At 35.9% G+C, this 139777-nt stretch overlaps 13 protein-coding genes, 1 non-coding gene and 1 pseudogene across 30 annotated transcripts; 8 read left to right on the top strand and 7 right to left on the bottom strand.

Annotated features, from left to right (window-relative positions):
• The first annotated feature begins 7598 nt into the window (after positions 1-7598).
• LOC140036745 (zinc finger CCCH domain-containing protein 19-like) lies at positions 7599-19495 on the top strand. The gene is made up of 10 exons (XM_072079286.1): positions 7599-9844; positions 10016-10095; positions 10981-11165; positions 11920-12844; positions 12969-13096; positions 13905-13964; positions 14047-14097; positions 14438-14508; positions 16969-17123; positions 17216-19495. The coding sequence occupies exons 1-10, from the start codon at positions 7821-7823 to the stop codon at positions 19342-19344; spliced, it is 5808 nt and encodes a 1935-aa protein (XP_071935387.1). The 5' UTR covers positions 7599-7820; the 3' UTR covers positions 19345-19495.
• A 2796-nt stretch (positions 19496-22291) lies between these two features.
• Positions 22292-26896, top strand: LOC113731217 (protein FMP32, mitochondrial). 2 transcript variants are annotated; one of them, XM_072079287.1, is made up of 8 exons: positions 22292-22919; positions 23013-23072; positions 23520-23651; positions 23759-23818; positions 25921-25997; positions 26125-26181; positions 26292-26358; positions 26445-26896. In XM_072079287.1, the coding sequence occupies exons 1-8, from the start codon at positions 22830-22832 to the stop codon at positions 26577-26579; spliced, it is 678 nt and encodes a 225-aa protein (XP_071935388.1). In that variant the 5' UTR covers positions 22292-22829; the 3' UTR covers positions 26580-26896. The 2 variants fall into 2 exon arrangements, with proteins under 2 accessions (XP_071935388.1, XP_027112155.2); XM_027256354.2 differs by having other exon boundaries at positions 22302-23072.
• A 3294-nt stretch (positions 26897-30190) lies between these two features.
• LOC113731218 (GATA transcription factor 5) lies at positions 30191-31933 on the bottom strand. Its single transcript, XM_027256355.2, has 2 exons — positions 31393-31933; positions 30191-31186 (listed from the first exon to the last, which is right to left on the bottom strand). The coding sequence occupies exons 1-2, from the start codon at positions 31726-31728 to the stop codon at positions 30503-30505; spliced, it is 1020 nt and encodes a 339-aa protein (XP_027112156.2). The 5' UTR covers positions 31729-31933; the 3' UTR covers positions 30191-30502.
• An 8348-nt stretch (positions 31934-40281) lies between these two features.
• LOC140036129 (subtilisin-like protease SBT3.9) lies at positions 40282-44241 on the bottom strand (annotated as a pseudogene).
• A 3082-nt stretch (positions 44242-47323) lies between these two features.
• LOC113731219 (SH3 domain-containing protein 2) lies at positions 47324-53591 on the top strand. Of its 2 annotated transcripts, none has more exons than XM_027256357.2 (10): positions 47324-47667; positions 49005-49121; positions 49622-49691; positions 49796-49947; positions 50938-51039; positions 52189-52389; positions 52496-52558; positions 52674-52823; positions 52925-52999; positions 53150-53591. In XM_027256357.2, the coding sequence occupies exons 1-10, from the start codon at positions 47608-47610 to the stop codon at positions 53264-53266; spliced, it is 1107 nt and encodes a 368-aa protein (XP_027112158.2). In that variant the 5' UTR covers positions 47324-47607; the 3' UTR covers positions 53267-53591. The 2 variants fall into 2 exon arrangements, with proteins under 2 accessions (XP_027112158.2, XP_027112157.2); XM_027256356.2 differs by having other exon boundaries at positions 47473-47670.
• A 415-nt stretch (positions 53592-54006) lies between these two features.
• Positions 54007-59517, bottom strand: LOC113731220 (squalene synthase). 3 transcript variants are annotated; one of them, XM_027256361.2, is made up of 15 exons: positions 59300-59517; positions 58904-59106; positions 58136-58178; positions 57937-58026; positions 57513-57588; positions 57237-57306; positions 56586-56729; positions 56357-56461; positions 56042-56188; positions 55566-55641; positions 55182-55270; positions 54536-54627; positions 54414-54459; positions 54266-54335; positions 54007-54182 (listed from the first exon to the last, which is right to left on the bottom strand). In XM_027256361.2, coding segments are annotated over exons 2-15 (1245 nt in total). In that variant the 5' UTR covers positions 59099-59106; positions 59300-59517; the 3' UTR covers positions 54007-54180. The 3 variants fall into 3 exon arrangements, with proteins under 3 accessions (XP_027112162.2, XP_027112160.2, XP_027112161.2); XM_027256359.2 differs by having other exon boundaries at positions 58904-59102; positions 59300-59456; XM_027256360.2 differs by having other exon boundaries at positions 58904-59099; positions 59300-59439.
• An 8329-nt stretch (positions 59518-67846) lies between these two features.
• LOC140004271 (protein DETOXIFICATION 46, chloroplastic-like) lies at positions 67847-73970 on the top strand. 2 transcript variants are annotated; one of them, XM_072079288.1, is made up of 14 exons: positions 67849-68591; positions 68749-68843; positions 69006-69114; positions 69216-69271; positions 69656-69711; positions 70879-71017; positions 71144-71281; positions 71363-71431; positions 71535-71645; positions 71864-71992; positions 72457-72534; positions 73052-73123; positions 73364-73426; positions 73524-73970. In XM_072079288.1, the coding sequence occupies exons 1-14, from the start codon at positions 68111-68113 to the stop codon at positions 73623-73625; spliced, it is 1698 nt and encodes a 565-aa protein (XP_071935389.1). In that variant the 5' UTR covers positions 67849-68110; the 3' UTR covers positions 73626-73970. The 2 variants fall into 2 exon arrangements, with proteins under 2 accessions (XP_071935390.1, XP_071935389.1); XM_072079289.1 differs by lacking the exon at positions 72457-72534 and having other exon boundaries at positions 67847-68591.
• A 278-nt stretch (positions 73971-74248) lies between these two features.
• LOC113731223 (uncharacterized) lies at positions 74249-75547 on the bottom strand. The gene is made up of 3 exons (XM_027256366.2): positions 74932-75547; positions 74636-74842; positions 74249-74538 (listed from the first exon to the last, which is right to left on the bottom strand). The coding sequence occupies exons 1-3, from the start codon at positions 75448-75450 to the stop codon at positions 74473-74475; spliced, it is 792 nt and encodes a 263-aa protein (XP_027112167.1). The 5' UTR covers positions 75451-75547; the 3' UTR covers positions 74249-74472.
• Positions 75548-75646: 99 nt separating this feature from the next.
• TRNAP-CGG (transfer RNA proline (anticodon CGG)) lies at positions 75647-75718 on the top strand. Its single transcript has one exon. It is a non-coding gene; the product is annotated as a tRNA-Pro (tRNA).
• A 4356-nt stretch (positions 75719-80074) lies between these two features.
• LOC140037207 (uncharacterized) lies at positions 80075-82096 on the bottom strand. Its single transcript, XM_072081394.1, has 4 exons — positions 81445-82096; positions 80822-80959; positions 80581-80722; positions 80075-80507 (listed from the first exon to the last, which is right to left on the bottom strand). Exons 1-4 carry the CDS (start codon positions 82092-82094, stop codon positions 80307-80309), a joined length of 1131 nt encoding a protein of 376 aa, XP_071937495.1. The 5' UTR covers positions 82095-82096; the 3' UTR covers positions 80075-80306.
• A 3990-nt stretch (positions 82097-86086) lies between these two features.
• Positions 86087-91359, bottom strand: LOC140036746 (D-ribulose kinase-like). 2 transcript variants are annotated; one of them, XM_072079290.1, is made up of 9 exons: positions 90376-91359; positions 89958-90226; positions 89531-89670; positions 89184-89436; positions 88920-89052; positions 88194-88282; positions 87737-88014; positions 86559-86628; positions 86087-86452 (listed from the first exon to the last, which is right to left on the bottom strand). In XM_072079290.1, exons 1-9 carry the CDS (start codon positions 90440-90442, stop codon positions 86249-86251), a joined length of 1503 nt encoding a protein of 500 aa, XP_071935391.1. In that variant the 5' UTR covers positions 90443-91359; the 3' UTR covers positions 86087-86248. The 2 variants fall into 2 exon arrangements, with proteins under 2 accessions (XP_071935391.1, XP_071935392.1); XM_072079291.1 differs by having other exon boundaries at positions 89982-90226; positions 90376-91354.
• Positions 91360-103497: 12138 nt separating this feature from the next.
• LOC113731226 (kinesin-like protein KIN-7D, mitochondrial) lies at positions 103498-114148 on the top strand. 2 transcript variants are annotated; one of them, XM_027256369.2, is made up of 25 exons: positions 103498-104281; positions 104419-104516; positions 104682-104771; positions 104971-105023; positions 105576-105641; positions 105904-105957; positions 106225-106284; positions 106408-106486; positions 106590-106657; positions 106890-106946; positions 107033-107137; positions 107229-107333; positions 107550-107657; positions 107743-107874; positions 108098-108280; positions 108562-108732; positions 109002-109142; positions 109973-110092; positions 110256-110306; positions 110472-110519; positions 110672-110827; positions 111309-112049; positions 113112-113241; positions 113320-113421; positions 113814-114148. In XM_027256369.2, the coding sequence occupies exons 1-24, from the start codon at positions 103941-103943 to the stop codon at positions 113400-113402; spliced, it is 3240 nt and encodes a 1079-aa protein (XP_027112170.1). In that variant the 5' UTR covers positions 103498-103940; the 3' UTR covers positions 113403-113421; positions 113814-114148. The 2 variants fall into 2 exon arrangements, with proteins under 2 accessions (XP_027112170.1, XP_071935393.1); XM_072079292.1 differs by lacking the exon at positions 103498-104281 and having other exon boundaries at positions 104610-104771.
• Positions 114149-116937: 2789 nt separating this feature from the next.
• Positions 116938-118239, bottom strand: LOC113731228 (B-box zinc finger protein 20). The gene is made up of 3 exons (XM_027256372.2): positions 118054-118239; positions 117536-117971; positions 116938-117077 (listed from the first exon to the last, which is right to left on the bottom strand). The coding sequence occupies exons 1-3, from the start codon at positions 118237-118239 to the stop codon at positions 116938-116940; spliced, it is 762 nt and encodes a 253-aa protein (XP_027112173.2).
• Positions 118240-122941: 4702 nt separating this feature from the next.
• On the top strand, positions 122942-129026 carry LOC140036747 (uncharacterized). 10 transcript variants are annotated; one of them, XR_011840272.1, is made up of 11 exons: positions 122942-123142; positions 123244-123326; positions 123615-123720; positions 124569-124667; positions 124766-124831; positions 124938-125054; positions 125313-125387; positions 126939-127041; positions 127130-127265; positions 127442-127489; positions 128145-128249. XR_011840272.1 is itself a non-coding variant. In XM_072079293.1 (11 exons), the coding sequence occupies exons 1-11, from the start codon at positions 123041-123043 to the stop codon at positions 128466-128468; spliced, it is 1014 nt and encodes a 337-aa protein (XP_071935394.1). In that variant the 5' UTR covers positions 122947-123040; the 3' UTR covers positions 128469-129026. The 10 variants fall into 10 exon arrangements, 5 of the variants coding, with proteins under 5 accessions (XP_071935398.1, XP_071935397.1, XP_071935394.1 ...); XR_011840275.1 differs by having other exon boundaries at positions 127151-127265; XR_011840276.1 differs by having other exon boundaries at positions 127168-127265.
• Positions 129027-130407: 1381 nt separating this feature from the next.
• Positions 130408-131316, top strand: LOC113731229 (uncharacterized). Its single transcript, XM_027256374.2, has one exon. The coding sequence runs from the start codon at positions 130556-130558 to the stop codon at positions 131150-131152; it is 597 nt and encodes a 198-aa protein (XP_027112175.2). The 5' UTR covers positions 130408-130555; the 3' UTR covers positions 131153-131316.
• Positions 131317-139777: the final 8461 nt, after the last annotated feature.

Raw genomic sequence — 139777 nt, forward strand, 5'->3', positions numbered from 1 at the left:
TCTTATTCAAATCTAATGTCAAATTTGGGCCAGATATATACATATTAAGTAGTATTTTAGGGTTGAATGTTTTATATCTTTCTCTTAAACTATAATGTTACTTTTTTAAAATTTTTTTTGTAGAATTGGTGTTATTATTATCATTATTTTTTTTTATCAAAATGAATATTTCAAAAAAAAATTTCATGTTAAAAGGCTAGTAGTACTTTGTTTTCTATTTAATGATTTCATAATTTGAATTTCATGAATGGTACCATTCTTGATTTTTTAAATCCAAGACATTATTTCCTTTTTGTTTTCTATTTAATTTTGCCCTTTTACTTAGAATTACCAAGTTAACAGATAAAATATTATCATTTACTTTTTTACCTTTACTAAGTTTGGCAATATTTTCTTTTTATTTACTCTCCCACTAATAAATTTCAAACCAAATTCCACTACTTAAGAAAATGTTATTTGCACTCCATTTTTTATTATTTGCAATTCTACCATTTATTTTATCATATAGTCTAATTAATGAAAATTATATGATCAAAATGATTATTGAAGTGTGAATAACAAAAAATGGAATGTAAATCATCTTGCTTATTTAAATTAATAAGAAAGCATGAAAGGATGTTATATTTGTTATCTCTTCTTATGGTCTTATAGAAGTTTTAATTGTTGTAGAATCATAAATAACGCAAGACAATCGGAAACGTGTGGGTTAAAGTTCAAATAGGATAACATACACATTAGCCAACAATTTGAAATGAAATGATTTTAAAAAGTAACCAACAATTTCAAATGTGAAGAGTAGATGCAGAAGTTGAGAGAAATATATTTTATAAATTAAATAAAATGTGAAATGCTATAAAAATGGAATTGGTAGTGGGAAGATACGTGGAGATTTGTTGCTAAGAATCTCTTCTCAAATTTATATAGATATAGATTATAGTTTGTATAGATTAATTTTAGAGAAATGCTATAGTCCTTTTTGAATATGGTACCTATGATTTTAATCCATTTACATCTTGTCACATCATTTAATAATTTAAACTCTTAAAATAATCAAATAGTTGATAACTCTTATTCTATATTTAAAGGTGATTTTAATATTATCGATTCAGTGCCCTAAAAAAAAAGTAAAATTCCCCTAATTTTAGTCTATTTTTATTCATGATTTTAATCTAAAAATGCATTAATATTAGTTTAAATAATAGACGTTCCATAATTGCAAATGCACTTAATATCTTATTGCAAATACTATTTGCAATAGAACAATATGAACTGAAACATGTAAACTCAAAAACGAATAGTAAAATGCTAAATTATTGGAATTTTCCCATTCTATTGTTTTGGCAATTATTGTTAAAGCAAAAAATATTTAGCATAAACCAATCTCCCCAAATATGAACATTTCATGTGTGTATACATACATGCATATACATACGTACATATATATATACATACATACATACATATGTACATATGTGTGTGTGTGTATATATATACCCTTGATTTTAACATTTACTAGTTCTATGCTTTATTGCCTCACTTAAGTTGACTTTTTGATGAAATCCTCGTAAGCATGTGGCAACTTTGTAAAACTCAATATTGGAAAGAAGCATCATAAAATCAAGTACTCAACCAAAATACAAAAAAAAAAAAAAGTTAACATAGTCTCTTATTAAACAATTGGGTTTCAGCCTTGTTTGAAATGCGATTTTTCTTCAAAAAATATTTGTTTTTGGTAAATATATTTTTCAATCATTTTTTTTTACCTCATAACATCAAATAACATTTTTCTACAAAAAATTTAGAGAATAATAATCTAACATTTTTTTAAAAATATTTTTAATCGCATTTTTTATGTTACATACATCATATCACAAAATGCAACAGTATTATTAATGTTGACTCAACGTTTTTTTTTCGCAACGATAACATTTATTAGCATTTGTCGCAACAGTATTATTAGGTGGCAAAGGTTGACCTCCACTCCACCAAGAAGTCTTGGTGGTACTAACAGCCCAAGAGGCTGTTGGCCTTCAAGATACCTATGTATTTCATCATAGTATGCAATCGACTAACATCCTAAATGATTGCTATATGAATGTTCATTTAGACAAAGAGTTCATATCTACGTTTGAAGATTAAAAGAAAGTAGGTCAATTAAAAAAAAGATTAAAAGAAAATGGGTCAATTAAAGTCTACATTTGTTATATTACAAATACCACACGTGTTTTACATGGTCTTCGCACATTATGCACATATAATTTTTTTGTCACAAGTAAATCTTATATACACTGATAGTGTATATATTATTACTGTTTGATTCATGATATGCATACAAAAGTTGAATTTCAAATTCAAATTTTGCATAGTTATCATTCATCAAATGTTAACAGTGCATATACTGTTAGTATAGGATAAATTAATCCAAGAAATAATTATTGAAATGTCAAATCATGTTTATCTTCAAACCTCTTCTACAATTATTAAGGTTGATAATTTAGAAGGCTATGAAATTTTATATGACATCAATAATTATTACTTGGACCTTGACAATTCACTGGCATTAGCATTTTTTTTTTATAACAAGTTTTGTACCCATTCGTTGAATGGGAATTGTTTAAAAATAATAAATTATTTAGTTAGTTCATAAAAATATTTGCATAAAATACAAACTTATTGTATAGTCTATTATAACCTTTCTTAAATACATTACTATATGCACATTGTTATTCAAAAATAGTTTTCTAATGTAAATTTAAATATCTAATTCAGTGATTAATAATTAAAAAATGCAAAAAATAAAAATAAAAATTCAACGATATGATAACATTTAAAAACTTGAAAACAGGCAAGATCAAATCTTGGCTGATCTTCCGTAAACAAAAGAATGGCCAACCCGTTACCAAAATATCAATTTTGGTACATAATATAAATGGCTTAAAGGTTAATGTGAAAAGAAAAGAAACAGAATGAAGTATTAATAAAATATCAGAATTCAGAATCAATCAAGTCATAGGATCACAACAACCTTCTAAATCTGTTTACAGCTAATAGAAGCAAAGCGAAAACATAAGATTTATTTTGCTCTTAAGTCAAAAACATAAAAAATCTAAATAGTCTGATGTATATTGCATGACGTGAACTACTGTATAACAATGAACTTGATGCCTTACTATTTATGTAATCAGTGACACCTTCTTGTTCTTTAGAAGCTTTCTATCAAAGTCTCAAAAAAAATATTGAAAACAGCACAAAATTTTTTTAACCCCAAAAACCTAGAAAATAAAAAAAAAATTAGTACATTGTTGAAGACAATTAATAAATTGTTAAAGGCAATTAAAAAATCGTGTGAAAACACATATTTTAAAATGTCACTTTTAAATCACTAACCAAAAAGCAATATGTATTCTACTTGAATTGAATAGTGAATCCATAATTTGAAATAATAAATTAATTACAAAAACCTTGTCAGAAATAAAAATCAAACCGTAACTTTTGAAGACTTACTTAAAAAATTCAAATTCAACGACCTAACTATGAAAGAAGGTGTAGAAAATTACAAACCACATACAGCGAGTATAAACAAAGTCCAAATGCAGTCCTTGCATTGAAGGGATAAAAAACGAAGTTGCAAATCCGGTTCTTGCATTGAAGTAAAAAAAAAAAAAATTCCAAAAAAATTGGTGGAAAAGTGTAGACATTTTCACTGCTTGATAAAGTGATGAGTAATAGATCGAAAATCATATATATGAATAAAAATGTAGAGCACCCGCGATAGCAATAATCTAATATTTGAATTGATATTTCGAACTTTTGAGTTGAAGATGAGAAAGAGTTAAACGCATAATTCAAAATTATTTATACTAATCCCCAGAAAATTTAGGCTTGACGATTAGGGTTAAGGAAAAAAAAAGGTGAAAGAATGGAAGAGATAATTATGAAAGGATTATCTAGAATTTTAAAGGTAAGAGAAAAGGAGGGATGAAATAGCGTAGGTTATTAGGGAGTTAACTCATAAAGCGCGTTATACCTACTTATCCTGTCGTTAAGCCACGTAGGAAAGAAACAAAATAAAAGGATAAGGATGAGAATACGACTTTTGTGACGACCCCACCTCCCCCTAAGGAGTACCAGAGGGTTCGGCGGACCGCCTGCCCAACTCTCGCCAGGACTCACTCACTCGAATCACGTGCACACAACCATGAACCATATATAGAACATTCCCAATTCAAGCTTATAATATACATGGATAGGAAATAGGGTACAAGGTCTAGATATACTTAAACTAGTTCAAAACGTATACAGTCCAAGTACAAAACAATCTATTCGACGATTAGCGCGAGTACAAGTCAAAAATTCAAAACAAAGTCTAAAGTAACTAGTCTACACTAGCCTTTACACTTCTCACGCTTCGCTCGTACCCCTGTAAGGAAAATAAAACTAATAGGGTGAGCCAAATCTCAGTGAAGTTCCAAATATCAAATTTGCCAACAAATCAAGGAATAACATGGTAATAGTAAAATAGCGAGCAAACAAGTCGTATCAGGGAAATAGTACTTCAACTAGCCAAGTAATATCAAGTTTGCAGTCATATATAAGGATACGGTAATCATATTTCGGCTCCATTCCAGCTTGATCAATGGGTAGTTGACACTCCGTCAACTTTCAAGTAATAACAAGTCCAAAATAAAACTCCACTACACGCCAATCCCCGTCCACCGCTCAACCCCCTATTCCGGGCCCGCACGCCACACGAAACACGGGTGGTAATACTCGAGTATACCGAATTGCCGAGGAGATAACACTCCACTCGACCTTACTAGTGACCCAGGGTTTGTTATCTAATCGACCAGGCCCTTGCCGGCTCGACTCGATTAACTAGCCACAGGGTTTCTGGAATTCCAGGCAAGACATATCTCAAGTACATGTAGAGCAAGTCAAGTATAATTACTAGCAAGAACAAGTCATATTAGGGCAAGTGCGGTAAAGTACACCCTCGCCCTATCATTCATTTTTATGTAATCATACAAGTCAAATAAGGAACACATGTATCAAGTACAATCGGATATTTGGAAGCACTCACCAAAATATAGTGCCTCAAGTATTCACGTTCAACTATACTCCAGGCTTGGAGTCCAAATTTGCGATAAAAATTCAGTTTAAGAACTTTGAAACACGAGTAGGATTCGAAACTTAAACGTTCCGTTCATTAAGAATCGACCAATCAAAATTCATTTGAAAGACACTTGTGAAACACTTGCTCGCTTTTCAAATCGTAAGGTTTTGTAGCATAGATGCTTGGAAATAACACTTGAGTTGAAAGTACAAGGAAATACAAGTTTACATTGGCCATTAAGTCTTTTCCTTAAGGGTACAAGTTCGGCCAAATCCTAACGTATAACCCTCGATAAACATAGCAGCAAAGGTTCTCGCTAGTTCAAGTGATAATCACTTAACCTTTACTCAAGTTGCAAATATAATTTCCTAGTCTTCGAGTGTAAATTCAGGCAGCATGCCCTTTGTGTTTACCTAATTTTTTAGCCATTTAGGCTTCATTATTTTTCCTCAACCACAACCCAAAGTCACACATGTCATAATTCAAGTCAAAAGCCGTTCCATAGGCTCATAATATCATAAGAATAAGAATCAAAATAATAACAAGTGCTGAAATACAATCTAGCAAAAGACAGATTCGACGTGTGGTTGCGGAAATAACACATCCGAGGCTACTCTTATCGGATTGAGGCGTAACTTATGCCGTTTCGAAGCTAAGACACAGGGCTACAATGTTCATGAAGACCACTCAGTCCAGTTTCCAATGCAACCTAGTCAAATCCTCAATTTACAGAACTAAAATCTAACTAGTCGGCTATTTAATCGCATTGCACTGTAATGGTCATATCTCAGGTTACAAAGGTCCGATTCAGGTGTTCTTAGAGGCATTTGAAAGCTAAGTCAGAATACTACAACTTTCATGTTTTGGCAAAAAGCTAAATCAGTACGGATCCTAGTGAAAAAAATGTGATAAACTGGATAACTGACCAAACGAACTGCTGGGGAAAACCTTAAAATAGTAAGGGTATTTTGGTCTTTTCATGATCTACGTTGCTCCGATTGAGCTGAAATTTTGTAGGCACCTATAAAATACCATTATCTACAACTTTCATGTTTTGACTTAAGGCCAATTCGGCCTCTAACATGTAGTAACAAAATCGGACAGAATGGAAGAAAAATTTTTCAGAAATCTGGAATTTTCAGTTTTCAATGCAACCTTCCTCAATTTCTTACTTCTAACACTACCAAAACCCCTTATATAACCTTAATTACAACATATATGCATCATACATCAAATTGGCAGCAAGTCCTCAAACCCTAGTTCATAATATCAAAAGGGGAAAACCTCCAAAACATGATAGCATCCATGATTCCACCACAAATTTGAGTTACTAAGCTAATTTAAGCAAGATTGAAAGTAAAAATTACAGAGATCATCTTCCTTACCTTGATTAGAGTCCACCAAGTGTATCCCTAGCTTTCCCTTTCCAAAATCTCACCAATACTTCACTAACTAAACACTCAAAGGTGAGTTTAATCGGTTTACTTCCTTTGATTTCTCACTTTGTAGTTGGATTCAAGAAGAAATGAAGAAATCTTCCCTTGGTGTTTTTCCTTCCTTTCTCTCGGCCAAAGGGTGCAGAAATGAAGAGGAAAATGAAAAATTTTGGAGTTAAATAGAAAGTCCTTGTCTTGGTCAAGAAGCCTTTAGGTGGCGACACTTGTCGCCACCATCTCCTTTCATTTTTTTCTCTTTCTTTCTTGCATTTCTAGCCTTAGAATTCGGTCAAAGCAGCTGCCAAGTAAGAAGATATTTTGCTCAAAAGTCAATAAGCTTGTTTGGTAAGAAAAATGGTGGTCAAGTGGTGCGTTCAATTGTTAGTGCGCGGGACCCGCCGGTTCGCGCCGTTTTTCTTAAAAACTCACGTAGTAAGGTTTTTACTTCCCATTCACTAATCTTATATCATTGCTACTAATCACATTATATTTCTCATTTAAAAGTCACTTTTAATCTCCAAATTTAATCCTTAATCTGTACCGAAAATTCATCCGGCGAAAAATCGCGAAAACCCTAATTTTGCTCCGATCTTGAAACCAAAAGTAAAACCCTACTTTCTAGGTTTATTTGCACTTATTGTGGAAAGATTGGGTGGTAGGGCTTTAATAAATAATAATTTCCATATAAAAGGGTAATTTTGAGAAAAATATAAGAAATTTGCGAGTCTTCACAACTTTATTATATATATATATTTATATATGATGATAGACGATGATGTGTTTAACACAGATACAAAAATTTAAGGGGAGATTAGTGTAATCTCAAAATTAGAGAGGTGGTTTGAGAAAACCAAAGGCAGGCTAGTCTAATGGACCTACACAGTTTTTTGGGCTTTCTTGGTGGGCTTAAAGAAGCCTGGGACGATGACAAAAATGGAAGACCATTTCGTTCTTTTTTGGAGACGTGTACAAAATTAAGACAAAAAAAGTGATACTCCTACTAAAGTTCCACAAATGACATACCCGAGCCAAATTGAACCCAAAGGATACCCAATTCACGAGGCCCAATTACAAAGTCCGTTCGGAATCTCGCCCTCTTTATAGGCTCTTCGTCACAAAACCCCCATTTCCCATCTGCTGCTTCGATAAACAAGTTCAGGTACAATTGCACACTCATATGTTACTTCACGTCTCTGCAGATATACATAGATAAAAAGGAAAACAGACCTGTATATACTAATTTTAGGGTTAGGGTTCTGAAATCGTTTCCTATGGGAGACGATGGAGAAACGTTTTCGTCGAATATAAATAAACCCTCGCCTGAACAAGCTAGTGAAAAGCAGATAATCGAAGAGAAAAAATTGATTGGTGAAGAAGAAATAGACAACGCCGAACAATGTGAATTTGTTCCTAATTCAGATGACTCAAATGTGCCATGTAAAGAGAGCGAAGTGTTGGCGCTAGGTGCCGAATTGGAGAGCCAGGTGGTGGCACTGGAGAAGGAGGCCTCCTTAGAAGGCAGACTCGAAGGGGCAGAGGACATGCATGGAGCGGTCGCGGCGGATGTTGTTGCCGAAGCCAAAGTGGAGGCCGAGGTGGTTGTTGGTGGTGGAGAGAGATTGGTAGCGGAGGAAGTTCTAGTGGCGGAGTCAAACGTGGAGTTTTTGGAGGAAAAGATTGGTGGAGAGAACTCTGATATTCATAGTGGCGAGAAATCGGTGATGGATGCAGAAGCCCACTTGCAGGTGCTGGCAGAGGAAACTCCTGTCTGGGACGTTGACGCGGAATTGGAGAAGGTGGTGGGCGGAGGGGAAAATGTTTCTGCTATCATTGATCATACGCTTTCCGGTTCTGCAGTGGTTGCGGCTGAAGAGGTCGAAGGAATGATTGAGCCAGTGGACTTTCCAGAGGCGACTGCAGGTGATGAAGAGAAGAATGTTTCTCTCGCTGGCGACGTCAGGGAGGCCAAAGAAGTGGTTGAGCCAGGGAACTTAGTAGTAGAGGAGGCAGCTGCAGGTGATGATGAGAAGAATGCCTCCGTTGTAGGTGCTCAGTCGGTGGCTGCAGTTGACGAGGCCAAAAAAGTGATTCAGACAGGGGACATTCAAGTGGAGGAGGCAACTGTTGGTGATGAAGGGAAGGATGCCTCTATACTAGGTGTCAAGTCTGTGGCTGCTGTTGGAGAGGTTGAAGAGGTCAAAGAAGTGGTTGAGACAGGGGAATTTGAAGTGGAGAACACAACTGTAGGTGATGCAGGGAAGGATGCATCTAACATAGCTATTTCTTCCCAACTTGATAGTGCCGAATCTGTTGCTGCAAGGAGCAATGATGTGGTGGTTGACGAAGCTGTGGCCATGGTTGGAGGAGAAAAGCCGCCTGCTCGGCCAGACAATTTGCAATCAAGCCCTAATGAATCAGTCACAGTTGAGCAAGATGCAGAAATGGCGGTGATACCCGTGGAATCTTCTGCAGTGGTGACAGGAGAGGAGAAAGAGGAGTTACCTGACGGTAAAGAAGCAATGGTAGATGAGATTGTGAAAACCGAGATTAAGGTGGACATGGAGATATCCACTTCGGCCGCTGAGGTAACTGAAGGTGAAAATATTATGGGTTCACATGGTTTACAATTGGATGATAATGAACCTCCAAATTCAGCTAAAGAAGAGGTGGATAAAGAGATAAGTATTAGTGAGGAGACAGGTATTGTAGGCGACGCAGCAATGAATGACATAAAAAAAATGGAAGATAGTAAGAGTGGGGTGGCGGAGGAGGAAAGTCTTGTAGCCAATGCGGAGATGGATGAAAAGAAGCAAATGGCAGCACCTGAAAATTCTGTGCCAAATGATTTGGAGTTTGTTGGTCAACAGTCAGTGGTTACAGTTAGTATTGAGCAAAATAAGGAAAATATTCAAGAGGAGGGGATTCCAACTGCGGACACTGAAATGGAGAAGAAGATTGAGGCTGAAATGGAGAAAGAGATTGAGGCTGAAATGGTGACTACTAGGGTTAGTGATGTTGAGTCCAATGCTAAAATAGATGATTCAGTGTCTGTTCCACAAGACGAGGAAGATGAAGACGTGGTTGCTGAGGAGGGATCTGCTCTGGCGGAGACGGAATTGGAAACTGAAACAGATGTTGGGGAGTCAAGCAAGGCTGCTGGAGAGAAGCGCAAGAGGGGGAAGAATTCTAAAAATTTGACTAATTCTAAAATTGGAGGAAGAGCTCAAAAGCTAATGGATGAGGATGTTTGTTTCATTTGCTTTGATGGGGGGGACCTTGTGCTGTGTGACCGGCGGTAAGTATGCTGGCTTTTCAAATTGAATTCCATTCCACTTGAAATTTATTTCAGAGGAGAGAATGTGAGGGTTGAAAATTTATTAACTAATGTGTTGAATATGATCCACATGCTTATTGTATCTACTTATGTGCCTTCTTTGTAACTGATATTGATTCATTATTTTTTCAGGGGTTGCCCCAAGGCATATCATCCTTCTTGTGTTAATCGGGATGAGGCATTCTTCCGTGCAAAGGGCAAATGGAATTGTGGTAAGTGCTTCCGTCTCTTCTGCGAACATGGTTAGATGCGGGGATGCAACAATATTCACACTTAACCTTAAATTTGTTTTGGAGGGTTCAGATGCATAAGTGCAGTGCTATTCTCTTTAGTTGTTTATATGTGATTTTTGCTACCTACTTTGTGAAATTTATCTGTTCTTAAGTAGTTTTGAAAGCTTTATTCGCTTATTGTACTCACTCTCGAGAGACTGATTTAACATGCGAACAACCTAAGATATTCTCAAAACTGAAGAACGTGACTTATTGACATGTCCAATGAGACTAACCTTTAATTGCTACAGGGTTTGAATACCTCTTCTTACCTCAGTTGCGTGATAGTTTCTTTGCACCAACTGAAGCACACTTTTGGAATATCAAGAATAGGAAAGAGAGCCTCAGGAAATTGCAGAAATGACTTGACTGGTCATGTTAAAAGGGTTGGGGTTTGTATATCATACGAGACGAGACATGACATTTGAACATTATTCTTGATGAAGTTGATATATCAGCATGCTCTTACAATTGACATTATTTTCTATACATGTAGTTTGATAAAGGATGATTACTTGCTAACGTATACTCTGGGAAAATTGAGCCCTCCACTTCATGCTTTTATTTAATCGTTTTTCTATGCTGAAGTTTTTCATAAAATATGGTTGACTGATCTCTGCTTGCTCTTTCATTGCTGGGATGTAATTAGGAGCTATCATTTTCCATTGATTTTGTCTTCTGTGGGTACAGAGGGCCATTTTCGTTGAACTAGAATGTTGGAATAGGCGTTTTGGTTAGACATATTCAATTTGACATTGTTGTGTTATATTTATGCAGGTTTTGATTGCCTTTGACATGCACTCTTGTCCTTTTGTTGTTTTTCAGGTTGGCATATTTGTAGCACTTGTCAAAAGAATGCCTATTACATGTGTCTTACCTGTCCTTTTGCCTTGTGCAAAGGATGTGTGAAAGATGCTGTTTTCTTATGTGTCCGAGGAAATAAAGGCTTTTGTGAGACATGCATGAGGATTGTCAAGCTAATTGAAAGCGATGACAAAGACACTAACAATGTATTCTCTCTCTCTCTCTCTCTCTTCCCTTTCTTGATAGGTAGAATTACCTTTAATTTTGGTGGTGTAAGTACTACGTAGAGTAATTTATATTCAATTAGGCCTTGGTCATACTCATTCTGATTGGTTTTCGTTGTATATTGGTTGTAATAGTTATTTTAACTTTTCTCTTGATAGGTTTGCTGGTTTGTTCATATTTTAATAGCTTCTATCTTTTTGTTATCTTTGTGGGCGTGCTTGGCCTAATGCTTTATTTGACTTCTTTATGAGTTTTCACCATATGCATCTAATGATTATTTGGTTCTTTTAAAACCCATAATACCTGCTATTACCATTCAGGGAGAGAATGTGAATTGGGTTGACAAAGGTTCTGGCTAATAAACCTCTTTTTCCCTTTAGAATGTAATTATTTGAACAACACTAATTTTATTCCTTTAACCCTTCAACATCAATTCTGTTTTGACACTATTGCATCTTTAACAGATTAATGTTTGCTTTTCATGTCTGGTTTTCCAGGCAAAATTGGATTGTTTGGGTTAGGTCTTAAAAATTGTCTTGCTGTAAAATTGTGAATCTTTTGATTAAACTTTGCTCATGATATGGTGGGGCTATTTGGTGTCTCTTTTAGTGAATTTTACAAGAATCGTTGGTTTCAATGTTCATGAATGTTTGTTTGTTTGCATGGTTTAGTTTTTCTACTCTATTGCATCATTGCTGTACTAATCTGTTGATTCCCCTGTTTTGCTTGATGCAGGTTCAGATTGATTTTGATGATAAGAGTAGCTGGGAGTATCTCTTCAAGGATTACTACACAGATTTGAAATCCAAATTGTGTATATCATCAGCTGAAATTGCCAAGGCCAAAAATCCCTGGAAGGGTTCTGATGTATCAGCAGGCAAGGTAGGGTCACCTGAGGCTGCTGTAGTAACTTGCAATGCTGGAGGTTCTGGTACAGAAAATTCTGGTGAGAATCCTGAAGCGAGTAAACCAAAGAGGAAAAAGGGTAAGAAACGGTTAAGATCTGTTGCTAATGAAGAGGAATCTGCTGGTGCGGTTGTGAGAGGAGGTGGTGAAGACATTTCTTCACCAGGCAAGACTGAATGGGCATCGGAAGAACTTCTGGAATTTGTTGTGCACATGAAAAATGGTGATAAATCTGTTCTGTCTCAATTTGATGTTCAGGCTCTCCTGCTTGAATATATCAGAAGGAACAAACTTCGTGATCCTCGCAAGAAAAGTCAAATTATTTGCGATACGAGACTTGAAAATCTTTTCGGAAAGCCCCGTGTCGGTCATTTTGAAATGTTAAAACTCCTTGAATCTCACTTTCTTATTAAAGAGGATGCTTATACGGAGGATAATCAAGGGAGTGTTGTTGATACTGAAGTGAACCAGCTGGATGTTGATGAGAATGCTGAAACACCTACAAAGGGGAATAAAGAGAGGAAACGAAAAATAAGAAAAAAGGTTGACAATAGAGGAACTTTAGCTAACCGTTATGACTATGCAGCAATTGATATTCATAATATTAACTTAATTTACTTGCGGCGAAAGTTGATGGAAGACCTTATTGAAGATATTGACGAGTTCCAGCACAAAGTTATTGGTACTTTTGTGCGAATAAGAATTTCTGGTAACACTCAAAAACAGGACCTTTACAGGCTGGTGCAAGTTGTGGGTAATTATTTTAACCCCCATCTGCTTATTTCAAACTTTGATTTATGCATTTCAGGGATTTGACAAATGGCAAAATTCTGAATTCCCTGTCTTCCCCTCTAAAAGAAAATTGATTTTGTACGTAGGTACGAGCAAAGCGGCTGAGCCGTATAAAGTTGGCAAAAGGACAACTGATATGATGTTGGAGATATTAAATTTAAACAAGACAGAGATTGTATCCATTGATACAATTTCTAATCAAGACTTCACTGAGGTAATCCTAAATATGTGTATTTGTAAGCTTTAAAGCACCTGTGGAGTATCCTCTCTCTTGTGACAATTTTGCCATCCCCTGGCCAAAGGAAAATATGACTAGAAAGGGAATCTTTTTTGGAGTATTATTGCTTGAAGTATTGCCTAATATCATTTATTAATGAGGACATGTTTTTGGTTTTTACCAAGAAAGAAGATGTGTCTTCTAAAAACTAAGTGGATGTGATTTAGTCAATTTTTTTGAGGATTTATTGCACCAATCATTGTCTAGTTTCTGTGTATAAAAATAAGTTTATGGTTTCAGTTGATTACTTACAAAGTTCTGCCTTTAGACTGTGGTTGATATGAATGTAGTCAATTCAGCATTCTTTTTTGCATTATTGCTTAGATGTGATGTGCAGGATACCATGAATGGTGAAGAAGCACCTGAATTGCATTCCTGTATTTTAAAATGTTTTCCCAGTACTGTCAGAGTCAAACACCTTGACTAACTAATTTTATAAGTATCTGATTGTGTTCTGTATTACTCAAAGAATGTGCTTGGTGTCTTTACATACCTACCTACAAACATACATACAGACATACATGGACAAACAAACATACAGACATACATGGACGCGCGCGCACACACACAGACATGCACACACACATTATTATATTATTTTTGTTTTAATAAACCTGTAGTTTATTATCTTGTTTCTCCTTTTTTGTTTAACTTTGATGGTAGAAAGGATTAAACCCTGGTCTGTTGTTTTCCCTCAGGTTTGATAGAGTGAAGTTATTAACACATGCTCATTTTGATTTGTCAGGAAGAATGCAAGCGACTACGCCAAAGTATAAAATGTGGACTACTTAACAGAATGACTGTGGTATCTACACAGTTTCTCTTCCTACTTTGGTATGAAAAACTCTGTTGATTGTTGTACTAATGGTGAACCTGGCTGTTTGTAGGGTGACATTCTTGACAAGGCCATGGAAATACAGGCAGCTAGAGTGAATGATGTAAGTACGTTAATGTTTCTGTTCTTTAATGTACCTGACTTACTGGAGCTGGATAGATATGGCCTTTCTAATTGCTTGCACGCGTGCATAAGGCATGAAGAGAAACTGTCCACCTCCTCCTCTCCTCCTCCCCCCCCCCCCCCCCCCCCCAAAACCACAAAAAACCCAACCCCAAAAAAAAAAGAAGAAAATATTGACAACTTTGTTTTGGTTCCTCCATTGTTCCGCGTCTATATTATATATGTCATCAGTAATGACTTGTAGCTTATGACTGTATTTAAGGATTTCATATGCTAATTATGCTCTGTTACCATGCATGCTCATTTACTCTGCATTGCAGTGGCTGGAGTCAGAAACACTCCGACTTAGTCATCTTCGTGATCGAGCAAGTGATATGGGGCGTAGAAAGGAATATCCTTCACTTTTTCAAGTTTTTCAACGAATCTTTTTTTTCTATCTTGAACATGATAGCTAAGCTTGTTTGATAACTTTGCCTTTGTTCCTTAAGGTTAATAATTTTTTTTCCCTGCCATGAGTTTGAAATTTTGCTTTCCAGTTGACTGCATAACAGTCTCTGCATTGTACATGTGGGGACTATGGTGTTCCATAGTGTGCAACAAGTTTAGTAAATATAATTGCATTTGATGTTGGGCTGTGCTTCATGTCAGGCTATTTATCTGCTATGGTTGCTTGAATGCTGAAGCCGACTAAATTATACAATTCCACTTGATATGTTTATGATATTGAGTGCTATGCAGTATGGGGGCCCTGCAGATGGAGTAATTCCAAGTTTCTCTCTAATACATAGAAAATAAATCCTATTCAATCTGTCTTTTTTTTTTGTTCTATCCTCAAGGGCGTAGGTTTTTGGTTGTGATTGGTAGGTAAACATATCTGATTAGTGGATTGTTATTGCATAGTCGTTTGTTTAATCTTGAATCTAAGGTTGGGCTCTGATTAGGGTTCATCTTGATATTGAATCCGTTGCCAACTTTTGGAATTTGAATTTTAAATAAAATATGTCTTTTGTTTGCTGAAGTTGTTCTGGGGAACTAACATGCTGACAATAATGCTGGCAATATTTTGATTTGGAAATTTGTCTTGTGGTATTACTCCTGAATGGTAGTTGCATTAGCCATAATTATTTGAGCCATCAGACTTGTGTGTCATTCACTTGGGTTATGAGGTGTGGAGAATTCTCCCAAAGTTTAGTGTACTTAAACTAAGTGATTATTTTAGGAAATATTATTTTGACTCTGGAATTTGTTAGGGTTATTTCTCCAAATTCTTTGCTGGTAGTGACTAATGGGAAACACTTATGTTAAGGCTTTTGGGAAGCTTTGGATGGATATTTTATGAGTTTTATGGGGAGTTATGGTTTTTCAGATAGGTTATGCTATTTTGACAATCTTGTTAAGTTTATAGGATGTAGAACATGGTTTTCCACTTTTTCGAGTTATTACATCTTGAAAGACTTAAAAAAGTTTCTTCAGATCTTGGAATTTTGTGAGATTGGCTTTGTGGGGAAATGCATGACAGAAAGAAATATTTGCTTATAATTATGCTTTATCCAAAGAGAGAGGTAAGGGAGTAGATGGTGTCATTTTATTAGGACTCTGTGTGCAGTAAATCAGTTTTTGTAAACAGTGTTGTATTGGAGGGAGAAGTGGAAATGTATTATGTTAGGAAGAGATTTTCTCACTCAACCCCTGTTAAACTTGCTGTGGGCTTGGTGGTTCACCTTAAATCTATGCATTGAGAAGAATCTGCATTGTTTTGTCATTTGGAGTGTCTACTGAGTCATATCAGTGTTTTAGTTGTGGCAACAACTTATTTATGGATGGATCTGCTTATCTTCTTGTGGCAAGCCATATTGGGCTTTTGAGGTTCTTTGGATGATATTTTACTGTCTTAATGTGATTGCCAGTACCAAGATTAAACCATGATGTCAAGGTGGAAAAAGTGCTGTTGTTTTCTTTAAATGGGTTTCACTGTCCCAAATAAGATCCTGGGCATTTGATCTGGAGAAAACCTCATGGGGTTTAGAGCTAGGGTATATGCGGTACAGCAGTATTGGTAAAGATTTTTGCCATTGGTCTGCTTTGGTTAAGTTTAATTGTTTATTATGATAGCATTGAATGGATATTGGAGGCTATTGAGCTAATTATATCCTCACTTTAGTTTTCAAGAGTTAGAACTAATCTTCTTTCCTCATTGGAGAAATCACTTCTGGCTTTATATCAACCATGATTGATTTAAAATTTTACTGAAGTCGACTTTTAGGTGGATACTAGATTCAAACTTGTGTACTCAAGTAGCCTTGTGCATTTTTTATTTGTCCATAAATTGGATATTGGGTTGCACTACTTTTTAGCCATGTTTATACTCCCTCCACATACATAGATTTACACTTGCACACTTCACTACCTCTATACATGATTACATGTTTATGTCTGTCAGTAATTTGGACATTTGGTTGCAGTACTTTTTAGATACATTATAGTACACCTTGCTGCTTGAGAAAGTGGGAAGAATGAGAGTGAGAAAGGAGTGGTGGTGAAGGAAAATCTGAACAAATTGCATTTTCGGTACCATAAATTCAATGGATACTTGGTTCTTATAAACAGGATGGTGTTTTTCTTAAACAGGTATCTGGAAATGCACCCAGAGACGTAGGAAAAAAGTGATTGGCCTCCGCCCTTCTCTCTCTGTGCAGATATATAATGCATTTTTTAGATTATTCTATGCTTGTAATTACTTAGCCCTTTGGTTTGTGTTTCATTTAATGATTGTTCTGTATTTCAAGCAAATGGGTTTTGGATACAACTGTTCACTGAAAAAAAACGAGTTTAGCCCTTGACTTGCTTCCACGCTTAGAGAATGTGTCGAGAAATTGCAGATTCTGAAGACACCTGAGGAGCGCTTGCGTAGATTAGAGGAAATTCCAAAAATACATTCTGATCCTAAAATGGATCCAAATCATGAGTCAGAGGAAGATGACAGTGATACTGATGATAATAGACGAGGTTCTTTTAATTTGTTGTCATTTTTTTCTTGATGTTTTAAAGATTTGTGTTTTGAAGGAGAAAGGTCTATAAGTTCCTTCTGGTTCATGCAGAAGTTTTCCAGAAAACCAGTAACTCTGGCTTTACCAGGCGTGGAAGGGCACCAATTTCTCCTCGGAGCGATTATTCTCCTAAAGATTCTCATAATGGAGGTAATTTTTCAGACAAGAATCGGGAACCAAACAGAACCATATTCAGTAAAAATTTGTCAATCGCTAGTGAGGATGCCAGTGACAATCAAAGTGGCAGTATGGTGAATGAGGATCTATGGAATCAAGGAAGAGAGAAAAACCGTGAAGAATTGAATAATTTGGTGAATCTCAGTCAACATACTAAGTCTGATATTGCTGGATTTAATTCTATGGCATCAGTAAATTTATCAGTATCTCTCCCAGCTAAGGAAGCAGAAACTGTTGTGAAAATTAATGAGACGCAAAAGGCATGGCATTACCAGGATCCATCTGGGAAAGTTCAAGGACCATTTTCTATGGCGCAGTTGCGTAAATGGAGCAACACTGGATACTTCCCTGCTGATTTGAGAATTTGGAGAGCTATTGAAAAACAAGATGAGTCTATACTTTTGACTGATGCATTGGCTGGAAAGCTCCACAAGGAGACCTCAGGAGACAGTAAATTTGTAGCAGCATCTGGGAAAACTTCTGAAACATCCTTGCTTCTATCTCGAGAAAATTCATTTGGAGAAAGATCAAATGGTGATCAGCATCGTGAGGCTCAAACTTTTCATTTGGACATATCAAAGGGCTTAATTGCTCCACCTGCTGAGGTCCCGATACTTTCTACAGAAAAGTGGACCAGGACTAACTTGTCTAATCTTCCTTCTCCCACTCCAAAACATAGTAATACAGTTGAGACTGGAGAACATGGGGGTACTCTCATTGGTGGAACTTCATATGCTGGTGGCATCCAATCACCTGCTGCAGCTTTGCCACAGCTCGGGAATCTTCCTTCTGTGCATGGTTCAGTTCTTAATTCCAGGGAGCAGTTAATGAACAGTCTTGAAAATGATTCTGTTGTTTCTGGTATTAGGTTTGGTCAAGCTACTAATTCTGAACAGAATATTTTAGGTTCTGTTAATTCTTCACAAATTCCCTCATTAGCTGCAACAGGGGAACCACGTACACTGGAGGAGCACGGCCATCATCCTGCTCAAACCAATGGTTCTCATCCAATTCAATCTGGAAATAATCAGACTCCTCGCATTGAAAGTCATGGTTGGTTGGGGCCTCCTACTCAAAAGGTTGAACCAAGTAATTTTGTTCCTATGCCTGGACAATCCCATGGTTATGGTCCCTGGGGTGTTATTTCACCTCAAGCTCAGAATCCCACTGGCAATTTTGCAACCACAGGTGCTCCTGCTTTGCCTCAGCCTGAGTTTTGGGGCCCTCCAGCTCAGAGTAATCAACCTAATATGCAGACCCCGGCAATGCCCAATCTAGCTTGGGGCACAGGCCTGATAGAGAACAACTCTTCTGCTTCGGTGTTGAGATCTGAGAATTCAAGTACAGGCTGGGCGCCGGTTCAAACAAACCCAAACATGGGTTGGACTGGGGTAGCACCAGGAACTACAAACATTAGTTGGGGAGCTACTGTTCAAGTGCCGGCTCCTGGTAGTGCAAATCATGGTTGGGCTAGCGCTTCGGGGAATGTAGGATCTTCCGTCCAAGGGCAGATGCCAAGTAATGTAATTTCTGGGTGGGTTGCAGCACCTGGGAACTCTGGAGTTCAGGGAATGGTCCTTGGGGGTGCAAACCCTGGTTGGATTGCTCCAGGTGGGAATGTTGGATCTGCTGTTCAAGTTCCAGTACCAGGGAATGGATGGGCGATGCAAACTGGAAATCAAGGGGCTCCTGTTCAAGTGGCACCATCAGGGAACACAAGCCAAGGTTGGGGTGCTCCACCTGGGAACCAGGGAACATGGGGGAGTTCGGGTCAAAAGGACAAAGGGTCTCAGGTAGGCGATTCTGGTTTTGGTGACAGCAGGCCCAAGGGTCCTCAGGTTGGAGATTCTGGTTATGGAAATCGCAGGCCATGGAATAGGCAGTCATCTTTTGGCAGTAGAGGACGAGGACCTTACAATGCTCCCAGAGGCGTACTGTGTCCATACAATACGAATGGGAAGTGTAGGAAAGGGTCTCATTGTAATTATATTCATGAAGGGTGATTTGCTAGTCTAGCATGGATAGAACGATTTTGTACAGTAATATAATTAGAATTTCGATTTCATCATAGGCTGTTTTGGTGCTTTGTAGCAGTTGTAAAACTTTTTGTGCGGTTTCATGGCACATCTTTTCTTATGCAATTTTGCTTTGGCATATTCGATCCACGCTGTTTATGGACTACAGAACCTAATGCCTACGAAGAGAGCTTGCCATTCGTGGGCAGTACTGTTACATGACCTTGCTATCCCTCTTAAAAGCGGAGAAAAGAGATGGAGAAATAGAGACCAAATGAGACTGCACTGGATTTTATTTTATCGTTCTGACCCTAATGCAGGTAGACCTGTAAACGAGTGAAGCTGGCGGGAGATGGAAGCACCAGATCTGCAAACCACCAATTTTGAGAGCCCTGAAGAAGTTACTTTCTGAATTTGCGTTACAATTTGCAAGTTGAAAGATTAGAATGAAACTCGAATTTTCTTTCTCATTTTGAGCTTTATGTTTTTGAATTCCCTCAACAAAAAAAGGGGTTCTTGTCCTTTTATTCCCAGAATGGCATTTATGAAGTTGCTTGATCTTGCAAGATTAATTACATGAAAATTTGATTTTTTGTGTGCCGGAGACTTCACTTATACTCCCTCCTTTGGTATCATTCAACCCATTCCTTCCTTCACGGAAATTTGATTTCATGCAGGAAAGTGATTGTATATGTTTTGCTAAGCCTTTAACCATAAGGTTCTTTATTGGCTAATTGTTTGGTACCTTGGCCGCACTGTAGAATCTTTCTAAGTATTAATCAATTGATTTGTTGAGTAATAAGATTTTACCTCTGTTGTAAACTTGTGTTATATTTACTAGCTTTGTTAAAAGAAAAGCTACCAGTTAATGTTTAAAGAGAGACTGCACTAGATAATATGACATATACTTAAATAAAAAAAATATGTGTAGGGAATTCAAATTGACTGACAGTCTCAAGTTTATAAGATTTATTTATGCACGATTGCTGTTCAACACTTGTGAATGGATTAAGCATTTATCCATGACTAGTGGGAGATGGATGTGCAAATTAAACTAAAGTTTTCTCCCTCAATTAAAAGCTAGGAGTTTTTTATTTTTTATTTTTTGGTGACAAAGGATAAAAGTTATTAGAAGTTTGATTTGAAAAAAAAAAAAAAAGAGAAAAAGAAGTTATTGGAAGTTTGTTTGAAAGGAAGTTAGAAAAAAAAAAAAAGTTATTGGAAGTTATTGATATAGAGTAAGAGTACTATTAGTTTGTTTGTAGTGGTTATATGTAGTGCTAGAATTTGAATATTGGACCAACACAGTTCTTTTTCTATTTTGCAGGTGGTCGAATTGTTTATAGTAAAATCAAATCTTGGCAGTGCAGACGTAAATTTTTGTGTGTTTTAAGGATTTATCCAGGCAAAAATCCAGCCTTTTTGAAATGACTTTTTAAAATCCACGATTTATGACTAATTTTATTGGATTCGAGGTGGGTCAAGTCCCACTAGATTTCTTGTCTTTTTCATTTCTACCAGTTTCGAACATAATGAGAGGTTCTTTGTTTACTATTGTTAGAATTTGGAGTGCACTACACTCACAAATTAAAAAAAAAAAAAAAAAAGTGAAAAATCCAGACAATTTGCTATTAGCTGGTTTTTACCGCATTCCACTCTACTGTGTGTTGCCTGCTTACCGTTTTACCCCCTAAGATGCCTTTTTGAGTGGTGTAATGGTAAAATTAGTTTAGGACTTATTTGACTCTTTGTTTGATATGATCGTGAGTTTAGTAGGGCAATACTAATTAAGATCCCGGGTTTCCTCTTCTGTCCCCGAAGATGCTCATTATATGGTTTAATTCATTTGTAAATGTGTCTAATTTGGTAACTTTCGATTTTGCTGAATCATTGCCGCAACTGGGAAGACTGGCTCATGTCAGTTTGGTCGGCCAATTTCAGTTGTTCTACTACTACTTCAGTATCTTCTTCTTTTTGGAAAAAAAAAAAACTGGTGGAAAAGAAAAGAGCGGACAATACATTGCTGTTTTCTTCTTCTATGAGAGCTGCATCTTTGGCTTCGTCTTGGTGTTTCTGGGTTTGTTCCTTGCTTTTTTCTTTGAACTCCTGATGCTTTATATACGTGCATGCAAATTTTCTGGTTCCTGATGTACGGTATATGTATACATAGTAGCGTATGGTTGTATATGTAATTAATCAATTGTGGATATTTCTTTTCCTTTTCCTTTTCATTTTCATGCGCAGTTTCATTTGTTCATGTACTATATGTTTTCAGCTCATCCATTTTGTCAAGGCACGATTTGTTGTTCCTGTTCCGTCGGTCTACTAAACGAATGCGCGGGAAGCCTGTCTAGTAAATGTAATTTTAACTCTTTAACGGTAAATTTTTTGGGCAGATGGTATGCCAAATTTTACGGGCAGATGTAAAAGAAATCGAAATACTAAATAGGAGGACACAATTGGCAATCGTCTTTACAGCATGCCCCAACTGGGCAATGACCCAATAAGAGGGGAAAAAAAGTGTTAATAGAATTATAGAACTGGACAAAATCCAATTGCACATGTGAATATCAGTTTATTCATTTTTGACCCATATCTATTTTTCACTTCAACTAAGGTTACAAAATGAATCAAATTATTCGATACTCGAATTTAATAAAAATTTGATCGAACTTGATTCGTTAACTAATTAAGTCAAATTTAATTAATATTTTACATTCGCTAATGATAAAAGGATCATTCACCAAATAAATAAGCCATCAAACTTGAACAAAATTTTAAATTTTTTTAAAACAATTGAACAAACCAACTGTTGAATTAGATTTGTATATATATATATATTATTGATACGATAAACCTATAATTATTCTATGCTACGGAAAGAGAAGGATTTGAAGAAAGAAAATCGAAGGAGACTGAACCACCTACTGACTCAGACGAGTACACACTCGTCTGGAAGCCACTTGAAATGGCTTGGCACATTTTGTGATCATTGGTGGGAGGGCAGGGTCACGCCGTCAACTGTGATGATGGTGGCCACTGAACTAAGCTCAATGCTTTAGATTCGTATATGCTCCCAGTCCTAACTGGTAGACGGCAGACGACAGCGCAAAACAAGCAAGCAATCTCATGCTAGTTGCTACTACTAATAAAAAAGTTTCCGTTCATTTTTATTGGCCTCTGCGGCCGCTATAACTAATCAACTCTCCTCCTCTCAAACAATCCCCTCCCATTCGCCGCCTCTCATCCTCAATTTCCCTCTCTCATTTGATTGTCATTTTTACAAAGTTGAGCATATTTCGCCTTCCTCCCCTCCCAGGCGCCATTTTCAAAGTCACCTCTCGTTTTTCCCTCACTCTCTCTCGCTGTCTCGCGGACAAATATTTTTCCTTTCTCCACATATGCGTTCTTACTCGTTTGACCACGGATTCAGATAGTTTCGAGAAAGGATAGCTTTCTGGGGAGAGAAATCAATGGCGGCGGCGGCTTGCAAGCGCTTAACTCATTGCGGATTATCCAAATTGCGAGGCCGCAATACGTTTACAGCGCCTAATTCTGCTTCTGTAAATAAGCTTCAGTCTAACTGCTCTTCCGTCAATTTCTACGGTTCGTTGTCCTCCTCAGATTCCTCCGCTAACCGTTTTGATATCAGGCAGATCTCTCAGCTTGCCAAACCTAATGGAAACCGTGCCTTTCTCGTTGATACGTTAAAGCTGGTAATTTCTTTTTCTGTTCTTCAATTTGTGCGTAATTCCTTGTTTTTTAGCCTTTGTTTTTTTGCATTTTAATATATTGTATCCGTAAATGTTTGAATATCCACACTTATTTTTCTTTGATCGTAGGATCGAAATTTTTTTGCGATCAATTATAATCCTATTCAGAGAAATTAGGGTAGACTCGTGATTTTCTTCTCAAGTTGTTTAAAGTTAGAGCATCAAAAGAATGTCCTCTCTTTTGCTTTTCATTTTGATATACTGCGTTTTTTTTTCAACAATTAATACACTTTAAGACAACATTGAAATGAATTTCTGTGTTCGTAGTTTCAGAGTTTGTATTGATTCTATTTGTAAAAATTAGGTTAAACTTGTTATTTTGTTAGATGATTCAAAAAGACCTTGAACGTTTAAGAGAAGTTCTTTTAGGGCATATTGTTACTTTTATAGGTTAGGAGTTTGGAAGCACAAGGTGTACCCCCGAAGCAAGCCGAAGCAATCACCTCTGCTATTACTGAGGTTCTGAATGATAGCCTGGAAAATGTAGGTCATTCGTTTCTCTCAAAAGCTGAAATGCAGAAGGTAAGAGTTTTTATGCATTTGGTATTCTGGTCCATGCCTTTTGTTGCTAATACAATCATAATACATTAAGTATGTAGGTTGTATTGACTGTTCTCATGACTTTGTAGGCAGAGATGTTACATGAAGCTAATCTGTCCAACTTTAAAGCTGAAGTACAGAGTTCCCAGGTATGCACATGTTAGTAGTTTGTGTTTAATATCTGAATTTGGAAGTTTCTTATGCATCCATAATTACATCATCTCATGCTTTGCTCATTAATAAGCTATCATTTTTCTGTTTTCCCTCTAATTTTCACGTAGATTTTTGGTGTTAATGGGGAGTAACTCTTAACATCTGGTATCTAATTGGTATCAAAATGATTATTATATATGGTAGTTTAATGTGCCATTGGTAATTTAAGGTCTTATAGCAACAAAACTAAATTGAAGCTTCTGAATCATGTCTGTAGTAGTGCGTTCCTTTTGAAGGCTATGTATCTGAAAGTTAGCAAGTGCTCAATAAGAATGTCGAGAAAGCATATATTCTGTTATAGTTTAACGGCTAATTGTTCTACTAGGGTGATGCAGAACTAAGAGAAATCATATTTTAAGTCGAAAAGTGTTTGCTTGGATCTGGCAATTACTAGAAGTTCATGAAAAGGCCTTTCCAAATCTTGGAATAGTGTGAATCCTTAGAGATTTTTCTCATATTTGTACTAAAACTGTTAGAATCAGAAGATTTTTTATTGGATAAGTTTTAAGCTATAGCCTGATTACTTAATTAAAGTCGCTAATGCCGGATAACATGCATTATTATTGGAAAGTTACACCTAAAGAATTTTTGCAGCAATTTGTTATAGAAATCCTCCAACATTCTGCTTTTACGATCAAGTTACTTGCTTACCAGGTTGTGCTCTATGACCTATATCAAAATTGCATATTATACCCTTATGTATCCCCCTTGAGAAAATGGGGGTTTCTGGTGCAATGCTTTTTGAAACCTTTCCACAACATGAGTTGCCTAGAAAGAAAATAGTATTGGAGAGTGTAGAGTTAGGAGCAATATTCAAGCTTACTTCCTTAATTTAGAATTATTTTGGTCAGGCTTGTCAATGGTCCTTAGGCCCAACCATCTCAAGTGGCATTTTGCAGTAGAAAAGAATGTTTCAATTTATCTTCTCTATTTGGTGCAACAAATCTCCTGTTGGAAAAGGCCATAATCAGCATAAGCTTGAGTATCTCCAATCTCCTAAGTTTCACTCAATATCGTGAAATATCTTTTAGTTACTTACATAAATGTCAAATGATGGCATAAGAGAGTTGGTTTACTTGTGAAAAGGGAAAGTTCCTTCTCTACTCCAGCAATTGACTATTGTTGTTGGGTTGCACATTGACTGCTTTTCTGAGTCCATTAGATTTTATTTGGCTTGACATTTTCACCTAATTCTGTGGTTCTGTTGATTGCTAGGAAATTGAATTGCTGCATGAGATGTAAGAGTTTTTTTCATAAAACTTTGGAGGGAAAGAAAGGTGCTCAAGCACCGATCATCATGGTCTTTGTGTTTTGGCTTTTCCCACTTACTTTTTTTCCCTCTGGTTTCTGGATGGTTTTACTTTTATTGGCGGATAGTCTGGTAACTGAATCAGGTAGATTTTTATATACTGTAAAGCAGTAATGATAATGTATGCATATTGATTGCTTTTGGAATATAGAACTTTATGACAATGACCTTTCCATGCTTTTAGAAACAAAAAACAACTGCTCCAGTCTCCTACCAAGAAAGAAAACTGAAATTGGGACAATTTTCCCTTTTGTTGGGATGATAGAGGGTTAAGAGGAAGTTGGAGAAGTAAAGATCCTTAATTCAGGTGATGAAGAGAGCAGAATGATAAAGCCCAGAAGCTTTTGGGTGGAAAATGTTGGATAATGATTATGTTTGAAGTATGATCACTGCAATATAAGTCCGCTTCCCAATCTCTGATGTGAAAGATTTCTTCTTTTATTTTCTGTCTTGGTGATTTAGAACTTGATGCTAGGAGTGTTTTCAAGCTTTCAGTCTACAGTTGGAAACAAAAATATTAATATTGAAGTCTTATTTTGATTCAGTTATATAGAGTGCTTCTTTTGATATTCCCTGATCCATCGTCTTTGAGTAGCCTTGATTAAGTTTGGCTCTTTGCCGGATAAAAGTTACTTTTCTGCTTTGGTGAAGGAAGAGCACTGGTGTTTGTTGTAAGTAAGTTTCTTGTGTTTGATTCTTTCTGATATTTCTTAACCATATATTGTGCAGGAGAATCATTTTTCTTTGCTGCAACGTGAGACTGAAAAGCTACACAATGATATTGAAAAGATGCGCAGTGAACTGAGGTTTGTTGACAAAGGAAGTACAGAGAGAGAGAGAAAGAACCTGAGCTACTCTTAGTTTTAGTGGAATGCTCTTTAATTTCGCATGAGTACAAAGTGTCAGTTAAATCTATTCCTTTTTGTGACGCAGGTATGAGATTGATAAGGTCACTGCAGGCCAGCGTCTGGATTTAAATCTTGAGAGAGGGTAAGGAATAATAATGTTTTGCTCATTCTCTTTGGATCTTTGGCTGTCCCATCAATCGCTGCAATATTTGATTTATATTTTAAATGCTTATCTCACTTGGTTGAGTACAGGCGTTTACGTGATGAGCTTGCCAAGCAGAGTTCGGAAACAACCAATCTTACTAACAAGCTTGACCGGGTGAGTTTTTACAGTTGTGTTGGGGAAATGAAATATGTGCTCTCTAATGCACAATTGGTTCTTATATGCAAGTATCTCAACTACAGGAGATTCATGCTTTGAGGGCCCAACTTGAAGCAGCAAAGTACGATGTTATGAGATATTGTATAGGTACCCTGGCATCCATCACTGCTGTTGGGTTAGCTTTAATTCGAATCATGACCGCTGCTGACAAGAAGTAAGAATGGAATTCAAAGGAACGAGGCCAGCTCGTGCAAAGAAATTGAAAATGTAGACTAATGCTAAAGGTCATTTCTTGGATGTGTAACTTTGTGCTACATTCTTTTAGTGATGGTCTATTTGCACGCCTTCAAATTTTGATATGCAAGGCGTGAAAGCCACAGCTTACAGTGGATCGACTATAGGTCTTGTGAAACAATGCATGTAATTCTTTAGGTCGTTGACCTCAGTACATTTAATCTTAGCGATTCCTCAACGGCCATACGTGACACTGTGCTCCTAGATTCTTCTGCCTGAAAACAATTGTACCGTTGCTTGACTGGTGTCTGTTTTTGGATGCTTGACAAACTTTAGTTAACATACCTGCCAGGAGAAACGTTCAAATTTAGAAGACGGATCAACTATTCTGACCATGAATTTCTCGACTGGAGGTTGGCACTTCTAATATCGTCATTTGAAACTCGAATGTCGTCATTCTCTGTAATCTATGGTAGCCGAGGATGGAAGTGTTTCATTTTCTGAAAAATTAAAATCGCTCTCTTACTAGCCAGCTATTGCTATTGTATCAGTAACCTCCCACCTTCAGTAACTGTGGGTACGATGCAAGATGACGAGACGGAGCTGAATTGAGAACATGGGATCTCAGATCTGTAGTTGATAGCCCAGACTTGTCGAATGAGATCGCCTTGACGTGAGTTGTTTATTTATAAATTATATGGACAACTCAGATTATTTCTCTTGAGTAATCAGGATTGTTGATAGCACGGTACGGTGATTGAGTGCGTGTATACTAGTAATGGCACTAATTTAATCTCAAACTAAGGGTTAAAGAGTGTCATATGTATAAAGTTGCACAGCTTATTATACCAAAATTTTTTACTTCTTTGGAACTCTCGTGCTGGACAATTTTCATCATTTTGAGCAATAAAATATTTTTATAAAAAAAAAAAAGAAAGAGTGGGAGTTTAGTTTTATTCGATAAGCTCAAAGTCAAAGTTAACACGATTCTGGGTAGATTTTCCGGGATCTGAAAGGCAATTGTGGGGAATGATATGTTTAAATGACAAAAATCTCAATTATTGAACTACCATCCTATTGATAAATATGATGGAGCAAAAGCGGAAAAGGCATCAGGTATCGTACTTAAATTTGTGAAGTGGGAGGCATGAATTGAAAGTCCCGCGGTCCAAGCCATTGCTTTGATTGACCCAATACTTCGTCCTAAAACCAAACGCACAATTTGATTATTGGGATAATTGCAGAAATCTCCCCTGAAGTTTTGTGACAGTCTCACACTCCTCCCCTAAGGTTTTTAAAATAATCAGAAACTTCCCCTACCTAAAACTAAATAGACAGTCTCAAATCCAACTCAATTCAAAAATATAAACAATTAAAAATGGAGAGCTGGAGAGAGAAAACAACTTGATAGCACAAATGCCCTCATTGTCTTGCACTAGTGAGATAATATCATATGAAAAATAACCAGAGAATTTAACAAGGATGAAACCTCAAGGGGTGTAAGTAAAACTAATGGTTGAAGGAAGGTTTGAACTTCAGTTTCACCCCTAGAAAGCAACTCCTCTTACTGGTCATTATTTGTAACGACTACATGCAATGACCAGTTCACAAGACCATTTATAAGAGCAAAATGCAGCAGCAAAGGTGAGAATCTAGAGCTTTCTATGCCATGTATCAAGCTATTTTTACCATATATCAACAATAGCTTAAAGAGACTAATTGAAGTGATTTGTTGTACTTGAAACTTTTTAGGCCATATATCAATTACCAATTGGCACCTAAATTTGGCGTCATTTTGTTCATGACTGTATTTATAACTAACTTAACTAAATTTGTCCAGATAATTGTAAAATATGTGCTAACTTTGTAGGTATTTAAGTATTTTCGCCCACGATGATGTAAGAAATGGAATCCAAAATTCTGCCAGGACAGATGTCTAATATTTTGGAAACCTCAAGGGAAGGGAGTGAGACTGTTAGAAACCTCAGAGGAGGTATCTGAAATTTTCCCTTGATTATTTGACCAAACGGCTGGACCGTGATAACGTAATTTCGTTGCTGTTCTGCACGTCCCTAATTATTGCCAACGACTCCCACATGGCATGCACAAGATACTTTTGGGGTCCAGTAGTCCACCAGCAGCCACTAAGAATTACAGTTGCACCGAGCCATTGATGATGAAGTTAAAAAAGTGTCGGGAACTGGAAAAACCTTCGCTCTCATGTCCAACCCCCTCGTAACTCTTTAAATTATTGGGTCGCACAATACACTTGCAGACTGCAGTTGAGATAATCCACCGACTCAGCATTTATACTTACTTCTTCTTACTACCAGTATACTATACAAATGCCACTATGGTAGTGGTCACGGCCCAGTTGGGCTGATATTCGAAACCCCCACCAGCAGTTGGCACCACCACACAACTTCAATCTTTGCTGGTACTACCATTATTTAGTGGGCACCCAACCCACATTATGACGTTGATGCAGGCCTCGTGGGACCCTCCCCTTTGCCCCCCAAAACACCAAGAAGAAATAAATGGCATACCTATTTAAATTGATTGATTGGGTGTCACATTAGAAACGCTCAAAGAAAACGTAGAATGCGTAATCAGGAAATATTAACACAATAATGTAAACCTGACGTGTTTAATAAACTTCAGAGGTCCTGTTAAGTCACAACCAATTTTTAAGCTTATTCAATAAACAATTGTCCCTTTCAGCTCGAATTTATGATCTTCATGTGACAGGACGCTTTGTTATGGGATTGATGAAAATAAACAATAGAAATACAAACAAAGAGTAAGTGAAAAAAAAAATTGTTAGTTCACTAATTATAAACTCAAAATACAAAAAAAAAAAAGGAAATTAAAGGAATTGTGGGAGTCCCCAGCCCGCTTGTTGTTTTTCTGGTATAGATAGATGATAATTACTCCCTCCGTCCCACTTTGATAGTCCTGTATTCCTTTTTCATCTGTCCCAAATTGTAGTCCACTTTCCAATTGAAGAATGTAGTTGTATTTTAATTTTCCTAAAATACCCTTATTCAATGTAAGTAGTTGTTACTATAAACCTACCCCATTTAATGAGAGTTGATTCTTTTTTTACCATCAATTCAAGTTCCCATAAAGTTGTATCATATTTAATGTGAGGGTATTTTAGGAAAATAGTAATCTAAATTTACTTTTCCAACAAAGTTAATTACTTTTTCTTAAATTGTGTGAAAAAAAGAAACAGGACTATCAAAGTGGGACGGAGGAGTATATGTTTTGTGAGGAATTGATAAAAGCCCAAAAATCCCATTTCGGAAAACGTGCCGATTGTTGACTAAAATCTTCATCCAGTTAATATATGGCTAAATATAAATATAAAATTTCATCGAGGACAAAAGGATTGAAAGCAAAGTTAGGCGCTCAACACGATATTCTAACCGGAGAGTAGCATCAAGGGTTGGACAATACTCTTTTTAACTTTTCAACGGCCACCAGGAACCGCTCAACTGTCCTGTTTTTGTTTTGAATGGTTCAAATTTCTGCTTTCCTTTGATTTAAATTTGAAGATTTAAAAATATCAATAACATGAATGAGCAGACCAAAAAAAAAAAAGTAGAGTAACTTCTAAATTAATTAAGATCCCATTAGTACATCACTATTTGGAGTAAAAATCAAACTGCAAAATAAATATCACCTACTATATTACAAGGAAAATAATATACTTGTATGGAAATAAATGGCCTAAAAAAAACAACCTTCCTCAGTTACCCTTCAAATCTAACGCCTGCGAATCAGTCTACAATCAGTCCACCGAACAAAATTGTACATTTTATAATCGCAGCCAAGCTTATACCTAACCGAACCCCTATGACCCTGACCGGTTCACTACCAATTCTTATCAACCCAAACCAAAACCTCAAAAACTCGAAACCATTGGAGTCAAGCCGGCCTCTACATGGCCGGTCGCCTCCTTCTTCCGCCGCATTTCCAAAACTTTTCGGTGGCTATTCGAGTGAGCCTCTTGAGAGAACGTCGGACTACAAGCCGGTCTGTACTCAGGAAAAAGCCGACCGGACTTATACCGAACCCCGCATGCGTTGCATAACGTTTTGGGACCCAAAGGACCGGTTCGCCATTGTGGCGTCTTATTAACCTGGCAATGACTGCACCGACGTGACGTCTGCGAACCAATCGACCCGGAACCGGTGTCGGTAGCCGGTTTCTTCTTCTGCTTCTTAGCCGGGGGTTTTTCAACGCTTGAGAGCATTTCACTGTCCTGAACCGGGTTCGATAAAATAAAAGGAGACAACGCGGAGGACCCGTATGATGACGACGACGTCGAAGACGACTCGGTTGTAGTCAAAGAAGGCGACCCTGACCAAACTCTGCCATTTGGCCTCGACCGTTTGCTTCTCGGTTTAACCGGAACGTGCAAAGGAAAACATGGCACTCTAATCATATGAACCGCCGGTTCAGACCATTTTTCCGTCAATCTTCCTTTGTTGTCCTTGAAACTTCCGGCGGGACATAACAGAGATACTTCTGAACGGGAATCATCGACAAATTGAGATAACCACTCCAGATTCTCCATTTCTTCTGCCTGTAAAATTGTCTTTCTTCAGATAAAACGTACACGAATTGCAACCAAAAAAAAAAAATTTTTTTTTTTTAAAGTTTCAAACAATTACATCAATTCCGTATAACATAGTATATGTCCGATTGGGTACGTGGTCTACAACAAGAGCTTGCAGCTACTTGTTGCAGAGGAAAACAAACTTTTATTGCGGTAACGTATGTTTTGCTTACCGGAACAGCAAGCTCGGCGGCCAGTAATGAGCCAAAATCGTCAGTTTCGGAAAAAGATGAAAAATTGGAGTTGCGGTGATGGTGGTGATGATGATGTTGCGAAGAAGAGAGGGAAAGGGTGTCCTTAAAATCTTCATCTTCCTTAAGAGGGCCATCCTTAAAATCTTTATCAGAGAAGTCAAGAAGATCATCAACCGAAAAATCATCACAGGAAACGTTGTTGAGTCCAGTCACACACCATATATCATCAACAAAACCTTGCTGTTGGCTTGGTTTCATCACGCCTATATCCGAAAGCAGACTGGATTTCAAAGCTTTTGCTTCCATGCAATCCATAATTTCAATACCCCTTTTAAGTTGTTCTTCTTTTAAAACGTTTAAAAATATGGCGTTATAAATATACAGATGACAAGTAAAAGAAACGGAAGATAGGAGGAGGTTGCAGGGAAAAGAAGATAAAGGGGGTGAAGCAGGAAAAAGTTGGAAAGAAATTGTGGGAAGGAAAGCACTGAAATGAGCGCTGGTTCGTGGGCGAAACTGATGGGTGGGTTAATGGTATTTCTTTATTTTCTATAATTGTCTGCTCGTGTTTTTTTAATTATTTATTTATTTATCTTTTGAAAACTCAATTATGACTTTCTCCAAGGCTCCAACAGTTGCCCAACGGGCACTCAATGAAAAAAGACCAAGGAGTTAAGTTTTTTTTTAAAAAAAAAAATTAACAATTACATTGGAAAAGTGTTTTATTTTTTTATTTTTGATGTTACATCGGGAAAGTGTTTAATACCGTATGAGAAATTAAATGTGAGGATGTATTTAAACGAGAGATTAAATATACTTATATGTACTTATTAAGTATCCGTTTAAAAAATCCGAATCAATTGAATGCATTCAGCAACAGCCCAAATGGTAGAAATATTTTCAAAAATTTAAAATGTATAAACATTTAGCCGAAAAAGAAAATCTAGAAACCTTATAAACTAATGAACGTGACAGCCTTTTAAATTATTGTTTCAAATATTTGTTACCATTTCTTTTTCTTGTGGTTGTGGAGGGAGTAAAATCCAAAATCAACTGCAGGATAGAAGGGGAGGATTTTACGCGTGCTATTTTACTCATTATGACCATTCTCTTAACCGGTCCTGGGATGGCTGTTACGTTTTGACCATTCTAATCTTCAGACTGGGATACAGCAACCATATGCATGGTATTGGTTGGACGCCGCTGGCTGGCCCGTCAATAATTACGACATACTACTAATCAGCATGCTTTCTTCTATGAGGATCTCTTTTTCCTTCTTTTTTTTTCTCGTCCTTCTTATCAGGCGTTGTTTGGAAAGTCAATTTTCACAAAAAAAAAATTACATTTTTTTTGTAAGCGTGTTTTTTAATTATCTTTTTATTATATATATATTAAATTATTACAGTATATTTTTTTACAAAAAATTTCAAAAAAAATTGCAATCTGAATTGGACATTAAGCCTTGTTTGGATTGCTGTTTTCCGTCGAAAAATTACGTCATTTTCCGTAATCACATTTCCCTATTAACTTTTTCCCTCACATACATAGAATCGCTACATTAATTTTTCCATGAAAAATCATGAAAAATGCAATCCAAACACAACCTTAAGTTACCTGTAAGAAACTTCTAACAATTGCAATCTTAAGACGTAGTGCATTGACAACTTTTGCATGTTTTAATGCTAACAATGTATTGTTTATTAATTTAGGCCCGTAACATGCGCTATTACGATTTTTGGAAACTTATCAATCTGATATTACTTGTACGAAGAAGGAAGCGTTTGTGGAAATAAGAGTGCAAGGATCCTGTAGTCTTGGTTCCTTGGAAATTCCAGGAAGGTCAAAATGAGAAGCCAGCCGCTCTAGAATAATGACGGTCGTATTCGTATCGTATAGATGCCGTGTCCATCGCAGGTTTCAAGATTGCGAAGAATGACACGTTTGCTTAAGCCCATAGGCTATCATAGGCTTCCACCGTTTGGCTGAGAATTGAGAGTTTTAGGCTGGAATATTACTCCGAATGTTACATTAAAAAAATTTAATCTTAAATACACCGTAAGTATATGCACGGTCACCATGAAATATATAATATATGTATAAAATTTGAATTTAAAATTCAAAAGTTACTCATGTGTCATCCATCCAACCGTAATAGTGTATACACTAACAATATATATAAATTTTACTCTTAAAATAATGTGAAATTAAGATTTTTATTAACAAGATGTGTTTGGACATACATTTTCGTAAATAGTTATTTATTTACATCACAAATATGATTTTTAATGATTTTTTTTATTTTTTTTATAATTTTTTAATCTCACATACATCATATTAAAAAAAGTACTATAATAATTATTTTAAATAATATCTCAAATAATCTCTTATCCAAGGCATTTTTTTTTTTGGCCAAAGGATCTACAACTGCTCAATTCCAATATTTCCTTTTTGAACCTTTGTTTGGATAGAGTATTATTTGAAATATTATTTGGAATAATTACTGTAGCACTTTTTATGATGCGATGTATGTGAGATAAAAAGGTGGTTGGAAATATAAAAAGTTGGGTTGAAAAATATGTTTATGATGCAAGCGAAATATTATTTGGGATAATGAGGCTATCCAAACAAATTATTTGGAGATTTAGGCTTATCCATTGGCTACTTTTTGCCCCAAATCCAAATTCGATTTTACTATTGTTAATTGGATCGACACATAATAGGAATATCCCTACCACTACGTGGTTTATAAGGAATTATCCATGGACTTTTTCCTTCAGCAAGTTCAAGCAAGTTAAGAAGATTCAATGGATTGGGAGGAAAAGCTAATCAAAGTAGTCTATTGCTTTGGGCGGCATGCCAAAAAAGTTGTTGTTTGGATAGGGTGTTATTTGAAATATTATTTGGAATAATTACTGTAACACTTTTTGTGATATGATGTATGTGAGATAAAAAGTTGGTTGGGAATATAAAAAGTGATTTGAGAAATGTGTTTATGATGCAAGCGAAATATTGAGCCTGTTTGGAAGCCAGGTTTTTAAGCAAGTTTTTAACCTACTAGTTTTTTAACAACTTTTGCTACAGGATCCCAAAAAATTTCTCAAAATTTTTTACCTACACACTTCAAAATATCAAAAACACACAAAAAAAATTCCCTTCCTTTTTTTTTTCTTTTTCCTCCCCCATCCCAACCCACCACCACCTCCATCGCCGACCATCACGTCCGGCGCCGGTGACGTTTCCTTTTTTTTTTTTTTTTTGCCTTTCTCCCTCTCCCCGCCATCTTCCCCTGCCATCCTCTCCCTTTAACCAGTTAGTATGACCCTTTTAAAAAAAAAAATTCCCTTCCCCCACTCCCCCCCCCCATCACCCTTCCCCTTCCCCTTCCTCTCTGGGCGATCTGGTAGCGAGGCTAGATAGCACTGAAGAGGGGGATTTTTCCACGCACCAGATTGCGGGGAGAGGGAGGAGAGGGGAAGGCTGAAAATTGCAAAAAAAAAAAAAAAAATTGACTGGCTCGTGGAGGAGGTGCGCCTTGACTGCCGGGCGCGGGAAGAGGGAGGGGGAAGGGCAAAAGGGAGGAGAAGGGGAAAGGGAGGAGAGGGGTGGCGAGAGGTGGCATTGGAGGAGGTGCTGGTGGAAGAGCCGATGGTGGTGCTGGAGTTGGAGGAGGTACAGGTAGTGGTGGTGGTGCTGGTGGAGGAAAAGGTGGTGGTGCAGGAGGTGGGGGTGGTGGTGGAGCAGGCGGGAGAGTAGGAGGAAGGACTGGTGGAGGCATTTGCGGTGGTGTCGGAGGTGGAGTAGGTGGAAGCGTGGGAGGAGAGGCTGGAGAAGGCCTTGGTGGAGGTTTGGAGGTGGGGCCGGTGGCGGAGTATGGGGTGGAGCAGGCTGCTGCGTTGCGTTGGTGCTGCGTAGAAGAAGAAGAAGAGAGAAAGAAAAGAGAAAGTAAAGAAAGACAAAGAAAAAAGAAAGAGAAAAAGAAAAAAAAAAGAAAAGGGAAAAAAGTTTTTCCACCTTACAAAAATTTATACAAAAAAAATTTTTACCTTACAAAAACTTCTACAAAATTTTTTCAAAAACTTCTACAGTGCACTACAGTAAAGTTTTAGACAAACTCCCAAAAAACTCAGGTTTCAAACAGTCCCATTATTTGGAATAATATAGGTATCCAAACAATGATACATGAGCTCTTCTTTTTGTGATAAAGAAGAAAAAAAAAGGGAGAGTTTGATATCCGCGGAAGACTTCTACAAGTGGTGATAGTGCATAATGAATTTCTTTGAGACGTTAATGAATCTGTTATAATATCAGATATATCTGAGTGAACTGAAGGCTTAATCGTCTCTTTTTTTTTTTTAATGCAAGGAAAAAGGAAATAAAAAAAGCGTCAATTCAGCTATGCAGGAACGAGAAATTTTATCACGGCCTGGACCAATTTCTTGCAAGTCACTGATTTTTCAATTAATGAAAATGCTTCAAACAACATATTGTGAAACCCACTAATTCTAAATTAAATATAATCCAAATAAAATTGATTTAATTATTTTTTGCGTTTTCTGCTATGGTTGTAGTGTCACTACTATTTCTTCAATTGGCTCTATTTTTTTTAAATAAAAAAACTAACTACTATATTTGTCAAGTAGTGAGTTCAGGCTGTAATAGAAGTTTTCTCATATTATCAAATCTTATTCAATAGTTGCGGTATTGGATCCCATCATTGCCGTTAGATATGGCGCTGTTGGATTTTCAAACTCAAAACCACGGGGCACAGTCCAAATCTGTCTATGTCCTTTGATTTCTGATGGGCATAAATCCAGGCGCTATGTAATTTGACTTGATTTACAAATGGACACCTTAACCGCGTTAATTAAGCCAGCCCTAAGGACCCAAAAAAAAGGAAAAGGGAAAAAAAAAAAAGAAGCCAGCCCTCAATGCCACGGTCGTATTAGATTGGAGCTCATCCCGCTAAATGTGTCCTACTGAAACTGAAAGCGAGGAAAAATGTTAGTACAAAATTCAAAGTTTTGACATTAGGCAAGCTTATCCCACACAGACGAAATCCTGCGTAACTAGATCCGATGTCTATTTATTCATTGTAATTGGTTTCGCAATAGAAATTCAAATTATTTAACACATTATCAAGGTTAGTCATGGATCATCGCCCATCCACGTGTCAGTCTTTGACTTGGACTCTCCAGTAGGGCCAGCACGGGTGTTCATTTTTTTTTTGGGTCGAAATGATAGGATTAGTAGGGTGTTCATCGAATTCAATAAAAAAAATTTTGGTAATTTAGGATCAATTTTTTAAGATAATCGTTCAAGCTTTAGTTTTGTAAATTGAATAGGAGAATTGGTAATTGGTAATATCCGAAATTCAAAATGTCAATAGTGAGTTAAAATATTTTAATTTTCTCTAAAAAATTATTGTAACAAAATAATATCCCATATGTTTTTTCAATAAAATTTAATCAACTTAACTCAAACAAACATGATATGCCGGAAAAAAAAAAGGTTCATAATCCTAAGTTCTAATTCATAATCTTAATTGTTAAACAACATTAAAATAAATAAGAACTCCAGATTTAATTGTGAAACTAAACTCCAATATGCCTAGTTCCATCAAAATTTGACTTCCAAGTATACTTATAATTAAAGTAGCTAATTAGTATTTAGTAATAGGATTATGATTTACTCTTATATTTAGATATACATATATATAACATTATATTTATAAAAAAATTTTGATAATTTAGCTGGTAATCGATAACATATTTTTAATATCCGCTCCCGAACTGCTTTATTGAACGCTGTATTTCAATTTTTTCAAATTTCGTTTTATTGAATCTGAAATCCTATCTATATTTTTTTTTTATTTTTTTCCGAAATATGAACACTCCTACTCTCCAATCTTGCACCGTCATCTTACCTCTCAATTTTTTTAAAAAACTATACACTAGCATCTCCCTCGCCCCCCCCCCCCTCCAAAAAAAAAACCCGAATTTGTTAATTTTTATGTCATTTTTTTACATTTTCAGTTCTGACCTTAACAAATATTTGTTAGAACAAATTTATCAAGGACAAATCATTAACTCCTAATAAATCTCAATAACTTGGACAATCTTTTTCTTATCAATATTTTGTTTTATATTGCACGCATAAAACCGTGTGCCATTCCTAGTACTAGAGTATTGTAACATAGATAGAGGTTTTCTCATTCTCACTTTTCTTGACATCTTTTAGGTTAAGAATCCCAGGCAATTAATGTACCAGGTTACTGCACTGGGACATGCTGGTCCAAAGCTTTCCGTTTAAAGGAAGAAAAACCACAGCGCCACCATAGAGTGGTAAACTCCGTAGGCCTTTACCTGAACATCTTAAATTACCACGACACAATATCATTGCATTAGCTTCGGCAAGTTTCTGTTTACGGTGTGTTTGGCAGAATTGATGGTGAGGCGAGCGGGGGTTCATTAATATTTACTCATTGGAGCTGGCTGGCGGGTGGCGGCCGGCCATGAAACGAACGAGCAACTTGAAGACCGTGGAAGCCACGAAGGGAGTTTTACGTTTCATGCGTGCATTTGTCCCCTTTTGCGACTAGATATCTAAACAAAATACTAACATCAGGCAGCAAGAGGCAAGAGCCAGATGGTCTTCTTTCTTTCTTTCTATCTTTCCCTTTCTTTTTCAGTGACACCACTCCCCGTAACCCGGTATAGTAAGACAGTGCCCCATGAAATGTAAGACAGTTTGGTTTTAGGATTCAAATAACGTTGTGAAACTGATGAAAATAATGACAAATGTGTGGTGAACACCTTATCATTCTTTTCTCCGCAGGAATGTCTTGAAACGGCAAATTCTTGGGATCCTTTGGTTTCATATAAAGTCATGTCATATTTAGTGTTTGAGGCGCAATCTGTTGTTTCGTTGTTTCTTTCTTTCCTTCACTTTTTTTTTTTTGTGTAGAAAGATTGTTATATTTAGCTGATAAACCAAAAAAAAAAAAAAAAACTGTTTAATAATTCCAGTAGTCAGTGATAGTAGTATTTGTTTTATCTTTAAATACCAATATTGAATTGGATTACCACAAAAATCATAAGAACTATACGTCACCGGCCGTACACTACCTTCAAATGTTTTCTCCTCCGAGTAAAAACGCCCCTAGGTTGGAAAGGCCGTTGATGTAGAAATTTCTTGACGAACAATAACAGGTTGCTGAAATTTGACTCGTGTAAGATGGGGTGAACGGCAATATCAAGTAGAGTTAGCGACGTCAATATCAACTAAGCGGGTTTCTAAGAATTAGTAGCATTTTTTGACTTCCTACTTCCTTCCCGTACGTAGATAGATTTTTTTATAATAATAAAAGAGAGGTGTTGAACAACCAGGCGGCAAATTTCCTCTCCTCGTCTTATCTTATTCCAACCAACTAATAATAGATTGGAACGGACGAAGAATCACCAGTGACCACTGCCCCTACAGCTTCACAAAGTGCTAAAAATAATTTGGCCTTTCCTGTTTTCTTCCTCATCTTTTGTATGGACGTCTTTGTCAACCAACCTGATTGATTTGCATAGCAATGGTAAATATTAATACTCCAAATTGTGGAAGTCGTCTCCTCTAAAATGCCCAGTCAATAGTGATTGGCAGACCCTATAATTAATCTTCTACCGGACTTCTCTGTCAGTTCCCAAGTTGGGCCACTTCTTCCCCATGATTCCGTTCCCTATAGGTTAAACAGGATTCGACAATCAGCAGTTTGTCGATCAACTTGTTCTTCCTATGAAAACTTTTGTTTGGACAAGGAATTTTATATCTATCTATGTGTATATATATATATATATATATGATTGTGTTATAAGTACTTTTTTTAATTAATTTTTTATCTTTTCAATTATTTTTATATCTCGCGTATATTATATTTCAAAAAATTTTCCCGAAAAATCCTGTATCAAAAGATGCTAATGTTTGGTCCACTTGTTTAGTTTATGGTTTTATTATTATGGCTCATGACCAAACCTCGCATGGCAGACGCAAAAGAAAGTTAATAATTCGTGTATGACAAGCACCAATTAGGAGCTCTCATACATTCTCGATAAGACTCTACTAAGCCTGTCATCATCACTAACACCAAATCAATTGAAGCAAATGACGGGGTCGTTTACCAAATTATCAATCCAATGTCCAGCGGGGCAGGTATTTCTGCTTTTTTTTTTTTTTTAACTCAAAGCCTTTGGACTTTGTAGTGTCTATGCAATCCTATCGGTTTGGCAAATGAGAGAAGAAGACTTAGGGCAGGTACGGTTGTAATCTGTCTGGTTTTTGGACTTTGGAACTTGGGAGTGTCTAAAATTCATGAAAGGTGATCATCTCCTACTTAGCTCAATTAGGACTTAGGACAGGTGCAGTTCTAATTTTTACGACCATATACATTCATTCAGTCATAAACTGAACTTGGGGTTGGGGAAATTTTTAAGAATAAATTTTATATACATTGACGGTGTATACACTATTACTGTTGGATATATGACACATATATAAAATTTGAGTTTTAAATTCAAATTCGGATATGTGTCATGCATCTAATAGTAAAAGTATGCACACTATCAGTGTATAGAAAATTAATCTAATTTTTAATGACAGCCGCACGCTGTTTATTTTGGGCTAGGGAGTAAAATTGTGAAATAGACGATTTGCTTAGTTTTCTAATAGCAGATTTTGAATCACTTCTTGCTGCGACTCTGCTTGACATGAGAATTGAGAATATTCTTAGGATTTGCATCTCATATTACATTATTTCGTCTTTTTGTGATGCAACTGTAAACCTTTGTGCTTAAATAAAATGAAACATAGAGTAGCAGTTCTACTATTCTATGACCAATTTTCAGTGCACAACTCGTCAATGACTGGTCGAACCATCAATGGTATCTTTACAACGTGAAATCCGTCTTTTCCCAATATAAATTTCCAAAGGAGTAACTCCCTGGTACTCTTAAGTCCGGGGCATACCTTTACCTTGAATTTCAGCTTCTTTGTACTACTAGAAGTGAAAGCCAAAACCGGGGGATCCACTGCCACATTTTTTCTAGGGGGTGATTCAATCCTGACAGTATAAATGGATACGGTTGGACCGACATTTGTCACCGTTCTTGAAACTGTTTTGCAATTCTTTAGCTCAGGAATGGATATCGAAGGCAGATTGAGTTTTCAAGGAAGTTATTGGTTTTACTGCAAGGAGTATGAGGGCCGCCTGGCAAGCTGATAGCAGCGTCGTTATAGCCCATTGCACATAGGAAGCGAATGTTGCCTTTGGTGGTCATGCCTTAAACCAGACCAGGATCTATGGCTTTGTTTGCGTCAACATGGCCGCCGCCATAGTCGAAGGAATCGGCCTGTTTGTGAGGAGCACCTTCTGCGACTGCAATCTGACCGTATTCATCTGTTAAGGAAAGGAGGCTGCATCAAAGAGATGATAGGTGTGAGAAAGAGGAGTGCAAGCTAATCAGGATAGTGCTTGAAGTTTTATTTAAAGCCAAAATGTAGTGAAATTTTCCTATACCTGTTGTGATGAGGGCTGACTTGAGTGCAGCAGGGCTCCAGGTGGGAAGCATAGGCTTTTAGAAGAGCCACTATAGCAGATAACTGTGGGCATGCCATGGAGGTTCCTGATACAATCTTGAATTTAGGTGGAGCAAATTGATGTCCATTGGCATCAGGTGGCAATATGGAAGAAGCAGGGAACCAAGCGGCCAATATGTTGACCCGAGGAGCAGCAATGTCAGGCTGCAGAATATCCCAATATATTCAATTTTACAGCAGACAATGCAGCAAAATTTCCCATGCAAAAGAAGCATAGCCATGGACCAGTACCTTTAGTACTGAGGAAGAGAGTGAATTTGGTCCTTGAGAAGAGAAGAGAGCAACCTCTGGGGTGGGGATAGTTGCTGCCCCAGTGATGTCTTTGCCCTTTGGAAGACTGAACTTCACAATAGGATTGCTGTGGCAAAGAAATTCTCTATCCTTGCAAGCAATATATCAAAACTGCACATCAGGTAAAGAACAAACATCCGGAGAACAGATCTGAAGAGTGTTTTCTGGTATCACGCACCATTTAATGAAGAAACTATGAAATTTATCCAACTCATGGAGTATAAGAAGAATAATTGACTGGCTTGGAGCCACCTCTGAAATCTGAACTGTAACATTTTTGGAACTAAGTTGTAAAGAAATGATACTCTCGCTTGCAAGTATGAAGTACTGTCCTTAATGTGGCTCAATATGGAAGCTTACTTGGTGGTTCCAATGTATGCCAGCAAAGATGTTCCTATTGCATAGTCCACTTGAACACAGGGAACATTCAAGGACAGAGCAACTTCTTTAGTTGGAAAGCGAGCAAAAATTAGTCCCACGCCCTCAACCTCCTTTACATCTGTTGTAGCGGCCCTTGCAGATCTTTGAGATTCAGATTCAAAGCAAAGGAGAGTCTTTCCCGTGCAAGAGTGGCATTCAATGCCCCCAGAATCACAACTTCTGCTAGAATATGTGGATTTTAGAGGGATCACATAGTATTTCAAGCTGAAAAAAAAATCGTCACCTCGCAGCATCTTCATCTCCATCGGTAGTGGTTATGTCTTCTCCATAAACAGAGGGATAGAACTTGTCCGAATCCTTTCGTATGTACAGAGATTGCCCCTATTGAATATCAACACAGCCAACATACATTAATAGAGTTAAGATTCTCATAACCAGCTAAAAAATTACTTAAGGTTACCCAAGTCCCTCACATAACATGAAAAATGGCAGTGCTATAAACAATATTAATGCAAAAAAAAAAAAAAAAAAGTTTTACTTGGCATGGCAGTTTAGGCTACCCAAGTCCAAATTAAAAGTAAAAAACTATAACCCCATTTTAGTTACATTGTTCAAAACTTTTTAGCTTAGTAAAATAAAAAGATAATTAAAGTTACAAATATTAATATTTTAGCTATCATTCAAAAAAAGCAATCTTAATGGCAAAGCCTTTAGTATTTTGGTCATTTTATTTTTCAACTATTCATCAAAGTCTTTAACATAAATTGTATAAGCCAATTTATAGAAGTTAAGTTTAGAGTTTAAGCCATTACTTTACTACTATTCATCAAAGTTCTTTACTGCTTCATGTTTCGCTTGTGTATCTATTTGTCCTACTCAACAACATTCTTTAGATTTAAGAAGCGGATAGGGGTAAGCCGGTAAGGGATTAGAACTCAAAACTTTTAATTTCTGATATCTCAACCTTGATCACTAGATCAATGCTTTCTTGGCCTACTTAACAAAGTTTTATTGTGTATAATAAATTACGATTTTCATGATTTAATTAGTGTAACAATATCATGGACATACTACAAATTTGGTGAAACATAATAGTGTTAATATTTGTGCGTCAAAATTTAAGCTATAAATTAACCTCACAATTTAAAAAATTCTGAAAAATCTGAGATACCTAATAGGGTTAAAAACAAAATATCCCCATGTGGCATACCTAATACACAGAAAACCCCCGTAGTTTCAAAACATATAAAACTATACCTCATATTTTGAACTAAATTGTAAACTAACAGAATTCATTAAACTTAACGGAAAACTTAACGGAATCCGGTAAGTTTAACAGCCGAAACCATAATTTTCGTTAACTTTAACGAATTCTGTTAGTTTACAATTTAGTTCAAAATATAAGGCGTCGTTTTTGTATGTTTTGAAATCACTGGAGGCTTTTTTGTGTATTAGGTATATCACAAGACTTTTTTGTTTTTAACCCTCCTAAATAATGCATTTTAAAAAAAATTGTCTAAAATAAAAGAAATTATACATATATTGTATCATGATATTGACAATCTAAATTTGACCCCAAAATTTTTTTTTTCCAGATAATGTAATTTGCGCGTGAAGCATTACTAGTTCTACTGAGTTCAGGGAACATGACCTTTCCGGAAAGCTGTTGTTACAATAATCTTCTTTACAGATCCAGCCACTTGGTTAAATATACGTTACTGCTCTCGAAAGAACATTCTAAAATTAAACAAGTTCAACCCTAATAATGATGATAACGTAAAATGAAAATACCAGGAGAGTTGGGTTGTTCCACAGGATGAGCACAGTAGGGAAAGCTCTATCGATCGAACTTGCTGCAACAGTTATCACCCATGGAGATGTATTTACAACTGTTTCAGGAAAAGGACCACCATTTCCGCCGGAGCAGACAACAGGGATTCCTCTAGCTAGCCACAGCATGGAAAGAACCAATTGCCACCGCGTCGTCAACATAAGATGAAAGAGGGGATATTGAGGCGCCCAAAGACATTCCCATCAAATATTGCGTCATCGAATGCAGCAAGAATGTCAGCTGAGCTACCACCTTCGGCGGACCAGCAAACTTTATACTGCTAAAAAAGCTGAAGGGGCGCCTCCTCTGGCCAGTCCTTCTGCTAATCCCATAAAGCTTGCATCTTTCACGCAAGTCCCAGTTGCTTGCTGTAGATGACGTGTGAGTTCCATGCCCTGTTGCATCCCGGGAGATAAGAATTCAACTCCATCATCCGTATTCAGTCTTCCAAATTCAGCCTCGAAACCTTTGATGTACCAGCGAGCACCAATGATCTTCCTGTTTAATTATAGGCATTTGGAGATAAGGACAGGTTGAAACTAAGCTACTTTTAAGCATCGGCCACATGGAACTTTTATGAATGATGTAGAAAAAACCAATGACTCTAGACTTTCTTTGTGCAATTTTGATCCACCGGCCTCGGAAATCCAGCGAGGTATCATGAAAAAGACTTTTTGAATCAGTATCATCTTATATGAAATCCAGCGAGGTCAAGATATGCGTTATCCAGAACTCACACCTAGTGATAATTCACAAGTACGCAGAGAATCATTAACCAATTTGAATTGCCGGGCTACAATGTCGCTGATAGAAAGCAAACAAATTGAGGCACCCGAACATCTACTCTCACCCAAGAAAATTGCAATTAAGTTCTCAAAGCGGACACTTCATGTACTATCATTTTCCAGTTCAACTGCGAGTCTCTATCTTTTTCTCCTACCACTAATTTCTGGTTTATACAGGACAGGTTCATATGGTTTTTGAATCAAAGGCAAATATGGTAATATGATTATTAGGCCACAGTCGCAGCAACTTCATCGGTTACAATTGGAACTGTTGAATTCAGCCCCTTCTTGACATATTCCTTTCCAACGAGGTGGAACCTCTTGCATCTTCTCATCTTTGAAGCTTTCAAATTCTGGCCAATATCCCTGCACTCAGCAAGAAGTACCAAACAATTTGCAGTAAAAAGAATTGAAGCCAATACTAACAAGAAAGTATACATGCTTTATAGTCAACCCACCAGAATCCAAGACACCAATTATAGAACCAACACAAGATTGGGCCCTTGAAAGAATCCCATCATTCATATGAGACTGCACTTGGAGAAGGTCCCAACTCCTCGTAGTATTCAACCTTAGAATCTTATGAGGAATTACACGAACAACGCCAGGGTGATCTGCATTTCTGTGGTATGACTCATTTCACTAATAACTCAAAGGTCCATGGCTTAGCCAGAAGTAGAACAGAAAACTTATGCAGAAAGACCAGCAATAGGTGCGGCTTGAAATGGTTCTAAGATTGCTGCGAATCCCGAAAATCCATGGTTATAGCTGCAGAGAATTGAACCACTAGCAGCTGCTTTACTATCAAAAGGAAAAGGAAGTTATTTTCCTTTGCCAGAATGATTTTGTAAATTGAAACTAAGATAGTTAACTGCTCGTAAATAAACCAAAAGTTCAAAAATGTATTTGGATGATCTTTTGACATTGTCTCAGAGCAATAATATTTTGAAAAACATGTTAATGAAATCAAACTGATATTTTAATTGGTACTTGACTCGAGGCAACTTTTTCTCCTCACTTGCACTTCTGAATCATATCCTAAAACATTAGAAGCACACAGGCTCAGTTAATTGCTGAAGCAATCATGTGACATAGAGAATCAAGTTGTAACCTTCCAAGAATACCCGAAAGCATCTCATGGTGAGAGTCTTCGACAAGCTCAGGCTTGTCATGGCGCCTCCTTCCCATGTAAACAATGTAAACCTATGAATAAAATAAGAAACTTTAGTTAGGGAAGGGGAAAGAAAAGAATAGAAAAGGACGTAACATTCGACGATGCTACGAGGAAATGCTATTAAAAAATAGGGCAAATTACACTTTATCCCCCTGTGGTTTAGTTTTTTTGTACATAACCCCCATATAATTTCAAAAGCTATACATAACCCCCTCGTGATTTGGATTAAAGTGTTAAAATAGCGAAATTTATAATCTATAACGGAGTCATCTAAAATATCAAAAAATACCTCCATGTAAAGCTGAAAATTATTTATTAATCACAGGAGAGTTATGTATATAATTTGAAATTCATAAGGGTGTTATATGGTAAAGTATTAAACCATAAGAGGGTTATATAGTAAAACATAAAACCATACAGGATTAATGCGTCATGCATATTATATTTATATATTTTGATCATTTGAACCATTTTAATTTTTAAACAAGGGCAATTTCGATATTTTTAAAGGTTCTAGTACAAATGATCATTTCCGTCATTTTGATACTGTAATCCAAACTATGATGGTGTTATGTATAATGTTTGAAACTATAAGAGAGTTATGTATAAAAATACTAAACTATAAGGGGTTAAAATATAATTTGCCCTAAAAGTTATTTACATTTCTTGAAATTGCAGCCGGAATAGGATAATAGAGCTGGTTAAGAACTAGGAGAAAGAGAATGGAATAAAATGAGGAACACGCCATTGTTAACTCCTACTCTTAGACATCAAAACAGAGCAAAGGCATTCATATAAAGATCATTCTTGATGAAAATTTTCAATATCCTTCTTTTCAAGGGCGCAGCTAAGTAAAGGGCCACGTTGGGCCAATTTTATCATATTCTTTTTATTTAAGAAAATATCATATTCTTCATTTTATATTACATATATTTAATTATATTATATTATGTATTTTATATTATATATATAATATTAAATTAAGGCAGGAGTGGTGCGAGGATGGAACAAGATATCTTGCCCCACCATCCATCCCTTTTAAAGCGGGGATAGAGAATCTCCTCGTACTCCTTCCCCCAATGTTTTGCATTTCTCCTGCCCCGTTGAACTCTTGCGTGCACTCGCTCTATTGCCATTCCTAAAATTGACTTTTTTGATGTCTTGTTATTCACAAAGAAGAAGAAGAGGGTTTTTTTTTGTGCAAATTGGAGAAGCTAAAACACTGTATGGAGGATGTTCATGGAGAAACCAATATGTAGCAATCATTACCATCCTTAGGATTGACTTTTTTGATGTGTTGTTATTCGAAAAGAAGAGGAAGACGGTCTTTTTGCAAATTAGAGAAGCTAAAACGTTGTTGTGCAAGACGTTTAAAGTGAGAGTGACGTGAAAATGGGACCAGATATCTAACTCCGTCTTCTATCCTATTTAAAGCAAGGAGAAAAAATCTCTCCTTGTCCCCTCGCCAAATATGCTTTGCATTTTCCTCACCATATTAAACCCCCTGCGTGCACCCGCCATATTGCCATTTCTAGGATTGACTTCTTTGATGCATGGTATTTGAAAAAAAGAATAAGAGAGGTCTTTTTGCAAATTGGAGAAGCTAAAATACCACCGAGAAGCTAATATATATAAGCAGTGTTGCCATTCTTAGATTGACTTCTTTAATGCGCCTTTATTTAAAAAGAAGAAGAAGAGGGTTTTTTTTGCAAATCAGTTTAATGCTGTCGTGGAGGCCGTTCATCGAGAAGCTACTATATATAGCAAGAATAGCACAAAGAGCAATTGCATCGTCTTTTCATTCCGCTTTCACTCGTTTCTCTGGAGTTGTTTTCAAAAATTTGAAAAGCAGCTATTAAACTTTTAGTTCCTAAAGCCATCGATTCACATTTCTTCGACGCATTTCCTGCCGTTGTTGGACGGCGCGGAACAAAGTCTCCGGCGACTCCTCCGACGTGCTCTCAAATCCGCTCCTATCTCCTCTTTCTTCGTCTTTCCGACAAAAACAAAAACTCCACTGATCATAGATAATCTCTATATATCCCTCGCTCTATCTCAAAATTTCAAAATTCAGAGGCATATCTGTTCTCCAAAAAATGGAAGCGATCAGAAAACAAGCCACCAGGCTTCGAGAACAAGTCGCTCGACAACAGCAGGCAGTCTCTCTCTCCTCTTATATTTGCATACAACGATTAGCTTTTACTTTCGTCTCAAACGAACTCGATTAGATGAAGCTGTAACAAAATTGCAGTTAATCGTTGAGATCTGCAAGGATTGTTAACCTTTCATTCATTGTTTTGCTTGAAGATCTCCTTTTTATTTGTTGAATCGCGGCTATTCCGTTAATTTCGTTATTATTGGAAATCAATTAATTCTGCTTGTTATTTTGACAGCTTTAGTCTAGGTTCAACATTTTTTAAATATATGCTCTCTCTGCTGGTTTAACGTCCAAGTAATTTGCATCAGATGCATCTATGGAGACCTGATTAAACCGTAAATGCCGGATGCTGTTGTTCGTTCGTTTTAGACTGCAGCATGATTTGATATGCGTGCATCAAGTGTGGACATATTTAACAATGTTCCGCACTTTAATTTCTTTATAGCTTACTGTTCACAATAATTTATCAACTTCCTATCTAAAACTCTCATTCGTGTAGTCCTATTCAGAGTTCAAGTCAGTGATGAATTCGAGGAATGGAAGTATATTTTTCAGTTACAAAATAGAGTTAACTAGGCTCACAGCAAGAGCTTATGAGCAATTCTTATTTAAAAACTTGAAAGGCATGTGGAGCAATTGAAACAGCTGGGGGAGTTCTTTTTAACCTATCAATTTAAACTGAGGAAGTTATTGATCTTGTTGCTGCATTATAAACTTACTTCATTCTATCTGTGGCTGAGAGGGTAATCCTTCTGACAAACAAATTATCTACATTTCCAAATGCTTCTGCATGCATGAGCATATAGAAAGAGCTATCGAGCTTAATTCCTCAGTAAAAGGAATAGAAACTGGCTAAGAACCTAAAGGAAGATAATCATGATGATGGATAAATGAAGAGGAAAGGTGGAGGAGGCAAAGGAAATTAAAATCAAACAGGCATTGGAGGTCAGGTCATAGCTTTCAGTGCGTTGGTATCAAATAATGTGCATGAAAAAAAAAATTGGTCCATGAGATTCTTCTGCGTTTCAAATGGACGTTACAAAATCTTTGGATGGTAATGGTCACAAACCAGATGAACTTCAATTCCAAATTAATTGGATTGACCAAGGGAACTAAACAAAGGCTGGATGTCTCTTACTTCGAATTCATCAGTTTTGACTGTAGAAATTTATTTATTTATTTTTAAATCATTCCACATGTTTTCTTTAGTAGTTTACAAACTATTTCAGCATGTTCTTCTATTAGTTTGATGCCAGTGTTTGCTGAGAATTCTTTTGTGATCTCTAGCTGTAGAAACAATACACGTTCAGGACTTCTAATTGAGATGTATTTCAGGCTGTCCTGAAGCAGTTTGGTGGATATGGAGCATCAGATAGTGTTGTGACTGATGAAGCTGAACTGCAGCAGCATCAGAAGCTTGAGAAGCTCTACATTTCCACCCGTGCTGCCAAGGTTGTTTGCCCTCCCATGTATATACATTTCCTTCATCATCTCCTCTTTATCTGTTAAAATATTGTATTAGGAAGATATAGCCTATGAATTCTTGGAGATAGTTCCTCCAGGCATGTATGTTCCTTCCAATTTTCTGTTAGCACCATAATTACTTTGTTCGGGCTCTTTGCATGCTCTTATTTTTAAGTAGATAAAATTGCTTATGACCTACTACTGAGGATATGACCTTTGGAACTAGTTCTGAAAATTGGTTTCATGATTAGCCTTTTGTTCTTCAGCTAGCTGCTATGAGTGCAAGTAAAGCTTTATCTTGGTTTTGAATTTAATAAGCAGTACCATGATTAACCTTTTGTTCTTCAACTAGCTGCTTTGAGGTCCATGCTGGTAGGGGTACTACTAAAGTAGTTGCATGATCTTTATCTTGGTTCATAAGCTGTATTGGGTCTTGTTCTAATTTTCTTCAGCTATTGGTTTTGATTTGTTTCAATCCTTTTGGTCAGCATTTCCAAAGGGATATTGTTCGTGGTGTTGAAGGTTACATTGTTGCAGGGTCCAAACAAGTTGAAATAGGTAATTTTTTGAAGCTTTAATGGCTCAATTTTTGTTGTTTACATTTAACTACATATAAAGTAACTTATTATTCATACTTTCTTTGTGTGTGTTTCTTTGCATAGGAACCAAGTTGTCTGAAGATAGCAGGAAATATGGTGTTGAAAATACATGTACAAGTGGTAGTACATTGTCAAAAGCTGCATTGAATTTTGCAAGAGCTCGTGCAGAAATGGAGAAAGAGCGAGGCAATCTATTGAAAGCTTTTGGCACACAGGTTCTTTGAAAATTATTATATGTAAACATAGATTCTTGAATGTTAACCTCCTTACCAAGCATATCTCTTGCAAGTGGCTAGATGCTCTCACAATCTATGAGTGTCTTGCTTGGATCCAGAATATAGGAAAATTGAGCAGAACATGGGATCTTAGTACCTGCTGTTGCCATTGTCCTGTATAACATAGATTCAAATCTTGTGAATTTACACTGTTTGTTTTCATTTTCCAACATTAGTTTTTCAGGTTTTTGAGCTGTTAACCTGTATTATTGTTGCTGATAGTCTATTGATTGCTTTAGACTATTTGACTGATCTGAGAACTTGCGTTCTATATAACAATTGTAGAAAAATATTAAGGTTGGTTAAAAAAGTTTAATTGCTTAACTTAAAAACATCTCATGGCATAGACTCAGGATTTTGCTGTTACATGGTATTATGGGGTATCTTGTAATCATAATTGCTCTCTACATATAATAATATTGAGGTAATTAAAATGATTGGAAGAATTAAGCTTAGTCATTTCATGCAAATATTCCGCAAACTCATGTAACATTGTCATCGAAGTCTATAGACCAGTGATGTATTGAATTTTATGAAGGCAACACATAAAATGCTGTGGTCCAGTGACCTCTCGGCGTTTCAATATACAGCTTATTGAAATGGATTCTGTAGTATGTATATTGTTATTACCTTTTGTATGGTTATAGGGGCCTTGCTTTGTTTTGGTTGTACTTAAGTTATTTGTCATGATTCGAAATCTCTTACTAAGCTAGCGGAACTTGGACTGCTTTATGTTGGACAATACTTTAACATGACGTCAGCGGGGTCTTTGTTTGGTAACATAAATATGGAATTTTCTCGGCTTCGAAGTCCTTCTGGATAACAAGTTCATTTTTTTCTGTCTTTCTGTCAACAGATAAAGTTTTGTTTTTGGTTGTTTGGCAATACTTGTCCTTGAAAACAAAGTGCTTAAAATATCCTGATTTCCAGGTTGCAGAACCTTTGCGAGCAATGGTAATGGGAGCTCCATTAGAAGATGCTCGACATCTGGCTCAACGATACGACAGAATGCGACAAGAGGCTGAAGCTCAGGTATTTGAAAATACTTTGGGTGCAAATAGTTTGTATTTATTTCATTATTTAAAAAAAAAAAAAAAGAAAGTCCAGAATTATTTTAATTGGAATTCATGATCTAAAGCTGAAGGCAATTAACAATGAAAAGAAGTAGCTTGTTTCATGTTTTCTGTAGATGAACTAAAATGAAGATTTCAAATCTTGTGTTTTCCGCCTTGCTAGCATATTATAGGTGTTGATATAATCAATAGTTAACCAAGCCCTCATCACAGCAAGACTCATGATTTTGATTATTCTTAGTGGGTTAGATATTGAAGTTATCATGTAATATTTTGGTCATAATCTTCATTTGGAGCTTTTCCATCTGCAAATTTGAAGTTGTTGGCCATTTTAGTCCTGGGTTAGGTTGGAAATTTATTTTCAACAAAAATTCAAGGTGATCTAATGCAATGAGAGAGGAGTTCAGATGATTGATTGCAGGGTTTAATTGCAAGAAAGTGCTTGAAGCTTTGAGTCTTCTCCCCTTGTCCCCTGAAAATCAATATGGAACACATCAGTTCCCGAACTTATTCCATTGGGCCAAACAATTAGAAAGTCTGTCGTGTTGGTGGAGCATATTGTTTTCTCTTTTGTTTCCTACCTAATGAAATGGATGGCATTATTGGATGTCTGAACTACTTGGTTGAGGATATTGATACCCTTCAATTTTTAATTCCATGCATCCCAATTTTCTAACCAACAGTCTGGAAGCTCAATTGGCATTACCTAGCATGTAAATATAATCCTCTTGTACCCCTAACAATCTTGTAAAACAATAGTAATCATTTGACTTTCGCATCTACATTGGCACCAGAAGTAGCTTTACTTTGCTATTGAAATTCAGTTGCTTATCCCAAGAAAAGAAGATACCAACCTCCTCTTTTATTTATAGACAAGCCATTATGGCTGCTAATCTTTGGAGGGATGAATGGGATGGTAAGAGAAATCATGTACATCACCTGTATATTTTAAATTCACTAGGAGTATTTGAGGAAGTGAAGATGCTACTGGGTTTTGATATACAGACTTGCCATTTGCATACACAAAAGCTCTACAGGACCCCAAAAAAAAATTACGTATTTCCTGCCAAAACGATTTTAATTTTTGTTTTGCTTTTAACTTAGATAGGCTGTTGAAGTTTCCAGGCGACAAGCAAAAGTCAGAGAAGGAACAGGTAATCCTGACATGCTTCTGAAACTTGAAGCTGCTGAATCAAAGTTGCAAGATCTGAAGTCAAATACAGCTACATTGGGAAAGGAAGCTGCTGCAGCTATGGCTGCTGTTGAAGCTCAACAACAAAGACTGACGCTCCAGCGTCTGATCTCCATGGTAATGAAACATTGTTTCCTAACTCCAAGAATTCCATGTTTCTTTACATATTATAAAAATTTACAACTAAAATTTGTCTTTGGTTTGTATCCATTTGTACGTTTAGGTTGAATCTGAACGTGCTTACCACCAGAGAGTTCTTCAAATACTGGATCAGTTAGAAAGTGAGGTATGTGTATTGTGTTTTACCTGTCATTGGTCAGTGAAAAGGTATTCAGTTCTAGGAAAGTTTTTAGCATTTCTATCTGATTATAATAGGGCATTCCATTTGTTTTATGAGTCAGATGATATCAGAGCGCCAACGGATTGAAGCAGCTCCTACTCCACATGTAGACAATGTACCACCACCTCCTTCCTATGAAGAAGCAAATGACGTGTCTACCTCCCCAGCGCAAAATGGGTCAAGTAATGGCACAGGTTACTTTCTTGGGGAAGTAAGTCGATGACTGTCAACCCTTCCAATTTGAAATGCAAAGGCAGTATCCCTTGAAATGGTTATTCACTTTCTACGTTCTCTGCTGGCTAATTTTGATAGGTCATGTACTCCTATCATGCTGAATCTGACGTGGAGCTTAACTTGTCAATTGGAGAATATGTTGTTGTTCGAAAGGTTTTTCGTTAACCCCTCTCATTTGCCTGGATTACTATTTTCAATTGGGTTATTAGTTGTGCCGCCAGCAAATGAGATATGCACTTTTAGTTAACTTTATTTCTTTAGCTCATCCACAAAATGATTCATTTTCTCCTAACATTTCTACAGGTTTCAAATAATGGTTGGGCTGAAGGAGAATGCAAAGGGAAGGCAGGTTGGTTTCCTTTCGGTTATATTGAAAGAAGGGAACGAGTTCTTGCTAGCAAAGTGGCTGAAGTTTTCTGAAGTATCTGCGTGCTTTTGATTTCATCGAGCCCTTATGTGTAGTGCTATTCTAGAATCCATCCTCGTGTCTATTGATTGATGTTGGTGCGTGTTTGCCTGCCCTTTATACATTTTACCCGTATACAAAGCAGGCAGCCACTTGGGAGAAACGCTTGCCTGCCCTTTATACATTTTACCCATATATAAAGCAATCCCCATGTCTATTGATTGATGTTGGTGCGTGCTTTTTCTCACCCCACTTTTCTTTTAATTTTTTTTCTTTTTGTTGGATTTTGATATGTAATACAATTCAATTTTGTTAAATCCGTTAATTCTCAGTTCGTAATTTCCTATACTTTCTGCAGTTGATGTATTAACACTACTCTGTTCGCCTGTGTGTGTGTTGAGGGAAGTTGGGGGGAGCCGTTTCGCATTGACCTGCTATATGGCCTTCGAAGTTTGACCCAAAAAATGTATAAAGAAAGACACCAATCGCGTCAATAGGCGGTAACAATTAGAAGAATGTCGGGCATGAAAATCGATATATTTTTCTTCATTGGGTTATATTCTTTTGCTGAGAATTTCAAATCTACTGAAATTGTTGCGGTCTCCAATTAATCGTAACTAATATGTACGGACTAGAAAATAAAATTACCCATCAAAAAAATGCCGGAAGTTGGATTCTAGCTTGTGTTATGTTTGTTATGTTTCTTTTTTTTTTCAAAAAAAAAAAAAAGATTCTAGCATGTGTTATGTTTCCGTACCATCAACAAGAGTTTCCACTAACTTATTATTAATTGTGGAAAATGTAATTTACAGCCGCAAATGTAGATTCAACTATTCAAGTATCAAGATACCGACACGCACTACATGGTACTAGAGATCCTGCACATCCTTGCTTGAACAAATGAGACAGGTTTCTGAGTCAAGCCAGATCCTGTATAAAATGCAAAACTACAAGTCAATGAACTTAGAATGTTTTTGGCACATTAATTACAAAGCCTAAACAACACAACTTACACATGTCATTTCCTCGGTTTGCAGATAGATATGCAAGAAGAATAGCGAGCATAACGACGAATATGAGAATCTGCGTTTGCACAAGGAGCATAAGAAGAAAATTGATGCGAGATAAGCATGATTTAAGAATAAAAGTATAACCACTTACCATTGTGGGGTTGAATGTGGGCTCACTCCCGAGTACGTACGATTTCCTAGTGAATCCCATAGAGTTCAGTTGTTGTTCTAGAAACAATTGTTTACAGATAAAAACCACCATAGCTGACAAACCTTTTGTTAAGTGTTCCAGAATCCCTGCAGATTTTCAGAATGTCTTCTAGCCTGCTCTTGGTTTTCTTAGCATTAGGATCATTGTCATCAACCTAGCAGAAATACAGCAAAATGCTTTAAGAGAACAATCTCCAACTGTTTTGGTTACAAAACTTGACACAGTGAAAGCAGAACCATCAAAAGCGGAGTGCAATTGACATTAGCCCATCATTTAATCCCAGAAAGATGATACTCCATCATAATAATACTAATAATAATAATAATCCCTAGAGATATTTCACCACTTCATTATGCCGTGCAGAAAAGATAACAGGGTACTTTATCCTATCGCAGCCTGACAGTGCATCTTCAAATTGACTTCAGAAGACAAGTTCGCTTTCATCTGTTCTTAGTCTATTTTAAACCATTTCATCACATGTACTTGATGCCAGTATGTTGAAATAAAACAAAATATGCAGACCAAGTGAGATGTATAGTCATGATAAAAGGATTCTTCTTAGCCTATCTATTTACAAGAAATGGTACTATTAATCCATTGCTTGCAAGCAAAAGGTCACTAGGACCTAGGAATCAATTATAAAATTGAGCATATTTCTCGTATCAAATCCGAATATATTCTTGCTAAAGCAATCATGAAGCGTTATACCTTAGACTTCAGCATACAGGAGAAATCAAAAAAGGCACCATAGACATCTGACATTGATTTGGTTCTGTCAATAACTTTAGCAGTAAGACCTGAAAATAAACCAAAAAAGGACATACACTTCACTCGTTAAGTTATAAGCAGCAACAAAACTAGTCTGACAGAATCATATCTGGGTCTTGTAGAATGTAGGAAGGTTTGTCCAATGCCATACTAATAAAATTTTCTTCTAAAAATAAGATCCTAATAATTGTATTCAGTAATTTCTTCAAGAATCAATTATGTTTAGCAGAAAAGAAGCACCAAAAATGCTCGTCTGGAGGAGGTGTAAGATGGTCCCATATGATGAAGCAGGATGAGCAAGCCATACCAATAAATAAAACTTACCACGCCTCATCTTCACTACACCTCTGAAGACTTCAATGTTGTTATAGCACAAAGCTAATGTCCCAATTGCCATGATCTGATGGGAAGAAAAAAAAAGAAAACAACAACAATGTCAAATGAGATCACAATTCCTAACAGAGTAATTAGTTAATGAACATTACATTCTAATCTGGTAACAAGCATATTTTGAAAGAAAATTCTAGCTAATATGCTTTTGAAGCCTCCTCCCCTGGAATCTAATGCAAACTAAGTTCTCATCATAACACAATCTACTATGCACAGCAAAATACCATAGACATGGCAAGAAACCTTGCCACAATTTGCTTTATCAGAGAAGTAAATTCTTCATTCTTGTATCAGTTAAAAGCCAAGTGAGACAAAAGTCAATGCACCATTTCGAGTGAGAAATGAGTTACATACCAAAGAAAACATGAATAACAGGATACAAGAGCAAGCAGGTTAACAAAAGGTTATACCTGTGGAATAGCACAAAATTTGAAGATAGCAGGATCTCGCAAAGCAGACATGTACTTGAGGCAATCTTCTGCATGCATTAGAGCATTTGTAACCATGTCATTCAAGCACTGCACTGCCTTGTCTGAGTTCTCCTCGTACTTTAAGTCCTGCAGATCAAAACATATAGAGATGCCAATTACAAAGGAATCCAACCGGATTACCAAATATTTAGCAATATAATTCGCGTCAAACAATCAACTTTACATTAAACGCCATGAATTAAAAAAGATGACTAGTAAGAGATACAGAAAAAATAAACAGCAGAGGAGCAGTACCTCAAGTTTGTTGACATATTTGCTCCATATCTGCCGAGGCCAAAACATGCGTGACTTCGGAATCTCATTTATGTCCTCCAAATAGTCCCTAATGATGTTTACTTTCTGAAATTTAATGCAAAAGTTTTCAAGTTGGCTAATATATTTCCAAATTAAAAAGATATATGAGCTTCAAAATGAGCAGGATTAAGTGACGAAGCTGCTTGCTACAAAATTTCAAATCAAATACCTGTAAAAATAAACCCATTGAATTTGAGAGGGAATCTGAGGCCATATCTTCTTTTCCAGAGGCGTGGAAAAGGTTTGATAAACCTAACCCCACAAGTCCAGCAACATAATGACAATACTCATCATAGTCTTCAGTTGTCTCCACCTGCAAGACAAAGGGATCACATATAAGAGTCAGCCTGATAAAATACTTGTGTCTCCATTCTTGCCAAAATCGTAATCCTCAATCATTAGCTAGACATACATTTTGCGACCAGCATGCAAATTAGAAGAGTAAATTCAGTCCCATACACGTGTGTTCTCTACTAAAAAATAAACTAGGAATGCAAAACAATAAAACCTTAGAGATTTCAAGAATTAGGATGCTCTATCTCTACTCTATCTATTGGTAAGTTCCCTAAAATGAGGCAGTATAATCTACGGTTCAAGGTCATCTCTAATTTAAAGAGCTTAGCATAAATTTCTCAAATATCTAAAGATTGTCAGTAGTATTAGTGGTAGCAGTTAAGAGAGAGGTGAAATTGGCAGAAATGCATGGCAGAAGCAACACATCCAACAGTCTATCAGCTCTTTTCCAAATGAAAATCGATTGATAAAGTTACCATGTTATACCACCAATGCTATTACCTCCCACCCAATTGTTTTCACATACCTCTTTGCAAATAAATTTTGCCATTCCAGCTCCCATTCTCATGGTAATATCCTCAATTACCTTCTGATAACTGCAGAATGTAACAACAATAAAATCTCAAGCAAGAATCAAATCCATTGAAGAAACTTCAAGTTAACAAATATGTAAATTATGAGAAAGATTAGATAGTTATCTTATTAAATAATCTCTCGTGCATAAATGACACAAGCAATCAGTACATTTGTACCAATTCAGAACTTTACAGTATTATAAAGAAAATGGTAGGGAAGGTGAAACCTGCTTCCAAGCTCCAAAAAGGCAGTAGAAACATGATGGAATTGGTCCATCAGAACTTTGTAGTCCTTTGTACCACCTAACAATTAGAAAAAAAAAATAAATTGAACAATCTAAAACAAGGTGATAATGTACATAAAACAAGTACCAACAAAGCATAATCCTACAGTCTGAAGGTTTTAAGCAAAACAAAAAATCATTTGCCAGGAGTACAAAATTGAAGAATCAATGGTCAACTTGGTTCTCTATGGTTTTTTGAATTTGCTTTTTCATTATCCCTCTTGCACTTAATGAAATCAGTGTTTCCAACTGAATAAATCACTAAACACCATAGCATACTAACATTGACGAACAAGAAATCCTGGGATAGTTTGAGGATAATAATGGTTTTAAAATCACTTCAACTGTCGAGATTGAGACAACTCACATGCAAAATGCCATTCACGATCATAAATGTGACGATGAAAAGCCATTAGAATGGGTACTTTAACCTCTGTAGCAATGTTTGTATCATCCTCTGTCCAAGAAGAAGAAGAAATGATTGTTATAGATGGTAATATTTCCCCACAAAAAAAAAGTTTATTAAAGTTTACAAAATAGAAAGCCATCATGCATAGCAAGCATACCTACAGTGTCGAGTGCACGGAGAACCAAATAAAAGACACATATCTGCAAGTATGAAGAAGTATTCAGATGGAAACACATGATCAGTAAAACAACACATAAGGCAAAAGCATCCTCACTATATACTCTGCACTAAATCATGCAGATGATTCAACATTCTTTACCCTATAAACACCACTCATGACAATAAGAAGCACCTATACAAATAGTTTGATTAACAATTTGAACCAAAAACAAAACAAAAAACAAAAAAAGAATACTGTACAGAAGGAAAAAAAGGTCCTGCAAACTTGTTCATAAACCGGATATGAAAATTACTTCAACTTCCTATCTAATTCCACAAAAAAAAAGCTAAATTCGCACTGAATCACATTATCCATGCTTGTGAGATCATCAAATTTACAGTCAATACTTACAGCAACTTGAAACTAAAGTCAGATCTGAAAATTAATTAGCACTTATCGCTAATTCTCAAATAACTAAGTAGCTACATTCAGCACTTGATATTCAATGACATTATCTTTCAATCAGAAAATTATAGTGGCATTTATTAAGGAAATATGTGCATTTTTTTCTCTTCCTAACAAAAGTCTCTGCAATCATTTCCGTTTTGCAGTGTAACATATAACTGAAAGACATCATATGAAATGAACCACTAAATCATAGAAGGACCTTAAAAAACAAAATTGCTGCTGCTAATAACCTAATAGTACGAGTATTGATATCAACTCTAGAATGAAGACGCTTAAACGTAGAGAGAGAGAGCGTACGGCGTCACGAAGATCGGTGTCGAGCTGTTGGATGACAAGAGCGAAGCTTCTGGAGACCTTGTGAAGCATGGAGTAACAGAATCCCCAGTGCGGCTCCGGCGGGATCCGCTTCTCGGCTTGCATCACAGCCACCTTCAGCTTTATCAACGGATACAAATCATCTGGATGCTTCAAAATCGCTCCCAAACTCCTCATTCTGCTGCCTTAAATCCAAATGTAAATAAACAAATAAATAAAGCAATTCATCTCTTCTCAATCGAAAAAGTAACGACTCAGCACTAGTTCCAAATCGGAATAACTAGGAAAATTATTCAAGAGAAAAAAAATCAGTGAATCTATTGCGAAAACACTTGGAACAAGGGCGAAGATACGAGTGAGAATTCAGGAGAAACTCACGCGCGTTTGGTTTGTTGATCTTAGAAGGCGTCTGGAGAATGGCCGTGAGTTGTACGTAGCAATTGTTCGAGGAAAAAGGAGAGACGCAAAAAAAATGGGAGGAAGGTAGGCCTTAATTTATATGGATCTCAAAAATCAAAATATACAAACTATCACTACTGTGTGAGTTTGTGCGTTCGGTATTTGAACGGGAAAAGAATACAACTGAGGCTACGGACAAGTGACTGGTGGGAAGGATACGTGGGAAAAGCCAAAGACAAAGTCAGACTCAAAGGTCAAAATGTGCTTTAGTAAAAAATAAAAATAAAAAAATAAAAAAATTTCCCGTTGAAGACAGAACGCAACGCTTACCCACCAGAATATACACTACACAGAGTGGAATGGAAAGACGGAGCCCCTACTATACTATAGTCACGCCAACAAACACTTCATTATTTAATTTTGGCCCTCTAGAGAAGCAACAAACTTCAATTGAGTACACGAGAAGTAAAAAATTATTAATTTTAACCTCTGATCAGAGAAATTCTGGTCTAGATTGTCTTGTAACTTGAGTTTGATTTTTACAATTTTGCATCTAAAGTACTACGACGAGCTTGAATTGGAAAAAAAATTTATGAAGAAATCAAGTCCTTTCACCCATTATCAATGGGTTTGAGTTGCAATAAAAGATTTTTTTAGGGAATAAGAGTTTTTTTTCCCCCTTATTTAGACAGCAAGCCATTTCATCATTTTGTTTTGTTTTGGGGACTCCAGAATATAATTGCCATTGATATTTTAATTCACCCAAGAGTAGTTTATGCAAACCTTGTAGACATTAATCATTAGACAGACTACAACAAGGGGCAAAGATAGAATTCTTATTAAAGGAAAAAAATAATTATTCAAGTCTCAATTAGAATTTTTTGTTGCTTGAAGGGCCAAAATCAAATTAATCCGCCATACTTGACAGTTGTAGAACGACGCAACTATCATTGTATGCGACTATTTAATAGGCTGAATTGTTTGACGGTCCCCGAGCTGTTATTTTCCTCCTTTGTCATGCGACCTTGAAATTTAAGGTCGAGTTTGGCCGCTTGCCCGCTCCGCATTCAAGAGGTTCTTCAAAGTTGATTGATTTGATCTAAATAGGGGGTCGTAGCAAAGCCTTTATTTCAAAACTTGCGTGCGGAGTAAATTTTACCCCGAAGAGGACTCAACTATCGCAAATCACTTCGAACCCAAGTGGTCACCTTTATTTTAAGGGGAAAATAAATGCTGAAAGTGAAATATTATTTTAAAAAAATTTGATATCCTTTGATCGAACTTTTACTCTGTTCACAATCCAAATAAATTTGGTTTATGTAATGATTAAAATTCACATCTTATCTGTATAGTTTAATCTTTGAATAGGAAATGCTGCTGCCAAGTGCAAACTAGCACCCCTTTATTCAAGATCCTTTCTCATTTGCATTGAATAGTAGTTTTAAATATGCGCCACTCTTAATATGTTCACTGAGTTCGAAACGCAATATAACAATAAAAAGGCATTGCACTAAGTAGTAACATATGTGTATTAAAGTTAATGGAGTATAACTTAATGAAATTTAATATAGTATTTAAACCCAAATGCAATACAAAGAATAGATACTTTCATACAAAATTCCTCGTCACCCTGTAAATTACTTTTTCTTAGTTCCAAACACTACTTAAGAATTAGAACAATTATTGGAATCCTCTTATTAAAATAATATGTTTGTTCTCTTTCTTGTTGCTTCAACTCTGATCCAAGATTTTGCTTCCAAGTGCTGAAAGTAGCGCCGCGATGTGGATATGCTTGGCTTCGTCGTTACTACAAAATTTTATTAGAAACTAAACGTAGAAAAACCTTGTTACGTTGTGTTTGATCGACTAGGAATTGTTATCATGAGTTATCTAATGTGGCACAAATGTCTTTTCAATTTGAATAGTCATCTTAATTTAATAGTTTTTTAAATATATTTGGTTGCATGGAGAGCACATGATAAGTAGAAAAAGATTGAACTCACAGTTCAAGTTTTTAAATTATCACTCACTCGCAAAATTACTAAATTGTAACATTTTTGCAAAGAAATTTACCTTTTTTTTATAAAAATAAGAACGACCTACTTTGTATTATGTGTCAATACCAAATAGACGAATCCTTAAATTATAAATTAAAACCATGAAGTTGACCCGCAAAAAACCCCCCAAAAAGCCTTATTTGAATTACAATTTTTTTCTAAAAAATGTTTATAAGTTTCGTGAACATATTTTTTAATAACCTTTTTATTTAGCAAACATCAAATCATTAAGTACAAATTTCTATAAAAATTATTGAAAACAGCAATCCAAACAGGGTCTATTCATCATTGCCTTACTTAAGACTAAACCTCAATTTTCTCCAAAATAAGAAAAAATAATGTGGTTGTAAAAACCAACAAGCCTTTGAAATCTTCATAAAAGAGCGGAGTCACGAAGACGCCAACTTGGGCTTTTAAATCAACTTTAGTCTTTAGCGTTTGAAAGGTTAAGGTTGTGTTTGGATTGCATTTTCCATGATTTTTCATGGGAAAATTACTGTAGCGATTTGATGTATGTGAGGGAAAAAGGTAATAGGGAAATGTGATCACGGAAAATGACGTAATTTTCCGACGAAAAATTGCAATCCAAACAAGGCCTAAATTACAATGACCTCTTCAAATATTTGTCACAGTATTGCAGCCTATCAGATAGTGTGTTACTCCATTGACTATAGACGCCAAACGGGAACAAAAGAAGGGAAAAAATGTGTTTGGATTGCAATTTTTGTCTGGATTGCAATTTTTTTACATTTTTCACAGACACATTTTTCAGTCTTTTTTTCAATTCACATATATTAAATTGTTACAGTAATTTTTCTAAAAAAAAATGCAATCCAAACAAAGCATAACTTTTCAATCCTATTGTTTGGGAATTGGACCAATTTGATCCCTGTTATTTCAGAGAAAATATGTTTCATCTCTTAATTTCAATTTTTTATCAATTCAGGGCAATTAATATCACTCAATGTAATAGACATTGACATTTAATCACTCAATTTTGATGGAATAAAACACATGAAAGGTATGCATTATTAGTGAAAAGATATAATGGAAACAAAAAATCATCATATTTGACCTATTTCACCATCGCTATGATTTTTTATCCTCAGCCATTCAACAAATTTTGATTAGTTTTATTTGATGAATTTTGAAGGTCTGATGAGTTTTTTCCCCCAAGGTCTTTTGACTAATGGTGCGTGCACTTTTACGCATTTTATTTCGTCCAAATGGAATGATTAAAAGTCTTTAAAAAAAAGCTTAAAATTGGCCGTCAAAGCCGACGAGTTCAACTACTTTATTCCTGTGCCGCTGAGAAACCAAACCCACCGTCGATGAATACGCAGAGTACCACAGTACACTACGCAATACCGTCAACGAATTTCGCCCAAAAAGCATGTCCATATCAGCGACAATGACTAGTTAGGACTGTCGCCAGCTGTTTCATCAAACACAAACATGTCTTTGTCCCGACTCCACCAGCCTACTTTCCGTGTTATTTGATTATTGTGGAGTAACAAGTTTGAAGGCATTATTGGTTCCCAAGTGTCACACGTACTTTAACTTCGTGCATCACGTTGTTTTTTCTTTATCTTTTTTTTTAGACTATGTCAAATGCATCAAATCGTACACGATTAAATTATGGTTATTTAATTACTAAAACTAATTCTGTTATAATTTTTTTTATTAGGGATAGTTGATCAAATCACGTGTCATTAAAGGCCAATATAGTTTAGTGATCATGATTTGCTTTTAAAGAAATCAATTTGCATCCTCATAAAGAAATCAATTTCCCACACATGATAGTTTAGTGTGAGGCTCAGACTGCCAGACTGGTGAAATCATGGTAAGCCAATCAAAGGCCAATATAACCGTTTTTCCCCCCTTTTTGGCTTTTAAACTGCTCATCCACTATTCCTCAAAAGCAAAAGAAATCCAAGAAAAAGAACTAGCAAAACATCCATCGTGGCGGAGAATTAAACTCACTAGCCCAAGTCTTTGTAAAATTGCCACAGAAGCTGGTCTAAATTGAGTATTTTTTTTCTAATATTTTTCTAGTGGTGCTTGATAAAGTGCTTCCCTTATTCAAGTCTATTTGGAAACGAGTTATCCACAATTTTATTTTTTAAAAACATTGTTTTCTAAATGAAATTTTCCATTATGTTGTTGTTTTTTTCAATTATTTTTGTATTCTACGTGCGCCACCTTATACAAAAGTGTTGAAATATATATTGAATTTTTTCGTCAAAAGATCTGCAATCCAAAAAGAGTTGTAATTTTTGCTTCTCCCCATTTTGATTCTTGTCTACCTTGATGGTTCTGTTTGGATTAACTGTTTTTTGAGGTGTTTTTCAAAAACTTTACTGTAGTTGTGCATATAAAAAACTTTTACTGTAGATGATTTTTGGATTATTTTTAGAAATACTTTTAAAATATATTTTTGAGTATTTTTATAATTTACAATTTTTTTGGGATATTTTTTTAAAAATTTTACACGACCCACTACTATCCCTCCCTTTTCCTCCCCCTCTCTGCTTTCTTTTCCTCTCCTCCTCCCCTCTATTTCCTCCCCCTCATCCTCCTCCCTCTTTCCTCTCTCTTCTCCTTTCTCCCCTTTCTCTTATTCCCCCCAATCCCAAACCCCTCTCCTGCTCGCGGGTGCTGGCTGCGACTTTAGCCACCACTCTAACCACGACTGTCTTGGTCGCGGCTTTTGGTTGCGATCAGATTTGATCGTGACTAGGAAGGTTGCGGTCAATTGAGGGGAAGAAAATTGGGGGATGGGGAAAGGGAAAGAAGAAAGAAGGAAGCATAAGGAAAAGAAGAGATAAGAGGAGGAAAAAAGGAGGAGGAGAGAGGGTTGTGGGTGTAGGGATGGTGACGGTAAGGTGGTGGCCGTAGTAGTGGAGAGTGATGGGTAATTGTGTATTTTTTTGTATATTTGGAATTGTTTTTGATATATTGTATGGATATGATGTTTTTATAATTATTTTTGTTTGTGTATTACTGTAACACTAGTATTTTACCCCGTACTATGCACGGGTTTACATGAGAAGGAGGCAAAATATGGTCAAACACTATTATTACCCCTTTCTCTCATATTCTCCCCCTTCGTGCCACTTTTAAATTTAACTTTCTCACATCCTTACAAACTTTCGTCGATCCTTCACATCCTATTAATTTTTTTTGTATCCCTACAATCCTTTCTCGTTTTATCAAATCTTATTTTCTCTTTGATCTATCTCGCTCCCACCCAATTATCATATCTCCTATCCAATTTTACAGCCCACTTGTCTCCTATTCTACCATTATTTTCATCTATTTATAAATGTAAATGGTAACCTATTTACTTGGCTCGCCTATTAACAAATGAGTTTGTGTGTGTAATTTTAATTGGATTCAAATGAGTGACCAATTTAACCCATTAATTAGTGGGTATGAAATTGATAGGTTTGGATCACTTATTTTGACTTAATTAAATTAGACGTAGATTCAAACTCAATCATTAGTGGGTAAATCTAATTTACTCTAATAATTATATTCTAATTTTTGCAAAGATATATTCATCGTTTTTCCTCTTCTTTAATTTCTATTATTTCATTTTTTAAAATTTATCCAACTTCCTCCATTCCTTTCATAAAAGTTTAATAAATTTCATGAATGTTAATTGATTGTTTGCATTAATATCTAAATTATTTTTAGATTCTCGTACAGTGACAAAATTTGAAACTCGCTATGATGATCATTTTAGGCTCCTTTCAGCAATTTTTTATATTTTTTCTCTTTCTTTAGGTAAAAATTGATTATTAACTTGATATGTTGATATGATTTACTATTTTGTTACTAAACAAAATGTGGATAAAAAAGTAAATAAAATTTAGTAGTGGGCCGTGAATGAGTGATTGGATAATCCAAACCCATATAAAACTATATTCATTGACTACTCGTTTATTTTGAACCATTAACTAAGTAGGAATATATAGATTAACCTAATTATAATTTATCCAGACTCACATGAATCATCAAATTTGATAACTGCCCCCTAATATTTACCTTCCCTAACCCTACAGTTCTATCTTTCTAATCCTTTCACTATTTATGATTCATTATCTCACTTTTTAGGTGTTTTTGGACATATAAAAGGTTAGAATTATTTTTCCAAGTTGCTGCCTCATTTTTTAAGTGTTTTTAATCAAATAAAAAGCTAGAATTGCAATCATCGGGAAAAAATAAACTTTCGAATGTAAATTTGGTGAAATACAACCTTTTTATCAAAATTTTGCTAAAATACCACCAAAAGCAACCTTCTAAATACACCTTTATTAATTTAAAATTCATACATAAATTTTTCTTTACATGCATTTTTTGTTGTACATGTGCTCAATGAAAAGTCATCTAGATGCTTGCACGATATTGCTATTGAGTTTATTCTAATTGCAAATAAAATGTCATAATTGTTATTTACATACTCCAATTTAATGTTAGAGTATAATTTCAACATTCAATTTTAAAACTTAAAAAAAAAGACCTATTGACAAATGATTATTGTACTCAGAAGGAAAGCGATAAAGAAATAATTGGGTTAATAACTTAAAAATAGGACTAATCACATTATCTCAAGGATTTGGCTAGATAAATTAATCCTCTTTAATGAAGGAATAAAAGGGGTTAAAGTGATAAAGATATAATAGGGTGAATAATTTTAAAATGAGACTAATCAATTATTCTTGAGAATTTTGGCTTGACAAATGTATTTTATTTAATTAAGGAGTAAAAAGGATTTAAAGTATAAATAATAAACTGTAAACGGTTTATGGAGGAGATAGTGGGAAAGTTTTAAATTTTAAATTTGACTAATGATATGATTAGTTATAACCCACTATTTTAAAGTTTTTAATTAGATTTTATATATTAAAATTAATACAAAAATATAGAAAAAAATGAAAAGTTTGGAAGCCATTGAGAGAGTTTCTGCAAAAAACCCACTCTACAATACATATAGATATAGATTGTAGATGAAAAAATTGTTTTTCAAAAAACTTCGAATCCAAACGGAGTATAAACAACAGAGTAATTTACAAGAGTATTAATTTGTGTTACCTTACAATTAAGGTGGGTATTTTATTCTCACATCCTAATATCCTACCACCTTGATGAACATCGTTTCAATCAATCATTATGTTTTTTATTTTGAATTTTAGAACACAATACTACTTATTATTCAAGGGGGAAAAAAAGATACAAGACAAATGAAAAAATAGAAAAAAAACTCAAAAAAAAAATTTCATATACAATTTTAGAGTAATATACAATCAAAAATAATTCTAAAAATACCACATCCATACAAATATATAAAAAGTAACTCCAAATATACAAAAAATTTAAAAAATAAAATATACACTATCTTTCTCTTCCATCTATCACCGCCATCCACCACTATCACCATCCCCTTCATTTTTCTCTTTCCTCTTACTCCCTTTCTCCCTTCCCGTCCTTTTTCCAGCCTCACTCCACCCCTTCCCTTCCCCCCCCCTAAATCTGATATCGACCAAAGGCTATGATCTAGCTGCGACCAGATCGCAAGATGTCATGACCAAAGGTTTCGACTTGGCCTCGGTCAGATCCGGGGGAAAGGGGAGGGTGAGGTGTGACGAGGATAGAGAGGGGAAGGGAGAAGGGGAGGAAAGAAATGGAGAAGGAAAGAGATGAAGGAGGAAGAAAGAGAAGGACGAAGGGAGGGGGTGGCAACGCTGGTAGGTAATTGTGGTAAATTTTTAAAAATATTACAAAACTTTTAAAATTTTAAAAATATCTTAAAATATATTTCAGAAATACTTTCAAAAACATCACAAAAAATATTTATAGTAAACAGATTTTCATATACATCGTTGCAGTAAAATATTTTAAAAACACTCAAAAAACACTTAATTCGGACTAGGGATATACTTGAGCCAAGTCGAGCTCGAGTATAACAATACTCAAGTTCGACTTGGCTCGAGTATAGTCGAGCTCGAGTATTGTTATACTCGAGCTCGACTCGACCTATATGTAACTAGACTCGTACTCGGCTCCAACTCGGTCGAGCCTAAAAATCACAACGCAAGGCTTGACTCGAGGAAATTCTTTTAATCTCGAGAGCCTAAAAATCAAACTTTTTGACTCGACTCGGAAAATGTACACTTGTAAATTCAATACAAATTATACCCATAACAGTCATTTTATAATTATAATACATATATATTATTTAAATTATATATATATATTAATTAAATATATCCGGTTCGACGAATAGCTCGTCAAGCCACAAGACGCAAATTCCTGACTCGAAGTATATTCGAGTAGCTCGAGACTCGACTCGAACTCAGTTTGATCGAGTTCAAACCAGGTCGTTGACCAAGCTACTCGATAGTGGCTCGACTCGCTTACATCCCAAGTCGGACGAACCCACAAAAAGAGGGAGAAAAAAGCAATACATTAATCGTTGTTGGTTGGTCGTGGAGTAGAAGTTAGCAGCAGTTGCGTGAGAGAGGTCGGAGAATTTTGGCAGCCGCAAATATCTCCCACTTCCCAGTTGCCACAGGGCTCATCCCCAAACCAAAAACCTCATTGCCAGCAGGCTTGCTGCAACTCCACACAACTTTCACAGTTTCACCTCATTCCATTTCATAAAATCCATTCTCCCATTTATACCATCTCCATTCTCCCGCAACTTTGGACGACAGAATCACAAAACATTATGTATTGCTCCAAAACCTTTCCTCAGCATTCCCACATCCTCTTTCTTCAAAATCCTAAATTCCTGAAAGATTCTTTTCTTGTTCAATCCCATTTATCCCTTCCCACACATCCTTCTCCGGCTCAGATATCAGCGGCCGCAGGAATCCCTATCCGGAACCGCCCAAGGGATTGCTGCAATAGAGTTATACCGTCTTGCATTAGTCCGGCCCACCATATCGAATCGGAAACTTCATCAGGGAGTTCAGAAAGTGCAGCTACAGTTTCTTCAATAGAAGAACAAGAAGAAGGAGGAGTGGAAGAAAGTTTAGAGTCTAATAAAAGAGAGGAATTTTCGGCTGACGACAGCCTATGGAATCAAATGGTAGAAATCGTCAAGTTCTCGGGGCCAGCCGTTGGTTTGTGGCTATGTGGGCCCCTGATGAGTCTCATTGATACTGCCGTTGTTGGTCAAGGAAGCTCCATTGAACTCGCCGCTTTAGGTACCCGGTTAAACCCCCCCCCCCCTCCTCATCCCCAGCCCCACACACCTGGCTCCCTAAGAAAAGAAAAGGGAAATAGAAAATAAGATACTGCTTCGCTGGAATTATACTACTATTTTGTTCTTGTTCTAATGGTCGGTTTTGAATCTGTTGGCAGGTCCTGGAACCGTATTTATTGATAATACTAGCTATGTTTTCATGTTCCTTTCAATTGCTACTTCCAATTTGGTTGCTACTTCCCTTGCCAGGCGGGTTAGTTTCTTCATTATGACTATTCCCACTTAATAACAAGGTTCTGTTTGGTTATTCATTAGCTTAATTTCATTAGGAAACAATTCAAACCCTGATAGAGAATCAAATATAGCTTAATGGAAATGTTTTACATATATGGTGTTAAAACTGCGTCTTCTGCAGGATAAAGAGGAAGTGCAGCATCAGATATCCATCTTGCTCTTTATTGGGTTGGTTTGTGGTGTTTCTATGCTTATATTCATGAGATTATTTGGCCCCTGGGCATTAACTGGTGAGTCATCTCTCTCTCTCTCTGGGTTAAGCAATGAAGGATTTGCATCATGTATCTAATTCATATGTGGCCCCATTATTTTGCTGATATTGCATTTTCAGTTTTTACGGGGGCAAGAAATGCTGATATCATTGCTGCAGCAAACACTTATGTTCAGGTTAGCATTTAAGTTAATCCTTTCCTGCACCTAATGAGGTTTTACTGATTGTGACATGCTATTCGTAACTGCCTATATCTATATTTATTTCTTCTCTAGGAGTTTTTAATATTAACTTCTGAATCATTTGTGTTCTTCACATTTACGTTTGTGCTTCTTCACGACTAGTTCTCAGAGAATGCATGTCTAGGTGACTTTATCTAATGCTCTTTGACAGTAAAATTGCCATTTATGCCTTGGTGCTGGGGAAAAGATTTTACTACGTTTGACAAGGGAGTCAAGAGTCCACTTATTTCTCACTGAACAGGAATGAATTTGAGCCTTTTACCCTGTGGATGATTTTTCAGTTTCATTTCAATTGAACCTATATATTTCTGTTCACAGATTCGAGGCTTAGCCTGGCCGGCAATACTGGTTGGATGGGTTGCTCAGAGTGCAAGGTGCCCAACTTTTCTGTTTGTACAACTTCTTTTCAGAGCTGAACAAGAGTTTCAGTCTCAAAAATGTAGCTTTATTGGTTTTTTTAAGAAGCAGAAAAAGCAGTGGTGTCTGAATGCATGTTGTGGTAATGCGATTTTGTATACAGTGCTTCTATTTATGTTATACTTCAATGCTTTTTTATTTGCTTTGTTAGTCTGTAACAAGTGACGAAGTGGTTTGCTTGATTTATCGGATGCAACTTTTCTGATCTCTGTGTACTAGCTGTTCAGTTGCCATAACTCCACAACAAAAGTTTAAGATCTTTTTAGTTGTTATAGTATCTCATGTTTGGTTATTGCAATCCTCTGAGTTTTCCACATAAGAAACACGCCTTTCTTATTATTTGCAAAAATTGTCTTCGAAGAACTTCTGCACATTCAAATTTTGACTAGTTTTTCCAGAAATGTGTTGTCTATGAATAGTTCTCTAGTGGAGGCAATGAATCTGGCCGTTGTTGATTGTATGAGTTTCCTTCTGCTGGAATGAAATATTCACCAGCTTACAAGTTTTTCCAATATTCTAGTGGATACAGTTGGTTTTGTGAGGAATAATTAGGACTGATCTTTTATTTCAGAGACTACCAAAGAAGTAAGCAAATAATCTACCTTTCCTCTGCCTAAGTCAGCCTAAAGATAGACATTTCACTATTCATATTGTAATTCAGATGCGATCTTTTAATGAGATGTAATCAAAAAGGGAAATGGCGCATAAAGTTCATGATCTACAGGGTTTTGTTTGAAGTCATGTGAACATCGTAGTGCTCCATAACTGTAATGAACATGGTGATCCATTGCAATGGTTCTCAAGCTGCATGACTGCTAAAGTTGGGCCTTTAAAAAGGATCCAGACTATTTTTAGTGGGAAAGGATGATATATAGACTGACTAAAAGCCTCTGCAAAAGTTGCAATACACATATCTATTTATATGAATTGAATGAGTAGTGTTGTTCCTAATTGTGGAATTTCCTCCATTGCTGTACTTGGAATTGTGGAATTTGATGATGTAGTCTTGACTTTTGCACTTTGACTAATATTTTCTGTTCCTTTGTTGTTTTACTGGGAAGCTATATTCTTATTTCCCATTCAAGATAGTCATTGTGCACATTTCATCTGTTCTTTGCCATCAGCCTAGGCATGAAAGACTCGTGGGGACCATTAAAGGCTCTGGCTGCTGCCAGTGTAATTAATGGCATTGGTGACATAGTTTTATGCAGATTCTTCCAATATGGTATTGCTGGCGCAGCTTGGGCAACAATGGTTTCACAAGTATGACCAGCAACTATTTTCACACTACTTGGTTTCATAATCCCATGAAGATTGTGATTTATTGTGATTTTCTTCTTCTACTAGCAGATTTAATTTATGTTTTTCCTTACTGGACATTGCTTTTAGGTTGTTGCTGGTTATATGATGATTAAAGCTCTCAATGATAAGGGATATAATGGTTTTACCATGTCAATTCCATCATCTAATGAACTTGTGCAGATACTTATGCTTGCAGCTCCAGTGTTTGTAACAATGATGTCAAAGGTTGGTGAGCTTGAGTTGCATTTTTGTGCTAATTTCCTGTTCTTATTATAAAAATGTGCATCTGATGGGAAATGCGTTTAGGTGCTATTTTACTCCCTTCTTGTATATTTCGCTGCGTCAATGAGTACGCAAACAGTTGCAGCTCATCAGGTAAGTTTAGTTTGAATCTTGGTCTCGTGAGCTTTTTATATTTGGAGTGTCAATTACCTAAGTGCTTGGTTCTTAGGTTATTTAATCCTGTATTTCATTTTAGGTCATGATACAACTCTACTGCATGTGTGCCGTATGGGGTGAACCTCTTTCTCAGACTGCCCAGTCATTTATGCCTGAGCTGATATATGGAGCTAATCGAAGCTTGTTAAAGGTTGTCCACTTCTTTCCTGTTCCCTTCATAGTATTCTTGTCCTTGCTGCAAGACTTTGTAAACTTCCTCCAAATGTCAATTACGTTGTTTGCATATACTTTCAGGTTTCCTAGAGAAAAATAAGAAAAGTTTTTGGTTCTGGAGATGCACTACAGAATTTATGTTCTTTCATTCAGTAATGTAGTTGTAGGACTTTAATTTATTAAGGTGTCAAGCAGGCTCGGATGCTATTCAAGTCACTGGTGATTATTGGAGCTTTAAGTGGATTTATACTTGGATCTATTGGAACATCAATTCCCTGGTTGTTCCCCAAGCTTTTTTCACACGATCCTCTTGTCATAAAGGAGGTCGGTATTCTTGTTTTTGGTTACTTTCAGTTCAGATACCTTTGGTGATTTATTAGTGATTTTTTTTGTCTGGGTGCTTTTAGGTTGATTTTTATGCAGTCGTATGCTTAACAAGCATCATATGGCTTATGAGTTTACTGGGGGGCAAGTCCTTTCCTACAACCCAATAAGTTTTTCCAAGAAGTCAATATTGAGATATTGGCATTGGGTATAGTTTGGTTAGGCCACAATCTTGGCTTGTTATAAGTTCTAATGCTATGATTGTTGAGAACTTTTAATATTACAAACTAGAGAATGGACTAGTGTACAAAGTTTTAATTCTGTTATTCTACTCTTTGCCTTGATAACTGAATTTATAGATACCTGAATCAGAGAGTCAAACAGTTTAAGAAATGCTGTTGATATTCTGTAAAATGGTGCTGTTGTCACCAACAAGGATCCTAATTGGGCTTCTGTGACTGCAGATGCACAAAGTGCTGATTCCGTACTTTCTTGCACTCTGTGTGACACCCAGTACGCACAGCCTTGAGGGAACATTGTTAGTAAGTATCAATGCATCATAGCAACAGAACCTTTTTCATTAAAATTTGTTTTGTAGTCTTTGTATTGCTTGTCCAGGAGCTTCCTTCTCAATAAGAGAATGAGACTTCAGATCAGGAATTAAAATTAACCTGTAACATTAGACTGTCCTCTGATTCCCTTGAAGAAAAGTGAAGGCAAGGGTCAAGAATTTTGTAGAGCTGCAAATGGAGAAGTTGAAGAGGGGGGATGGTGGCAATGGGTTGGGGCATCTCGTGTTATTTCATTAGCTACTATCACACCAAGAGTATTTGTGTGATGGCATCTTTCGCTGCTGGACTCGAGTGAATCTTCAACACTTGAAATTCATGCTTCATCTTCATTAGTTGTTGCCTGCCTTACCATGTACTAAATGTGTTAATTAGTATTTTCCCCCCCTCCATATTTTTCCCCTATAGCCATATTGTTGTAGATATACAAATTGAGAACTGATGTATCGGAAACTCATCTAACATCAATATTCTCATTAACTTCTTGTAGGCTGGGCGGGATTTGAAATTTATTAGTTCATCGATGAGCACAATCTTCTGTCTAGGTTCTCTTCTTCTGCTGGTATGCATACTCGATTTTTACTTTCTTGTTCTCAGTTTTATGATCTCTATACAAAATGTGTGTGTGTGTGTGCATGTACATGTGTGTGGAAGCACTTTTTTTTTTTAAAAAAATAAAATAAAATAACAAACTTAGATGTGAAATTTCATGTCCTTGAAGCTAAAGAGTAGATAGAATTAATTTTCTCGAACCACTAAGCGCTTGGTGTGGATTATTAATGCATGCTTCCTTCTTTACCAGGTGTTTAGCAGCAGAGGATATGGCTTGCCTGGGTGCTGGTTTGCTCTTGTTGCATTTCAATGGGTAAATGGCGTATACTTTTATTTGTGCCTAATGTTGATTTACCTTCATCAGGGTTTGTCTGATAGCTTTATTACTGCCTATATATATATATCTGCAGTCACGATTTTCTATTGCTCTACGGCGTCTCACTTCGCCGAATGGGCTACTTCACTCAGAAGATCTGACCGGTTACCAGCTGGAGAAGCAAAAAGCAGCGTAGTTTCAGAGCCTAAAGATAAAAGATCCATTAGATAGCTTTTTAATCTTTTGCTGCCTTAGGAGTAGCTGCATTTACAAGACTACTACCGAAATGGAGACTTCTGTTCAAGATGGAGTACAGTATTCTATCAAAGCAGCGTAGGAGCCAGCTCTTTTATCCACAAAAAAAAAAAAAAAAACAAAGATGTTGCCGGGTCTTCAGGCACCGTTAGATTCTAGGTTGTATGGTGCTGTATTTAGCATCAATACAAATTGTAGTAGTTTCCTCCAATGTAAATGATGATTCCTTGTGTCATTCTTTCCAACATAAAAAAAATGAAAATGCTTGAAACACATTTTTGTTTTATTTTTTTGGGGGCGAGTCCTGAGTTTCAATGGCGTTTCTTCAGTTGCAACATAAAATTTTCTTTTCGCATTTGAGTGCTGAAATTCTCCTGAATTTGCTTTTGACCAAATAAAAACCGACACGCGAAAACCCATAGCCATAAGTTTATTTCTTTCCTTCCTCGTAGATTTGACACAGCATGCTTTTCCCCTTGAACAACCTTTTGTTATTTGTCAAAATTTCCCTTTAACGGAGGATGAGGTGGTTAGTATAACAGGCTTGCATAAAATGCTGACAGCTCAATCTAAAGCTCAAAATTCTTTAAAAGTCAACAAGAGAACTTCCAGAATCGCATGTATGAATTTTATCAGCTGAATGAATAATGCACTAAGCCTATATAGTAACGTAGTAGTAGTGTTACGGCACAATCTCTTCGGACAAGTAATATGAGTTGTGTTTTCCCAGCCCACTCACGGTACTAATTCTCCGGCGGCTTCAAACGAAGTTTAGCAGAAGTAAAATTCTAACCTGAAGCTCTGCCACTTCCTCGGCGGCCACGAGTGGATTGTCTTGGTCGTTGACTTTTGTTCTGCATTTGTCAAAGAGAAAGGATGAACATCTCTATGCTACGGCTACCGTTACGGCAACAACTATCAGAGTATGTCTGTCACACAAGCTGAGAAAACCTGGATTTGTCTCAGAGTTGGTTGCTTCTTCACAAGAAGTCTGCTACGAGACCGTTTTTTCTTCTCTTCCACCTTCAATTTGGTTAGGCTAGGCCTGTAGAGGATCGCAGTCCTACCAATCCGACCAACAACCACTGATCCAGTACCCTCCTCTATTTGCTGCACAACTTCATCTAGCTCCCCAGGACAGGTGTTATGTATTTTGAGCTGTAATCAAGACAGACATCGGTTATGCCCATATTTTTCAGCATAGAGAAACGACACACGGTATCATAAATTTTACAAATTTGGCGTACCTTGAGAAGCTCATTGGCTTCAAGTGTTTCAATTAGAGCCATGACAACGGTATGAGAAACCCCAGACTTCCCCACCTGCTGAGATTTGAGCTTTTTCCCAAGACTCTGCGCATAGGAAGCCAATTCTTTCTTCTCTTTCACACTCAAATTCGGCAATTTAGCACTTGCATTACGCTTCAGTTCTTTATCCGTTCCCGCCTCCAAAACCCTGTCTAGACCCCTTGCAGAATCCAATGCTACTTGTGATGTTTCAGCTCCAATATCTCCATCCTCACTCTCAATTTCGTCATCGTACGGGCTGCTGCTTTCCACGTCTTTCGGCACTTCTAGGAGACCTTCGGAGCAAAATCGAGCGCAGAACCATGAACGAGAGAACGGAAGGAAGCGAGGTGAGAGAGTTGGGAAGGAGGACATGGAAGTGGTGGAGAGCGATGTCGTTTTCTCGAGGGTAACCGATTTTTGCAAGAGCGGGAAACAGGGAAGAGGCGTGGGCCGGAGGAGTATACGGTGGAGTAACATTAGGCCGGGGCCAACGGAAGAGAAGTGGAGACCGGCGATGACTGACGACGATGAGATACACTTAGAACTGTACACTTTGACTATTATCCTTATCTTTCATTTACCAAATTGATTTTGTTTTATTGCTCGAGAAAGAAAGGGCGTCTGATTCCTTCTAATTATTTTCAGGTTTGATGGTAGTTACCTTATAAGTGACGGGTGTTTGGTCTAGTGGTATGATTCTCGCTTCGGGTGCGAGAGGTCGCGAGTTCGATTCTCGCAACACCCCTGATCACTTGCTTGATTGTATTCTTTCTCGAGCTAAAGTGAGTGAATTTTTTTTTTTGTTAAATCAAATTTTTACGTCATCACTTCATGGGAAGAAAGAAGAGCCAAACTGTTTATGTGACATGACCATGATCCACCTTACTTCACGACATTGAATTCACTTCCTGTACGCTTTCACTAAATTCTTCCTGAAGAAGAAACGGTCAGAACATTTGCCTTTCGTCTTCTACTTTTAATTTAACAGAAACATTTGTCTAGATGTCTTGGAGAAATACTACAAAATAGTTATCTATTGAAAAAATTACTTGATGCCAAATAGACAAAAATTTCACTTTGTGGTCAAAAGACTTAAAAACCATTCTACCATGCCGGATCTTTCCTCTTGCTTTTAATTCTGGGAAAACTCTTTTTTAAGCTAGGGAACAACCAATTTCAAGTATAATGGCAATATATATGATCGATATTCCTAAAAGCATGCATGTCCGATCAAGTTTTTAGAAAATCAAGAAGAATTAATGAGTCGCATAAATTCGCCGTCAACAGGATATCCCTTTGTTCTTCCTCTCCTCTGCCTCTTAAGCATTTCTATCTGAAAACACACAGGTAACAATTCTCTTTTAATCACTTGATGACAACTATTTCTCTTTTAGTTTCTTGTACATTAATTAGGATTTTTTTTTTATTTTGGCGTGAAGTGAAAAGAAATTCTCGTCCAATTTGTTGACTATTCCAAATGAAACTCCCGGTCCTAGTTCTAATATATTTTGCATCGTTTTATAGAACTTTAGATTTAGAAGGATGATTAAGTAAAGCTGAACGTTTAAAAGGTAAGTAATCCATTGAGCTTGCATGTCCAACAATTTTTTGAAAGCGAATTATCTCAGGGCATTTAGGAAGGAAACGAAGCCGATGAACCTTTCAGACTCAAGTGGCAGCTACTGTTCATGGTAATGGGGTGCATGATGAAAATATGGCTTGCTTTCTTTCTAACCATGACAAGGCCAGGTAAACAAACTACACAACACAACTTCTAACGCTTAAAGAGTTAAAGGAGTTTTGCTAGGTCCCAATAGTGGAATTGTACTTGAGCATGGATCCATAATATATAGATTTTTCTGAACCAATAATTATTCCATCGAAAAATGCCATGTGGTGTCAAATTAAGATGATACAAGTTCGTCAAGGCTTAAGAAAGTTTTGGGATTAATTAAATCTTCGGTTGTGTTTGGATTGCATTTTCCGTCATTTTTCATGGAAAAATTACTGTAGCGATTTGATATATGTGAGGGAAAAAGGTGATAGGGAAATGTGATCACGGAAAACGATAATATTTTCCGACGAAAACCTTCAATCCAAGCAAGGCCTTCTTTTTCCGTCGCAAGAATGGTAAGTTAACAAATCAATAGAAGTACAGTAAAACCTCTATAAATTAATGTTCCATATATTAAAACCTCTATTATTTCATGATTTTTCATGGAAAAATTACTGTAGCGATTTGATGTATGTGAGAAAAAAATGTAATAGGGAAATGTGATCACGGAAAACGACGTAATTTTCCAATGGAAAACCGCAATCCAAACAAGGCCTAAATTAATAATCAAGATAAAATAATGAGATAATAAATTTTTTTGAAAACTTTACATAAGCCTTCTATCTCATTCATATCATAAATTAATAATTCACGGAAATTACATATCATATTTTTCCAAAATATAAGTCTTTGGGATGCTCTCTACTATAGTCACATAATACTTTTATGTATTTGATCAGTTATTTATGAACACCTTTCAAATAGGAAGATGTAGTTTAACAATGAGATATATAAGAAAATTTTGTGTTTGTTTATTATAAGAATATTTTCTTGTCATTTATATATATATAATATTATTAATTTGATTATTCATTGCATGCATTTAATAAAATAGTGGTGGACATCTCTCGTTTAGTATTCCTAAATTTTGGACAATAGGAAAATGATATCAGTTATGTACATTACTAGAATTAAATTATTCTTGCAAATCTGGTTGATATGGATTGATTTGTACTTTATAAACTTTCAGCCTTCTTTTAGTAATAGAAGAATCATTTATATTTTTGTAAAATAAAATAAAATTTTAATTGATTAAGTGAGTGTTTTTTTGAATTGTAAGGACACTCAATAAAATTAATAAATTATTAATTTATCAATTAATTAATAACTCTTTAAATTAATAGAATTTGTACTGTTTCAAGGTTATTAATTTATAAAGATATACTGCAAGTACATGTTACTGTAAGTACTGTGAGTACACGCATCTGTGCGTGTTTTGGGACTGGTTCCGGCAACCTACTAACCGCGGTAATCATTTCCCTAGAGGCAGCAAAATCTAAGTAAGATATACTACTCCTCTTTTCACCTATAAATTCTATGATTATTCTAGTAGGAGAAAAACTCGTATAATCAATCACACGTTAACTAAAAGCAAACATGTATTTTTCGTGTATCAAGATGCATATACAGTTTTACCATACCAAATATTGGTTTTTCTTTTGAAACTACCATATTGAATATTGGTTAATTTTTTTTAAATCAAGAAACGTGCTGGCAAAATTAAATTCAAACTTGTACTACACAGGAGTAAATTCATTGTCCGGAAAGTCATCCTCCCTGGCCTCCCTCCGCTCCCGAAGAGAGGTTGAGAGAGAAAGAGAACACACTACCGTCAAATCTTGATGACGTGAACCACCAAATCCATTTTGTAATAGTAGTACTTACAAGAAAGATGTGTAATAATTTTTTAACTTTTCATTTTCATTTCATATGTGTGCGGAGTAGCAATGATGATAAACAGAAATCAGCTTAAGCTGTGAATATGGATAATTTCGGGGGAGGGAGTTTCTGACAATTTCACTGGGCTCTCGTGAGGTTTAAAAAACTACACTTACCTCTTTTAACGTGATAGTTTTAGTAACAAAACCTTCAAATAATATTGACTTGATCAAATTTTTAAATAAATACCCAAAAATGCCGTTGTGTGAAGAGTTTTAATTTACTTTTCTATATAACTATAAGATTATCTAGTATAATTATAAAGAAAAGGTGTCAAATTTTTTATGTGCATACCTATTATTTGATAAATAACTATAATAATAATTTATCACTATGATAGGATACTTTTGATGGTATTTTATTATGGATTTAGTTTTATAAGATAGAAAAGAAAATGTTGAAATAATTTATTTAGAGTTTATGAATTTTTTGAATAGTAGGATTATCATAATTTAGCAGTGATTTTGGATTTTTTTATTTTAATACCAAAAAATAGAAACCAAAGATCAACAAAAATATTAGATTGCATGTAAAATTAACTCGTAAAAAAATCAATAGTTCGACATTTGATTATAATATAAATTAGAAGTAATAGTGGTAGTTCTATAATTTTATTGGCAAAAAAATGAAAAAAATGAAAATTTTTTTTGAAAAGTCATGCTAAATATAAGCATACAAAACAAGAGAATTTCATTAAAATAGTTAAGGGCAATATTGTCATTTCAAATAACAAGGGAGGTATGTGTAAATTTTCAAAACCTCAAGGGAGCTGAATGAAATTGTTAAAAATCTTAAGGGAGGTTTATGAAATTATCCCCTGTGAATACGCAGAACAACTTGCAAAGGCTACATGTAACGTCTCCACTCTTCTCTAAAGCCTAAACCAAGACGAGCTGCCACCAAAAACGCTGATTTTGCAGTTGGTTGAAGTGATATGACTTGAAAGGTTAACCGCAGAGCTTAGAAAGATATCATCAACATCAAAATTTGTTAAAGATAGATGGTGCCAAAAGTTCATTTTCTGGACAGTTCGGAATGTCTATCAACCACTGTTGGAAGACCTGGGAATTCTAGCAAAAAGACCCCAAACCATTTGATCGTCCTGGAGATGTGTAGTCCCAATCCAAATGTAAATGAGAACAGAAAATCAAAAGCTAAACCAAACAAGAACATTTTGTGATTGTGCAAAAAACAAAACTAGCTTTTTGTTGAATTGAATGAGTAGTGTCAGACACAAAAACCTTGAATCGAATGGCAACACTTACCTGCCTCACCTAACTAAAAAGTGAAATATCCATAAACAGAAAACTGAATTATACGTGCTAAAACTATAAATAAGGCTGCAGAGGCTTGGAGTTTTGCAGCTTTTATTTGTTACATCTCGCAGTGTTTATATAAAAGATGCACCATATCCAACAGCATCATACTTCATATCACAAGCCTAACATAGGGTGGAACCAATCACCTGACCTAAATGCTAACCTGAGATTCAGGTGCCAGGATCCACCCTCTTTTGTTACAAACATTGAAAACCCTAATTGACCACTCTAAAATTTCAAGTCTTTTTGAAGACTGCGACGACCACTCCAACTAGCAAAACAGATGTAAGGTCTAAGCAGTAAGCACCAGACAACGAGTTTGCATTGTCAGCAGGGCACCACAACTGGAAAAGATAAAAAAGGGTACGCAAGACTGCAGTGGAGGAGAAGAAATCTTCTACTCAACGTAAAAGAACACTTGATGCATGCTTGGTTTGCTCCGGGTAACCAAACGATGAAACTCAAACGAGGAAGCGATGCTTGGTTTGGTGATAGCGTCCAGAGCCGTTGCTGAGAGATCTCCCTCCAACATTTCCAATAGGGGTGAGTTTGACCGAATCCCCGGAACCATCCCTAGGTGGGCTGAAGCACAAGGGTAGGAATTCGTCTGATTCACATTCGAAATCAGTCTTCTGGAAATGTCTAACTAGTGCTTCTTTACCCTGATCAATAGTATAACTTAGGTACAAAACCGAGGCCAAGTTAAAAAAGAGAAAACAGTGCCTAGATACTTACCTGGATACTTGCACAGACAATTTTTCTGGTCTTGGGAGAATCCTTGAAATCCCATTTTGTAGAGTCACATTCTTTGAAAAATTTCCATACAGCTTGTGGTTCAGTGAAGTTCACAAATGCATAGCCTTTGTTCTTTCCAGTTCTACAAAACCCACCAAAATAAAGATTATGTCGCTAGTTCATTTGAAATTGCAAACTTAAAGGACACAGAAAGCCCAGAGGAGAAGGTATAGAGGCTTACCCGAAATCAATGGGCAAGTACAGGAAATCATAAGCTGAAAGAGGTTCTTGTCCAGCTTCTATAGACGTAATCCCCTGCTCAGTCTTTCTATTCTCCAGCATGCAATGCTTGTCCATGAACTCCACAAGCATCCACCGACTACAGATTTCAGTTGCCGAAGCTATTAGATGTACGAGGTAGACAATCCAACTGATAAGTAAAGAATAAGAAACAGAAGCTTCTTTCAAGCATACAGAATTAGTACTCCAATCCTAATGTCAGACCCCGTTTTGCCTTCCCACTGAAGTGACGAACTAGTAATTAAAACAAGCAACAGACAGATATTACCCCAAAAAGAAAAACAAACAAAATGTTAACTGCATGTAAGCAAGATACACAGAATAGAATTTTGACCCAAAAAAGGGAAAAAGAGACACAGAATAGAAAGTGGAGCAGCAAGAAACACATCACTTTATAAAACTTGGTACAGTGGCATTAAATTGCCGAATCTTCAAGTTCTAATACTAACAGCCACCTTCAGCGATCTAACTTTCGGCCTGATGTTAAGTATTAAATGAGGGGAATAAATGAAAGAGTTTAATACTCAAAGTAGAGTGAGCAAAGGAGTTCAGTAGTACTAGTACGTGTATTCATTAGGTATATTCTTGATCATGACAGTAGTTTTCTTTTCATAGCTTCTAAGTGGTAAGGTGCCATGCTTCTCTACATAAATCCTGCTCTGGTAGCCTCTCCTTTCTTCAAGCATAGAAGGACTAGATCCTCTTCTTCTCAGCCATTCCCTAGAGCTTCCTCTTCTTCGAGACCCTCCTCCTCTTCCCCTACCATTTAGCCAAGAGCCACCTCTTCCAGGTCTCGCCCTGGAAAACTTTGGCTCATAATACTGTTTATGAGTGATAACTCTTGGACCCCTTCTTACTGGCTCACTTGTTGCAAGAGGAGAAGACGCCGCCGGTGGTGAAATTGGTGAGACATCTATATCAGCATCATCCTGTGGTGGTGGTGGAGGAAGAGGGAAGTAACTAGATTGGTGTAGAAGAAAGGAGTCAGTGTAAAAGGGTTCATTGTGGATGTAAGGCGGAAGATGGAAAGCTGGCTGATTTGGATGAAGAAAAGGTATGCAGGAAGTTGGGAAGGCAGGCGGCGGTGGTATGGGGGAGGAGCTTGGTCCGTGTATTAACGAAAGATTATTTAAGTGAGCAGTGATGGACGAGGCGTTGAATAAGGGCATGTATTCAGGAGCTTGAGGATTGAGACGCTTGGGAGCTGCAGCCATGGTTAAGAAGAAGAAGAAGAAGAAGAGACGAGAGAAAGATTTGGAAATGATCAAAAGCGAGCCATTTTTGATTTAGTACCAATGAGAGGAAAAGAGGTGGGAAGACGTACAAGTTGATAGGTATAATCTCGAGGCTCGCAAATACTAATATACAGAAAGCCAGAAAGAATGAACCAGAGAAGAGAGAGAGAGAGAGCACTGGACTCTGGAGAGTATCTTGTGTACCTTAAAAAGTTCAAAGACTTTTTGTTAACCAAATAGTAAAATAATTCACTCGTACTATTTTTAGGATCTGGTAATTTCTTGCACATTTTTTTCACCCTAACAATAGCTTGTAAGAATATATAAAAATAATAAATACCAAACCTTTTTTTTCTGGGCGTATAAATACCAAACTTGATACTAGACACAATTGTAAATATCATGCACTAGAGAATGTTTAATTTTTCAAAATTGCTACTATTAATGTAGCGAATGTCATGTAATCAATATCTAGGTTGTCTGTTTCTTAATCGAATTTATCTCGTCATTTGAAGAAACATGTAAATGGGTAACCCTTATTTTAATAGTAGTATAACTTACCCAAATATAAAAGGTATTACAGTTAAAAAAAATTTAGTGTATAATTTAGAAAAAATAGGTGATAAAAATTTGAAGGGTATAAATTAGGAAGAGTTGCACATATGACATCATTCGTGAATGCCAACGATCTCCAATTTGAAATCTCCTTTTACATTGAAATTGAAAGGAACATGAGTTACGTAAATATGACACTACTATCATTTTCATTTTTTTTTTGTTTAAATTTTGTTGTGAAATCATTGAAAAAACGTACTTAAATGTATCACAATCTTGTTCAAGTGTGATATCTAAGTTGGGTTATTTCTCTTGAATATTATTTGAAATAATTACTATAACATTTTTTATGATGTGATGTATATAAAATAAATAGTGATAAAAAATATAAAATGATGAATTGAAAAATATATTTATGATACAAACGAAATATTATTTTAAAAAATAATTATCCAAATAAAAAAATTTATTGTGTGACATATGCGCTGCGCGCAGACTAACACGTCCTAAGTCTAACAGTTACATAAGCTACTTTAAAAGGTCGATTACAATAAGCTCTAAAGTTGAGAAATCTAAAACGTCTTATAGATACAATTGTAGCTTTAACTTTCTATGAACTGTGGCTCTTATTGCATTTTATCTCTCTGACGGTTAGGTCTGTACTCAATTAACCTCATGATTTATATTTAAAGATTATGATTAATCTTTTCTATACTGACAATGTTACATTATCAGTATTTGATGAATGATAACTATGCAAAATTTAAATTTGAACTCCGACTTTTGCATGTATATCATGGATCTAACGGTAGAAATGTATATATTGTCAGTGCATATAAGATTTACTCGAAAGATTATCCTTAATATTTACTTATTATTAAGTTTTCTTTGTTTCCTTTTGTGTCATCTTCTCTCTCAGGTATTTGTCGTCATTTGAAGTGTACAAGTATTCGATGGAAGTTAATGATAATAGTAAGTTATTTATTTATAGGTATAAAAACATCAGCCTACGACTTCAATTGTTTAAAAATCTTTAACGAAAGATAAACCACAGTTTGATTGAGTTTGTGTGTTGAACTTTTAATCTTCAGTTACCATGAAAGAAAAATTCATTAGTGGTTTTTGGATATCTCTTGATGATGTGGATGGGGCGTGTCCTGGACGAAAATCATGATCATGAGGTCTCCAGTATCAGGTAAATATCTAAAGGTTCGAACTTCGAGGAGTGCCTTGTTAAATTTACATGTAATAATTTACTACTTTACATGGATAAACAATGCCAGGGAACATGGCGAGATATTTTTAGGGCTAATTCGCGGTGTAGAATTTCCCAAAAAGAGGGTGTAGAGAAAAATTATAACCCAAAAAAAAAGGGGGAGGAGTGCAACCTTCATCCTATTTTTATGGATTGATTACATTTACTTGCCTTATGGTTTAGTCATATTACCAGTTAGATCTTGAGATTTGACCATATTACCTAACAACTCATAAAATCATAAGTCTATGACAACTAGCCCCTTACTGTTAGTCAATCGCCGTTTGATAATTGATTGGGTTAGCAAAAATACAAGTTGAATGTTCCAAATGCCCATCAGCGAGTGACCCCATCTTAATTCCCTTTTTTACCCTTTTCGCTATATTGTCAAGTGCCCTACCAAAAAAAATTTTGTTAAACTTTTTTATAATGTTAGTGGGACTATGGAAAGTCTTGAATACTATACTTCTTACTTACACTTATTCCCTCTTATTGCCCAATCCGCCAAACCAAAAATCTTAACATATTTACTTGTGACTACAGCTTTTAGTGGCAGAGTCTTGCAAAGAGAGTTCTCAATATTTGTATTCCTATACCATCAACCTCTTCTTTTCAAATAAATTAAATATGCTATCTAGGTATTAGTGATCCAAGAACATGAGTTTTAAAAAGCCAACGTCAATCACCCGAAAACAATATGCTAGTATATCCATACCAAATCCTAGAAGCTAAAATCAAGTTTAATATGATTGCCTATATTCAATTATAACACCATAATATGAATAACTTACAACATTTCAATGCCTCTACATATTCTAGATCTTGCCCGAATTTCAATGTTTGCATATTATGTTTTTATACACGAGAAAGGAGAACAAAGAAAGGGCGTATAGGTGGTGGTGTCGACGGAGCAGGAGAATTAGGGGTGGCAATTCACATAATGATTGTTTTTCTTGTTTTAGTTATTTATCCACTTATTTCTTCTAAGGAAAAATAGCCTTTTATTATGTTTCTTTCTTTTTCCAAAATCTGTTAAAATAGGGCATTATTGTCATTTTATAGCATCAGTCAAGACTCAACAGAGTTAAGAAATCGTTACTAACAGGGGGTACATATAATTTGGTCAAGCTACAAGGTTTCTATGGTAATATTGACAAACCTCAAGGGGTGTGAATGTAATTAAACCTATTTTCGTCAACTTATGCCGCGGCCTATCTTTTTCAATTGGGTTTTTTTTAGCAGTTTTTATTACCAAAAGTACTTGGTATTACTATTTTTAGGGCATAGACTATTACAATTTGGTTGTTTAAACAAATTCCAGCAAAACATTTAAAGGAAAAACAAAAGAGCGCGTGGAAGACACCCAAAAAAGTTAGGTAACTAGACCATGATTGTAATGCATTAAATGCAGGGATTCGGTAGTGATTTGGAAGGCACGCCTGCTGTCTGAAGCTTCCGATGGCGAATGTTCCTTCGTTTCCCCAAGTGTACTTCAGAAAATCGATATCTAAACTCAACTGGCCGCCCCTGCCACCACCGACTTTGCTGTTTGCTTTACCTTTTTTTTTTTTGTTTCTCCTGGGTGGTAATAGTTTGCTTTTCTTTTACTATATATATATATTTCTTTCTTTTTCGAAATCTTGCCAGTCCATTTTATTACCGCTTGATCTGTACTCTGGCCGGCCCCATAGTTGTGGGTTATGCAAAAGAACGCGACGCTGATTTACACAAACGATAAAAGTAATTAGAAAGTAAATACAGAATATCTACCGCCAACGACCTAATGCAGCTGATCATGGCTCATGTTCCCTTCCGATTCTGGTAAATTCTTAATCCAAAAGTTTTTTTTTGACGAATTAATTAGGGAAATAAAAAGAATGGTAACAACGCCCGTTTCCCAACTCAGACGACTGGGGCACGAATTCCTCAAAAGAGAGTCGAAAGCGAACCACGGTCCAGCTGGTGACCTTTTAGGGGGTGTTATGAGGAGCTCGCTCGTCTGCGCATATATTTCACCAAGCATTTTGCGCTTATCAACCTAAATGCCCTTGCTGCTTTATCCGCAGCTTACAGGCTCAGGGTAAATATTCCCCCAGTGCATCTATGAAGGCATCAAAATTGGTGGCTTTGCTAAACAGTGCGAGTGATCGTTACTAGACAATTTAGGAACGCAGAATATATTTAGATAGAGGGAGACATTGCTGAGAGTCATGAGACCCAAAAAGGGCAAAAAAAAACACACACACACACAAGGGGTATAACCAATCATTTTTTCTGGCGTTTATCCTAGTATAACAAGTTTCAAAGTTTCCTACTAGTTAAATTACCTTCCTTTCAATGAGGAACCCTTCATTGCTAATAATGCAGCTCCATAGCAAGCTTCTGTCTGCAGCGCCTTGTGCACAGGCAATCCTAGCACTCTTTCTCGAATCTTTATCCACTTGTCATTTTTTGATCCACCTCCAGCTGTAAAAACTTCTTCAACTGGGGTTGCCCCAAGATCCTTCAATAAATTGTAGCCTTTTGCCTATCCAATATCAAAGTAAATGATCTCTCTGAGCATATTTAAATGACAAAAAAAAAAAAAAAAAGGAAAGTGAGGGGTTTAGGAGACTGCCATGCAAGTACTCTACCTCAATTCGGGCTATAGATTCTAAAATGCCATGCAGGTACTCTACATCGCTTTCTGGGCGAGGATGTAATCTGCACAAGCAGGTGGCTGATGTTAGTGGAAACGGGAAAGAAACAGAGCACCCATTAACAGAGTTAGCAGCTCATTGTTATAGGTGGAATGTTTTGTGCAATGTCAATTAACTACAGATGCACAGGAATGTTCAATTTCATACAAAATCTCAAATGCAACAGAGAAAGAAGCTTTAAATCCTAAGCAGAAAGTCTGCAAACAATATGATAATTATATTGAGTTCTGAAGAAGCCCTCTATTTGCATTTGTTCTCAACAGTACCAATAACAGACAATCCACAGGTAGAACAACAAAGCCCTTGATACATCAGTAAAATGTTGCCTCCAGGATGGCTAATGAAACCCAAGCAGGCTCCATATTTGTGACCAACATTTTTTGCCTTAATTTTTCTCTTTCCCTTTACACCCTTTTCACTGTCAAAGCTATTGGATCTGGGTAAGAAGAGTATGAAGTAGACCACGGCTTCAAAAAATTAGGAGTAAAATAAAAGCATATTTGAGTTTATTAGTTAAAAGCTATTGGTCTTTGGCCCTTGCAATCACATCCACTCGAAACTTTCTATACTACCCCAGTTATATATTCAGCAACTCATGATTACAAAATTTCAGGAGTACAAATAACTTCAAACTCAACATTTTTACCAGTACCAAGTTGCTCATTCAACTTGAAGCAGAATACACCATTAATCATCAAACAGGAGATCAATAGTTAATCAACACCAATGGATAATCAGGAAACCAAGCTTCAGTACAGTAAAACACGTGATTAGTTGCAGATTCTCCATATAAACAGACTGCATGTCAGCAGCAAACGCAAACTTGCAAGAATAGACCCAAGGTTCAGTCATTTGCTTATTTATAGACCGTGGTAATCAAGCCCACAACATAGTTTCCTCACAGCTCTAATTATAGTAATGCATAACAGAGGAATTAGTAAGTACCAAAAATCAGGAATAGCAGAATTTCTCAATTTTGATGAGTTTGCTAGCTAGAATCAAGGACTGAAGAATTGGCATAAATTTTGCAGATATGTTCTTTTTCTTTTATCATCATGCCATTTATAAACTCTTTTACTAATTTCCTCATAACGTCAAGACCTTTTGCATACCTGGGTTGCATATCTGGGTCTGCCACAGGAAATCTCTCTCCAACTGACAGAAGGGGATAGTAGTCAAGAGGAGATGCTTCTGAAGAATTTATCTTTTCACTTAGTTTCTCCAGTTGATCATCTGTAAACATCTGCCTAAGAACAGCTCCACCAGTGTTTGAAGCACCTCCAACGAGCCATTTATCATCAAGACGATGGCTATACACCCCATATCTTGAATCCTCAATCCTTCTGGTGCTAAGAAGTTTTATGGCAAGTGTGGAACCCAATGACGTGACCTGAGTAAAATCAATTTGAGTATGTTTTATTTGCAAACTCGATACAAGATGAGGTAAGTTCCACGCACAAACTACACCAATCTGCCGGCCCTTTAAGCAAATTTGCACAGCAATGAAGCAACAAGAATACACAACTTTCGGATTTCAGAATTATATAAACAAATGAAGAAGAACCTCACAGCTTTTCCAGGTTGAGTAGCGCGTGCTGCAAGAAAGGCGGCTATGCTATCAGTTGTTCCCGTGCAGATAACACAATTCTCTGAGAAACCTGTCCAGATGATGCATGATATGAGGGCCAGACTGTAAATGCCAATAGCTAGAAGGGATGAGGTGATCATAGTGTAGAAAGCTGTATCATACATTAGTAGAGTATCTCATGGTTAATAATCATGCAAAACTTCAAACTGAAAAAACGACGTCCTTTGTACTACTCTAACCACTTTTATCCAGCAAACATTAATAAGAAAAGCTGCATCATTTGGTCGGGAATTGAAAACAGACTACCTAATTGGAACTTCATTTCCTGTCATAACTGAATATGAATTTGACAATGGTTTTGTCACCAAGAGAAATGACATGATAATGAATGAAAAATAGTTCGATCTCTAAAAGTGAAAGAAAATCTTTGCATACTAGCAAAGATCTAAATAAGAACTTCATAGGCATAACGCTCGCGACAAGGACATGCAGACTGTTGAAAAAGGGCAGGCAATTTATAACATCAATGCGGATGTTTACATCAGAACTATAATGATGGTCCAGACTAATTTTAGTACAAATAAATATTTACATCCATATTGGTTGGTGACCAAAATTACATGAGCATATAAGAGGGATATATTGGGTTTATGAGCCGGTTTATGATCAATTACTGATGACAAAAATGTTGTAGAACAAAAGCGTACCAAAATTTGTTCTAACGTCCTCTTTCATATAACCAATTGGAGTACCAGGAGCTTGCACTGAAGGTAAAACAAAAGAATAGGGTTGAGCGAGCAGCCAAGGTGGATAGGAGTCAATTTCAGGATCGTAGCCCACCTGAGAGAGAATTGGCCAATAATGTGTAAAGGGACGCAAAAATCTCAATGCAATTTCCGGCAGTCCCAATGGCTTTGTGGGGGGCGGGGGCGGGGGAGGGGAAAGAAGATTGGGAATGAATAACATAATACCTTCAGTGCATTATTATAATCAGAAACTCCTAGCTTGCCATGAAGGAGCCACGACAACCAATCTGCTTGATGCAACAGCACCACGGAATCCTTATTTGAACCACAAGAGTTCCACCAGGATACAAGCTTGCAAAGCGTAGAAGATCCTATGCATACTGTGTGGTTCTCAGGAGCAATGGACTTTACCAATGGCAAAGCATCAGGACAACTGTCGTTGTAGAGAAATGGCTTGGATAAAGATTCTCCAGTTTTGCTAAATTTACATTGGAGCAGATTTTAGTCAAAAGTAGGGAATTTGTGAAGCAGAGAAAAAAAATAAAAATGAAGTCAAATTACGAAGTATCTACCCATCTATGATCATGGTTGTGGCAGAAGTTCCATCAACGGAAATGGATGCAATATTTGACCGAAGACTCACAGGGACATCTTCGAGGAGTGAGAAGAGTGTCTTTTTCCAGGACTGCACCAAATCAACTTTTTCCTTGTTCTTTCTAGAAGATAAAAACCAGCTCCAGGTGTTAGTGATGGAGTAAACAAATTAATTCACTTCTTAATCCCAAAAAAGAAAGAAAAACAATCCTTGTAAATTCACTTCTTAATCCCAACTTAAACCCCGCGCCAACACTTATTAGTTAATTAATTCAGTTCTTGAAATTCAAGTTGCTATACTTCTACGGTTCTACCTTACCTTTAAGCAACAATATACGGGAAGACCAACTTAACTTTAAAATATATATATATATGTATATAAATTTTAGATATGGATCAACAAACCATTGCCTCAAATTGAAAGGCTACCATAAACGAAGAGTAGTCTCTTTTCCCCTCGGCAAGTATATTCCCTTCCTCATCAATTAAAGCATAGCGTGCTCCAGAGGTACCAAAGTCCATCCCCAGATAAAGCCGCTTCCCCGCTTCAAAATCCGCATTAGCATCCCTTTTACTATTCCGAAATGTAACCATTGGCTGTTTTGATTTTGATTTGTGTCCGATTGTAAAGACTGAACCACTTGATATTATTAGCTTTTTTGAAGTAGGAAGTCCTGAAACATTAAGGTAAAGATTAAAGACAGCTTCACCAGAAATAAAAAATAAAATAAAATAAAGGTAAAAGATTAAAGACAACAATATCAGAGCAGCGTCTTATTACATTTACTTGCGTTTGAAAACGGAAAGCGGGAACAAGACTTACTCCATTTGAGGCATGAAGGTTGGACCAGAAGCAACAGACTTTGGGACGCGTAAACAGAGGTCACCATTTTCTTGACGTTTTCTATCTCAGCTCCAGCGGATAAAATTGGTGACCAGCGGAGTAGTGGTGTACGATTAGGAGATGGATGAAGCCGCTACGATTTGCGGAAGCTGAAAGTGTGTTGTTCCCAGGATTTTTATGTGGTGGCTAAAACTTGGCAGGGCGGGACTGCCAGAATAATTATGATGCCTCGCTCCAAGATTTCGTTTCCACTAAGATGATGGTAATAAGGTTGACAAGAGAAATATTACCCTTAGGCCGTTTTATTAGTCTTCGTGCTCCAAAAAATTGGGTATCCAAACACATAAAAATTTTACTCCGTTTGGTTTAACTTTTTTTTTTTGAGAATGTTTTTAAAAAATTTTACTATAATAGTGTATATGAAAAATTTTTACTATAAATTTTTTTTAAATATTTGATATATTGTATGGATGAGATATTTTTTGAGTTATTGTGTATTACTGTAGCATTGTATTTGAAAATTTTATTTTTGAAAAAATGGCCAATCCAATAATTGATCCTGGTTCCTAGCTCTTTATTTCCATTTTTTAACTAAAATTACTCATTTTGTACGTTATGATATTTTATTTTCTTTCAAGGAATAAAGTAATGAGTTCATATCTAAAAAAGCGGTTGAATTTCACCACATATATGTAATGGAGTAAAGATAAGAATCTTTAAAAAAAAATTTAAAAAAAAGTGGACCATCATTTAGTTTGTATCTATCATATTAATTCTGCTAGCATTAAGTGCACACCCAATGTGTTTGCAATTAGGGAATAATTAAAATAATCAATTTTATGTAAATTTTATTTATTACATATAAAAAATATATATATAATTTTTATGAAAAAACTTTGATTTATATGATTATAGTAATTTGGTAGATACAATACGTAGGGTGTTTATGTAGTTATATTGAAAAATATGATTAGGTAATTAGGGTAAAAATTAAACTTTATAAGGATTAAAAATTTTAAAAAGGACCAAAAATGTTTATATCAACTGTTATTGCTAAGGTATTTATATTGTATAGATTTTGCTTAAAGTAAGATTTTTTTTTAAATAAATGCTTCAAAAATTGTTATTTCCGTGTTCAAATCACCTCACCAAAACTACCACTTGACGGGCAGGGTGAAGATTAAATTACCTAAATGGCTCTAGAACTTTTAAATTTTTATACCTTTGCCCCTTTAACTATTAAGTGTGTCACATTGCCTCCTAAACTTATAAAATGCATACAATATCAGCTATCGCAATTAATTTCCGCCATCAATGTTGACGGAGACGTGTGTATTTTCATGAGATTTTGACATTTGAATGATAGTAGTCAAGTCATGATTAACTATCTTTAACTGACAACTAGTAGTTTCAGTAGTTACTAGACAAAGTTGGGAGAACTAGAACTTTAAAACTACGTGGTTTTGATATAACTTTTGTAAGGATTGACTGATAGATTTGACGAAAGGACTAAGAATATGCAGTCCTTACATTTTCAAGGTGCAATGTCATATACTTCATAGTTGGATGGCCAAAATATATAAACTAAATAATTCAAGTGCCATTTAAGTATTTTATTTTGAAAAGAACAAAAAGGCAAACTCCTTGGTTTTCTGCCGACTGAGGCCCCTTTTTTATTATCTAATTCAACATTTAAATTTAATAAATTTAAATTTTAAAATGTTTAGACATGTTTTATAACAAAAAATAGAACTCTTAATTAATTAAGTGATTCCGAATTATTTACTTATCATATGATAAAAAATACACTCAAATTTTAAAATTTCAATACTTAATAATTCAGCAATTTAACAAATTTATAAGTCAAATTTCAGATTTAATTTTTATCAAACGCACCTAAATCTAGATTGCCGACTTTGGTCGACGGCTCTTCTGCTATAGCCATCCGTTCTAAACTATAGGTGCAGGCCTCTGGCCGAAGTTTGTTTATGAATGGCTTGGGCTGAATGCACCACTCGCCAAGGCCCAGCCCACTTTTCATCCTAAACTAATGTTCCAAAGCCTATAGAAAATCCTAAACTACTTCCCACAAAAATAGATTTCACCTTCACTTTTACCTAGATTAAAAAATGTTAGTTAATGTAATCAATTTTGTTTAGTACTTTACTCATATGCGATACCTTAATACAAGTTTAGTTTTGGATTTATTACTCCTATAATGGTTCGTCAATAGAATAGAATGTTTGGTTAACTAACTGCCCATGTAAAAAAGAAAGGAGTCTATAATTTGAAATAATCGCAAGAGAAAAATGAACCTATCTTTATGTGATGGAAGAAGTAACTTTTTGGATAACTTTTGATATATTGTGCAGTATATAACTTTTTTTACACTAGCATGTTTAGATCATGCCATATAACATGAATTTCAATTCAAAATTCAAATCGTAGACATGTAGTATACGTTCAAAGATAATAGTGTAAAAAGAAACACTACACTATCAACACATAAAAAGTTAACCATCATTTTTTAAGGGACCGTCCCCCACCTCGCCCAAAAAAAAAAAAAACCCCAGCACATTTTTTTCACCGGCTGAAAGGCCCTGAAGGTTTCGTTCGAGAAAGCACAAAAAAAAAAATTTCTCGGTTCTAAAGTACAAGATTTCAATTGTGAAGAGGGATAAGGTTCATGAATCTAAATCTTTACTGTAAGGAATATTAATCCATCAACCTCCACGGTAGCAACATTAGCTTAAAAAATGGTGGGGCTAAAAGTAACTTGCACGCATTGATATTGGACGAAAAACTCCTTTATATCTTATCAACAAACATTATTGTAAAGACTAATGCAATTGAGCTAATGCCCAAGAGTTAATTTGGACTAAAAAAAAAAAAGATTAGGCATACAAATATGCAATTCACAACATACATGATGCTGAAGGCCCCAGCCCCGTCCCATTGCGATCGCACGCAAGGACCACAGGCTACTATAGTAGTAGAAAGGTTGCATGTGCTGTCAAGCTATAGAAGAAATATGATGGGTTAATGATGGGAAGTTAGGAACTCCCCACACCACCTATCCTTCTTGTCTTACACTACTCTTTCGAATTTACTCCTCTTTTGTAGAATATCAACCAGAAATGCAAAAGAATTATTAAGCCAGAGCAAGCCAGTGTGAACTCGACTTTTGAATAGAGTATCATTCAAGCATCTTTGCATAGATTATTATTTGAAATAATTATTATAGTATTTTTTTTTTTTTGCGATATCATATATGTAAATTAAAAATTAGTTTTAAAAGTTTCAAAACAATCGCTGTTTCTCTCTCTCAAAAGTTAGATTAATCTCTCGTGCTCTAGTTAATTGAACATAAGTCCATCTTAAGTAGCATATAACTAAACCAATAATCGTTCTCTACTCTTTCTATACTTGGCTATGGAGATGGATAAATAAAGCCGCATGCTCCTGATCATGGATGGAAGAATGCGACGTTTCTGTCTATTCCCCAAAAATTGTTGCACGAACGTAAACGTCAGCGTAGCGCGTTGCTTCTCGACGTTTACCTCGTCTTTATTCGTGCACTTCTCAATATTCATCACCGATCATTTGGTGCTCGATTGATTTCCACGTCGAACGTTTGTATTAGCTTTTCTGGGATAGGAGGGTAGATATCCGTCCCTTTTTTTTTAAAAAAAAAAAAAGAGATCTTACATCCAGAATCTTCTGTTTATAATTCCTTACACCTCATCACCTAATCTAATCCTCCCCCAAACACAGCCTCATTAATTTGCTATTTTAACCACTGCCACTAAAAACTGGTCCTAAAAATATTTTTCTAATTTTTTAATTTTTTGGGGGTAGGTTGGGGTAGTAATCCGATACCATTTTTTTAAACAATATGCAACTTCAGTGAACTGGCTGTGTGTCTCGCGTGCGTGGGTTGGTTGACAAACATTTTGGTGTGTAATTAGTGGTAGGTTTCATGTGTTGGTGCAATTAAGATGGAGTAATTCGTAGCAAGCCTGATTGGTTTCATTATTCGTCCTGAAGCTACCAGTGATCTTTTGGAAACTTATTGATAATTTTGCATATTTGGTTTTATCAGTTTGATTGAATTTTTTTCTCAATGATTCTCGTAATACTCATTTCCGTGCATATACTTTATAAAGTATGACTCCAAAGGCACGGTTATGGTCCAATTTTATCACCAAAACCCTCACCATTTTCACGTGAGAGAGGCCAAAAAGTAGATGCTGCAAAGGCAGACGGTTGTTGATCTGATCCAGCTCCCGATATTCATTACGTTTTGAGGCATCCGATCCTGACGGCGTGGCTATTAATTTGTAGTAAGAACAGGGGTCGTTCGGATATGGGTACTCCGTGGAGCAGAAAGTTTGGGAATTGGCCCAACTCCCAAGCAATTAGTATCTGTAAATTACCTGAAATTAACCGCTTTGCTTTTTCGTATGTAAAAGTGTGTTTGTTCGGCGAAAGAAATCCGTTTGCCGTCTCTCCTCCTTTAAAAAAAAAAAAAAAAAAAATCGCATATATGCATGCCGATGTAATTGATAAAAACAAAAAATTAAAAGGAGAGGAGGCTCACTTTAATCTAAATGCAAGGCACGTTATTTAAAGTAGTTCTTATGTCACAAATCACCTACCAAAGACTTCATCACAATTTGTACGTGTTTATGTTCAACTTCTCAAATTTTTTAGATCATATCTTGACCTAAATCCCGTAAAATTATTAAGAATGTTAAAGTCTAGGTATATTTGTTGATTATTTATAATCCAAACTCAAAACCCACACAGGGTCCATTTGGAGTTGCGGTAATTTATTAAAAAATATTTTTTTCAATAGAGCTTTTAATAAAAGTAGTTATTAATTGCTTTTAAGTATACTCTTTGGAGATATAGTTCAATAAGTGTTTATTGTATTGGATAACGTGTGATTTGAAAATTTTTAAATATATTTATCTCTTTATTTAGTTTATAATATAAGATAAAATGATTAAATTTAATATTTTATTTTTTAAATTACAAAAGCTACCCTAAAAATATCAAATTTGAATTTTTGTTAAAAGTACTTTTAACACCAATAATATCAACCAAACGCCTTACAAGTGCTTTTTTATCATGAGCACTGCAACTCCAAACGAGGCTATAGACGGATAGACCCATACGTCCGTATACTTTCATGCTATGCAACGGCAACGGTACTAGTCTCGTACACACTCTCCTTTCTCCTTTTTGTCCCATACACACTCGTTGGGCTATCGTCTTGCAAGCAATGTTTGTTTCCATAACTCTCAAATTATACGTAGAACAGATTTTATACATTAGCATGTGCATGTCTTTTATATCACCCAATATTTAAGACTAGGAGGGGTTCACCGCGCTATGCGCGGTGTTAATTTCGTGTTGCCCAGAAAATGCCCAAATTCCGAAGTGGAGATATGATAAATCGTATGGATTGTATTTAAGTTATTTGGTCATAAAACGATGAAACTTTGAAAGAAGCAATGTGCAAGAAAACGCGAGTAAATAAAGGTTTGCACTTAACATGAAATGAAAAAATTTTGTGAAAAGTAAATGGTGTTGAAAAAAAGATTGAAAAGAAAACAATTGCGTTGAATGATGATTTTGCTTCATGTAGGGATGGGACGAATTGTTCGGAGAAGTAAATGGAAGATTTTAAAGTATTTAAGAATGATGAAACACTATTAATTTTGTTCTATTATTATGTGGAGGATTGATTGTGTGGGGTGTTTTTAAATATACAACAAGAATTAATTATATTCCCTCTGTCACTGCATTGGTTTAAATTGCGGGCATATTAAATATGTATATACCCCAAACACATTTAATTGCGGCATCAAACCCCAAACATGTGAAGCCAAGGTTGTTGTTATAAGTGCGGACAATGTTCCTGAATTGAGTACTCTCTTCATCGTTGCCAATGAACAAACGTTTCAAATCATAAGGCATTGGAGGAGCAACGATAGAGATCTCTCCCCCTGAGCAGCAAAAGGAAGGAGGTTCCAAATGGAACCTTTTCGCGCCACAATGCTCACAATCAGGAGCATGAGGCAGAACCAGAGATGCGTGAGGAATATTGCTAAGGCGAGATATGTTTGAACGCGCAGCTGTTCGTTTTAGCGCTGCAGTTTTATTTCGTGCACGAACAACTTTATTAGCTACAAGTGGTCATCTGGATAAAGCAGAATATAAGGCAAGAAATAGCAAAGGCAAACCAGAAGCAAGTCCCAACCTGAGCTCTGTTTGTTCACAGATTCAGGGGTGCTGCGTTTTCTGGAGGGAGAACGGACAATAGATGGACCAGCAGAAGGAACTACTTTTCTGGTTCTTATCTCCAAATAACCAGACGTTGGGACACACCTGGCCACGTCCTCTGTGGGAGTAGGAAAGATGTCTGTGAATCACAGAACTAAATAAGCTAGCTAAAACAGGCCTGAGGACCTTAAAGGAGAATCAGTTAACAAAGGAAGAAGGGTTTCAGAAAACCAGGCCATAAAGCTGATTATTTAGTATTTATAGCCTGGTCAAAGGGGTTCAGTAACTTCACAAACATAATGAATATGGTAAAGCAAGGCAGTACCTGCGGAAGCTAGTTCTAAAGTAGGATCTGAAATCTGAGCAGGCAAAGAATTACTTGAAGAAGCAAATTCTTTTTGAATTGATAGTTCAGGGGTCTTAAGAGATGAATCGAAAGAAAATGAACCTAGCATAGCTTCAGAATGCGTATTGTTTACAGATTGTTCATTTTCAGTTGGAAGGGAGAGTACGTCCCTATGTTTTCCTCTAACTGGCTCATCACTGAGCTGGACATCAGAGGCATGAACGGGGATTTTTTTTTGTTCTGGTCCAACAGATGACCTCTGATATTTCACTGGTGCAAGGCTATCACAGAACAGGGGTTCTGCAGTTAAGAACAAAGAGAGCCGTAACTGGAGAGATCCAAGAGAAATAATGACAGCCAAGAAAGGAAAATAATGCTGAACGCCGCTAGAGAGTGGGAGTTAAATGGCTCAAGGGATTGCATGTTAAACAAAGGCGCTATACCTTCAGGAGCAAGTGTATTTTGTAGAGGCATTTCTTTTCCAAAGGAGGAAGCATAACCAGTAAAGGAACCCGGTGGATTACACGACATGAATTCTAATCCTTCTCTAATCGCAAAGGCATTATCAGCTGGAAACACAGCATTTGTGTTCCCCAACGGCTGAGAATGCACAGACGCAGGATCTTCGCCATGATATGGCATATGATGAGTATTTGGAAACGACACACCAGTTTCCACATATCCTAACGGGACCTTACGAATGCGCGGAGCTAAAGCTTTTTCAGCTTTCTTTGAAGCTCGAGTTTGCCTACGAGAACGCAGAAGTTCCGCTTTCTTCAGAGGTGGCATCTCTGCATATTTTTTGCGACGCAAAGTATTCCTATCCATCTGATCGCTATATACTTTAGCAGGCGAAAAGAAAGACTAACGCACACCTCTTATACACCGCAAGAGCGCTAAATAAATAAGGATAAAGAAGGCCAAAGTTCTAGCAAGATTGAAACACAAAGGAATGGCATAAGAGAGGCATGCACCAAATGGCTCCTTCCCCAAAAAAAAAAGAAGAGAAAGAAAAGCTCAAGTGCAGCTTTCACACAGCAGCATGAAACTGAGCAGATATTCAAAACAAAACAGAGTAAAGAAAAGCTAAAGTACAGTCCTTACACAACACCACGGAACCCAGGCAACATACTAAAAAAGAAACAGAGTGAAGAAAAGCTAAAGCACAGAGTTTACACAGCAGCATAGAACAGATTTGATAAGAAAAGAGAAGGTAAAAGCCCGAGGAAAGCTGGGAACATTCAAAAGTGAGGTAACAAAAGCATGCAGCAAATGATTATTAGGCACGAGCAAGGTAAAAGCACATATAGAAGGGAGAATAAGTAATGGTACCTTAACCTTAGATAAGAAGTCTTTATCACCCAGCAGCAGAGCAACACAGAAGAGGACAACAATTGCTTCTGCATCCAATAAACCAGCGAGAGGAAAAAGGGTAAGAAAATACAATATGAAAGAGTAAATGCAGCACAACAAGCACCAGAGAACAAAGTGGGAAAAAATATAAGAAATTCAAGGGGAAAAGGGGGAAATCACAACACAGAAAGGGGGCAAGATAATTTGTACGTAGTAACAGCAGCTGAACGAAAGGCAAAAAAAAAAAGAAAAAAACACAGCAGTGCAAGAACTGCTGACAGGAGGAAAATGTAAAACACAGGCGAAAAGGTTCCGGCAGGAAACTTAATTTAAACAGGGCGCATGAGAAGCAAAAGAACAAGCAAAACGAGGTTCAAAGCAAAGCAAAGAGGCAATGCAACAGTAACAGCTTAGGATGGCATAATTTTTAGGTGGGGAAAAACCCAAAAAAGCACAGCAATAAAGACAACACGATCAGAAGGAGTGAAATGCAAACAATTACAGCGGAATTAAACCTTACTCAATGAGGCAGCAAAACAGCAACTCTTACAAGGAAAAGAAAAAACAGGAAAAAGAAACGAGGCAACAGCTGAGAATGAAGAAGCAAGCAAGTGGAGGGCAAGAAAAGGACAATGAAAATGAGGCACAATTACAACGGATCATGATGACGAAAGCTGGAAAAAGCGGAGCCAAAGACATAGAAACCTCTGCATACATCGGAGAAACAAAGGGTTCTAGTCTTGTCAATCAAAGGGAAAAGCAAAAAAGTGTTTTTTTGGCAGGTCTCTAGAGCACAGCTGAAGCTTCTCCTTACCAAATCGCAGAGAGGAAGGAGCTCAGTAAGGTAGAACGGTGCATTTGTTTTTTTTTAAAAGAAGGGCAATACTGTACATCGGAGAAACAAAGGGTTTCAGTCTTGTCAATCAAAGGGAAAAGCAAAAAAGTGTTTTTTCGGCAGCTCTCCAGAGCAGAGCTGAAGCTTCTCCTCACCAAATCGCAGAGAGGAAGGAGCTCAGCAAGGCAGAACGGTGCATTTGTTTTTTTTAAAAGAAGGGCAATACTGTCAAATCATATCAACCCACATCGAGCCCATCACCCAACGCTTGCTATCGGTCAAACTATGAGCAACCGTCATAATAAGCTCACTCAGCTGGCAATCCAGAGAAACGTTCCTTCTCAATAACCGAAGGTCCAAGTCTTCTTCTCTCGGACAACAAGAACAAGGATTGCACATTTGCTCCCAGCGAAAGCACGCAACTCCCACGTGATTGACGACCATCATCCAACCAATAAAACTCAGCCAAGTCAGCAGAACAACCACCACCCTTAACAACTCCATTCGCGCTTTTACTATATAGGTTGATAAGCCTTGGGTATGGTCCACAGTCTCGTGCTGCCCACTTAATGAGAGGTTAATTGGGATTCGGGGTTTTCACAATTATTAGTTTTAATTGTATGGTACGCTGTAAATATCAACAACAAATAAAAGTATTAATACTCCTACAATGTATGTGAAAACGAAAGACTTGTAAAAACTATAAACAAAATTTGGTTTTCCTTGAAAAGTGTGTCGCATAATCAATATCATTCATTCAATTTCAAATTAAATCCAATCCCATCTTGATTGCACTGTACAGCCAAACCTGTGATTATATAAATCTCAACCCTGGTTAATTGTTAGGTTAATACTCAATGCTGATGGTGACATGATTGTTAATTTGATCATCTTTGATATGCGAAGCTTAATGAATATTAATTTGCTTTCAAATAGCTTATTGTTATTTTTCCCTCATTTTTAACTACGCTTCCAGAATATATGAAGTGAGGGGCTATCTTTTATTTTTTTAGATAAATTTACCAAATTGTTCTCTCACATTTTGGAAAAAAAAAAAAACCTTTTTTAGTCCTTCACATTTAAAATTAGCAAAAACAAAAATAAAAATCCATCAAAAACAAAAAAATTGCGCTTGGTCCCAAAAGTCCTTTTTGGTTAGTTTTCTAACCAAAAAAAAGCATGCCTATCTCCCCTAGATGTCTATAAATTTAAAGTCAAAATGGGAACAAAATTCGTTTCCTTCACCAAGAAAAAAAAAACATGTGACCTCCCTTTTCTCTCAATATTCATCCAACCAAACTCTTTACACATAATAGCTATTTCTTGCACAATTTGAGATCCTCATATTGGTTAACTAACTATGAAAACTTTTACTAAGGGGGTGCTCTTGATCCAATGAATATCACTAACTATTTTGGTGTTTATTAGCAGTGGTATACAATCCGCTTTTCCGCACCAATCTTTTATACCGGAGTTGTTTATCTATTATATTTTTTTTGCCATGTCCTTAATAGGTTGGTTGCACCTACAACCAAGATGAAAATTGAGTATTCCATGTCCTTAGGTACGTGGGGTAGCGCACATTTTTTGGTCAGCAAAAATGAGCTCTTGGACCAAAAGGACATTTTTTTAAAATATCTGTGGGGCTAATTTTGTTTATTTTAAATGTGAGGAACTAATTTTCTTGCCAAAAATGCGAGAGACCGAATTGGCAGTTTTTCCTTGTTTTAAATCCATTTAACCAAGAATTTTACGAATTTGCATTTGTTTCTGGATTTTTTTTGTCTTAAGCAAGGAATTTCGGTGACGACACTGCCAATGTGATTAAGTTTTAATTAGATGTACATTTATTTCATAGCTTTATTCTCCGAGAGTCACCTTGATTTTAGACTTTAATAAGAAGAAAATACTTGCACTTCAATTTTTAGTAATCACACTCTCATTATCATTTTTATTATATGGATTTCATTTATTATATTATGTGATAAAACAAATAGTGAAAGTGTAATTAACAAAAGATTGAATGCAAATAACATTTCCCTGATAAGATTGTAGACAAATCGAGTTCGTTCAAAACACTCCTGCTGAATCTGTACAAACTATGAGCCCGAATTCATTCTCTTGCATGTTGTCCGGCATGTACCATTGGCTAATAAGCCTGCCATACAACAAGCTATTAAAAAAAAAGAAAATCCCGCAAAGGAGATGAGGAAAACAAGAAGCTGGCCAAAATCTGACGCAAAACAAAAAAGTTCAACTTGATCAGCGATGGGTCGTCAGTCGTTATGCCGCGATAGGCAGGATAACGACAGTTTTCGTCACCACGCTCCTCCTTGCCTCGAAACGGTTAATTGCTTTCTTTTTTTAAAAAAAAATAATATTTTATTTCAATTTTAAATGTCAAAAATTCAAAATCCCAACATACTGGGTTTGTTTGGATACCCCAATTATTCCAAATAATATTTCGCTTACATCATAGACACATTTTCCAACCCACCTTTTTATATTCCCAACCACATTTTTATCTTACATACATCACATCACAAAAAGTGCTACAGTAATTATTCCAAATAATACACTATCCAAACAAACCCACTATTGTCCACTTATTGCAGACTTGTCCTCAACGGCATTTTGTCATTGAGATAATACTTAATAGTTGGTTTCTTTCTTCTTTTTTTTATATTCTTAATAAAAAACTACTTAGTAGTTAGTTGATGGATTACAATCTTGCCATAAGCTGTTAAACCCTTGGCTTATAAAAAAATCATAAGTATCATATATTGATTATTCTTTTATGTTGATAACTTCCTATGATCTTACCATGGTCAAAAAATTTGATTACATGAACATTTCTTATATCACTTGTTAAATTAATATTTGGCATTTATTTGTCACGCACTAAAGTGAAATCAAGAATAAAAAAAAGGAGAAGGAATGGTGCAAAATTGAAAATACATCAATGAATAAATAAAGGCCAACTACAATCGCATCGTTAATTAGAATTTGAAATTTATTTAATTGTAATATAAAAAGATGACATGTTAGATGGAATTATTGTCCATTTAGTCCAAGTTTAACACATTCATAAATTTAGCAAAAACTTATGAAGTAGGATTTAGCATATACGAGTAATTGGAATGTTCTCTAACATATATTTTTATTTATTTGGTAAAATTTCAACTGCCTTTTTCATTTAATATACATCCAGTCCTATATCAGAAAATGCCATGACATATATTTTATAAGTAACACAATCCAAATGATGTTTCTAATTTTTTTTGAATAAAGTTGAATCAAGAAAGCATATCGATAGAAAGATGTAATCAATGTGAATTGTTTTTGGTCTAAATGAAAAATGCACGAAATATATATAAAAAATCCCCTATAATAGTCATCACCTTGTAATTCTAAAAATTGACCAACCAGTAATTCAACGATTAATGAGAATTTTTAAGAGTAAATCATATATATACGGATAGTACATACATTATCACCGTCTGATTCATGATATGTTTGCAAAAGTTGAATTTTAAATTCAAATTTTACATAATTATTATTCATCAAACGTTGACAATAATGTATACAGTGTAAGCGTAGGAAAGATTAATCCAAATTTTAAATAATTTCATGGAAAAACAGACAAAGATGACGTGTTTAAGGGAATCTATTTTGAACCAAGTATTTGTATTTGATGGAACCTACCTTTATGCATCATATACATAAATGTAAAAGTAAGGCATTTGCAAACTTAGCTAAAAATTGTATTTCTAAAATTGATTTCAATCAATAAACTACCAGATGCACCCAGCAACTTTGGGACATGGTCGGATTATCCTGCTGGCAATAAACCGTTTGGTCCAAGACTCCAAATATTACCGGGTATTAATCCATTCAAATTAGTTACTCTACTTAACACTTGATTAACAATGCCCTTAACTTTCAAATGATGCCACTGTTATTCCCGCTCATTTTACTTCTCACTATTCAAAATACTGCCCGTAAAAACTGAAAACCCCTCACCTTTGGCGCGGGCTACCGCTGCGCACTACGCAGTTTAAACTCCACCTCCCTACACCGTTACTGAATTCTTCAATTCTGTGATGTTTTTAATCCTCATCTCCAGCCTTTTTCTGTTCCAACTACTATTACTTTTAATTTTCCCACAAAAATCAACTCATATAGCATTTAAATTCAAAAAAAATACAGGACAGAAAACAAAAAACAAATCTTCCTATCGTTCTCACTTCCCCCTCTCTACTACTACTCAGTACTCACCTGTCACTACTCCCTCTCCCCCCCCCTCTCTCTCTCTCTCTCTCTCTATGTCTACTCTGCAACTCACTTTGTCTTAAAGAAGAAGAAATGAAGACTTCACACTCTCTCTCTACAAATTCATAAAATCACACCATTCTTCTGTATATATAATTAAATTTATTTTTTGATTTCTTTTCCTCTCTATCTACTGAGCTGAAGCTTCTTCCACACTTGGCAACCTGCATTTGCTTAAAAGCGTGAAACCAAATTAAATAATGTTCTTCACTTTATGATTCACGCCATGTGACCTCTGACACATTCTTCCTCTTCTTCTTCTCCTTCTACTCTTTACTCCTCCCCCCTCTCTGTCCTAGGACACACACTAGTATATATAGGGAAGGGCGGTGCTGGTCTCTCTCTTTATTTATTTTTTATTGTGAATATCTGGTTGGTCGGTGGGCAATGGCGGCGTCTTCATCTAGAGGACGAAGCAGCTCGCCGTTTCACTACAGAAAGCAATCGAGTCCGTACTCCTCCTCATCGTCCTCGTCATCTTTAATGAACGGTCGGCTTATGCCGCGCTCCTGCTCCTCCTCGGCAGCTTCATATTACGGCTCGGCAAATGGATACGCGACCAGATCCATGACCCCTGGCCGAAGTAGGAGTGATTCGGCTTACTCGCGAGGTTATAATAGCCGTTCGCCAGTTGATTTTCCATCCGCGGATGAGCTTATGGCGGAGCCTGTGGATACATCAAGATCGGGGGATAGTATTTCAGTCACCATTCGATTTCGGCCTTTGAGGTAAAACTGCTAGATCTGATTGGATTGACATAGATCTTTAGGTGTTTGAATTGAAGACTTTTTGAGTAATTTTGAGCTAGGGTTGAGTTTTGGGACAATGTGGCAAATTTTGTGATTTATTGAACTTGTGGTGGTAGCGAGCGGGAATATCAGAGAGGAGATGAGATTGCTTGGTATGCAGATGGCGATAAAATTGTGCGAAATGAGTACAATCCTGTGACAGCTTATGCATTCGGTAAGGTTCCAAGTATTTTAGTCAACAAATTTCTCACATTGTAAATAACAGTTTGAAAGACTACGAAACGAAGCTGCCGTTTGTTTTTGATAGTTTGCCAGTAGGATTCACGATCGATACAGCTGAAGTTGACGTTCAATTCTTTGTCCATTCTTAATTCGATAGATAGAGTATTTGGACAAAATACAAGTACGCAGGAGGTTTACGAAGTAGCAGCTCGACCTGTGGTTAAGGCTGCAATGGAAGGGATAAATGGTAAGAAAAAAGGAATTATGTTTACTCCAAAATTATGTTTGAGCAAGAGAAAGAAATAATCCGTGGAGCTGAACTATTTTTCAGGGAACTGGATCTGAAATTCTTTGCTTCCTATTACTTTAACGATGTGGCTCAAAAAATTGATAAGCTAATTGTTATATTCCTATCAGCTCCACTATGATTTGTATTAATTTTGTAGGAACTGTATTTGCTTATGGTGTTACGAGCAGTGGAAAGACACATACTATGCATGTAAGTTATTTTAAATACTGATACTTCTTTCTTTGGTTTTTTCATTCATTATTATGCAGATTCAAAATTCTCCTCAATTCGTTCTGAAAGCCATAGTTAGAAGAAGAGCTGTAACAATGGAATGAAGTCCATTCTGTATTCATATTTTAGTTTCTAGTGTCAGATTTGGGTTTCTATGGTGTGTCTGCATGTTGGCATTGGAATCATACTAGAAATTTTCTTGAAGTTGTTAAATACAGATTAATCAGAGTTAAACGTGTAATTAATCTATATCTATATGGTAATTAATCCTTCTGGGGCGGTGAGATTGCAGTGTTCTTTATTCTTTCCTTGTTCTAGTCTTTCAAATATGTGAAGTAAATGTCTGTTTCTACAGAATCAATTATATTCCTGGAAGTTATTAGATCTCATAATATCTTATGTACTGGCTTTTCTTTATGTTGCTTATGATGTCTAGCAATTGAAACTTACGACTGCTACTATGTATTATGCATTTCCATATTAAGTGTCAGTTTTCGTACCTTTGACATGTTGGCATGTTGGTCCTCACAGGGTGACCAAAACTCTCCTGGCATAATACCACTGGCAATAAAGGATGTTTTCAGCATTATTCAAGATGTAAGCAAGATCCTCATGTCCTTGAATTGTAACACATTATCTTTCAGTTCCCCTTGCCAGTAGAAATTTTTGTTTGGCTGTGATGTTTCATCACTTTCTGCAATTCATTCAGTATGTTATTCTTTAACCATCTTTATTGGTTGTGGATTTCTTTATTGCTCCTTTGCCTTGTGCTTTTCCATTCTTTGGTCTAATTTATGTCTTTACTATCTGGGGATGTTTGGTTCATTGGTTTAATGTGTATCACTTGTTTTTAATCCAGACTCCTGGGTGTGAATTCTTACTTCGCGTGTCCTATCTTGAAATTTACAACGAGGTCAGTTACCATTTTTAATCTAATCTTACTTTACTAAGGTTGCAACTCATGAAAGGTTTTAGCATATACAATGTTCTTTTAACTCATGCCATACATGAGTAACTTCAACCGTGATCATACAATCAATTTATACTTCTCAGGTGTGTCAAAAGCTTATAGAGATAGTTGCTTCTGCTTTTCCTTCTTCAGTTTTTCTTGTATATTGACTCATGAGCGTTCTTATTGAAGCCAACTGAAATGCACTTTTCTTTACGTTTCTAATGTTAGGTGATCAATGACTTGCTGGATCCAACTGGTCAAAATTTACGTGTAAGAGAAGATGCACAGGTTTGTGTGGTTGTTGAGGCAATTTGGTTCTCAATTGACATCTTGGTTTGCAGATCTTCTATTCCTTGAAATACTCTGTACCTTAAGCTCTTTTGGATTTGTAACACTTGCACAATGTCACAGGGAACTTATGTTGAGGGTATAAAAGAAGAGGTTGTTTTGTCACCTGGCCACGCTCTGTCGTTTATTGCTGCAGGGGAAGGTGTCTAAGTGATTCTTTTCACTTCTCCCATCTTTTAATGTAGATAATCATAATATCTTATACGTATTCTCTACTTATTTTATTGATTGTCCTTTAATTGCAGAGCATCGACATGTGGGTTCAAACAATTTTAATCTATTCAGTAGCCGTAGTCACACAATATTCACTTTGGTATGTGATTTGCATTTTGTTTGAATTTCGAGTATGGTGCTTAACGGGGAAGACTGTCAACCAAATTTTCATTTGTTTTCCTTTAAAATCCATTTTTAAATGACTATGGGTCATATTGCTGGATGGGTTTTATTTCTCCAGTTCTTTACATGATTTTTGTTCATATAGCTTTTCTGTACTCCTAAGTTCCTTTTTTTCCCCTTGTTTCATATTGTAATGTCTGTGTCTGCAGATGATTGAGAGTAGTGCCCACGGAGATGATTATGACGGAGTTATATTTTCTCAGCTTGTACGCCTATATTCCTCAATAATTTTAAATGAAAGCTTTTTGTCACATTTTCCATTTTGCTTATGTTTATTTCCTCTTTGATTCAGAATTTAATAGATTTAGCTGGATCTGAAAGCTCTAAGACAGAAACAACTGGAATTAGGCGAAAGGAAGGATCATACATCAATAAAAGTCTTCTAACTCTTGGAACTGTGAGTCTCAAAAAATCTCTCTCTCTCTCTTCTGAATTTTTCTTCTCTGTTACATATTCAGTCTTACTTTCTACTTACTGTTCTTCTTAAGGTAATTGGAAAACTAAGTGAGGGCAAGGCATCTCATGTTCCATATCGAGATTCTAAACTCACCCGCCTACTGCAATCATCACTGAGTGGGCATGGCCATGTTTCTGTAAGTATGATTATCTGCTGAAATTTATTTTGGTTTTTGGAATGACATGTTTGTTCAAATTCTTTGAATCTGCATATTCTGGTAAAAGAAGTATATATTTGGATTTCTAAGTTTTTCTTTGCAGCTCTTAGGAAGTAGTTGAAAAGCATATTTGTGTGAATTACTGCCCTCTCACCTTTTGTTTCCTCAATTTCTGTTTGATCCTTCCTCTCCCAGCTTATATGCACTGTAACTCCTGCATCAAGTAACATGGAGGAAACTCATAATACATTGAAATTTGCAAACAGAGCCAAATGTGTAGAGATTTATGCCTCGCGTAATAAGGTTTGCTAACATTTGCCAATGTCTCAGAATTAAGCTTAGAGAGTGTTGCATTAGTTCAATGTTATTTTTTCTTTTCCTTTTTCAGATTATTGATGAAAAATCGTTGATTAAGAAGTATCAAAAAGAAATTTCATGTCTTAAAGAAGAACTTGATCAGCTAAGAAGGGGCATGCTTGTTGGTGTGAGTCATGAAGAGATTATTAGCTTAAGGCAACAGGTATGTCTCCCAACTCTGAACCTCTTTCAATTGGAAACTGCAAAAAAGCCACTATGAGGGGCCTTAACTGGACTTTGTTAATGGGCTCATCGTGTTTTGTGTGCATGCATATACATATACATAGATATACATATATATGTGTATATATATATATATGTATGTATGCGTGTGTGTGTGTGTGTGTGTGTATGTTTGGCTTCTGACTTATTTGTATTGTTAATAGTTGGAAGAAGGACAAGTTAAAATGCAATCAAGATTGGAGGAAGAGGAAGAAGCAAAGGCTGCTCTGTTGAGCAGAATTCAGAGGCTAACCAAACTAATCCTTGTTTCTACTAAAAATACAATTCCAGGATGCTTGAGTGATGCATCCAGCCGTCAGAGGGCTCAATCAGTGTGTGAAGATGATGTAGGTTTCTTGCCATGATCATTTTGTTGGAATCAGACATCATGTGGGCTTAATCATTTGCATAGATTATTTTGACTTTTCAATTGCCTTTCATTTTTTTTTGGCTGAACAATTTCCTCAAATATGTTTTGTTATCGCCTTTTGAACCAACCTAGTTCCAGAATCATGTTGAATCAAGTATGTTATTGACTTTCTTAATCAATATTTGGTTGTTTGTTTATGTGTATAAATAGAAGCATAAGCTGTTGTGACTTTTTCCCTACCCTTTTTTGGTCCATCAGAAATTGGATGTTCTACGTGATGGTTCTTTGCTCATAGATGGAGAGAATCAGAAAGATTCCTTATCCAGCAAATGGAATGATGATATGTCGCAAGCTGGAAGTACGATTACCGAATCAACTCATGCGGGTGAAGTTATCAATGGTTCTTCCTGTAATTTGAAACTGCCCACGGTATGTTTTAGCCTTTCCTTTTCTTGTGCTTCTCTTTTTTTTAAGGGTCATGGACTCTTTGTTTAGTTTTACAGTCTCTTTACTGCTGCCTTGCCCAGATAAATATGATGTTGCTTGTGCTTAATTGACTTTACATAACTAAGTAGTTTACAGATTGGGGCTAAATTGCATCTTAATTTGTCTATAGGCAATGGTTCAGTTGTTGCCAAGTTATTAATTCATTATGGTTTTCTGAGGTATCTAACATGGTGTCTGATGTGGGCTATCAGGATGGGATGACAATGTCAGATCAGATGGACCTTCTTGTTGAGCAAGTGAAGTTGCTAGCTGGCGAGATTGCATTCAGCAGTAGTACTTTGAAACGATTGGTTGAGCAATCTGCAAATGATCCGGAAAGCTCAAAAGATCAAGTAAAAGTTCATTGTCCTACCTGAAAGTTAATTTAAAAAATCACATGGTCAGTTCAATTTTCATAGGCCAGGATATAGCTAAACACTCCTACAACCCCCATTGAAAACATAAATGGACATGATGGTGAATTGCCATGCTGCAATAAGTAATTAGTTTTGCATGGAAGATATATGGAAAAAATGCAAAAATAGAATACAATTGGTGCCTAATTTAAAGCAGCAGTTGCTAGATTCTTTGTGACTTTCGTTAAACTTCGTAGAAGAATGTTCAAGTCAGATGCTGGTTTTATCTGAATCAATTGACATATTTACTAGATTAGTTTCTTCACTCTGCTTGCTTTCTGTTCCACTTATTGGAGGGCTGACAACTGTTATAAATTTGAGACTATTTTAGAGATTGAATTCTCTGTTGGCTTAAGCAGGTTCTTAATTAAACAGGCATGATCTTGATTGCTTCATTCTTTCACATTAAAGCAATTTTGAAAGTATAGTTTAATGCTTCAAGTTTTAAATGCCAAAACATGGTTTCACAGCTGGTAATTAACATTTTTGTTGGCTTAAAATGAGCTCAAATAAAAAAACCAAAAAAATGCCTGAAAAGGGCGCAGTTTAACAAATATTGGAATGAACTGATTTCTAAGTAATGGAAAGTAGGGCTGAAGTTATATCAGCCCAATGATTAAGACCATCCCTAAAACTGTCTGACATCCCTTTTCTTGGCTTATTCTCTCAATTTGCTCCTACATTCACATATTAGCTAGATATGATATCTTTTTCTTCTGCAATCGTTTTTGGAGTGATAAAACTTGCCATTGTTTCTTACGGTACAGATTCAGAATTTAGAACATGATATCCTAGAGAAGAAAAAGCAAATGAGGATCTTAGAGCAACGCATAGTTGAGAGTGGTGAAGCGTCAATTGCTAATGCTTCTATCGTTGAAATGCAGCAGGTTATCCTTTATTTCTATCTCTGATTTTTTAGTTATTCTAGGAGCAGTTTTCTTCCTTTTCTGGTAGCAGGGTGGTTTATATTCTGTTCATATGCCTGTTGATGGTAATGTTTTGCAATGTGGACCTACTTAATATTTGTCTGAATGCTGTGTGATTCTACAGACTTTGATGAAATTGATGACCCAGTGCAGTGAAAAAGGTTTTGAGCTTGAGGTTAGTGCCATCAGCATTCTTGTTATGTCTTACCAACTTTGTAGTACTAAGAGCACAGAATTTGCTGTAGCTTTTTGAAAAGTGTTAGTTGTATGCTTTTATCTTGGTTTAATGTAGTAAAAACATGTTTTAGGGTTTGTTTAGTATTTTGATCTCTTGTTGCAGATAAAATCAGCAGACAATCGTATCCTGCAAGAACAATTGCAGAACAAGGTCAGACAGAGGAATACTAATACTGTATTTTAAACATTAGACAGTTTTGCCAAGTTAGTTATTTGGTCACTGTTTACTCTCAAGGTTACCATGGCCAGCCACTGTCTTGTCATCTTCTTTTAGTGATTTTGTTGTCCTTTCGCAATTGGCAGTGTGCAGAAAACCTGGAATTACTAGAGAAAATTAGTTTTCTGGAGCTCCAGCTAGCATCAGCCACTGGTGACAAATCATCACCTTCTCCACCCTTTCCTGAGCATTGTGCATCAGATGAATATGTTGATGAGTTGAAAAAAAAGGTTCAGGTTCAGGTGATTCATCTACCTTGTAGATAAAGTGTCTGCAATGTTGCATGATAAATCATGAGGTCTACTAATTCTAGAGCCTTTAATCATCTTTTGTTTAATAATTTTGAAATGTAAAAGTTCATATGGAATCTCTCAGTCATGAATTTGATGAACAGACAGACTAACTGTATCATTTGAGTTGTTTCAAAGAATATATTAAATAGTTTACTTATCCTATGCACTGAATTCTGTTTTTATAGGTTTTGTGATTTAACATTGGGCAACTAAAGCCGCTATTCTGCTTCTTCCATGGTCTTGTTTGCCTCTTTATGCCACAACATCCAATTCATTATCTTCTTCTCTTAATGAATAACGTCTCACATTTCTGAATTGAAATTCCAAAAACTTGCCAAAATGCTGTAATCTGGTCAATAAAACAAAATGTCTATTAGTCATTCACATTAGGGGCATTTGAAAATGGTCGATGGCTTTCTTTCTTTGACAGGAGATTGAAAATGAGAAGTTAAAGCTTGAGCATGTCCAGTTTCTAGAGGAGAACAGTGGCTTGCGAGTGCAGAATCAGAAATTGTCCGAGGAAGCTTCCTATGCAAAGGAACTGGCTTCTGCTGCTGCCGTGGAATTGAAAAATTTAGCAGGTGAAGTGACAAAGCTTTCGCTGCAGAATGCAAAACTAGAAAAGGAATTGTTGGCTTCTAGAGAGCTAATAAACTCTAGGAGTTTGAACGTGCAATCCGGAACTGGAGGCAATCGTAAGAATAATGAGGGTCCTAGGCCTGGACGCAGGGGCCGTGTATCTAGCCGAGTAAATGAAGTTTCAGGACTGGTCCATGATGACTTTGATGTATGGAATCTTGATCACGAGGATCTGAAAATGGAGTTACAGGCTAGGAAGCAACGAGAGGCTGCCCTGGAGGCTGCCTTGGCAGAGAAAGAAGTTCTAGAAGATGAATACAGAAAAAGGGTTGAAGAAGCAAAGAAAAGGGAGGCAGCCTTGGAAAATGATTTAGCAAACATGTGGGTGCTTGTTGCCCAGTTGAAAAAAGAAGGGGGTGCTATACAAGAACCAAAGCACAATGACATTCAGAATGATAGTGGAGAACGTCCAAATGATTCCAAAATAGATGATGTTTGTGAAGATCAAATTGTAGTAGAGGTGAAACCTCCAGATCCAATAATACCGTCTGCTGGCATTCACCGTGAAGAACCTCTTGTTGCGCGTCTTAAGGTAAATAAGATCCTTGTTGCATGCATGACATAGTTGTGTCTATAGATTTTGGGTGTGATTTTCCCTCTTAATTTGTCTATATTCATCTACTTTTTTCTGTCTCTTCTCACTCTAGGTTGTCTCGAGTTAAAAATGAGAATGTTCTTCCTATGTTTAAGCCTGTGTGTCGTATTCCAATAGTTTAGTTTTAAACACTGTTTGGGCATCTCAAAATTGACATTGTAACAGAAACTTGATTAATTTGGGTACATTCCAAGGCCAAAAGAAAAAAACTTGCACATGCAAGTGGAAAATATGAGATAGAATAATGGTAGGGCTTGGGGAGAATCAAGTGGATCTCATAACTTGAGGCAAGAAAAGGAAAATTGAAACTAAAATTTGGAATTCAAAGAAAATCTGTTACTATCAAAATGTAAAACTGAAACTAATTTTTTTTGAACTCAACTAACAAGATTTGGCATGAAGTTTTTGTTGTTTTCAGATCATTCAGAAATTGAGTTTCCAAATGGTTAGAGTTTGCATGATGTTGAATTGGTTTCATATCCACCAAGACTGAAGTGTAAGAACGTGGTTTTGATCAAACATTTCGGAAAGTGGCATTTTTATTTCTGTGGTTGTAATAATATTTGTTCTCTGATTAAAAAGACAGTATAACATACTACTTAACAAAGAACTGGGAAGCAAACTTTGTTAATGTTGTCATGGGTTTGCAACTTCCTTAGCTCTTCTAAAAAAGGATATGATGTCGGTCCTGTATTTCAAAAGTTGCTTAAATGTTCCCTTGTCCACGTATAAATCAGGTGTTGAGAAAGGATATATTACTTTAGAAGATGGTTTCTTTCTTTTACAGGTTTTTTATTTCGTTTACAGCCTCTAGTACTTGGAGTGTCATGTTATTAGCTGCTTTCTGATAAATTATCATCAGCTTCATAAATATGCATTCTTTATTGACCTTGTCATCTGATCATCGAAAAATTAATCAGCTTGGCAGAATACTATTTAATGTTGGTATAGTTTAGGTTGCCTGCTTGATTGTTCTTGTCCTTTTCTTTGTTCCCCTAGGCTCGGATGCAAGAGATGAAGGAAAAAGAACTCAGGTACCTCGGAAATGGAGACATAAATTCTCATGTCTGTAAAATATGTTTTGAGTCCCCTACAGCAGCAATGCTTCTTCCTTGCCGTCATTTTTGTTGTAAGTTGCCTACTCTCTTAGCAATTCTCTTTCTGGGTCATCATTTTGCGTTGTTCATATTGCCTGTACTTTTTGCAGTGTGTAAATCTTGTTCCCTTGCATGCTCCGAATGCCCCATTTGTCGAACTAAGATTGCTGATAGGATTTTTGCCTTCACTTGACAATGTAATCCAACATAAGGTAAGTACTTTAAGTTCAGCAAATTATGTTCAACTTTCAGCAAAATGCTTGTTTTGTGCCTTCTTGAGCTGTGGTACTAGTGCAGACCTAGTCAGTTTTGGTGCCTTTGGAAAATGAAGTGTATGAATTGTTAGACATATTTAATTTAACTTTTTATATAGAATCTTGTCAAAACTGGAAAAAGAAATTTGTTTTGGTGATACTTTCATATGCGATGCATGGTCCATAAGAGGCGTTTTTTTTTTTTTAAAATAATACAATTCTGGTTACGTTCATCAGGGAAATTATTTTTCTTATATCTTAATTCGCTTCTTTTTATTCTCTTAAGTGATTGTCGTTTTCTGCCTAATATGGTCTACTTTTTGACCTTTTCCTTGTAATTTTTTCCCCAGGGTTTTGGTGTCTTTCACCAGTTTACCGTTTCAGCTTTGGCGGGTAAATTCTTTTATTAGTTAAACTGTATGTAACTCTTTTAAGTGGCATACGACTATATTTTCTTCGTATTTCTTCCTATGGGACTTTAAAAAGAAAAAGAAAAAGTTCACCAAATGAGAGAGAGGAGAGAGAGAGAGACAGATGCAATCTTATCCAGCAAGCTACTGCTTTAATTCTGAAAGCGTAGTACTATGCTGCATTTTTTCTGGGTTGTGATGTACAGAACACATTATCTACCATGAGGGGTGTCTGCCCCCGTTTGTATAAAATTCTGGTTTCTTGATTCTTTCCACTTTTACCAGTTTTAAAGTAAGCTTGTATCAAATGGGTGAATTTGTGAGCCAAGGAGTATAGAACATTGCGGATTTTTCAGAAATGCTATGGATCATCAAGTTGAATCTTAGCGATGAGCCAAGTATTCCTAGCATTAAACTTGTCTAGCAACTCTTTACTAACAGTTGTAGCATAAGCAGGCTAGTTATATCCCGACGTTTACGTCCTCGAGTGGATCATAAAGTTGAACTTTAAGGAACAATTTGTCTTAACTGAATGAACTTGAAGTGGTTTTGGGAAATGATATGGATCTCATGTTTTCTTGTCCTCAAAAGTGGCCACAAACCCCATTTTAAAGATGAGGAAAAAACCTGGGGAGCCCTTAAACTATTATCGTTGTCAACTTTTGTCCCTTCATCTAAAATTTGTTTCCGATTGATCCTTAAACAATTAAAAATGCATACTTTAAGGACTTCCGATGACTTTGAGCACAAATCTGACCGGAATCAAAGGGCATCTTTATTTGTTCATGTTTTGTAGATTTGTGCTTAAATTCATCGGAAATTGCAGAAGAATCAGGGATGGAAGACATATCCGGGTAGAGTTTAGAAATCATAGATCCAAGCCAGGATGAAAGATCTGAGGGATTATAATGAACGGTCTCGGAAACCAGATGGGATAAACTATCATTTTCAGCATTACCAAAAACCTCTTCAAGTTGCTCAATCTTTTGTACAACTTCAGCCATATCTGATGCCTTGACATTATAGCCCAAAACAGCCAAAAGTTCATCATCTTGCCGGTCAGACTCATCAACCCACATCTTCCCTTTGCTTTGGCTTCCTCTTCCTGCAGAGCTGCAACTCGCCATGGTGCTGTAATAGCTGCCACTTCCCGTTGAACTTCCACCCCCACCTGAATAGCTACTTTCCTGGACTTGCACTCGTGCTGCTGCTGCTGATGGCTGCTGTAGTTTTGGATGGTTTCTTTTCATCTTCAGTTCTCCTTTAATACCGGTCAGATTTGTGCTTAAAGTCATCGGAAGTTCTCAAAGTATGCATTTTTAATTGTTTAAGGATCAATCGGAAACAAATTTTAGATGAGGGGCCAAAAATTGATAACGACAATAGTTTAAGGGCTCCCCAGATTTTTTCCTCTTTAAAGAATCCTTTTGATCTAAAGTTTGAAACTTAAGATGTTTTGTACACTGGCCTATTCGGATGATGCAATGGCTGCGAGGAATTGTGTTGGGCCCCCCGCCCCCGTTGCGGCGTCACTTTTATAGCTTTTTTGAGAGTTTCAAATTATCGCTATCGTTTGGATGGAGGAAGTTCCAAGCTACGCAAGTGAAATGATACGCTTGCACTTGAAAATCTACTTTTAAACTAACCTTAAATTCTTGCACAAGCTGAAGGGATATGATTCTCTTTTGTTGGGTCGATGCAGGATGTCTCTCAAAAACCTAAGAGAAGTTGACATTTCTTTATAGGCTTATGCAACAGCGGAGTCAAAACCATCGCTAATCCTCATTTGTTACTGGCCCCCATTTTCTGGTTCAATTTTCCTTTGTTTTTTCTTTGAGTGAATGGTTAAAATAATCACTAACCTATTCAAAATGATAGAGTTGGTCACTAAAATATTTTTTGGTAAAAAAAAATCATTCAATTACAAAAAATGAGCATTTTGGATCATGTAAATTAACGGGAGTTACAATTTTTCAGAGACAAAATATCCAAATAATGCCACGTCACTCTTCTCTCCATCCCTGCCGTAGCAGCACATTCTAAATTAATTGGAATTACAAATTTTCAGTGGCGGTGGATGGTGGAAGAGGAAGAGCTTGATATTGGTATTTTTTTTATTAATTGTATTTACCTCCTATAAAATTTGGCTAAAATAGGGATTAATCCTTAAAGTTTGGTTTTTCTTTAAAGAAAAATTGTGTTTTTACCCTTTAGAACTTACAATAATAGGTCAAGTTTGCTTCTTTTTTTTTTCCCATTGATTTACTGATCAAATTGGTCAAAATAATTCTATGGGCTTGTTTTGGGGAGTTGAATGACTTTTTTAATTAAAAAAAATTCAATTACTGATTCATTCATGGCATTTTAAATAATTTAACGACCATTTTCGCGATTCAATCTTTTTCTTTATTAGAATTGAGGAAAGGAATGCAGTGGATAGCAAAAAGCGGCAAGTGCACTTTCCTTGTGTACTTTTTTTTTTTTTTTTTTTTTCTGACGAAGTGGGTGTCCGGGTCAAGTCCTTAAAGGCGGCCCGACTAATCCCACTTCGGCCCGGCCCAGCGCCCCAACCAGACCTAGCACGTTAGATGCACGGAGGAACCGATGTTGCTGCGGAGATTCGACCCCGGGACATGAGGACCCGAAAAAGAGGCGCCAACCACCAGCCCATTCACGTGGGGGCCTTTCCTTGTGTACTTGCCAGCCACTAAAACGGGACTTTACAGATATGTCCATTTTGTTTGGAAAAAAAAAAAAAGCATGTTTGGTGCTGGACTTCTCAGGTGTATCAACAGAAAAAAGGCATGAACAAAGTCACAAACACGCGAGATATAGACAACTAGATTTTTATCCATCTTTGAAAAATCAAATCCACAGACATCTTGCAGAATACTCGGTAAGAGCCAAAAGGTCCAAAAGTCAGCAGCTGGAAAAGGCGATGATGTATGTACTGTATATACGGTCATAACCAGTACGTCCAGTCTGTTGACTACAAAAATTTGTTTCTTTGGTTTCTTTGTCACATGTTTCAATTCATCAGACTCTTCATCCCCTTAGTTTGAAACTATATTGGAGCTTGCGGTGCCGGTACCCAATGGGCTAAATCTTTTACATTTGAAAAATAACCCGCAGTGCATTCAAATTCTTCGTAGGCAATTGGTGACGTCGTCTGGTCATGAGTCTGCAATGAATCAGAGGAAATTACTGCATCAGAAAAAGGCCATAGTCCTTAAAGCCAATACAATGCTTTCGATTATGCCTCATATATTTAGGCCTTGTTTGCAAGGCAAGTTTTTTGTAAAATTTATCTGCTACAAATTTTTTAATAATTTTTTATTTGCAACAATATCAAAAAAAATTTTAAAAATTTTAAACTATACACTTCAAAATATCCAAAAATTTACATATTTCAAAAATTTTTTCTACAACTTTTACGATAAATTATAATAAAATTTTAGACAAACACCTAAAAAATTCACTTGACAGACGGGGCCTTAGTTTTACTAACATTATTGATTTCTACTATTTATTAATGTATTGTTATTAACATTCCTAATGGCTGTACTGCCATGTTTCCTGTATCAGCATCACTCCATTCCACCACCAAGAAAGGATATTATAAAAAAGAAAAAGGAAAAAGAAAAAGCAAGAGTGCTGCAAACCATAAGGAAAAGATGAAGGTGGATCAAGAAAATCTTCAACATGCCATCCTGGTAATGTCTCCGTGAGATACTCTGATATACTACTGGTAGCGACAGAACCTTCTTGGTTCGTCCAGTGACTCTCAATCTCAAAACTAAGATGATTTGATGTTGATTTAGAAGTCTTTGCAGTTGAGTTGGCCCTGAGATTGTGTGGATCATTAACACTCGAAGCACTCTTGCTTTCAGTTTTAGCAGTTCTTGTGCTGCCAGCAGCGTACGAGACAGTTGAGGATGATGGAGTTTGGTTTGCGGATGAAGAAGCTGAGAGCCTTACTCCGGTAAGAAGAAACCTGTCATGCTTTTGGGTATGTTGGTTGGCTTTGTGTACTGGAATATCACATTCCCTGCAAAGAAGGGCTCTATCTTGCTGACAAAACAGCAGTGCACGCCTTTCCTGCAATATTACAATCAAAACGATGCTATAAAAGGAATGGAACAGTACCTCTTCAGTTCACAAATAGTATAAAAATTTGTACCTGGCAAATGTCACAGAAAGGGGAGTCTTTCAGGGGATGGTGTAGAAGAGAGAAACGATGATGCTTGCTAGCAAGCTTGTTTGCGTGATGAACTCGATGGTCGCATGCTTGGCATAGAGCTGCTTCATCCGCGGAACAGAAAACGGATGCCTCGTCTGTATTGCAAACGTCACACTGGATCTTCATTCTACCTATTAAGGGGTACAGTTCTGTTTCTCAGGAACGAGATTGTGTCTGTTTTCAGAGTATTGTAGTACTTATTCCTCTGTCTAAGTCTGAGTACGAAGGAGAATGCTTTGATTATATAGTACTATGCGGAGAAGTAGTACTCAATTTGGAAGGCGTTACAAAGAGGTAGAGCTACTTGGTGGGAGTAAATTTGGGAATGAGACGAAATATTATGGGCAGACCTCAGAGATGGGGCAGGAAAGCACAGCTAAGATCTCAGGAGTCATAAATCTATCTTTCTGACTAAAAGAAAGCTCTGGAAGGGAGACTAGAGAAGACATCAGACGGCTTCATAGCTACCTATGTGGATAGCGCTCTCTCTATATATATATATATATCTAGTAAGTATTTCTCTACTGATAAGAATAGTTTGTCCGTGTTGTGCAGGAACAAAGACGCAGGCAACGGGTTGGCTATTATCCTGATTTGCTTTCGCTCTCAGTTTTGGGGTGTCTGTCCTTTCTGCAATCTGCACCTTGAGGCATGGCCGTATGGGCTAAGACTTGGGAGGCCTTTATCTACTCATTTATTGACCCTTTCCATTTTCATATGAATTGAATAATGTAAACAGATCCTGGCAAAGTGGTAGGTCCAGAGTGGATTAAGAGCACAATTTGACTCATTGGTCCAATTAACTAATGTACATTGGCAAGTAAAATATGTACTTTTAAGTAATCATTTCTTCCCTACGCTGCGACTGGATTTAACCGTACAACTTTAACGTAGATCTTTAGTAGCAATGACAAAGTAAATGATATACCTCTCTTATGTAAGTGTAAGAGTTAATAATAATTCAGGGAAAGAAAAGGTCAATACTTGAACGCTACCTGATATGACCATAAATGGATGATGTGGAAATTGTTGTGTACCCAGCTTTATTTATTCAGTCCCATGCTCAGCGCTTTAAATGTTGCCACCCAATTGATGATATGAAAACATAATTCGATGGGTCAAATCGTCATACTCAACTAGAAAGGCTAAATTTGTTTCATTCAATTACGTGCAGTCATAGCCTCTTTAGCAGTTACCACCGAGGAGTTTACAGATGAGGAATCCAGGCAAGGCATTTATAAACTACGGTAATATACTCTTTCAACCATTCACATTTCCTAGTTTGCTCTTTCTTCACCGTCTTTGCCATTACTTGATCTATAAGAGAGAGCGGATAGATGATTATTTGAAATAGTTACTGTAATATTTTTTACGATATGATATATATATATGAGATAAAAAGGTAATTGTAATTCAAATACACTGAGAAAAATGATCACTAGATTCAAGATTATAATAGGTGTAATTTGATTATTGGATTACTCTTTTATAGGAAAAAAAAAGGCGATGATCTCACCATTCATTCATTATGACCTTATGGCACTTTTTTCTTTTTCTTTTTTTATAATAAATACTATATCATTTGTCTTCAGATCTAAATGTATTGTAGAGTAAAAAAAAAAAATGATCAGAAAACATTTAAAGGGAAAAATCAAAAGATTTTTTTTTCCAAAACAACGGCAATTCAAAGCCTTTTTTTTTTTAAACAAAGTTTTAACCAACTCTTGACTCAAGTTTTGATTTGAACAACCACTTTGATTCGCACTTTAAATTGATAATGAATGAACTACCTGAACTGATGACACAAATATTCGACGAATTCTGAAGAAACTCATCTTCATAACATCACAATAGTTACTCTGGCGGGGTATTCGTGTCAGTATACTGAATTTCTGACTCTAATTCACATTTAAGATCGAATAAATTTCTTAAACTCAGATCTATTAAATAAAAAGATTATCCAGCATTGAGGTTTCCAACCTGTTTGGAAAGATTTAAAAAAAAAAACTTGTAATGGCTGATCATTTAAAAGAACAGTCTACTAATGCTAGTACGCTAATAATAATAATATATTGATCTGCTGACGCGATGGCTGACATATTTCCTATCAGTCAATTATGTCAACTACAGCGCCAAACATGCCAATAAACTACTGCTTGCTTCTTCTGATTATGTCCCCTGAGAAATATAATAACTATGCCATAGGCAAGATACGGAATCGGAAGGCATTGCGAATTCCCCGCAAAGCTGCTGTGGCTTTAGTTAGGAAAGCAACTACTTTGATGGACACTGAATATTCTCCGAAGGCAAAATAGTTGAATGGAAATTTGGCACTTCTTTTCTAGCCGGACTTGCAGCAACCAGAAGGAAAATCAAAGACTCAGCATGACATTTGTGTCAAGTTTCCCTCTGTTTTTCAAAAACTAATTTTTAAAAAATTTTTAAAAAGTGCTCTAAAAAGTAATTTAAATTTTTTAAATATTTAAAAAATATTTCAAAATATATTTTAAAAACTCTACTACTCTTAAATATTTCAAAATATTTTCTAAAAATATTTCAAAATATACTCTAAAAACTCTGCTGCAATAAATTTTTTTAAAAATATTTCAAAAAATAACTAATCCAAACGGATTCTTTCTACCACTTGAGCTACAACACCATGAATAATTTCATCTATATTACTACTACCATAACCATTAACTAAGGCACCGGTTCTTGGACCAAAACTAAACAAAAAAAAAAAGGAAAAAAAAAAACCGTAATATGTACAAGGAGACTAATAATTGGATAGTAGGTGGGAAAAGGAAGCGCGAAACCGGCATTCCAAGCTACAAATTTTGTCAGAAGCTCAAATAATTGTGATGTAGCATGCTTTCCATGTTTTCTCATCAATCAGAAACTCGCATAGAAGTCAATGATCGAAGTCGAATACAAAACATACGACTACCCCTCCTTTGCAACATATGTTTAAAATCGAAAACTGAGGCGGAATTAAATTGAGAAACCTTCAAAGTCTCTTTTTTTTTTTTTTTTTTATTTCCCATATCTGACTTGTGGATTGCTGAGGATTCAACGGCACCGAGCTAACAAAATTAAATACGTGCACGTTCCCGTTAGACGAGAAATCAAGAAATTAGAAATATGAGAACGATGATGGTGGGGTTCACCAAGCACTAGATGCAAATAACACTTTTTTTTTTTTTTTTTTCTCATTGAGATATGGATGATGTCTGGCCAATCTTTGATTATACACAAAAGAACTGAAGAAGTATGTTGATGTGCAAGTTGTGGCAAAACTCATCCATACAGTGAAAATTGCAACTAAAAGTCCAAAACAAAAGAACAATAATAATGTAGCTTAGCAATTTTTTTTTTTTTTTTTTTTTGTATAATTCACAGGCATTCCGCATTCGCACCAGTTTTATGGTCTGCAATTAATCTTATTCAAGTCGAGTCAACTCTTCATAGGAAAAAACTTTTTTAACACGGTCTTTTTTATTCCCATGAATTTCGAATCCGTGACCTCCTGATTAAAGGATGTAAACCTCTTCCGCTTACATTAACATCCGCTAGTACCTAGCATATGACTGTGGATACAGTCCCAATGCTTCTCACATGGAAGGGATATGTACATGTGGATCGAAAAGTGAAGCAAGCTTATGGGCCGTACCGGTACTAGAAATTTGGAACCATGCGTAGGTTTCTCAAGCGAAGCAACAGCAACCGTCAATAATGGTAATGACTATTCTCACTTGTACAGCCAAGTATAACGGCCACCTACGAAAGAAAAAGAGTGATGAGAAAGTATACGGTGGATTTTAGAAACACAAAGTATGAAATGAGAGAATGATTTAATACAAGGACTTCCGCCAATTTTAGGCAGTAGTCGACCATATAGGAACGATTCACATACTCACTTGGATTTATGTACGTATAGTATGGAAATCAAACGTTGGGCATTTCATCGAGAGAGGTAGGATAAGTGTAGTTGCTGATTTTCAAGTATTGCATGGCCAATGTTGTTCCCTGTGACAAACTATAGCTGTAGCTGGAAGCAAACTTCCGTTCCGTTCTGAACATCAAAAAAACAAGATAAAAATAATAATAATAAAACAATGCGCGTCTCCCTCTCTCTCTCTGCGTCTCTTCCATTTTTTTTATTTCTTGGGCCGGGACCCAATGACCCTTTAATTGGACCGAAGCTCCAAAAACGAAAATGATAAAGCAATAGGAGAATCCTGAAGATGGCGGAGGCCGGATTTAAGAAGACTTGATATCGGGCCACGCTGGGACTAAGCTGTTTTGTCTGTGGCCCACAGAAATATCTGAAAGCCCTATCTCCAATGCATGAATCCATGATCATCCTGAAGCATTTTTAGCTGTGTTAGGATGTAAACGAGTCTAATCAAATCAAACAGTTTAGTGCTTGTTTTTGTTTGATTATTTCAATGATTTTATTGAATGTGGATATTATCGAATATAAAATGTCATTCAAATTTGGCAACAAGTTTGAGTTTTTATCAAGTTTAATCAGGCTATGTTAGGGTGTAAACGACTCTAATCGAATCAAACAGTTTAGTATTCAAACTTATTTTATTATTTTTAACAACTTTGAAATTTTGTTTAAGTTTAACTTATATATTTTGTCGAATTTAAATATTATCAAATACAAAACGTTATTCAAATTTAGCAATAAAGTTTTTAAATTTTTACCAACTTTAAATTGATTTGATTATTTTAACGAGTTTAAAATTTTGTTGAAATTCCAAAATCTGAGTAACTTGATTTATTTCAACCTTACCTCTGAAGATGGCTTTATTATTGTTGCTCTCGGTTACTTATTTGTTAACACCAGAAATGTCCAGCACCTAATCCTCATCTCTCGGCAGGGAAAGTTAAAAAGCAAGGGAAAAAAAAAACCTGAAAAATGGCAACATCTGTTATCACACCACCTGCTATACCATACGCCTTGCATTGGCCGTCGCATAATCGTCTTCCGGTACTATTTCACTCCCATCTTCTTCCAGTAGTACGCACTCTTGTTACTTTTCTTTAAATGTTTGGATTAATTTTATTTTGATTTTTGTAATTTTGTTTCAATTTTAGTGTTATTTTTCAACAATCATGCAGTGCGTAGGCTCTCGTCGACAATGCTTTGCTCGGAAGCTTGCGTTGCAATTCTGGTCCACAAATTTCCCACAACATTATCGCCGGTAATCAATTAAATCTTCTTAATATCTGCTTTCTTGTATGCCTTAATTTTTCTAGTTTGTTGAAATTTCAGCTGTTAAAACTTTTTCTGCGCTGTTTGGCATATCAATTAACCTATGCTGATATGCCAGAAAAGATGGTTTTTGTACATTTTTTGACAAAGCAAAGCAGTCTGCTAGTGTGATGGCAGTGTTGCTGGTCAATTACGTCGAATTCAACAGGATTTCTTACTATTCGTCATGTGGTAGGCGGAGCTATTCATAATCACATTACTTGCATATAATAAGCAGGAGAACTTCGGTCTGGGCAGTAAATCAAAATGCTGAGGAATCATTCAAAAAGACCGTGGCAGTAGACAGACTCATAGATATGCTGAGGGATGCTAATGATAAGGAAGTATGTCTTGTTTTGCTTTATAAGTTTCTTCCTAATCATCAATTTGTTTTATACCATTAGATGAAATCGTCAACCATGTTGTGGAACCTATTTGTAGTAGCATTTCCATCAACCATATGCTGTCCATGGGGGTTCTTAAGTCAGCTACACTTGATGTGGGATGTGGTAACTGGTTTTCCTATCCCGATCAAGTTGCTATGGCTTATTGCACATATTCCATCACCGTTTGCTAGGGTGGATAAATGAAGGAACTATAAGCCCAAATCCTGTTCAAAAGATTGCTTGATTCCTTTCTATGCCGGAGTTATTGTGCTGTAAGATAACTGGTCAATGTTGTTTGCAGACAAGATGCTGTTTATGCACATTTGGATGATCTTTTACATAGACCTCGCAACAATATAATTAAACCTACGGAAGAAAATCCATCCTTTTGATGTTGCAAAAGTTGGACTGCACAAGTGAAGTAACTTGATAAATATTTGTAATACAAATTATTTTGAACTTACTAGCTGTGCTTCTTTACAAAAAAAAGTGCGGGAATTAAATGCAAGTTGTATTAATGTGTTGATATTGCCACAAAAACCTTTTACTACCTGTTTCTCAATATAGTCCATTTTTAGGCGTTCAATGATAAAGATATGGAAGACAGTCCCTCCTAATTTTGGAACCTCTGTAGCTTCTCTCAACTTCCTTTTTTTTTTTCTCATTTTTCATCATTTGCCTCCATGCCCTTCAGTGCAATTTTTTTGGAGGTAAATAGTGCATGTTACTGTGTTAGTCCATTTGTAATGAGGTCATCAAGCTGAATTTGGGTAAAGTTATTTTATTTTTTTTCTTCCCTTTTGCAGCTTCAGAAACTTGTTGCCGAAAATATTCTTGCTTTCAATGAGAGCTTTTGGATAAGACTTGCTGCTAGATCTGAAACCTGCAAATCTGATGATGATAAAGCATGGTTCTAAGCAATTTGATTTTTTTTTTTTTTTAATTCTAACTCTACTCCTTACTTTATGTAATATAATCTGCTTGCTTTTTTGTTGTTTTGCAGAAAGATTATGAAGAACTGGCATCGTTGTTAATGAACTTGGTGGATCGTCTTGTCGACAAGACCAATGTGCTGTTGTCTTTTCCCCATTAAATATGTTTTTGCACTTTTTAGGATGAAATCTGAAGAATTTGAGTTTATTCTTTTCCTTTTAATCTCATTCTCCTCTCTACAGGAAAAGATAGAGTCAGCTACTGATGTTCTGAAGGCAATTTTAAAACCTGTAGTTGATGAAGTAGAAGAGATTCCTTGGCCTCCTAGGGACCCTGAAACTCTCAAGCTCATGGAGAAAGTATGTTTTCTATCTTGTTCTAGTTGAACCTACCTCACCTTTTATCTTCAGGTGTTCCAGGAAGTGATGATGAATGATTTTTCCGTGGTTTATTTTATGTTGAGGCCTCTTGTATTGTAGTTATGTTTCAAAAAACTGGCTTATATGACTAGGGTAAGAGCAGTTGAAGTTGACTTTTTTTTAAAAAAATACATCTTATTAATGATAATTGTTGCAAAGCTTTACTAATATGTGCAGCTTCACAACTGAAAAAATCAGGAATTAAAGCAAAGGGAGCAAGAAGGCCATCTGGATGAAGGGTTCTTATCGGAAGTTACTGCACAGTTAAGGCAAGTAAGTCTACCTGATCTTTTACTCCTATTTGAATCATTTGTGTGAGGGACGGAACAAGAATTTTTGTTTATGGGTGACAGACGTCAAATACATGATCCTACAAGGCTGCCCTAATTTGGGTCAAAATTTGATTAACTTTGTTAGGTAATACAAACATTAAAGGAGAAGGATATTAGCTAGTGATTGTGAGGTCTGTAGTTTGGCTGTCAAGCCCTCCCCTTGTGAGGTTTAGAATCTCTTCTTGAATAAAAGAAAAAAATTATAGATATCAAACTCTCAAGTCTCTTTCAAGTTCTTCTAAATTAGAAACAATAATGGTGCACCTTTGTATTCAAACCATCTTTAAGTGTATGTTAAATTGATTTGCACAAAAAAAAATTTTTGAAACAAAAATTATCCAACTCATAGCATAAGGGGAAAATTTTGACAATTGAAAATGTTCCCAATAAAAAAGAAAAAGAAAAAAGCTTTAGGTCAAAAGTTAGATTCTAATTGACTCCAACATTGAAGCGAAATTAGTTATTTGCCAACTTACTCTCACACCTTACTTTTGTTTGTTATACATTTTTTCTTTCACATGTAATAGTTGTAATATTAAAATTTTAGTTTAACTAGGTGTTAGTTTTTTGAAAATATGTCGGCTCTGTTTTTTTTCAAAAACTATTTTTCAAAAACTAGTTTTTCAAATACAATGCTACAGTATACACAAACAAAAACAACTCCAAATCTATGAAAGTATATACAAGGAGTAAAATTGTTGTGATTGTGTGTATTCACATGGTAAATTAGATATAATTTAGATGTGTTAACAACTGCACAAAAAACATCGTTAATAATTTTAGAAGATTCATTTTATCTATTATCCATATTTTTAGTTCAGTATACAAATTCTATCTTTCTTATTTACCTCTTTGCCGAATTTATCCCATAGACTAGTCATTTCAAAAAAAAAAAAAAAAACTTCCTGTTGTAGAGAAAGGGAGGTAAAGGATAACCATGAAAAGTTTTTGAGGGGACGAGAACTATGAAATTCTGGATTTTTGGTTAAACCCTGTGGTACAAATTAAAGGTTTTAAAAAATTTTGAGGGGTGGCTGCCTTCCCCAACCCCCCCCCCCCCCCAACAAAAAAAAAAGAAAATCCGTCTTTGATTTGTGCTCTGTTGCGAATGGATTGCATGTGACCCCACTTGACATAATGGTTGAACCTCAAAGTTGTTGTCAAGTATTATTTGTGAACATAAAAAGCTATAAATATTGCAAATGTTTATGAGCGAAGGAGGCATCCTTGTTTTCTAAATACTGTAGAGATGTCAAGTTTTATGCAAATGGCTTCAATGACCTTGGTTAGTGATGGAGTTATTAATTCCTACAACTTTCTCTTATTCATGTCATGCTACAGAAATTTTTTTCTTTGAACAATGTATAGATTTTGCTGTTTCTTTTTTGAGATAGTGGACATGATATCAAACTGATAAGTAAGATTTGCAAGAGTTTCCCCAGCAAATGCTTTGGGAGTTTAGTAAATGATATCGTTCTCCATGATTTTTCAGGCAAAAGAAGATGGAGACAAGCCAGGGGTTGAGGCTATGTTGCAAAAGGTTCTGCAACTCTATGCTTCCCGGATCCTCTCTAAGCGTAGTTATTCCACAAAAGGTACCTTTCTGTTAGTGAATTTTGTTAGAATTATCAACTATAGGAATACCTGCTGTTTTTTGTTGCATAGCTTTTGAATTGTTTTTAGATCATGGTTTGTTCATTTTAGGAAGTTCTCTATCACAGAACAAGGTAGGCCAGGAAAGAGCTGTTGCTTGCTATATGTTGGAGTTTAATTAGGTAGTCACTGGCGGTTTGCTTTTTCAATGAAACCAAAGATTAAGGTCTGTCAAGTTTCCACTAGTAATAAGTTCTATATTACTGATCATGTAGCACTTATGTCAAAAACTATTGTATTAAGTTTGCAGTTCATGTTTGGATCCAAGCATCTTCTTTCTACTTTTTTTTGCTATAAAGAAAATACCATGCTTTATAATTCCCTGCTTCTGTTCCTTTGCAGGGAATGAGGTGTTAAGAGATGAGCAGTTCCTGGAAACAATAATTAAAGGTAAGTTTATCTTTAGTCTTCTAGCCTGGTGTACTTCTTTTCAAGCATGAGATTGAATAGGTTTGTGATGTAAATTTAACAATTAGACTTGCATTATTAGTCCACTCAATGGTTGGTGGAGCCTTCATGTACTCAACTTAATTTTAATTGAGGTATTATGCATTTTCTCACTTTTCCCTGTGGGGATGAAGCTTCTTCAAAGCTGGAAGAATTGGAAAAGTTTGGATGATCGGCCATGCAGCAAAAGTGGCTGAGAGACAACTCTCATTTCTTAGGAATGATGAGTCGACCTTAAACAAGCTAATTTTCTTTCATGATGCTCACTACATACCTTGGAAAAGGGGGAAGAAAGGGAAACAAGGGAAATAGAAAAGGAAAGTGCATAGAAGTTTAAGTGTTGCGTAGTGAATTGCTTTTCTTTCTTCATTCCTTTTTGTGCCAAACGATGGTGTGTGCTTGCCGCTGTGTATCTGATTGTAATCTGGTTGCATTTCACTCCTTATTTGTACTTCTCAATTTAATAAGAAACTAGTTGTCATTTTTTAGCCTTCTCAAGGTTTAACTTCCTAGTTCACAGAGTTTTCTTTCCTCATTTTATTGCTTATTCTGGGATAGTTGTCGAAGGCTGAAAACTGACCTGCTTGTACTGATGCAGCTCCAGAGGGGGAATGGAATAAGATGTTGATTGATGGTATGACAGTCGGTAAAGGGGAAATTTCACCTGAGGAACTGGACAATGTTATTAAGAAACGAATTGAAAGGACGTTGATTCGAACAGTAGGCTAACGTTCCCATTTCTTCTTTTACTTGAAGTTCTTTTTCACTGTTAGTGAATTTGGCGTGCTCTTTCTCTCTCTCTCTCACATATTGATCTCTCTATTACTAGGAAGCGGGCTCTTACCAGCAGCGAGTTCTTGTTGAGTACCTGAAAGGCATTCAATCAAGATCAGATGAGATTGTACAATTACTCCAAGGATAGACTCGATAAAGCATTAGCAATCAGAAATGGTGTGAGGGCGTTGATTTACTGCAAAAGGTTATTGCCATGTCCTGGATTCGACGGATACAAAAAACACGTGGAATAGGATCGGGTCGGAATACAGTTTATTTGGGCATCAGAAATGTAATCAGTATGAAGACCTCGTTACAGGCTTACAGCTCCGTGCACAAACTGCAATATACTACTACATACGTAGCCGTACTCGTTTTATCCCTTTCACCAATCCGCCCTCTTTCCCTGCAAGAAACCATAGTGCATTCGGGTTCTGGTTTGGGCCAAGGGTAATGGTATTTACAGTTTACTGGACTGCCTTGGATGCATTGACCAGCTTAGCAAACTGTTTCGTTGGGGGAGGGAACCCAAAAAAAAAAAAAAAGAGTGAGAGAGAAAGGAAATTTTTTATGGCAAAATGTATGGTTGACTAGTTTCTCATCATGTTTTTAATCCTCATCTTATTTTAAACTAGGAGTGATTAGTAAAACTGTATAAAATTGTAAAAGTCTGCCAAAGTATTAGAAGTTTGATAATTCTGGTGAAGTTTTGCCTTTATTGTGCTTTCCGGCTAACTCTGACAAGTATTTCAATGGTGGATGAGGAATTTATACGCAACTAAAGGTAATGTGTGATTGACAAGCATTTGTATTACAATAATTTTTTCTTCTTTTCTTTTATGAGTCTACTACTTTCATTTTTATTGAACCATTTTTAATATTAATTTACACAAAACCAAATGACAGATATTTGTATGAAAAAGTTATTATGATTGCATGTCCATCTTGAAAACTACTAAGATTTTAATTTTAGAGACTTGAAATGCGTGGACATTGCTTTGTACGTGCTTATTTGTAAAATGTTTGAAAATATTATCTTATTCTAAATAGAAATATTTTTCCCCCTCTTTTTTATTTTTTGAATATATGTTACTTGAAGGGTAGGGGACCGTTGGATGGTAAGGTGGGAGGGATTGTGAGGAGAAAGTTTTTAGTATAACACCTCCTGTTTTAAAAAAAAAAAAATTGTTACTCAAAACTATAAAAAGCATCAAATAAACTTAATAGATGAGGTTGTTGTTGTCCAATGAGTACATATGGTGCAAATTTAGTATGGAAGTGTATGGATTTAACCCCTCCATTTTTTGATTGTTCAGTGATTAATTTAAATTTTGAAATAGATGAAAGACTAAGGATTAATGTTTGGAATGATGGGCTCCTTAGGTATTTGGCAAAATGAAAAGATCATGAACAAAAAAGTTTTTTTTTTAAGAAAGAATAACAATTTCTTGTGAGATTGAAACTATCTAGGCCCCATTTGGATTGCGGTGCTTTTAGTAAAAAAAGAATTTTTATATGCTAAAAATACTTCTAAAGTGTTTAGTGAACATTATTTTATAAAATTAGGAGAAGAGCTTTGGTGTTAAAAGCACTTTCAGCAAAAACTCAAATTTGGTGCAGTTAAAATAACTTTTATGATTTAAAAAATAAAATATCAAATGTAATCATTTTATTCTATATTATGAATCAAATAAAGAGATAAACACTTTAAAAAATTTTTAAATTATACATTATTCAATATAATAAGTACTTATTGAATTATATATCTAAAAAATATATTTAAAAGCATTTAAATAATTATTAAAAATTTATATTAAAAATTTTATTTAAAAAATATTTTTCAATAAACTATCGCAACCTGAATTGCGCCTCTAGTCTCCCACTGTAGGCTACAACTTCTTTTTTTTTTTTGTCAAAACTGTAGGCTACAACTGTGAAAGTGGGAAAAGTTTCTTGCGAGAAACGGCAGGCCCTCCACCGGTCCACGTACTATAAACCAATGGCTGTTGAACAACACACTTCTGGGCCAATACTCATTTCTGAACGCCACGTGGACTCTTGCAGTTATCTCGGCCGTTCAAGATTAGTAGCAGGGCGGGGGAAGGGTCTCTCCATTTTGTTAAGAACCCAAAAGTGTGTTGATTTCGATTTGCGTCTTCCAATTGCGGTGGTGAACAAAAAGAAAGTCACACCCTCGACTCTACCCCCCTGCCCAGCCACTTTAAAATAGCAAATATGTTGAGAATCCTAAGCCGGGAGAGAAAAACCTCCACCGCAACAATGGTTGTCGCCGGGTCTAACCCTTCTGAATCAGTTGACGAGTACGACGTCGTTGTGGATGATTTGTCCGAGGCGTGGGAGTTCGTCAACGCAACCTCATCCGACGATGATGAAGAGGACTTGGATGATTTCTCCTTCAGCGAAGAAGAAGAAGAAGACGCCACGCCCCGTGAGGTCTCCTCTGGGCCCAGCAAAGAAGAGGGACCACTCGAGTTGGGATCCCCATCTTCTGACATCTCCATGGATTCCTTCTCGGCCCAACTCCGTCTTAATCACGATGATGGTCGTGGTGTTGACGACGGTGATGTTGGCGATGAATATGACAATTATAAGAACGATGATGATGGCGATGAATATGATGATGGGTATGATTTGGATGACGAATTGGTGCCATGGGGATTGAGTGATAAGTTCGGGAGACAGAGGATACGGAAGTTGGGGAAAAGGGTTGGTCCAAAGTTGAACAAGGCCAAGAGGTTAGCCTATCGTTACAATCGCCCAGGCTGTGTTCATGGCAAGCATGGCTTTGGGGTGCAGCACTGTTACATTTAGTAAATACATGTATATTTGCTCCTATCTATGATTTTTGGAGGTAATTTGACTGCAGATATGTTTGGGGTGGGATGATTGTTTATCTAACTCTGTAAATAAGTAGGACCAGTTGGACTGCTTTCATTTCTGCTGGTGTTTATTAAACTTTCTTATCTTTTACTTAATCTTATGTGGCCATCTGGATTTATGATTGTAGGCATGATTATTTTAATGCATTTTAATTATGAGATGTGGGCTGCGAAAGAGGTTTTAATTGAATGGCTTGTGAAACTGTATTGGTCAATGGGACTATGGGAGGGCTTCTAGGTACAACCTTACCTAGTTTTTAATTAAAATTTAATGCAGTATGTCTGTATTCTTAGTGGCACGGTAGTTGGTCTTCCAGATTCCAGATTGTTCAGACTGGAGAGGTATGGAGATCTCGACGCTCGTGTTTCCAAGCTAGGGAATCATGCCGTTCTATGTAGTTCTCTTTTGCTTTGGAATTATGTTCTAGGTCTAGGGCAGCTCTTACATTTGTGTTATGTGTGAGACATACAGAAGTAGGACTGGTGTAGGTCTACAAGATTTTCAAAAACCTGAAGGCGAAAAGTATTTGAGGAAGGTATATTGGTCTTGCAATCAGCAGATTTGGGTATAGGGTTTAACAGGCTTTGCATATGCATGCTAGATCTTCGAGGTTGAAACCGCTGATTTACTTCTCGGGGGTATGGCATTAATTCTTTAAACTGAGACAGAAAAAGAAATGAAAATAGTTAGCTGATGAGAAGCTATCTGAAGGTTAATAATCATTGTTTTGGCAAGCCCATTGGTCCTAAGTGCTCTTTTATTAGTTTTATCTCTTTTGGTTCCTACTTCCTTCAAATACAGCACCAAGTAGGTGAACCATCATGTTGTTTTCAAACATAGGGCTCCGTATTTGCTTACGGAATTTAGGGGAGACGCTGATTTCAAATATATGTTAAAGACAAAATTGGACAGATAATGCTACACTAGAAGTCTAACTCTTTGGCCCCTCCGTCGGTAGTGGGTAGAGTGTAGTTTCCTGAGTTACATACCTGCTTTTGCAGCAGTAGACTTGTGGTTGTGGATACTGGTGGTGCTACTGCTGCTTAAGCTTTTGGTTGAGTTCGTCTAAATGGAGGGACCATGTATGGATGTGAAGAACGTGGTGGTCAGCTCTTCAACGTTTTTTCTGAGTTCTTGTTGAGGTGCCTTGGACAATTACTCAGGTCTCATGTGCTTTCTGCACTGCTCTAAGTAACAAGTAGATATGTTCTCCTCTCCTTTGGTGAGTATCTCTTGCGGTGGGATTTTTTAAGACAGACTTGACTGATTTACTTGTATCATGTGGATTAATAAAGAAAAAGCTAAGCGGATTTGAAAGTTTGATTTAGGACTTGTTTTAAGATTGTAATGAAAGAATTTAGCTAAGATACTGAAGACGCTTTTTCTGAGCTTATGAGATATCATATGCTCTGCTTGGATGAGGGAATTGATACCATAAGATGGGCTGCGAGGTTCTCTCTCCTTCTTCCTGCTGCTCGGCGGATGCTGCTTAAACCGTTCAATCCATCAAGGAAACGGAGTAATTATGTACCAGTTTTTTGCTGGCAATGAGGAAGATGTTTCTTTGAAATTGTCTAATAGAGTGGAAGGCGTTATGGTTATACCTGCTGGCTGCTTCGTATTTGTTAGAGGACAATTTTCTGTGACTCAGAATCAAAGAGACTGTCTAATGCAGTGGAAGAAGTTAGAGGTACATGAACATCTGTTAGATACTTCATCTTTCTTGAGGATAATTTTCGACTCAGAATGAAAGAGAAAATTCGGGTGCGCCAAACCAAGTTCCAGTGGCCTGTCTATTAAATGAATTAGTCGGTGTCCAGTTCTCGCTCCTACTCCTCTGCGTAAAATTTGGTCATTCGAGAGGTTATATTCTTCTCCAAAAGTGTTATGGGATAAATTTCCGAAGTGATTTATGGAAATGTGTTGAAATTTTCCAACTGGTTATATGCCCAAGTAACAAATCCGGACGCATATAATTCCCCAACTCCCATGCCCACGAAGTCATCCCAGTTTGTAATTTTTTTTCTTTGCAATCAAAGAGCCCCGTTTGGATTTGTATTTTCTGGAAAATTTTTAGAAAAAAAAAATTAGTATAGTACTTTCTTATTATATGATGTATATGAGATAAAAAAATAAATAGAAATTGTATAAAAGGAATACTCACAAAAAATATAAAAAAAACTTTCTCTAGAAAATGACAATTCAAATAAGGCCAAAGTCATTGGCCTTGGAAGATTAGAAACAAGTTTAAAAAACTAAATTATTATCACTTTACCCCCTTAAATTATATCATTACTATCAGTTTACCTCTTAATATTATTTTTTAGTCACTTCATCCCCATAAGTAATTCAACTCAACATATTAAGAAATTTTGGACAAAAATATTCCTTTATTCTATAGCATTACTACATTGTTGTTATTACTTTATTTCTTTAAATTATAGTGATATAATCACTTTAATTCCTAACATTATTTAACTAGTATGGTTAAAAAATTTAAATATATTTTCCCTTTTATATATATAATTAAAAATAAAAAAATTGAAATGATTATTCTTCTTCTTTTCACTTTAAGAGATCCAAAATTACAAAAATGAAAAAAAATTAAATTTCTTTTTTCACACTTATTAATACTAGGAAAAGAAAAAGAGATAGGAAAAAAGGAAACAGAAAATTAGATTTTACAAAAAGAAAAGAAAAGTCTTACATTATCGTATTAATTTAAGGTTGTTGGAATTAGGATTGAAATCTGGTGGTAAATAGTAAAGTAAAATAATTTTAAAATAATAATCGTATTTAATTCTTTCTTATTTGTATTTTTAAAAAAAAATAATTGAGTTATCTCTCTCCCCCTCCCCATCTTTCTATTTTTTTAATAATAATAAGATTGTCAAAAAAAAAAAGAGATTAATACTTTGACTTTTTTTCTTGATACTAAAGAGGAGAAGAGCCACTCTAAATCTTTTATTGTTTTTATTGTACAAAAAGGAGGGTACTTTTTTTAAAAAATTTTTAACTTGCTAAATTGGTTTAATGGTGGGATAAATTGCCTAAAAAAATAATTCTATGGGGTAAATTGATAATGAGACTATAGTTTATGGGGGTAAAGTGATAATAACTTTAAGGGTTAAACTTGTCTTTTCACTTTAATTAAGAAATTTCGTTAAGTTTGACCGTTAGTTTTGAGGGTAAAATAACTAAAAGATAACGTTAAGGGGGAAATTGATAGTACCACCAAACATTAAGGGAGTAAAGTGATAATAATCCAAAAAAAAAGAGAGAGAATTCTTTCTAAAACATTTTTATGATCTTTATCCTGACGCAATAAACTTACCATTCGAATTGAAGTTGTAGTTCATTTTCTACCAACTGATTTTGCTCGTTGTTGATTTTAATTAGTTTGTTGAAAATTAGTTGAATTCAATTGAATAGCTTGTAAGCATATTTGATCAAAAACTCTATCAACATGAATGCAAGTAGTTGGAGCTACTTGATGAACTCGAGTTCGAGTTTGATATGTGAAACTCGAAAGCTTATCGAGTTCAATCTCTTTCGAGTCATACATACATATATATATATATATATATATATATATATATATATATATATATATATATATATATGTTTTTTAAAAATTTTTATTTATTAGCATAAAAAATTCTATTTTGTCCCTTATTTAAAATTTTATAAATTATAGATTTATATTTCTTATACTTGATTAGGCTCCACTGACTTCAAATTAAACTAGATTTGGCTCAATTTGCATGAATTTGAGTAATGCATAACAAAATTGAATTTAAATTTAAACTCAATCTTTAAGAGCTCGAAATGCTTGAAGTTGAATTCGAATTCAAGCTTTTTTAACTCGAGTCAAGCTCGTGTAGTGTATTGAGTTCGATTAGATTCAATTACACAGTGCTTAACATAATGTCATGTTGCAGGGCCTAAAGCGAAAGGAAGCCTTTCGGCGGCCAAACATGGGTCAATTCGGCACCTTATTTTCTTTGACCGTGTTCGTTTTCCGAGAAAAACTGAGACTGAACGCCCTTTTTCGCCAAAAACAAAGAAGGGATAATTTCATAAATCTCCTCTGAAGTTTCTAATAATTTCATTTGTCTCCTTTGAAGTTTACAAAATAAAACTAACTTCCCCTATAGTGTCTTATTGAAGGAAAATTACTCACATACCCTAATATATTATGCTTTATTGGAAATTAATCTCTAGTAATTAAGTAATTGGGGCACTAATTAATTGAAAGTAACTAATTAATGAAAATAGTTGTTGAAAATTTTTTTAATGATGAATAATAACTTGCAATTACAAAATAATGCTAATTGATATACCAAATATTTGTTCACTCTTAGAAATTGATACACCAAATTAAAACACCAAACAGCAATTTATTTGGATTTTTTGTACTCTAAAAAATCTTCACAATTGCTTTGCGATTACACTTGCAATATTTATTCTTGATGCTAAAGTACGCGGGTGAATTTTACGATTTCCTCCTGTAGCTTGACAGGGCTATAATTTCGACACCTATATTTCACTTTCAGCTTGTAAAATTCACACAAAATCACTATTTTTTCATCTCAAATTTTACTACTTCAAATGAAAATGAGTTCTATCTTAATGGTTTTTGTTGTCTTTATATACAAAATGGTAAAGACTTGAAAAAATAGTCGTTATAATGCAATGCACTAGCCGTTGGTCCAACTTTGTAAAGAAAGTCAATTGTTACTTATTTTTTATTCTTTGTTATTTGTATTTACTTTTCCTCACTTCTATTAATATATTTTTCACTCATTTACAATACAACTTGTACACAAGCATAAAGAGCATTTCTTGATTAAAAGTTTTATCTCCCTTCTCAAAGTACCTTTTTAATGGCTTTTTTTTTTATTTGGAATGATTTTGTTACCAAAACCTTAATCTCAATGGAGGTTTGTGTAATTTTACAAACTGTAAAAGAAGTTAGTGAAATTATTGAAAACATCAAGGGAGGTTTCTGAAATTATCCCAAAAAAGAAGCACCTGTTCAGGAGTTTCTGTGCAGCGAGAGGCAGTGAATCTGAAAGCCTATTTAGCAGCTCCAAAAAAAATAAAAAAGCTACTAATAAAAGGGGAAAGCTGTCGGTCTCCTGAGCATACTCGCTGCATTTCAGGCGCGTTTCCTTCGTTCTTTGAAGGAGGGTAGGACCGTAGGAGGAGGAGTACCATTCTGGTCTGTGCTCTGAGATATGGAACATGTCGACAAATTGTCTTGAGATACGCATGGAGCCCCTATCACTGTCCAGTCCCCTATCACAGGCCAATTTTGCACAATACCACAATCAAAACAAAACGAAGCAGTATGTAAAAAATCTGCAACGAAAAATTATGGGATCGAAATGACTAAACGAGGAGGAGATATGACTCTATATATTTTACCAGATGTAATGTAATTAAACATCTCTTACGTTACAAGGGGAAATGATGGGTTCGTTTAGTGGCATGGCTTTTTAGCCTTCCTTCTACCAACGGATAAAAAGAAAAAAAAAACATGCATACAAACATCCTATCAAAAGTGTATATTGTTTGCAATTTTACTGGATGTTTTCCTCTCTGCCTCCGTTTTGGTTGCTATTTTTAGAAGTTTTTGTAGAGAAAAATGTATTGTAGTGATTTGATATATGTGAGATAAAAATGTGATTTCAAAATTTATTTATGAAAAACATAAAAATTTTTCTGCAAAACCACAATCCAAACAATCATGCCTCGTTACAATCTCTAGTGAATATTTGTTGGGAACAATAAAGCATACAGAGATAAAATCAATTTTTTATAATTTGACAAATATCTATATCTATATCTATACTATATATATAAAGGGAGAGAAGAGAATTTGGTACAAACATTATATTGTCACTTTATTTACTTTCATTTTTACCCATATAGAAACTAATTTTACTTTAATTACTTACATTTTGTCAAGATGACGACTTACAAGCATTTCTTGATTTAATATTTGAATATTTTTTTCAATGTAACCACTCCTAAGCAGTAACTACCAACATGACAATCATTTTGTCAAAATAATTTAGAATATTAAATTTTTCTATAACAATAAAAATTTGTATAAAATTCATTCACCATAAATGTTATGCGTTTCTTTATTAACATATATTGAGTGAGTATGCGTTTATCACTAGCATACATCATAAGCATTAGATCCATGATAATTAATTTGAATTTGAATTTGAAATATAAATTATATATATAACCCCCTGATGTATACACTATAAGATTAAATGATAAAGATATATTTTATTAAGCAATTCCATCTCCCTATTTTTTTATTTCGAAGTTTACTTGCTAATTAGTTCATTCAATCCCCTCTTCGCGAAACATAATAACGAAACAAATACTAAGGGGCCGCTTGGTTTAGGGGTTTAGGTACTTGGAATTACAATAATTCCAATACTGCGCGCTTGATCCAGTGCAATGAGAATTGAAATATTGGAATTATATCTTAAAATTTGGTCATTCATGATTCCTGACCAAATTGGGAGGAATTGATCAAAACCTCATTTTAATTCCAACAGTGAACACATGAAGGATTAAAAAACTAAAAAGTTCGAGGCAAAACTCTTTCCTCTTCTCCATCAATTATCCTTTCTCCCCTCTCCTCATCATCGACCCTCTGCCCCCTTACCCCCAACGACTGCTTTCTCCAGGACATTTAAGAAACTTTACCCCTCCTTTCTCACCGCTAACCACATCCCCCTCACACACCCAGTGGACTCGCTAAATTCCTCTTTCACTATCAAATCGTCCCTCTCAGCAGGCAACCCAACCTCATTCTTCTCCTTGTGAATAGCAAAGCTAATGTTTAATGGCAAGAAGGCTGGTGGCCATAGGTGGATTGCAGTGGTGCTTGCAAACAGATTTCAAAGGATTGGGATGGAATTCGCCATTTCATTTTGGGATTTGTTTTTGGACTGTTTAATTAAAGTTTCATTTGCCAATTTCAGAACAATGAAAAATAAAAAGACACCATGCGCCAAATCTTCTATTTCAGACATGGATTTTTTATTGGTAATTGCAAAATGAAGCACAAAAGAAGAAATTTTGATTGATTGGTGGTGGTCTGGTAAAGTGAGCGGTGGTGAGGCATCGAGCCAAGAAGACAAAAAGTCCGAAGGAGACAAAAAATAAAAAGAGAAGCAAAAGTAAATTTTAATACCCATCCCACACCAAGCATTGGCTGTGGGAATGATAGCACCAGTTCACATTATTCCATTTCCAAAGCATGAACCAAGCGCCCCCTAAATGGTTCAAGTGATGGTCGCTATTAGATTGGGAGGGAATGTCAACCGTGCTTTTCTTTCGGGAAATCCACATTACACGCATTTAGGGCAAAAATAAGATAATACAAAAAAGCCATGGAATTAAATCAGCTTCAACAATGACGTGGTATGATTGTCCAATTGTTTCCTTACACATTCAAAAAGGTAAAAGATGCAAATCTACAGCCATTTGAAAAAAAAAAAAAAAAAGCTTGAACCCATAGACTTGGCATCATGGAGAGATTTCTTTGGAAATTGATGTCACGTCACTTTATAATGGTACCGCTTTTTATGATGGGTTAATATATTTTTTTTAAGTAGACATTGTACTTGGTTTAAAAAATAAGTATGCGTTTACTTATAGAGTAAATCTTATATACACTGACAGTATATACATTATCATCGTTTGATTCATGATATATGTGCAAAAGTTGAATTTCAAATTCAAATTTTGTATAATTGTCATTCATCCAACGCTGACAGTGTATACGCTGTCAGTGTAGGAAAGATTAATCCTTAAATAAATGCACTCTAGTAGCTTCAAAAGTAAATTGAAGCATAAATGCTATTTCCCTTTTCTTTTCTTCTTAATTTTAGTTGATTATCAATGGTAAATCGTCTATTCAACCTCCAAATACGTAATGCATGTCATTTTAATCAGGAAATGCCAAATAAATGTCCAAAAGAAAACATAAAACCTTTTCTCGGTCTTGTTTGGATTGCTATTTTTTGAAGTTTTTTTGTTTTCTATAAATATTTTTAATTATATTTTCACGTTATATATTACATGTTAAAAATGGCTACAATATTTTTTGTCAAAAACTCTTAAAAGAAATGCACTCCAAACGGACAAAATCAACTTGCAATGAACTTATAAAATGAGAAATCAGCAATAGATTTTGAAATTCATGTGACTTTCTGTATTGGATAAATAACCATATAATGAGAAAGACAAAAGTAATGTGGTATATGTAAGATAAAAAGTTAATTTAAAAAATAAAAAAGGAGTTTAAACAATATTAAGTTGATTTGGAAGATACAGGAAATGGAAGCAAAACTGAGAGCACGTGATGCTACTCTATGCAAAGAGAATTACTAATAAAATAAAAGAAACTTGTGGCCAAAAAGTCTAAAGTAATTATTTTTTCTTTTTTTTTAATGGGTAGATGATGGTGCCTGTGTATTAAGTGCTCCATAATATTTGTGCTCCTGTAAATGGGGTACTAGA

Source organism: Coffea arabica, chromosome 2e (assembly GCF_036785885.1).
Source record: "Coffea arabica cultivar ET-39 chromosome 2e, Coffea Arabica ET-39 HiFi, whole genome shotgun sequence".
Taxonomy (NCBI): domain Eukaryota; kingdom Viridiplantae; phylum Streptophyta; class Magnoliopsida; order Gentianales; family Rubiaceae; genus Coffea; species Coffea arabica.

Excerpts from the sequence above, each read along its gene's own strand:
- LOC140036745 (XM_072079286.1), top strand. The coding sequence starts at position 7,821 with ATGGGAGACGATGGAGAAACGTTTTCGTCGAATATAAATAAACCCTCG. Across the intron at positions 13,965-14,046 it reads TACTTAACAGAATGACTGTG|GGTGACATTCTTGACAAGGC; the intron begins GTATCTACACAG and ends GGCTGTTTGTAG. Across the intron at positions 14,098-14,437 it reads AGGCAGCTAGAGTGAATGAT|TGGCTGGAGTCAGAAACACT; the intron begins GTAAGTACGTTA and ends TCTGCATTGCAG.
- LOC113731219 (XM_027256356.2), top strand. The coding sequence starts at position 47,608 with ATGGAAGCGATCAGAAAACAAGCCACCAGGCTTCGAGAACAAGTCGCT. Across the intron at positions 49,122-49,621 it reads TTTCCACCCGTGCTGCCAAG|CATTTCCAAAGGGATATTGT; the intron begins GTTGTTTGCCCT and ends CCTTTTGGTCAG. Across the intron at positions 49,948-50,937 it reads TGAAAGCTTTTGGCACACAG|GTTGCAGAACCTTTGCGAGC; the intron begins GTTCTTTGAAAA and ends CCTGATTTCCAG.
- LOC113731218 (XM_027256355.2), bottom strand. The coding sequence starts at position 31,728 with ATGGATTGCATGGAAGCAAAAGCTTTGAAATCCAGTCTGCTTTCGGAT. Across the intron at positions 31,187-31,392 it reads CCGCCGAGCTTGCTGTTCCG|GCAGAAGAAATGGAGAATCT; the intron begins GTAAGCAAAACA and ends ACAATTTTACAG.
- LOC140004271 (XM_072079288.1), top strand. The coding sequence starts at position 68,111 with ATGTATTGCTCCAAAACCTTTCCTCAGCATTCCCACATCCTCTTTCTT. Across the intron at positions 69,115-69,215 it reads TGGCCCCTGGGCATTAACTG|TTTTTACGGGGGCAAGAAAT; the intron begins GTGAGTCATCTC and ends TTGCATTTTCAG. Across the intron at positions 71,282-71,362 it reads TTGTAACAATGATGTCAAAG|GTGCTATTTTACTCCCTTCT; the intron begins GTTGGTGAGCTT and ends AAATGCGTTTAG.
- LOC113731228 (XM_027256372.2), bottom strand. The coding sequence starts at position 118,239 with ATGAAGATCCAGTGTGACGTTTGCAATACAGACGAGGCATCCGTTTTC. Across the intron at positions 117,972-118,053 it reads CTTTCTGTGACATTTGCCAG|GAAAGGCGTGCACTGCTGTT; the intron begins GTACAAATTTTT and ends GTAATATTGCAG. Across the intron at positions 117,078-117,535 it reads ACCTTCATCTTTTCCTTATG|TAATTTCCTCTGATTCATTG; the intron begins GTTTGCAGCACT and ends TTTCTGATGCAG.
- LOC140036746 (XM_072079290.1), bottom strand. The coding sequence starts at position 90,442 with ATGGTGACCTCTGTTTACGCGTCCCAAAGTCTGTTGCTTCTGGTCCAA. Across the intron at positions 89,671-89,957 it reads CCTTTCAATTTGAGGCAATG|AACAAGGAAAAAGTTGATTT; the intron begins GTTTGTTGATCC and ends TCTTCTAGAAAG. Across the intron at positions 86,453-86,558 it reads AATCTATAGCCCGAATTGAG|GCAAAAGGCTACAATTTATT; the intron begins GTAGAGTACTTG and ends GATATTGGATAG.
- LOC113731226 (XM_027256369.2), top strand. The coding sequence starts at position 103,941 with ATGGCGGCGTCTTCATCTAGAGGACGAAGCAGCTCGCCGTTTCACTAC. Across the intron at positions 105,024-105,575 it reads GAAAGACACATACTATGCAT|GGTGACCAAAACTCTCCTGG; the intron begins GTAAGTTATTTT and ends TGGTCCTCACAG. Across the intron at positions 105,958-106,224 it reads ATCTTGAAATTTACAACGAG|GTGATCAATGACTTGCTGGA; the intron begins GTCAGTTACCAT and ends TTCTAATGTTAG.
- LOC113731217 (XM_027256354.2), top strand. The coding sequence starts at position 22,830 with ATGGCGGCGGCGGCTTGCAAGCGCTTAACTCATTGCGGATTATCCAAA. Across the intron at positions 25,998-26,124 it reads AAGATGCGCAGTGAACTGAG|GTATGAGATTGATAAGGTCA; the intron begins GTTTGTTGACAA and ends TTTGTGACGCAG. Across the intron at positions 26,182-26,291 it reads GATTTAAATCTTGAGAGAGG|GCGTTTACGTGATGAGCTTG; the intron begins GTAAGGAATAAT and ends GGTTGAGTACAG.
- LOC113731220 (XM_027256361.2), bottom strand. The coding sequence starts at position 59,098 with ATGAGGAGTTTGGGAGCGATTTTGAAGCATCCAGATGATTTGTATCCG. Across the intron at positions 55,271-55,565 it reads TGTAGTGAAGATGAGGCGTG|GTCTTACTGCTAAAGTTATT; the intron begins GTAAGTTTTATT and ends GTTTATTTTCAG. Across the intron at positions 54,336-54,413 it reads CCACATTCAACCCCACAATG|ATTCTCATATTCGTCGTTAT; the intron begins GTAAGTGGTTAT and ends GTGCAAACGCAG.
- LOC113731229 (XM_027256374.2), top strand. The coding sequence starts at position 130,556 with ATGTTGAGAATCCTAAGCCGGGAGAGAAAAACCTCCACCGCAACAATG.
- LOC113731223 (XM_027256366.2), bottom strand. The coding sequence starts at position 75,450 with ATGTTACTCCACCGTATACTCCTCCGGCCCACGCCTCTTCCCTGTTTC. Across the intron at positions 74,843-74,931 it reads AAGCCAATGAGCTTCTCAAG|CTCAAAATACATAACACCTG; the intron begins GTACGCCAAATT and ends TCTTGATTACAG. Across the intron at positions 74,539-74,635 it reads CAACTCTGAGACAAATCCAG|AACAAAAGTCAACGACCAAG; the intron begins GTTTTCTCAGCT and ends TGACAAATGCAG.
- LOC140037207 (XM_072081394.1), bottom strand. The coding sequence starts at position 82,094 with ATGGCTGCAGCTCCCAAGCGTCTCAATCCTCAAGCTCCTGAATACATG. Across the intron at positions 80,723-80,821 it reads TACTTGCCCATTGATTTCGG|AACTGGAAAGAACAAAGGCT; the intron begins GTAAGCCTCTAT and ends TGGGTTTTGTAG. Across the intron at positions 80,508-80,580 it reads TTGTCTGTGCAAGTATCCAG|GGTAAAGAAGCACTAGTTAG; the intron begins GTAAGTATCTAG and ends ACTATTGATCAG.
- LOC140036747 (XM_072079293.1), top strand. The coding sequence starts at position 123,041 with ATGGCAACATCTGTTATCACACCACCTGCTATACCATACGCCTTGCAT. Across the intron at positions 124,832-124,937 it reads GTCTTGTCGACAAGACCAAT|GAAAAGATAGAGTCAGCTAC; the intron begins GTGCTGTTGTCT and ends TCCTCTCTACAG. Across the intron at positions 125,388-126,938 it reads TTACTGCACAGTTAAGGCAA|GCAAAAGAAGATGGAGACAA; the intron begins GTAAGTCTACCT and ends ATGATTTTTCAG.